Below are 144,179 nucleotides of genomic sequence, written 5' to 3'. Positions count from 1 at the left end.
TGGCACTAGCCCTTGTAGTGGGGTGTATAGTCTGTTTCTTTGATAGTTAAAAGAGTATGATTTAAACAGCAGAGACCTCAAGCTCTGTTGATGGCAAGTAATGGATTTGCTTCTGTTCTCCAGAAATCCTCAACTCTCGATACATTACTTAATCACTGAGATGTTCTATTTTCTCCTTTACAATGAAAATAATAGTTACCACACTTCAGGATAAAGCTAAGGAATAGAAATTACATATGAATTTCTGAAGCTGACTTTTTGCTTTCAGGAATACCAATGGAGTGATTATGAATGTGGAAGTAACCACACTATCCTTGATGACAGACATGAAAAGAACCATGACATCTAACTATAAGCACATCTCTCCAGGGAATTAAATCATGAAGCAGACAATTCTCCAATGCTTTGGTGCCATCATTGCTGTGATTGGACTGGCAGGAAATGCAGCTGTGATCTGGCTCCTGGGCTTCCAGATTCCAAGAAATGCCATCTCAGTTTACATTCTAAATCTGGCTGTGGCTGACTTTCTCTACCTATGCTTTCAATTTATATATTACCTGCATGAATTCACCAGTTATTACCTTCATAGCATGGGAGACTATTTCTTTCATGCCTTTCGCTTCCTGTTTTTCTATTTGTATATAGCAGGCCTGGGCTTCCTCAGTGTTATTAGCCTGGAGCGCTGCCTGTCTGTCCTGTGTCCCATCTGGTACCCGTGCCGCCGCCCAAGACACGCATCATCTTTCATGTGTGCTGCTCTGGGTCTTACCAGTGCCATTTTCTTCTTTGCTAACTCATTACTGTCCAAGTGTTTCTGTCGTTGATTATGGGACTCAGTGTGAGTTAAGTAGACTTTCTGCTGATGGATACTTGCTGCTTCTGTTTGTGATTGTCTCAGGGGCCAGTCTGGCTATGACTGTAAGGATGTTCTGTGGTTCTCGACGGATGTCACTGACCAAGTTGTATGTGACTGTCCTTCTCTCAGTGCTAGTCTACGTCTTCTGTGGACTGTGCTTTCCAATTTTTTTCCTTACTAAAAGTTATGTTTTCTATTGATATCCACCACTTCTACTGTTATCTTAATGAGCCTTTAGATTTACTAGCCTCTGTTAACAGGATTGCCAACCCTGTCATTTACTTCTTTGTGGACTCCTGCAGGCAGGTTCACTGGTTAAGTGTCTTTCAGTCTTCTCTACTGGGGATGCCTTGAACTCCCAGCTTTAAAACAGGCCACTCTTGAAGCTTGCATTCCTGGGATGGGCTATAACACCTGGCATGACTTTATCTATATCAACTTTGGTATGTTGATGATAGTTTTTCCTTTTCAGTGTACATATTTTCAATGTACTTGCTCAAATATATTTTCTACAAAGAAGTCTCTTAATGTTACTTGAGGTTAAATCTTCTTACATAATTGCACAAAGCATAATGATGTATATACACACTTGAACTCACTGTTGGAATGGAGTCCAACATACCACTACAATTACTCTGGAATTTGTGGTAATTGACAGAACCCCTTTCTAGAACATCTGATGGGCCATGTGCTAGAGCTTTTGTAGCCACCCTATGACCCCATGGAGGCATTGCTTGGACTCCTTGCTACTCTCTGTGCATTAGCATTTCCCTGTATATCCGCTGAGTTCTCTTGTACAGCTCCAGGTCACTCTGTGTTTTCCCCACTCAGGCAGGACACACATGTGTCTGGAGCATCAGATTGCAGGGTTAAAAAATCCACAGTATTTGGGAATTCATGAATTGTACAATACAACATAATGTAAACATTAACATTTTATTTACTAATGAGAATAAATAGAATAAACATTTTACAAAAACCAGGGCAAAAAGATTCTTAACTATATTCAAATAAATGCACCTATCTTGGTTTTTTCATCTTTGCACAAGATTTGACATTAGCATGAAAGCACAATGTCTGTATCACTCTTTATGAACAAAGCATTATTATGTTTTCTAATATTTGCTTAATAATAATTGCTGAGCACATTTTCATTTTAGTTTTGCATCAGGAGAGAGAATTCTCCTATAAACCACAAAACCCTGTTCATCATCCTCTCATACACAGTAGTTTATCATATTTTTTATTTTATCTTTATACTCAAGTGTGAATCACAATGTGTACCTTGTTTAAAGCATTGTTTCATGTACTTAAGTTATTCCTGAGAAAATGAGTGCATATTTCAGTAGATCATCAAGCTTTTTGGAATATGATGTCCTTGAAGGCATATTCCCCCTGACAATAACATTTCCTATTTGTTTATATAAAGATGCTGGAGATATTTGTCATTGACATGTTTACACGTTGCTCTTTGATTCAGGTAATAAAATGCATGTCCTTTAGTTTTGTTAACTACTGCTAATAATTGTTCTCACTTGCAACAATCTTAAGTCTGGAATCATGTGGGACAAGTCTTAGTTGGATACTCATTGCAATCCCAGTATTGATTTCAAGGTAAAAGGCTGTTGTAAACCATATATGAATAGGACATGCAACTAGTTGATTTTAGAAGACATTGTAAGTTTCAGAATTTTGCACCAATTTTTGGCTATGTCTCTATCTTGGTTTACTTGTCAGCACTTTGGGAAACAGAATTAAAACAATTAATTGGATGGATTTACCTCATCCATTCAAGAGTATAAGTGAAATACATACAATAAACTAACTAAATAAGTAATAAATAAATCATAAATGAAGCAACTGAGCCTTCCCCACCCATGTCAACACTGGTAAAATTCAGTTTGTCCTTGGCAGTGCAGAATTCAGGGCTTCTTTAAATCGTCTCCCTCTCTGACATATTCAGGGAAGCTAGGAGCTCAAATTGAGGAGTGAGAAGGCTTATGAAAAGAGGAATGGAAAGAATTTAATAGAGATAAAATTCTTGAAAACAATCAAATTGAAATTCTGCACATGGAAAGTTCAATACCACAAATAAAACCCTAGCTGAAAAGCTTTGCCAACAGATTGGACATAGTTAAAAACAGAGAATCTGGACAAAAAAAAACAAGATATAAATATTAGAATATTCAGTTATGCAGAGACAACAAAACCAGAAAAGAAATATGTAAGTTCACTTAGTATAAGGTTTATAAGGTTAACACAATGAACCATGGACTTAAATGAAGGAGATAGACTGGAAGCTGAAGATATTTTAAAAAAAACACACACATTTAGTAAAATAAGAACAGAATATTCTCCAAATCTTCACAAAGAGATGATTATCCAGTTATAGCCACCTTAGGCATCCAAGAAAACAAGAGCAATAAAGGAGCACTCCACAACATATCATAGTTTATAAACTAGAGGCAACAGCTTATTTAAAACTATCAGACAAGCAACAATTCCAGAACAATTGCATATAGTCTACAAGAACACTAAAACCGAAAATGGTATGGGATAATAAGCTGCAAGACAGGAAAGAATGGAAATGATAGACTGAAAAGAGAAGAATGCATATTCTGACAAAAACCACATTTCTGTGTCTAGGACACAACATTAAAAATCAAATAAGTGTGAGTAAGTTGATACATAAAAATAGTGTACCAGTTCAATATAGAACACATAGTAACCAGAGAATATAAAAAATATTGAACCTTGGATCTATACAAAAAATGAAGAAATAAAAAGCTACATTGTAACTGTGCCAAGTGTGGAAGAGGGGAAAATATCTGCCTTTCCCTGTGTCTGCTAGATAACAAAGATCACCAAACACCCAAGTGGATACAACTGAACAACAGAGCTGCCCAGGAGGGACTCCTGGAAGAGCAAGATGACTAAAGGCCAGGCAACATACCTGGAGCTGGCCCACAGCTAATGAAACCTACTCCAGGCGGTCACTCTGATGGAGTGAGGGAAAAAGGAAGCTGAGCACACATCCCTCTGACTGCACAACACAATGACCACTACCCAGCCCAGGAGATACAGATAAACACCATCACTGCCCATGTGGGATTCAGGCAGAGGAAACTGACCAAATACCACATGCCTATAAAATATTTAAATTACATTTACACACACTCTCCTTTTGACCTTTCAACAGCCTCCATTTGTATTCATGTCACTTATATTTGTTGGTCTATATTCCTCATAGGACACAGGACATGTGACATTTTTTTATTTGGGGGGAGGGTATATTTTACTTAATATGAAGAGCTTCAATTCTATTCACTTTCCTGCACAAAAGATATTTTTGTTCTCTTTAATGACTGTAGGATTGTGTGTGTGTGTCACAATTTCTTTGTCTATTTCTTGCTTGATGGGTCTGTGAGCTGATTCCATACTTTTGCCATCATGAATAGTGTTACGATTAACATGGATGTATAGGTGTTTTGATTGCATATTCACATATTCCTTCAGATATACACCTAGGTCATATACATATATATATATACAGATATGTATGTATGCGTGTGTGTCTGTATCTGTGTGTATATGTGTATACCTACATATCAGGATCATATGGTGTTATATTTTGGGGGTTGTTTAGTAATGTCCAAAGTGATTTTCATAGTGGCTACACTAACTTAAACTCCTACCAACAGTTTGTTGAAGTTCCTCTTTCATCTTTTCTTCTCAGCATTTTAATTGCATTCAGATGGAATCTCAATTCCATTTTGATCTTCATTTTCTGATTCTTTGCTAGATCCACAAGGCAATAGAAAGAAGAGAAAGGGGCATAAACAAGAGCGTAGGCGCTCAAATGGACTCTATTTGTAGATGATGTGAGATCATACAATTTCCAAAATCTTGAAGTCTCCACACCAAAAATCAATCTTACATCTGATAAGCAATCTCAGTTATATAGCAGGATACAAAACCAACATACAAAACTTACTCATTTCCTGCATACCAATAATGAGAAGGACAAGAAAGAAATGAGGAAAATATTTCAATCATTGAATTTATGAAGCAGGCACTCCTACCACTGAGACACGGCTCAAAATCTATTTTGTTGGTTTTTTTTGCTATGGTTCCTTTTTGACATAGAGACTTACTTCCTGCACATAAAAGCATGTGGGCAAGATCCACCTTTGATGATATACTTACACCATAGCTAAGATAAGAAGTGCCATCAGCTTTTTCAGATATTTTCCCTCTTCCTCTCTCTCTCTCTCTCTCTCTCTCTCTCTGTGTGTGTGTGTGTGTCTCTGCTCTCTCTCTCTCTCACACACACACACACACACACATCACTTTATCTCATCTCTCTCCCTCCTTTTCAGTTACCATCATATATATCAACATAAAATTCTTCTGATTTTCTTTTTGGTCTACTCCCCTTACATACTAGCATATCTACAGTGTGCAACCCAGAGATGCCATGAGAAGGACTTCACATTTAGATGGGATCAGATCCTGCATATCCACCTCCTCTGTTCCAGATGTGTTTGGCTTCAGTCTGTAATACTAGGGGAATTGTGAAGTCCTTGTTTCCTACCTTTAAATGAGATTGAACCATCTCTAACAATATGTGCTCATGAGCATGTACCACCAAAAAAGTCCTATTTTGAGTGAGCATATGTTTATCTTTTACCTTTTGAGGGGTGTAGGGCTCTAGCCTCCTAGGTTACAGTCCCTGAGGGGAAGATTTTTGTCTCTATTAATCAACTGCCCCCTATGAGTGCTACATATCTATCTAATCTACTCTTGGTCATTTCTATACAGTGGCTGCCACTGATGAATAAATTACTGTCTCATTTTGAAGTACATTGGTCAGGTAATTCCAACTATTTCAACTACTACAGTTGATATCAAACTCATCTCAGGCCATTGATTTCCAAGAGTAGAGACTGGAAGCATTCTCAGAATATACCTGTAGATGGAGGTGTTGCTTTCAAATGAAATGGGTGTCTGTACATTCAATTTACATAGCAAAGCTCATCCTCGGGGAACAATAGAATAGTCAAACATCCATAAAAGGCTAGATTAGATTCTACTCACCTGGTTTGCATTCCAGAAGCTGGAACATGGGCTCTCATTAGACCTGTCCCATTTCCCCCTCTGTGGCAATGATGTAGCTATTCAGTCATAATAGTTCTAACCTTACACTTGAAGAAGTGGCTGTAGTACACAATAAGAAAACTAATAGTTGTTTCCCCACTCTCATATTTAACTGGGCCCTCTGTAGTGCTATTTGGATTCCAGACCCCAGAATGGCTCTTTTCTATATGTAAATAAACATTTTCCCCAAGACCATGTTTTTCTGATTTTTACTTTTTCTTATCTTTAGAAGTGATTCAAGACTATTTATTGACAGGCTATCTTTTCTCCAGGATATATTTTCCATGCCTTGATCATCATATGTGACATAAGCCAATCTCAAAAGGTAAGTGGTGAGGCAAGCTTATTTATGGAATCTAGAACTAAAATGATGTTACCTTGCTGCTAATTATTAGAAATGAAAAAAGAATGTAAAGGGGTCTGTCTGGAGACATCCCTGGAAGGAAGGAAGGGTAAAAGGAATGGAAAATGAGGGGCAAGAAGGATTAAAGAATGGTATTTGTATATGAAGGTAGCTATATGACACCACAGAATGGTTTCAAAGAATGGGAAGAAGAAGAGGCCACGAGAATACGAGAAGGTAATAGAGGGGCGAATTTGTTCAAAATACACTGTCATCTGTGGAATTATCACAATACAATCCCTCATCTGGTATTTCAAATGTAAAATAAAAAGGGGGAAAGAAGGCACTTAAAGACCACACACACACACACACACACACACACACACACACACACACAACTTTACTGCATATGTAAAAACAAAAGACCCCAAAATAACCAAAAGCACAATGCTTATTGGTATTAGATATCCACATGTAGAAGACTGAAGCCAGGACCCCTGTCTCTCACCTCAACTTAATTCAAACTTGATGAAATATACAAATGTAAAGCGTGAAACTTGAAACTACTTGTGGAAATCATACAGAAGAAACTTGAGGATATCAGAATGGGTAATGCCTGTCTGAACATGAGTCCATTTGCTCAACAAATATGAACAAGAACTGATCAATAAGACTGTATCAAGTCAAAAAGCTTCTCAAAAGCACAGGAAACAACTATCAAAATCAAGAAACCACTTACAGAATGGGAGAAAATCTTTGCCAGGTATTCATTACATAGGAGATAAACATCCAAAGAATTCCTAATGTTAAACAGGAAAATAAACAATCAATATTTAAATGAACAGATACTTCTCAAAAGTATAAATATCAAACATATGAAGAAATATTCAACATTCTTAGCCATAAATGAAATCCAAACCTAAGCTACATTTAACTAGTATCTCATCCCAGTCATCAAGAAAGCAATCAACCACAAATGCTGGCAATGTTGGGGAGAAAGCTGTCTTTATACACTGTGGGTAGGAATGTAAGTCAATGCAGCCACGATGGAAATTAATATGGAGGTCTGAAAAAAACTAAAATGTAACTACCAAATGTGCTTCCTGTTCTACTCCTGATCATATATTCTAATAATGGAAGTCTCCATACAACAAAGACTCTTGGACAATTGCATAGAAGTATATGTTGAAGTATTCAAATTGTGAGACAGAGAGAACAAGAGAGAGGCTTACAGCGAGAATATTGCCCTGTTTCTCCATAAAGTCTCAGAGCTTTTGAACAATACTAAAACTATTTAGACTTAAGGGAAGGAATTAGCGTATTTTCATCAGTACACAGGATAGTTAGACCTAGCTAGGCATAATTATGACCTTGTTGATGTATTTTACTTGTATACTAATTATGATTTAATTAGATATGTTTAGTGACAAGGTTTGGGCTTTAGGTGGGTAATCTTGATTGTACTTTATTTATAGACTAATAAGGATATAATGAGATGTGTTTGGTGACAAGTTTTGGGTTTTGGTTGAATAATCTTGACTGTTGACTTGACTGAATTGAGAGAAGCCTGGGAAATTAGTATTGCTCCCTTCCAGGTGTATCTGTGATTAACAGATGACTAGATGAAGGAAATCAGACCCATGCTGAATAAAGACAGCTGCATCTACAAGACACGGGAAATGAAAGAGGAAGAAGAAGGAAGGAGCATGGCCACTCCCCCATCCTTCTTGTTCTGCACTGAGTTACAGACAAAATAATGAATGGGCACTTCAGAAGTCTGAGTGGGAAAGAAAGACTGCATTTGGAAGAGCCAACGTGAGGCAGAGGATTGAGAGGGGCAAAAGAGGAGTAGGAAGGAGAAAAGTATGTTGAAACAGAAAGGCAACAGAACAAAATTAAGAAATAGTTAGCAGCTCCAGCCACATCTTCCCTGGAGGGGAGAGGAAGCTCAATCCTCCACCACAAGATCAGCCAGGAATCCTCGCGCAGACCAGGAGACCTGCCTATAGGGCAAATCCATACCTCTGAGAGCCTCAAACCCATGTGGGAGAATTTGCTGGGTCAGTGACTCTCTCAGCATGAAAGGCCAGCATCAGACAAGACATAAAAGAGGAGAGATTTTGACTTGGGGTAAACTGACCTCACAGTGAGAATTCAGGAATAAACCGCCTAGCTTCCACTGGTGGAGAAGGCACACTACAGTTGCTGCCAGGATAGCTAGGTGGATTTCTATGTCTGCAAAACTTCTAGCCAGGCACACAGTAGGACTGGCCTGCACCGGGGGACTTAATAGAATCATAATCCAGGGAATTCTGAATCACCACCCACAACATTCAGGTTGGAGACTCACCAGAAATGGACATAAAGTGACAGAAGTTATAACTTGGACAACCAGAGAACATAGGATGGAAGGGCTCAGTGGTTGGTGTTCCTACTTTGCTCAACACAGCAAGCAAAGGTTAAAGCAGCAGTAGGCGCTCAGGCCATGAAGATCCTGAAGACAGTGGTCTCACCCTCCCTGACCTGAGCAAGCCCTAGGGCTAAAGATAGCTGATGGTTGTTTAGCATCCAGGAGCTACTTGGTGGCACTTTGGAATTGCTTGCTCTACTGGAGTCAAGATCTCCAAAAGTCCATAACACCTGGAGCATACACAATGACCCCCAACATCACCATTTCCACACAATGACAAAAACTTCTTTGTGGACTATGAAAGAACTAAGTCCCTCAGTTCTCTGCCAGCAGTACAAAACTCACTGCACCATTTGGGTCCATTTTGAGGTGTCTCTCCACAATGAGGCTCATAATATTAAAGGGAACTCGTCATTAGGAAGAGTCACGCTTGTGTGCCAAATATTGGGGTAGCAATTTTCATTGAGTAAACCCTACTGGACATAAAAGCACAGATAAACCCCTCAACACAAAGGTAGTGGAGATTTTAATACCCTACCAACAAACACACCATTTTTTTCATTTTTTTATCATAAACCCAAAAGAGGGTTTACAAGAGCTAAAGAAAAAATATTAGTCAAAGCCTACTTTTTTTTAAGTTTTTATTATCAAACGGAATTACAGAGAGGTTACAGTTTCATACATTAGGCATTGGATACATTTCGTGTACTGTTTGTTACCTCGTCCCTCATTTCCCCTCCCCCCTCCCCCTTTCCATTCCCCCCACCATGAGTTGTTCAGTTCACTTACACCAAACAGTTTTGCAAGTATCAAAGCCTACTTAATAATAGCAAAGATAAGCCAGGAAACTGCAGGCCCCCTATACTACTTTTCATTTATATCTAGAGTTTTCCCGAATTTTCCTCAAGTGAAAAAATTTCCTCTTTTGTTTTTGAACACTAAGCAGAATATGTCTAAAAGAAAAAGTATTTTTATTTTGCCAGTCCTGCAAGCTGAGGACTCAGGGCCTGAGCACTGTCCCTGGCTTCTTTTTGCTCAAGGCTAACACTCTACCTCTTAATCCACAGCACCACTTCCTGGTTCTTCTGTTTATGTGGCACTGAGGAATCAAACCCAGGGCTTCGTACATCCTAGGCAAGCAATCTACCCCTAAGCTACATTCCTAGCCCCCAGAAAAAGTCATTTTTAAAGATGGAACTTATGCTTTTAAGCTTCAGTTCAGAAATCCATGCATAGTCTCTGAAATGTTCAATTCTGGGACATTTTTCCTTGTATCAGAACATGTTTGTCTTGCCTGTCACTGACCAATGTTATATTTACATAGTACAAATGAACTTCTTACTGTCCTCATAAATCCAGAAAGAAGTTTCTCAAGTTCCAGGACATGTAGATATCTGTTTGGGGGTAGAATTGTCTGTTGTTAGTAGTGAGAACTGTACAGAATTTATATAATTCTAGTACTGCTGTCACCAACATGGTCACTCCCCTAGCCAGGTCTTAATATACTGTTGTTAACTATAAGAAATCCCTGGGCATGGATTTGTTCCAGTGATACAACATGTTGATGTACTGCCTCTGCGCTCTAGGTTTCTCTGATACTAAGGGCTTTGCCATTGAGATCACACTTTTGAATCTCTCTTCTCTCTGTGTCTCTGTCTGTCTATCTCTGTCTCTCTATTTTTCTGTGTCTTAACAAGATTTCTCTATGTAGCCCAGGCTAATCTTGACTTTTCTATGTTCCACTGTATTGTGTCTAGCTACTTCAAAACACTGGACAATAGGCTTCTAGAACTAGGAGAGTTATTACTAGCAGTTCATACCAGAAAGATTTTTTAAATAATCTCTATATGAGCTTATATGGGGCACTCCTCAGTGCTGGAGTTGGCTCCTGTCTGGTAAGAAATACCTTCACAAGTTATCTTTCAAACAACCAAGGATAGGTCTGGGAATGTGACTTAGTGGTAGAGTGCTTGCCTAGCATGCATGAAGCCTTGGGTTCAATTCCTGAGTACCACATACACAGAAAAAGCCGGAAGTAACACTGTGGCTCAAGTGGTAGAGCACTAGCTGTGAGCAAAAGAAGCTCAGGGACAGTGTCCAGGCCTGAGTTCAAGCCCCAGAACAGGAAAAAAAAGGGTAAATGCTCATTTAAGCTATATTATTTATACATGATAGTTGAATTCGTTTTTTCTGACAGGGACAAAGGAGTTAGATTATTACATTTTTAAATATAACAAGGGCCAACTTCCTTCCAGTTACACATTCAAACCCTGCAGAGCCACATTAGAGTATTGTATATTTGTTTATCTGAATTAGGGAGGGAAGGGCAACATCAAAATGGTAAGACAAAGGATAAAGGGCAAACCAGTGCAACAGCAATACTCATAAGACAATATGTTGGAAATTAACTGTACAACTCATGGTGGGGGAAGGACTGTGAGGAAGGAAGGTGGTAGAAAAATGAAGGATGGGTAACAAGTATGACAAAGAAATGTACTCATTCTCTTACCTATGTAATATCACCCCTCCATACACACCTTGACCATAAAATTAATTTTGAAAAAACTCTTTATCCCCATAAAAGACAAAATGTTTTATATGTGTATATATATGGAAATGTGTTTATGTGTGTATATGTGTGTAAATATATATATATGCCTCTGTCTGCATATTATCTGTGTATATCTAGGCAGAGGTATATATACATGTCTATTTGTGTGTATATCTACATGTGTCTACATATTGGTAGTGTTTTGTATATATGTATATGCATGTCTATATGTCAATATGCATATATGTGTATATACACACATTTGCATATGCATGTATATTGTGTATATATGTATGCTTACATATGTCTATATATAGACATATATACACAAACATATATGGAAGATCTCCATTTATTTCTGTTTTTATTAGCATAAGTTAATTTACAAAGATTTTATTGTGATTTTTTCAATGCAGGTATATACTTTGATCTACTTCACCTTCTACTGACTCCCAAAAGTCCCAGTTTTACAATCATGTCATATTTTCCATTTCATGTTTCTGCCTAAGAGCAGAAGAAGCATGTGATAAGATTTTTCTGACTTCTCTTCCCTCATTGAACATGATACTCTCCAGTTCTATCCACTTGCCTGCAAAGGACAGAATTTGATTCTTCTTTATTGCTGAATAATAAGCCATTGTGTACATATACCACATTTTGTTTACCTATTCATTATTTGTTCAACACCTAGGCTGAACCCATTGCTGGGCTATTATGAACATTGCTGCAGTAGGCAGGGGTGAGCAGGTAGCTCCATTGTATGCTAACTTACACTCCTCAAGATATATGCTCTAAAAGGATATAGCAAGATCATATACTACTATATAATATAGCACTACCTCTGTTCTTAGCTTTTGAGGAAGCTCCACAATGATTTCCATAGCAGATGTATTAACTTAGCTATAATGTGACTATCAAAACTGATAATTTATGAATATATGCAACTTCATCTCTATGTTCTACCCATTCTCTCCTTCTTCCCTGCAAGTTATACTCAAGGATCAGTGGCACCTTGAAGAACAAAGGTCTTGTATGCAACTCCCTTGGAGTCCATTGTCAGGATGCAGAGCAATTACCAGTGTTAGGGCTCTAGTCTGTTATGGTGATATTCAAGTGTCTTAATTGTTTCAGTATGACACACAAAAACCACTAAAGTCCTGAGCTTCTTGCCTAAATCATAGTAAAGTCCCTTGTCATATTAAGCCTCTCTGCCTGCATATAAACACTCAGTGGGTGTATGAAAATCTTTCTGAAGACTTGTGTGTGTATGTGTGTGTGTGCGCAACTCAGGCATGTTCACACTGGTCCTGGGGCTTGAACACAGGGTCTGAGTGATGTAATAGACCTTTTATCCTAAAAGCTAGTGCTCTGCCACTTGAGCCACAGCTCTACTTCCATCATTGAGACAATTGTCTCAGACATAGTGCCATGTTTGACTTTGGTTCTCATAATGAAAGCCATGCCCTGTTGCATGATGTTTATTTAGCTCTTATACAGACCTCAGAAAAATAGAGATATACTGGGCCAGTCTCAATTGAACATTGCGATCTCACTGTTGATTTCAAAGTGGAAAGTACCTTGGAAACCATTTACTAATAATTTACAGATTTACTAAGTTTTGGAAGATAATGTAACTATAAAGATACTACACTACTTGTTCTAGCTGTGGCTTTTGCTCAGTCTGTAGGGCCTGTATTCATGGAGAGGTGAAAATAAAAATAACCAAGTCTTTCCATAGTCACCTCAAGTATATTGGTAACAAATTTGGACCAGTATATGATCCAAGATATTTAGGAACAGTGGTTATTTAATCCAAAAATAACCCAAGCAGAAAAAAGAGGCCACAATGAACCAATACATGATCCAAGATATCTGGGAATGATGGTTATTTAATCCAAAAATAACCCAAGCAGAAAAAAAAGAGGCCACAATGAGATACTAAGAAAACAGCCCATCTCTCCATTGATCACAGCCATTGATGTTGCTCATTGGATTTGCTCTTGGAGGAGGAGCTGACCATTTAACTATGAATATTCAAAAGATAGTAAAAAGAAAAAAAACTTACAAAATGGCATTATCTAGAATGTTCCATTTCTACTACCAAATATATTGATGGCTCTTAAAACACATTTCATTGGTTCACTGACTCTGGATCTAAAGCTCTGCCCTGTCTGGTGCTCTGCTGATTCTTTGTCCTCTTTGGTTTCCAAATGTCATGGAGGAGTTTGGCTATAGGTGAGGGCTTCCTACAGATGAGACAAACAGAATGTCAGGGTTTTCATCCTGTGTCCGGACTTTGTGTGATGTTGCCAGCTCAGCCTGAATATTATTGTGAAAGCCAGCAGCCTAGTGACTTCAATCACGCAGATTTTCTAATGAGTTTTACAACCTGGGGAGACCTGTTGAGAAACTCCATGATGACAAGAGGAAATGATTCATCTTGAAATTAAACCAATAAGTTGGACTTCACGTAAATATTAAACTATGAATCTTTTTTATACTTTGATTTGAAGAATGTCTTAACAGTTACATAACTATTTATTAGTAAATATTTTACTAAATTCACAAACTAATGTGGAAATTCTTTTGAAATGTGTTTTATATAGTGTCTTCATTTTTAGATAAAACTTATGTGTCTAATATCTTGTTGTACATGAGGCAGAATGGTATACAAAATTTCATAACCTGATGAGCTAAAGAGATAAACAATGTAATATTCATCCATTAGAGGTATAGTCTTATTTTTTTTTCTGAAAGAGAAATTGCTGGAAAAAATTGTAAAAACACTTATTGCCATGGGTGTGTATATGACAGTTTATTATATTACTTTGTGGCCCAATTACCTTGTTTACACACATCTCAATATCCATCTTGATGGCCAGTCTGACATCCTAACATCTCTATCAGCTAAATCTCCTCTTTTAACCTTGTCATTCTCTCCTTTTTTACTTCCCAATCCTGCATCACATAACTACTCATATTAATATGACCTCTAATGTTTCAGTTACCAGATCACCCTGCGTGACACTCCTCCTGACTTGCACTACTGAGCTTCAGCTCCAGTGACCTTCCACACCATCAAGGCCAGTCTCTTAGCCAGCCTGTCTCACTGACCAGCATTTCCCCACTTCCGTGCTTGCCACATTTAAATTCTATGACCAGTTGTTACAATCACTACACTGTCTGCACCCTGGCCACACTCCTTATTGCCAATATTTCAGACATGAACTCGTCTGTCAGAATCTGTCTCACTCCATGCCTGTTCTTACACTTGCTGTGTCTCCTATGTCAGCTTCTTTTTCTTTACATCTCATATGAAGAGTCAACTTATATGCATTTTTGAACACAGATAAATTGAAATAGAAATAAGAATGTACTGTGCAATATTAGTAAAAAATTTAAGAAAAATGTTCCGTCAATTTGTTGTTTATCAGGGTTTTGGAAATAGTCACCTGATTTTTTTTGTTTCATTTTGAATTTGTTTTTATTTTTATACTCTTCTGTGCTGTTTGGAGAGAATTTTTAAACATTTTTAAACAATTTTTACATTCTTGCTTTGACAACAAAAAGTAAGGCTGGGTCATGGGTGGTCTTGAGTAATAACTAAAGGGAGTATGCTTTGTCCTTATCAGGAAACTTCTGTGACCGCTTACATTGCTTGGTATTACTGGTCCTGTAGTAGAAACTCCAAAATAATAATCACTTACAGGAAAAGTGACATGGGGTGGACATGGGCAGAAGTTGAGAGATAGGAGGAGTCAGAATGTTGAGAAACTTCTCCTTTGTCCAAAGGTCTTACACAGGAAACCACAAGACTGACCACTATGCTGATAAGACTTACGTAGACAACAAACTTCCTTCTGTGTATAAAGCACTTCTGCAGGGCAGAGCAGTATCCTACAGCATCTATCAATCCCAAGAAGCTCTTCCCTTCCTTACCTGCCAGCTCTCTGTATTCAACAAGAACAATGGAGGGAAGGTAGGCATTTATCTAAAATTTATTTCCAAAGATAGTATCATTTCTTTCCTCATAGTTCATAATTGTTTTGTGGCATATTCAGAGAGCTGGAGAGAGAAAGCATAGAAGAAAAAGTTAGGAACCATGAAACTCCCTCCTGGTAAGCTTGGTGGTGGCAGGCTTGACAGTGAGAAATTTGAAACTGCTAATAAGATTATTAATTAGGATCTGTCCTCATTCACTTAACCATTAAAGATTAATGGTATCTACAACCCTGTCCAACTGATAAATACTAGGACCTACTGGTGAGAGATTACATTCTGAGTAGCTGTACCTGAAGCAATGGCAATGCTCTCCTCGAATGCAGATCTCAGCCAGTGATCTGACCAAATGACAAAGCCCAGATGGCTGCCCTACCCAATTTCAAGGCAAAGGCAATAACCCAGCCATCTGAAGAAACCGAACATGTACTCTGCCTGTTCAAGATCACTGACAGCTAAACCATTCAGAATCATAAGCTGGAGTACATAATGAAGGCATTTTCCTGCCAAAGAACATCATGAAATGCCACATTAAGAGAAAAGAGGTCACTGTCTTCACAAATGCTTAAATATCAAAAGATTTGCCTGGCACCAGTGACTCACAACTATAATCCTAGCTACTGAGGAGGCTGAGATTTAAGGAAAGTGGTTCAAAGCCAGCCCCAGCAGGAAAGTTTGTGAGACTCTTATCTCCAAGAAACTACTTAGAAAAAGCTGGAAGTGACAGTGTAGCTCAAGTGGTAGAGCACTAGTCTTGAGTACAAAGGGACTCAGGGACAGTGACCAGGCCCTGAGTTCAAGCCCCCAAACCACCACAAACAAAAAAGAAATCAAAAGACTCAAGAAATGATTAAGTCCTAAAAAGAAGCTAGCAAAACTCAACAATAAACCTTAAACCTAGAAATCTGTTAAATAACATAAAACAACATAGTAATGTTTAAACTTTTAAAATGTAAGGATAAAAAAAAATCAAATGGGGCTAGGAATGTGGCTTTGTAGCAGAGCAATGCCTAGCATGCATGAAGCCCTGGGGTCAATTACTCGGTACCACATAAACAGAAAAAGCCGAAAGTGGCTCTGTGACTTAAGTGGTAGAGTGCTAGCCTTGAGCAAAAGAAGCCAGGGACAGTGCCCAGGCTCCAAGTTCAAGTCCCAGGATTGGCAAAAAGAAAAAAAAAGAAATTAAAAAATGTATGGAGCAAGATGGTATCTGAGTAAGCAAGCATCTCATGCATAGTTAATTTGAACAGTTATTCATTATTCACCAAAGCTAAGAAACCACAGCATCTGATTCAAAATAATGAGAAAGGTCATACATTAAACAGGCAAAAATGGAAGTGTCATTTTCCCCTTTGTCCTTTGCTCCAGCTACTCCTACTGGAATATGGAGCAAGATGTATTGCCAATGAAGTCCAAGCTCAAAACTTGATACCAAGCCTTTCAAGGCACCTACAGAGCCCCACAATCCTTTCTCCTTACTCCACAGCCCAATATTAAGTCTTTAGAGCTGCATTTGCCCAATTGAGCAAGAAACTGCCTCCATCACCTCTTCCCCCACATCAAGTAGCACATTCTACTGGGATGTAAGACAGGAAATAGAGCATAGGACATTGTATCACAGCTTAGTGCCAGCCCACCAGCCCAACACTGTGAGACACAGCATTAGACAGAACCAAAATACTCCATCTCTAGGCTAGTGACAGTCTTTACACACACACTGCTACCAAGCACAGATCTGTGCCCCTAATGGAGCCCTGTGTTTTAGCCCTGCACCAACATCTGCTTCATATGTGGGCCTTACTGAACCCCGAGTCTATGTAGATCCCTTCAACTATGAGACTCAGCTATGACCAAACCTTACCTCTATTCCTAAGAGGTGGGGGGAGGGGGTGGGATGTTGTTGTTGGCTTTTTGAGGAGCCATGTTCCCTTGAATTTTCACAGTTCTTGTGTTTCTGTTGGGATTTGTACATCTGAAGTTAAGCCATTTGTTGAAAATTTTAGTAACCCATAGTCTCAGTTGAAGTGTCTTCAGTGTTCAGTGGTGCCTGTGTAGTAGCAGGGTGGAGGTGTCGTCTCACAGACTGGACTGAGGAAGTAGCTCAGCAACCAACCTTTGCCCAGACAACCTCACGCCTCTTGCCAGCACCTCTTTGAGGAAGACTAGATGGATTCTTTCATGGGGTCTAGTGTATGAACTGCTGCTGTATGTGCAATTACAGCTGGAGCTGTACAATGTTTCCTAATTCATCTGTCTTTCTGTTTCACCATGCTTTTTATCTGTCTGCCCTTCTTTCATGCTTTCCAGTGCTCTTCCTCTGTTCTGAATACTATATTTCTTTCGCTACCTGTAACTTCTTATTCGTGAATCAAATAGAAAAAGTTTTAGTTACTCTACCACCTTGCCCCATCTCTAAAATTTTACCTAATTTTTTGGTAAATATACTCCCCTGAAAATATATACTCAACTGATCTTCAACAAGGTTGCCAATCATACACAACAGAGAAAAGATACTTTAGTCAAAAATTGATGGTGGAAAAGCTGTGCTAATTTCATGATATCCTTCATTCCTTTTAGCCTTATCGTTATCATCTAAATCTCTAAGTTAATAAATCTCTAGGGTGTCTTTAATGCTGACATTCTGTGTTTCTAAACATGAATAGCTGTTGTCAAAATGATTCCTCAGAAACATCTATGTGGATGAATTTATACAGCAATGAGATCAGAAAAGGACTCAGAAAAAGGAACTAAGAACAAAGCATTGCTCTCCCACAGTTCTTTGCCAATTTCAAACTTAAGATACACTCTTCTCATACACAAGAGGCTTTGTCACGTTGAAAAAATAAATTAGACATGGGGAACTAGTACAAACCAAATAAAAAGTTTCACCAAGAAAAACTATTGTTAAAGCCAAATATTGCTTGATATGGTAGCCCATGCTTGGAGACCTAGCACTCAGAAGGTTTATGCAGGGAGATGGTGAGTTTGAGGTCAGCCTGGGATACATAGAGTGTGTTGAGGCCAGTTCAGGCTGCATAGTGAGACCTGCTTCAAAAAATACTAAACCATATAGGAATCCTAGAGAGGACAATACAGTGAATGCAACAACAAAATATGATATAATATCATATGACATATATAAGAAGTTTCAACAGTTGACTTAAATTGAAAACTGAGTGACATTATAGGTAGAACATTTGCTACTACCCATCATAGAAGTGATTGGGAAAGTACTGGATAAAAAACAACACACACACACAAAAGAAACTATAGAAATAATGTGATGTCGTCAAAAGATCTAATCAATATACAATCAATAAAATGTTTTTTAAAGCATAGCTAGAAAACATGTTAAAGAAAGAATAGGTGAAATTTCCTTAATCTGAACAAAGAAAACATCAAGATGCCAGGTTCCAATAAAATTCAACCCAAAGAGGAGTTCACCAAGATATAGTGATCAAACAATCATCAAGGATATATATATATATAAGAGAAAATACAGAGAGCAACAAGAGAAAATAATTCATCACATACAAAGGAATCCTAGTTTGAACTCCAGTAGACTTCTCAGCAGATATGCTGTAGGTCAGGAAAGTGAGATGTTAAATGAAAAGTTCCAAAGTAGGAAAAGTAAAACTGCTAACCAAGAACACTGTACTCAGTATATCTGACTTAGAAAACTGATGTAGAAATAACTTTCCATACAAACAAAGCTACTGTAGTTCATAACACGTGACCTGTTTTATGGGGAATCCTAAAGAGAAATTTCTTAAACTATTAAGTTATTACTAATAAAAAAAGAAAATCCAAAAACACAAAACCCAGTGATAATACAGATCAATTCAGGGAGTAGTCCAGGAATGAAATTAGTATGTTAAGTAATAGCATGTCTCCTACAAGGGCTAAAGGACAAAATTAATACTAGCTATAGCTAAATTAAGTTGTCAAGGGATACAGATTACAAAATAATAGAAATTAAACAATCAAAAATATACAGTGCTAGGGAGAATATATAGAGTTAAATATGGAAAATTTAGGTTGTGAACAACTTGAAATTTGGCTATTACCAGCATAAAGTGTATTCATATAAGCCTCAGGGTAAGTAAAATGGACTAAACAACAAAATTAAAGATCAAAATCAACCACAAAAGAAAAAATCAAACCTCCAGGGAAGATAGGAAGAGATGAAGAAACAAATGATCTATCTTCAAAAGCAGAAAATAAACAATGACAGTAGGAAATGAAGTAATACAATAAAGCATAAAAGTATTGCAAGTTCTAGTTGCTGAATGCTATAATAAAGCAAAACCCATAATCTTTGTTCCCTAGTACATATGAGTTATGTTTACAGAACTATAAGCTACTAAGTATAACATAATAATATCTTTTTTAAGTGCATACCTAAAAAGACTTCATTGCTAGAAAATACACATGGTAATCAGAGACTTTAGTGAGTGACAGTCTTTCTGCTGGTGAAGCATCCCACCTTTCCTTGATGATGACTGAAGACTGATCAGGGTAGTAGTTCCTGAAGGTTGTACAGAATGTAAAGTTTCTTAAAATGAGACATTCATTTTTTTCACAAAAGATTTCTCTGTACTATGTGATGCTTGGGGGAGAGGATGTCGGTCATGGTACTTGAACTCAGGACCTGGGCACTGTCCCTGAGCTCTTTTGCTCAAGGCTAGCACTCTATCACTTTTAGCCACAGCACCATTTCCAGTTTTTTGAGTGATTAATTGGACATAAGAGTCTCATGGAGGGCTGGGAATATGGCCTCGTGGCAAGAATGCTTGCCTCGTATACATGAAGCCCTGGGTTCGATTCCTCAGCACCACATATATGCTCAAGTGGCAGAGTGCTAGCCTTGAACAAAAAGAAGCAAGAGACAGTGCTCAGGCCCTGAGTCCAAGCCCAAGATTGGCCAAACCAAAAAAAAAAAAAAAAAAAAAAAGAGTCTCACGGAGATCTTTCTGCCTAGGCTGGATTTGAACCGAGATCCTCAGGTCTCTGCCTCCTGAGTCGCTAGGATTTTAAGTGAGCCACCTTCACCCAACATGTGATGCTTTTGATAGTGCTTTAGTCACAGCACAACTTCTTTCTGAATTGGCATTGATTCTCTAAAACTATGCTGTGACTTCATCACCTAAGTTTATATGATATTCTTACTGTTGTATCAACAATATTTATCATATCTTTACCAAGTGTAGGACTCCATTTCTAGAAAGTACTTTCTTTCCTCATTCATAAAAAATCAATTTCTCATCCTATTAAATTTTCATCATGAGATTTCAGCAATTCAGTCACCTCTACAGATTCTACCTTTAATTTGTCTTGCCATTCATATCATATCAGTAATTGGATTATACCTGTAATCCAAGCTACTTGGGAGACTGAGGCACTCTTGCCAGCTTAGTGAGAACCTGTTCTAAAACAAATACTTTTTAAAAGGCTGACAATATAGCTCAATGATAGAGTGTTTGACTAGTATGCACAAAGCCTTGTGTCCAATTCCAGTATTGCCTATCAGGTTATATATAAAGTAATATTTACCAACATGAACTCCAAGAAATAGAAACAAGAAGTTTTTTCACTTGTTTCTGTTTTTGTTTTCCTTTCCTTTTGTCTTCTTTGTTTGTTTTTCTGTCTTGTGGAGGTTAATGGGCAGCATAGAAATAGTGGGACAAAGGGTGAACAAATATACCTGTGATACTCACTAGACACTATGTTGAAAATTAATAATTCAACTTGTGGGTGGGGATGGCAGGGAAAAACTGGGAAAGAGTGAAAGAGTGACATTGTTCAAAAAGAAGTGTACTGGGCTGGGAATATGGCCTAGTGGTGAAGGCTTGCCTCCTATACATGAAGCCCTGGGTTTGAGTCCTCAGCACCACATATATAGAAAATGGCCAGAAGTGGCGCTGTGGCTCAAGTGGCAGAGTGCTAGCCTTGAGCAAAAAGCAGCCAGGGACAGTGCTCAGGCCCTGAGTCCAAGCCCCAGGACTGGCCAAAAAAATTTAAAAAAAGAAATGTACTCTTTATCTGACTTACATAACTGTAACCCCTCTGCACATCACCTTTGTAATAACAATTTTTAATGCATGAAGAAAAAAACAAATTCCAGTATTGCAAACCAAAAGGATTATCTATGGATCACAGGAAAGCAAAATGCAATAAAAGGAAGTATGTTTGCATTCAATAATTACCAGGAATACAAATGGCTTGAACTCTCCAATAAAGAAAAGAATATCTTGATTATATTTTCTCTTTTTTTAATTTTTTATTAGGTTTTCAAGGAAGAAACCAAACAATATGCTGTCTGTAAGATACTTGCTTTGCTCTTAATGACCCAGGTAGACTTAAACTAAAGAGATGAGAATCATATCCCATGCTAATGGAAATCAACCAATAGCTGGGGTAATTACAATTGTCAGACAAAACAGGTTATAATGGGCTTTCAAAAGCATATATCAGGTACTGGTGGCTGTGATTCTACCTATTAAGGAATCTGAGACCTGGAGGACTGTGGTTTGAAGAAAGCCTAGGCAGAAAAGTCTCTCAGATTCTATCTCCAATTAACCAGCAAAAGGTTGGACTAGAAGTGTGGCTCAAATATGAGAACACCAGTGATAAGAAAGGATAGCAAGCTAGACATGAAGCCCTGAGTGCAAGCCCTGGGAGGAAGACAGAAGGAGGGGGAAAGAAAGGAGGAGGGAGGGAGAGGAAGACAGAAGAAGAAAAGGAAGGAGGAGAGAGAAGGGAAGGAGGGAAGGAAGGGAAGGAGGGAAGGAAGGGAGGGAGGGAAGGAAGGAGGGGGAAAGGAAGGGAAGAGAGGGAAGGGAAGGAATAAGGAAAGGGAGAGAGGAAGGGAAGGGAGGGGAGGAAAGGGAAAGGGAAAGGGAAAGGGAAGGGGAAGGAGGGCAGCCTTTCCTGTATCTTCATAAGCTTCTCTTGCTTGCCAGATTTCACTCCAGTCCCATTAGGTATCTGCCCTACACAATGGATGGAAAAGGTCCTGTAGCACCAGTCAGTGCATTTCTAGGCACAAAATGTTCATAAGGAGAAAAAATATACAGAGTGCTTTTATTCCTAAAGTCTGCGTTTTTGCTGTAAGTTAACACCTCCTGCGTTTCGCCTTGGGGTGCTCCACGTAGCGACTCATGGAATTCTCTTGCGGGTGGGGGTGTGGGGGAAGGTTGGAAACCAAGCGCCTTTCTGGAAGGGCTGCTGGCATCCCTGCCCGTTTGGTGTCCAGTGAGGGCGCTGGGATCCTCGCTCATTCCCCTGTCAGCAGAGGGTCTGGGCTGCCATGGAGCGTGTTCAAGACAAGCCCGGATGGGTTTGCAGCCAAGTTCCCAGATCCCTCGGCTTCTGGTAAGTTCTTCAACCTCTGGAAGCCTCTGTGTCTTCCCCGTGGCCGTGTGACAGCAAGGCGGGCCCCGGGAATGAAGTGACCCCACCGTACCCAGCAAGTCCTCAACTCTTCCCTGTGCCCCCAGGTCCGGCAACGCAATGCTTTTGATCATGAACCCCAGCGGCTCCTCCTCGGGCACGGAGCCCACCCCCGTGAACGGCACCGCGGGGAACGTCCCCGGAAGCTTCAACAGCAAGATCCTCATCCCCAACGTGGCCATCCTCCTGTCGGCGCTGGTGGGGCTGGCGGGAAACGGCGTGGTGCTGTGGCTCCTGGGCTTCCGCATGCGCAGGAACTCCTTCTCCGTCTACATCCTCAACCTAGCCGCGGCCGACTTCCTCTTCCTCTGCTGCCACGCGATCGATTCCACGCTGGTCCTCGTCAAGTTCTCCCACCCCGCCGTCGTCTTCCTCCCCTGCTTCACCACCGTCATGATGGTCCCCTACATCGCCGGGCTGAGCATGCTCAGCGCCATCAGCACCCAGCGCTGTCTGTCCGTCCTGTGCCCCGTCTGGTACCGCTGCCGTCGCCCCAAACACACCTCCACCGTCATGTGCGCCCTGCTCTGGGTCCAGGCCCTGCTCTTCGGCATCCTGAACCGATACTACTGTGGCTTCTTGGATAAGAAGTATGAGAGCCCACAGTGCCTGGCTTCTAACTTCTGCGTGGCGGCCTGCCTGATGTTCTTATTCGTGATGCTCTCGGCGTCCAGCGGGGCCTTGCTGGGCAGAGTCCTGTGTGGCGCCGGAAAGATGAAGTTGACCCGGCTATACGTGACCATCCTGCTCACCGTGCTGGTCTTCCTCCTCTGCGGCATGCCCTTCGGCATCCACTGGTTCCTACTGATATGGATCCAGATTGACTTCAGCGCCATCTCCTACGGCCTGTACCTGACCTCCGTGGTCCTCTCCTCCGTCAACAGCTGCGCCAACCCCATCATCTACTTCTTCGTGGGCTCCTTCAGGCAGCAGCTGAAGAAGCAGACCCTCAAGCTGCTCCTCCAAAGGGCGCTGCAGGACACGCCCGAGGGCGAAGGAGGTGGAAGCAGCCTTCCCCAGGGCACCTTAGAGGTGTCGGTAAGCAAAGGGGAGCCATGAGGGAAGGCCTCCCCGCCGGCGGAGGCTCGGCTGCGGTGGCTTCTTCTGGGACCGCAGTGCTGTCACACTGGGAGGGTGGTTGGCTCTTCTCTCGGCCTCAAAAAAATAAACATAAGAAGGTTGGTTTGAACCTGGCCTTTCTAGTATTAGTCCTGAAGTAGAGCATCTCCAGCCTTCTCAGCATGACCAAGAAACTTCCTCCCCATCTTCCTTATTAAATGCTAGTTCTTTGCCATTTTCTTGCAATGGAAAGAATCTGTCAAAAACAACAACAACAACAAAAAAAAAAACCCACAACGCTTGTTTGTGATTGCTTCCTACTGGGTCGTACAGAAAAAGAAGACACCACATAGAGGCCATGAAATGCCCATGAAAGACATATTCAGGGGCCTAGAGGCATAGCACCAGCCAATGAGCAAAAGCATCAGGCACAGAATTTGAGTCCTGGTCTCAGACCTAAAAAAGAGATGGGAGAGAGAGAGACAGACAGACAGACAGACAGGAAGGAGAGAGGAGAGAAGGAAGGAAGGGTGGAAGGGAAAAGAAGGAGACTACATACTCAGGGGCTTAGAGGCATAGCCCCAGCCAATGAGCAAAAGCCTCAAGTATAGAATTTGAGTCCTGGTCTCAGATCTAAAAAAGAGAGAGGAGAGAGAGACAGACAGAGAAGAAAGGAGGGAGGAAAGAAGGAAGGGAAGGAAGGAGGGAAGCAGGGAGGGAGTGAGGGAGGGAGGGAAAGAGGAAGGGAGGAAGGGAGGGAGACTACATACTCAGCTAATAATGTTTTGTATTAATAAAATCAGAAGCTATTATATTCAATCATGTAACATCTCTGAGTCTATATTTTGACATGAAATCAATGTGCCATTCCCTCCCCCAAGGAAAATATTTTTCAAGGAGAATTTCTGCAGGTACATAGACCACAAGCATTGTACCACTACCTGCTCCCACTACCCTGTGACACAGCAGAGGAATCTCTTACTTCCAGCCCACTCACCTCAGCAACCAAAAATCTTCAGATACCTTGAGATGGTGAACTTGTGAGTGCTAGATTAGGAAGAGCACTTGACCTAGAGTAAGGTAACTTGACATTTGCCCCACATGGTCATATGTCCATCCAAGGTAACTCAAGTAAGCAATGAGGTTATGGAATTTCAACCATCTGATCTATGCCAGAAGAAATCTGCAGACAATGATCAGAATCATACTGCAGGGTTTCACTATACTATAGATTTGCCTGAACATAAGTACTGTACTGATTAAGGAACACTCATAAGTTTAACCAAAATAAGCATGTATTTTTGTCCCTATTTGGTAGCTATTTGGAGCCTGGGGAGACTGTTTTGATGATTTTTCTGTGTGTTTCTGTGTTAGGTATTTGCACAAATATTGTAAATGTGCCAGTGCTGGCCATAAAAAATGATATTTGGTTTCTTGACTCGATTTACAGTAGAATATAGAAGAAGGAACCTCCTTACTCCATCTATCATACTGGTACACTTGATTCTGAGTCTTTCCAGGATATAATACTGAGATGTTGAAAAAAGAAGGAAGGAGAAGATTAAAAACTATGTATATGCTGGTAAATAAAATTTAAACTGATGACTACAGTTTTACCAACCACACCAAAGTGTTAGAGTAAGCATGCAAAGACAATTAGAACTGCACAAAACAAAATGTGGTGTTGTTAATAAACAGCTTAATGTTCCTTAGGGGTCACTGTTGGAATATGAAAAGGCTTCATTCCTCGTGCCTCCACCATGCATTTGGCCATGACTGAAAGATAGCTCTTTTTAAAAGGTCATGCTGGGTACTAGAGGCTCATGCCTATAATCGTAGCTACTAAGGAAGCTGAGATCTGAAGATCATGGTTCAAAGCCAGCCTTGCCAGGAAAGTCTATGTGAGATTCTTAACTCCAATAAACTACTTGTGAAATAAAAGGCTCAAGTGGTAAAGCACTAGCCCTGGGAAGAAGAAGTTCAGGGACAGTGCCTAGGCCTTGAGTTCAAGCCCCAGGACCTGTGGCTCATGCTTGTAATCCTCATTACAAGAAGCTGAGACCTGGAGGTTTGTAACTCAAAGCTAGTCCAGGCAGAAAAATCTGTGAGACTCCATTTACAATTAACTACCCAGAAATTGGGATGGAGGCTTCTCTCAAGTGGTAGTGTACAAGACAATAAAGTTGAATGAGTACAAGACCCTGAGTTAAAGCCCCAGTACTGGCAAAGAAGGGAGGGAGGGAGGGAAGGAGGGAGGGAGGGAGGGAAGGAGGGAGGGAGGGAGGGAGGGAGGGAGGGAGGGAAGGAAAAAAAAGATGGTAAGACTAGAATGCTGCAAGCAATCAACATTGACCAATGAGATCAGTCATCTACCTTGGCCTTGAGGTGACAGGAATTGGTATAACTTTTGAAAATTAATTGGAGTCAAATCCAAAATAGTACCAAACCAGAGAAAGCTAGCCAGTTCAGCCTAGGACAAGCCAAAAGGCTTGTTCTCTTCCCAGAAATTTGTCCAAACCTGGATCAGGAACTGTGGCTGCAATCAACAGAGAAATAAAGGAGATACGGGGAGAAAGAAAAGCAATAGCAACACACGCTTCTCTAGTGCAATCTTTTTGTCTTCAAAAAGCCCAAGTTTAGCCAAGGGTCAATCACTCACACCTGCTATCAGGAAGATCACAATTCAAGGCCAGTCCAGGCAAAAAAGTTCACAAGACATCTCAACAGAAAAACCTGGTCATGGTGGTATGTGGTATGTGCCTGTCATCCTAGCTACGACTGGGAAGTGTGAACAGGAAGATCACATTCTAGGCTGGCTTAGGCAAAAAATGTAAGACCTTATAGCTTAAGCATACAGTGCTTGCCTAGCAAATGTGATGCCCTGAGTTCAATTCCAGTATTGGAGGGGGGGTAGCAAAACTCTAGTTGGGAGCATGGAGATAATTCATCTTCAAATTAAATAACATTTTATTACTTACCCACATAAAAATTCAACTTGGCTGATGGCTTATAAGTAATGGGATGTTAAACAAGAGTTTAATCTGAATGTCATGGCAGAAGGCTAGAGAAGTAGCTCACTAACAGAGTGCTTGCCCTGCACCACAAAACTAAAACAAACAAAAAAGCTAGTAGAGATACTACATCAACCATCCATGAAAGTGTAGATAACGAGAGATTTCAGGTAATAAAGTTTCTGGCAACTGGTTATCAGCTCAAAAGCCATACATCTTTAATCAGGAATCTAAACTAATCAAAGCATTGTGAGAAAGTTTGGCATTCCCACAGTATGCTACACGTGTGACTCAGAAATTCTACCATTAATCATATACTTAAGAGAAACAAAAATATAAGCCAGGCATGGAAGCATATGCCTGTAATTCCAGCTGCTCTAGAGGAGCAAGAAGGATCACAAGTTTGAGGATAGCCCGGGCAAAAGTTGGGGAGACGCCGTCTCAGAAACAAAAGCATTGGGAGTATGGCTCAATTGATAGAATGCATACCAGGCAGGCAGAAGGTCCTGCATTCAATCCAAAGCAACACAAAAAGGAAAAGCATATATTTGTGTATATACATATTTATTTATATGTGTGTTTGTATCACTATATGTGTGTGTTCACATAACATACTTACAACCACATTGCAATAGCCATAAAGTAGAAACAGCATAAATATACACCAGTTAACAAATGGTAAACAAAATGTGCATATCCATATAGTGTATTATCAACTGGCAATAAAAATACTGAAGTACTAATACAGGCTGCAACATTGAAGGCATTTTACTGAGTGACAGAATTCAGATATAATTTTTATAAGTGCATTAGTTGCTTCCATTTATGGCAAAATGCTCAGAATAGACAAATCAAGTCCCTGGGATGAGGTAAAAGAGGAAGTGATAAATAGGAGTGGGGGATGGTTGCCAAAGGTACAGCAGGGGGGGGTTTGGTGTGAGGATAATTTTCTAAAATTAGATTGTGTCCATGTTTGCACCACTGAGTAACACTAAAAACCACTGCAATGTATATTAATAGCCGCAAGAGGGCATCCACTGCAAAAAAGTGTGAAACAACCAAACTAAATAGGATCCAGTGTGTGTGTGTGTGCTTGCCCACGTGTGTGTGTGCACGCGCGTGTGTGTCAGACTGTGCCCTTGGCAGCCTTATTGCTGGTACAGTGGAATCATAGATCAAACACCCATGATTGCATGTGAGGGCGATCTGGCTGCGACATCTGTCATCCCATTGATCACCAGGGTTGATTCGGCTGATCTGGCTGGCTAGGTGGGTGTCCCCTTCCTCCCTCACCACTCCATGTGCGTCCCTCCTGAAGCTGCGTGCTCGGTCGAAGAGACGACCGATAGAGGAGGACCGGTCTTCGGTCAAGGGTATATGAGCAGCTGCACTCCCCTGCTAAAACCTCCAAACAAGCTCTCAAACACCCATGATTGCAAAAAAAAAAAAAAAAAAAAAATGAAAGCTATGCATGTCATACACACCTCTGTGCTCTCTCTCTCTCTCTCTCTCTCTCTCTCTCTCTCTCTCTCTCTCTTTCTCTCTCTCTCTCTCAATTGGAAGCCATTGATTTGTATTGGATGCTTTAGATGCATGATGAATTCCCATATGAAATTGTGGGACATGAAAAATGAAATTTCCTGGTGTCTCCCAATAATCAAAGTCTATGATTTAGTTAACTATTCATTGCAGATCAATATATCTTTTTTGGGGAAAAAAAGAGAGAACCTAATTTTAAATTCATCACAAGATGATGATTCATTACAAAGAGACTTTAATGTGACTGTTTCCAAAGTTTTGTGATAACATTTCTAAGTGTGGTATATGTTTGGTTGACTATATTTTATGAACTAGTCGTGATTCTTTTTAGTTATGTAAGTCATACATACCTTTTGGTTCATTTGGATAGATTAAGTTACTACTCTGACAATGAGCATTGAAATCTGTGGTTTACCAATGAAAATCCCTCCGTCCTCCAAGTTGGGCTGCCACAGCACAGGCCGCTTCTTTCCTTAGGCCTCTCCATCTCAGTACTGGCCTCACGTTCGCTACCGCTAGAGTCTCACACTGGAACTTAAGTGTTGTGGCTGTGAGGTAACTCTAGTCATTTCCATTTACCACATGGGCCATGACCCACAACACGATCAATCATATTATTCCACAAGAACAAAGAGCCACTGAAGGCTAATCCTGTTGTGTATCCAGAATGAGAAGCCAACTGCGTCTTGGAGAGACAGGAAATGTCCATGAGTTAGTACATAAAATGTGAAAGACATGAAATTGGGAAACATTGTATATGTGTACATAGTAATGTGTACATACAAGTATATGTGTATGTACATGAGCATATAAATAGAACTGCTGCTATTGGATTTCTTTTTTTTCCCCTGTTTGAACCACTGAAAATACAAGCTATTTGGAATGACCCTTTGTTTTTTATTTTACAAGTTTGCATTCTTGCTGTAGAACTCATATCAAAGATAATTTAAAATGTTGGCAATATAACCTCTGAAAAATAACCCACATAATCTTAATAAAAGTTGGAAATGTACTATTCATATTTATTTATAGTGTGCTTGTCCTCTCTGCAAGAATATATATTTAATTCCAATAGCTATTTATTGTGATTTAAAGGAGGGTATTTGTCTCCTATCTCAGTTCTGGCTCTATAATAAGACTCTTAGAAGAGATTACCACTAATATGCCTTCCAGCACTGGTCATTTGTGAATATACAACTCTGAAACCTGTGCATGTTTCTCTCTCTCCTTCCTCTCTCTCTCTCTTTCTCTCTCTCTCTCTCCCCCATTCACTCTCACTCTTTCTCTCCTTCCCTTCCTCCCTGCCTCTCCTTTCCTTTCTCCCATGCTACACCCAGAACCATTGGTATCTTGGAGTATAGGGTTTAAACCAACCTCCTTCCGTCTATTTTCAGGACCCAGAACAGCTCCCAATCTTAACTCTGATGTTTGTCAGGGTGATGATTTCCAGAGGCTTTAAATGCTTTCTCTGTTATGTGCATATATCACTAGAATTTACCAAAATCCTGAGAACCTACCAAAACCACAACAACTTTTATGCCAAATCAGAGGAATTGTTAACCAGAATAGTTATTAGAAACCAACATAGGAGGTTGCTTCCCACCAGTAACCAAAAACTCCATTGTAGGACTTTGTTTTTCTCAACACCACAAAGCCTGTTACTTAGGGTGGTTTCTGGAACATCGTAGGCACTCTGAACTTTTTCATTTGAATAACTGAGTCTAACCTTACACACTTTCTTTGATCACCTTTAAGAAGGACTCATACACCATCTGCTTCTATATGCCTACAAAACAGAGTGGATTATACTGAAATGCTTCCGTTCATTACGTCACTAAAAGACAGGTATGCCTGGAGGAGGTGCTGAATTCAATGCCTCCCCTCCCCCCAGCTGCTGTCAGCAACTAAGAGGCAGAAACGTGGAAAAGCCAAGAGCAAATGTAGACTCTGAGACAGGAAATACAAGCTTCCGAGGCCCTTGCCTTCCCGTATATAAATGTATTTTAATTTAAAGAACACTTGGATCCATTTTTTTTAAATCCTACCTTGCAGGTTAGACAAACACGGGATTTACTAAACTCAGTAATACATTATTGGCTAACAGCAGAGCATTTCTGCAATTTTATAGAGGCCACCAGGTGGCACACATAGCTTGATTTGTCCCTTCTCATCCCTGCTGCTGGAGACCTACAGAACTTGAGGCTGTTAACCAGACTTGAATAAATAATCTGACATGTTGAATTGTTGTTTTTTGCAGGGTAGGGGGCTTTTTACAAAATGGATATTATGAAGTAAGGGTAAATGACATCTAGTTAGATCTAGTTACATTCCTCCTTTACCACCTACATAGGAGACAGCTGGAGGAGACTTAGAAAATGTAGAAGAAAGCCAAATATAGCTAAATAATACTGCTTCGGGGAGGGGGGGTGTCAAACTTTGTTGACATGGGATAAGAGTCCAAAAGGTTACCTGTTGGTGTGGCCTTTCACTCTACACGTGTACAAAGTCTTCTTGTTAAAATTCTAGGGCTAAAAGGAAGTACAAGAGCACCTGAGTGTTTCTCCATCCCAGAAAAAAATAAATAAGTCATTGTTGATCATAGAGTTACAGATGCTGGATGAAAAAGCCAAGAACTTGTTTCACGGTATATTTAATGTTGATGAGAGGTGGTTTTTAAAAAAACAACCCATTCGAGGTCAGCCTCTGCAAAAATGTTTTTAGACTCCATCTCAAACAATGGGTGGGCTTACGCTGGTCATCCTCAGTGACATGAGGAAGCACAGATAGGAGGATTACAGATCAGGCCAGCACAGGCATAGGGGGAGACCCTTCCTTGAAAACAACCAAGATAACAAAGGGCTGGAAGTATAGTTCAAGCACTTGCCTAGCACACATGGGGCACTGAGTTCAATCACCAATACAGGGGAACACACTAGTTCACACACTTTTGGTGACAAAGCTAGTCTCTATTGGCATTATTGATTGTGATATCTGATATCTTTGATCAGATAGATGGATAGATAGATTCATAGAGATAGATATACATATAGATGTAGATTATAGATATATGGGGAGAAGAAGAAGGAGAGAAAGAACAGGGGTAGAAGAAAGGGAAAGAAATGGAGGATGATGGAAGGACAGGAGGGAAAGAGAATAAAGAAGTGAATCTTCTAATGGCCTGGTCTCCAGGCAGCCTCTGCTGCTCCTCTGTCTTCCTAGCAACTGAAGCTATGCTGCATTGTTTGAAGTATGCATTTTTTTTCAAAATCAAAGATAAAGAATAAACTCCAAAAACAAAAGGCCTTTTCCTCCCAGGGTTTAGATAAATCATTATTCAAGGACAAAAGATTTAAGGGTGAGCAATCCTTCAAAACCCATCTTCAGAACAATTAAGCATCATCAAGAGCACAACTCATTTCTGAAGGGCAGACTTAGAGAAGCTGAGAGCCAGGACAAAACAGGCCCTTGGAGCCATCTTATTCGAGTATTTCTCTTCTCAAATGAAAAAATGTGTAGTCCCTAAAGGAAGGAATGGAATCACAACTCTAATGCCTTCCAACACCAGGGAAGCCAAGCAAGCTGAGGGCAGGTAAGTCACAGGCTAGCTATGTTACAGGAAACGATTATCTTCCCCTTTAAGGAAAAAGATAGAGCAAACATGCTGATAAATGAAAAGTGTCACATGGCTTCAATACTGAGGATTAGAGGAAGAACTGTTACAAACTGGACAAGACCTTCCTCAAGAGACCAACTGCTACTCAACTCCATTTGGTCACTGTTATGTTGAGATATAAAAGCTCAGGGATTGCCAGATCTTATGGATTTTTACTTGAAATACATCTTTTTAATGATGGCAATTAATTGAGTTAAGAATAGAACCCCTCTGGAATCCATTTCAGCCTCTGGTTTCTGCTGTGGCCTGTGGTACTATGGATTGGGCTTTCTGGATGTTACTGTGGAGATGTTCCTAACCCCACAAACTTTGGAAGCTTCCTAATGCCCACCTGCTCAAGCTGGGTTCAAGCATCCACGAGCTTCCACAGTAAGGTCTCCCTCTGCATAGACAAGCCACTGGTTATTTCTGTACCTCAATGCATAGAATGTACTGAGTGTCAAGCATTGTCCTAGACAGCTAGAGCATATCAACTATACAAACAGATGCTTGTCATGTGGACTTTGTATTCTAGCATTTCGGAAAAGACACTTGAATAGAGAATATATTAACAAGGGTGAATTATTAAAATTATAGTTCATAAACTGATATACTAATATAGGATATTTAAATCTTATATGAAGTAGTGTGGGTGGGGAGGCTTGTCAGCCAGTAACTTCTTGTGAGACCTACAAAGCATTTCTCTTCTTTGTGCCTCAATTTCCTCCTCCAAAACCAAAGGACCTAGACTAGGATGAGGATTCCCCAACCCTTTCCCCTTGCATCTGGGGACATTTTCACTACTGAGATTCATCTTAGTCCCACTGAATTGGATTTGCTAGGAGTGGAAGCCTCAGCCATTTGGGGAGGGGGTGCTGGTCTTGGAGCTTGAAAGCATGACCTGGGCACTGTCCCTAAGCTGCTTCTGTTCAAGGCCAGTGCTCTACCCCTTGAGCCATAGCACCACTTCCAGCCTTTTCTGAGTAGTTTATTGGAGATAAAGTCTCATGTACTTTCCTGCTGGGGCTGGCTTTGAACTGTGATCCTCAGATCTCAGCCTCCTGAGGAGCCAGGATTACAAGCCTGAGCCACAGGCACCTGGCTATTTCTTTTACAGCTTCCCCCATATGATTCTGAGATATGGCCAGTTGGGAAGCACTGGATTAGGTGGCCTCTGACAACCCTTCCAAAGCAGGAGGGCTGGGGTCCTCCATGCTTCTGCTCTTTAGATATGCAGAGTGCATGTGCAGTTCTCATCAGCTACTCCACATCGAAATCACCCTCCAGCAGCTTGCCAGCATATTGGAATCAAATCTAAATTCTTCCCCTGGCCTCTGCCATGGAGCTCCTCCCCTTCCTCTTCTCTCACTCAAAATCCAGAAGATAAAGGTTGGCCAGGGAATTGCTTTCTTCTTCAGAGCTTCTGCTTCCTGCTGGTGGCTGAGATCATCTCCTTTGAGAGAGATCTCAGTCCTGAAGTGAACACTGTAGCTCTTCATCTCGATTCTCCATCAACCTGCCTTCTTTTCTTTCTCTTCATTGTACTTACCATTGTCTAAAATTATCCTGCTATTTGTCATCATAACCTGGCTCAATGTCAGTGTGTCCCCCTGGAACGGAAGTTCCATGATAATAGGGGATCTGATTGTTCTGCAACATATGTCAGGGATCTGTAGCAGTTGGGAGCTCAGAATATCTGTTCAATAAGTGTGTTTGGAATGGAGTTTCAAACAATGGAGTCCCTAGAATAGGAGGAATACAAAGATCCGATTCTAACTCCTCCAGAAAAAATCATTTACTTAAGAGGATCTGCAGCCAGGCATATTGGAATTTTTTTTTAATCTAAATTTGGCCTTCACCTTGAAATGACAGGCCGGTGTCTTTGACTCCCAGAGGCTTGGTCTGATATGTAATCAGTCCCTACGGGGAGATGACACCGCACACCCTCCAACTGTGTATACCCCAGCAATTGGCCTCAGCAAAGTTCTCCTCTGAGAAACCTTGCTAATGACTTTGGTTGTCTTTTTACCCTTCAGGCTTACAGCCAGGAAATCTGACGCCGGAGGTGAGCTCTTAGAAACACCAAAGTGCTTGTCTCTTGAATCAATTGCTCCACATATAAGCTCTACTTGTTATTTTCCCGTTTCCCTCACCATAACATCAGCCTCAAGTCCCAAATCTTCGTGATACAATACTTGAGCACTGTCACTCTACCCCTGCCAGGATTGTCTTCCCTCCTTTAGGGGTGGGGATAATACCTAGTTTTCACTGAGAGATACCTGCCCTCAAATGAGGTTCCCCAATCTCACTTACCCATTTGTTCTCACAATGGCACTAAAATTGTTGGCAACATGAATCTTAAGGGTCTACCATCAGAAAAACTATCCAGAGGCTGGGAATATGGCCTAGTGGCAAGAGTGCTTGCTTCGTATACATGAAGCCCTGGGTTCGATTCCTCAGCACCACATATATAGAAAAGGCCAGAAGTGGTTCTGTGGCTCAAGTTGGCAGAGTGCTAGCCTTGAACAAAAAGAAAAAAGAAGCCAGAGACAGTGCTCAGGGCCTGAGTCCAAGCCCCAGGACTGGCCAAATAACAAAGAAAAGAAAAATTATCCAGAAGATTTTCTCTCAGATTGAAGTGCTACAGCTTCCTCAAAATTCTTTATAGTGGTAAGGAGGAAAAGAGAAGAAGATAAAGTTGGGAGAAGGGAAGGTATGAACTAGCAAAAATAAGTGACCTACTTTGGTGCTTCAGATATATTGGTCTAGTTTTCCCCCTCTGAAATAGTCATTCTAAAATTCAGCCAAAGTTTATTGAGCATCAACTATACACCAGACATTGTCCTAGATACTTAAAATATATCAATGACACAGATAAAGATGCACATCTAGGTGGACCTTGTATTATAGTGGGCATAATCAGACTTTTTTTCTTTTTTGGTGATATGGAGCTTGAAATCAGGGTTTGTACTTGCTAGGCAGGTGCTCTATGGTTGAACCACGTCTCCATTCCAAGAGTCAGACATGTAAACAATGAATATGCTGAACACTGAAGACTCACACCTGTAATTCTAGCTACTCAGGAGAAAAGATAATAGTAGATTGAAATAGATGAAGAGAGCAAGAAGGGACATGCTCCAGTTTTTTATTGATGTTTTGGAGGTTGTTCTTGTTTGCTTGCTTGCTTGCTTTTTGGAAGTACTGGGGTTTGAACTCACACTTGCTAGGCAGGTGCTTTACTGCTTGAGCCACATCTCTAGCCCCAGGCTCCAGTACTAAATACAGTGGCTAGGAAAGGTAGGGCTGCTGAGAAAAAAAAAAAAAAAAAGGTAAAGCTGTAAGTTCTACATGACTGTCTCCCTTTCTTTTTGTCATCCAAAGTAATTAGAATCAAATTTAAGATTCATCCCAGTACCCCAAAGGCCCCTGTGGTCAATCTATGGTCCTTTGCTCTTTCGAGAGGAGGGAAGTATAGCGGCTAAAGGAATGAGTTTCAGTATCAAACTGGACTGAAACACTGGCGCTACCACCACTAGCTACATGACTTGAAGCATCATGGTTCAGTTCTCTTAGTATCAGCCCCTATGCTTCAAAATGAAAACAATGATTGTATCAAGCTCACAGAGCTCTTTTCAGGATTAAGTGAAATAATGCACAAAAATATCTTCACACACAGAGAGAACTCTATAAAAAATCAATTGTAATTATTGGGCCTTGTTCTTGTTTCTCAACATGTATTTACCTTTTCCTTGGTCCTTGGTTCTTATTTCTTATTGATATTTTAACATTTTTTATGGCTTCTGCTTCAATGGTAAGCTACCTCAAATCCTTTGTGGACTGGGGCAAGTTATAAATAAGTCAGTGCATAAATAAAACCTTAGACAGGAGAACATTTTCATGGAAGCCAAACATTTCATTACCAATAGAGTATATTGTAAGAAAAGCAAAAAGTAAGAAATATTGACTCTAATCCCTAACAGTCCATCAAAGAAACACTAGCAGGACATTCTCTCTTTCTCAAACCATTTTTTCTCTCCTTCCTCTTCTTTCCCAAACCCGTCTTCCTCTCTCTAACAAGGGAGGGTAAATGAGTCACACAAAATGAGTCAGAAAATGTCTTAAATCCTCCCAACTTCACAAGTGCTTCATTGTCATGGACCTCATAGAACTCTCTCCTTCTTCCCCATCAGAGAAGAGAAAGGAAAGAAATGAGGTCACTTTTCCTGTTGATGGGTGAAGGGAGATATGCTGCTTCAGGAGACAGTTGGACATAGGGTAGATTCTCAACTGCTACTGAGTGAGGTCTGTGACCACAGGAAAGCCCCTGCACCCCTCTGTGTCTCAGCTTCCTAAACAGTAATCCCAATTTCTGCCTTTGAAGACACTTCTGCAAGAAAAAAAAATGAGAGAATGCACAGAATCCACGTGGATAGCTTATCTTCAACACCCTGCACAAACATTAGACTTTCCTTCTTTAATTGCCCTACAAGGAACTATGAGAATCTGAGACTCTTTAGTAAGAGGGTTGTCAGGGCAGAAACAGGGTGAGAAGACCAACTGAGGTACATCTCTACTTGATAGAGACTCCTGAACGAAAAGCAAAGGAGCAAGATTATTTTTGAGCCCACATTACTTTCCATTTGAAAAGTGTTCCTTTTCCTTAGCACTTTGAGATGGTCATCACCATTCACAGTGATCTTTAAGACTGGGCATTGAACCCAGAACACACACAACCAGGAAAGTCCAGGAGGCAGCCCTGCATTTCCAGGTTGTCTTTAGGAAGGGACAGCACTGGACGGGTCACTGCAACACTATCAGAAACCTGCAAGGTCTCAGCCCATGAATGTCCTCAAATCTATGACTCTTGAGCTAGCTAGCTAGAGCAAGATTATGGGTTAGGCTGACAGTGTTAAGGACTGCCTAAACCCTCTTTCTCCTCTCACTTCCATTAGCTGCTCGGGCCTAGGTTGTTAAGGTATTCTAGCTCTGTATGCTTGGCTCTGGGAGTGACTACATCTCAATTTGAAAAACTTACCGCTTAAGTGACATTCAGTCATCAATTCTTCCCATTATAGAAATACCAAAATGTCTACCTCCCAAAAGTGACAGAATGATAAAATAAAGCAGTGCACTAGAAACCTAGGAAACAGCTTCTGGCACCTACTAGGAAGTTCATGTGTGGTCCTTCTATCACCACGCTGATGACATCTGGGAGACATTGACTTTGCACTCCACAGCTGTGTTGACTGCTTGGAGAGCAGGTCTCTAAGCACTGTGCACTCCCCTCACACATTCTTATGCAGCCAAGCCATATATGGTCTGGATATATGACACTTGACCCCTTCTTCCCCACCACCAGTACCCCAAAGGAATTCCTGAATGGGGGCTATCAAGAAAACCTAGCTTGGCTCTGTGTTACTCCCAGGATGAAAGGTAATTAAAAGATTGATTAAGCCCTGGGTCTAGGATCTCCAAATTAATACCCTTGACTCTGTAGTGATGGCTCTTCTAAGCAACCAGAAGAAAGAAGGCACCTTGACCCCGCAAAGGTGCTCACAATGCATCTAGAGAAAAATAACAAAGGAGCTCCACTACAGCAGAAAGAAAGCAACTGAGGGCTGAGAGTCCACAGAGGAGGAGGTAACTGAACTAGACCTTGAAAATTAGGCAGGACATGGAAAGGTGACATTCCAGAGTAAAAAGCACAACATGAAGAAAGGCCTAGAGAGGGATGGGAATATGGCCTAGTGGCAAGAGTGCTTGCCTCCTACACATGAGTCTCTTGGTTCCATTCCCCAGCACCACATATATGGAAAACGGCCAGAAGGGGCACTGTGGCTCAGGTGGCAGAGTGCTAGCCTTGAGCGGGACAGTGCTCAGGCCCTGAGTCCAAGGCCCAGGAATGGCAAAAAAAAAAAAACCAAAAAACAAAAACAAAAGAAAGTTCTAGAGAGAGGAAAGCACTAGTTCACTGAGACTAGGGGACTATAGAGGAGAGAAATGATGTGGCAGCTGACAGTGAAAGGCCAGTGAGCCTCTAGGGCAGGGAACACAAGATACAGATGTAACTACCCTGCATTAACTAGCAGGAGCAGGCTTGCAATTTTAAATAGGTTAAGGCCTCTTTGAGGTGACACATTGAGAAGTAAGCCATACACTTAACTGAGGGAAGAGTCTTCAGGTAGAGGGAATCATTGTGCAAAAGTCCCGAGGCCATAGAGTAGCTGCCATCTTGGTGACACATTTAAAAACAAAAATCAGTATGAATAGCACTTGGAAGGACTAGGAGGAGAACAGCAGAAAATAAGGTTAAAGGAAACCCAGCTCGTGAGGATCGTCGTGGGCACTTTTGGCTTTTCCCCCTGATGGAACGGAGAGCGATGGTAAGAGTGAAGGAAGGAGCACTGTCATATGATTTGGCATTGTAAAGGATCATTCTAACTGCTGTGTGGAGAACCAAAAGCAGAGGGTCAAGGGAGGGAGCCGGGAGACTAGTACAGCGACCAGAGAGGAAATCCTGCTGGGAGAGGGGTGGTGGCTGGAACCAGGGCGGCAGCCCTGTGGTGATTCTCTTCCTCCGTGTTCCCGTTTTAAAATGGTGCACAGGATCCTCGCTCTGTGTGCAGCTCAAAGCCTCAAAATTCCCCGAATGGTGATGGATAGTCAGATCTCTCCCGCCCAGCGAGGTTCCAGCCTGGCGACTAAGGGGCGCTTGGGCAGCTCCTAGCACGCCCGAACCCATGGCGCCCACAAGAAAACCGAACAGGTGTGCGCCCCGGTCGGGAGTGCTAGACCCAGTGGAGAGAAGGGTGTCGCTTGCCCTTGGCTCCTCAAAGATCGGGAAGACTCACGCCTCCACCCAGTCCTGGACCAGGTTCTAAGCACCCAGGACTTTGTGAGGATGCCGGGGATGCGGCTGCTCAGTGGATGGAGATGTCCGCAACGTGCGGGAAACGCCTCCGCACCCCCTCCGTGCACCGCCTCCCCCCACCCATCCGCCACCCTCTACTCCCCCCTCAGACCCCTTTGTCTGGCTGGCCTTTGCCCTCGTCTGTCTGCCCGTGCCAGGTTGGGTGTGCAAGGCCCCGCTGGGATCCCTCTGGCGGTCGCCGTAGCCGCGCAGCCCCGACCCCGGGGCTCCGGCGAGACGAAAATCATGAATGAAATGGATGTGGTGTTCCCCCGCCCCGGCCCTCCGGGTCCCGGCAACCTCGGCGTGGGGGCGGGGCCTACCGCGACTCCGCGCAGAGTTGTTGGGGTTCGGGGGACTCCTGAGAGGGGATCAGAGGTTATAGCGGGAAGGGATCTGTGGTCCTCCCCTACCCCCCCCCCAACTCCCAGGGCCCTGGGCCCTGACGGAGCTGCCCGCCCCCCAGCCTCCCCCCCACCCCCCAGCCTCCCCCCCCACCCCCCACCAACCCGGCGAGCCCTACGCAATTCCCCGGGAGCGGCGCAAGCCCGGCCCGGAGGCGGGGCGGAGCGGGGCTGGTGGAGCTAACTGGACCCGGCGGCTGCGCCGGCGACTCCGCAGCCCAAGCGCTTTCGGTGGGGCGGTCGGGCGAGGGAGCGCAAGACAGAGATCCGGACGGAAGGACCGACGGACGGACGCCCCCGCACACGCAGACGCACGGAGCTGGACTCGGCCCCCGTCTCACACACACGCGCGCACACTCACACACACGCACACGGGGACACACGCACACTCGCGCGCGCTCAGCCTCCCGCCAGCCTGCCAGCCCGCTCCCCGGCACCCGAAGCCCGCTCTGGCCGGTAAGTGCGGCGTCTCCGTGGGCGCCTTTGTGTGCGTAGCCCGCAGGCGGAGGGTGCGGGGGTTCCCCCGGGGGCTTGCTGCGAAACTGAGACCTCCTCCAGCCCTCAGGAACCAAGAACCAGAGCCCGCCCCCGCCACGCCCCCCCATGAGGCTCCCGACGCCCCCGGACTGGGGGAGGGGGGGTCCCCCATGCAGGGGAGTGGGCTTGGCGCTGGGTAGCGGGGAAGGAGCAGCCGGCACTCCCTACGAAGCTCTGCGCGATTTCGGGGAGGAATCGGATCGGGGTCCCTGTCCAGCCTCTGCGGCCGGCACCGGCGGGTGTGCGGCTCTGTGCTGCATCACCTCTCCAGAATCTGAGCCCCCCACTGGGAAGATGGAAATCCTAGCTAATCAGCGGGCCTTGCAACCGCAACTCCCAGCCTTCCCAACGCTTGCTTGTCTCCCCCGACCCTCAGGCCACTCCGAGCCCCACCCACTCCCAAAATAAAAGCCCAGTCGCTTCCCCTCCCCCCAGCATATTGCTTTTTTTTTTTTTCTTGGACGAGGCCCCAGCCACGCAAAACCAGGGATTGCCCAAATCAGATCCTTTATCAAGCATCACATAGCTTAAATGGGCAGAACTGAGAAACCTTGGAGACCCACTTAACCCCTTCATTTTACAGATGGGGAAACTGAGGCCCAGTGAGGCAGGTGGCTTGACCAAGGTCACCAGAGAGCTAGTGACAAAAACTTGCGTTAGAATTTCTGGTCCCTAGCTTTTGGACTCATTTTCCTCCCTCCCCAACTAGAACCCCAGGAAGACCCAGAACCCAAATATTCACCTGAGTAAGTGATGCTGAATCGTTGTCATTCATTTCAGCCCTGCCACTTGGAGCTGCAGGTGCCATTCAAGTCGTGTGTGTGTGTGTGTGTGTGTGTGTGTGTGTTACAGATAGACAAACAGAAATTGGCCTTTAATTTGCCTCGTTCCACCTCAAAGGAGAGGTCTATTTCACAAGCACTTAGGTTTGGGTTTCATTTTGGGAGGATGGAGCCACTCTTGACCAGAGATCACATTCCAGAGTGTTCGTCCTGGGCTTTCCAGGACTCACTGGACCTCTTTGGGACCAGGTGATGTAACGATCAGGGATTCATCCTTTCCCCAGACATGGCCCTGACTGCATACCTCCCAGTCCATCTGCCTCTCACAGGCCCCCTTCATCATTCCTTTATGGAGATCTCCAGTCCCCTTGGCTACTTAGTTCTCCTTGGTGTTTGTTAAATTCAGTCTCTTAGTTTGGCTGACAAAGCTGTGGAGGGAAGATTGAGTTACAGCTCCACTAGGCTCAGATGGTATTTTAACACAAGCTCCCTCAAGGGCAGCTGGGTGTCCTCAGAGCAGTGCTGGGTGCTGGGTGCAGAGATGGTACCCCGAGTGATGGGTTGAGGGAATATAATCAGAGTACAAGTCTGTCACATTAACAGAGACTGTGGTGGGGAGTTGGCAAGGACACCCTTCAGCCTTCTAGGGGCCTGATGCTCTGTTTCAAGAGCTTTCTTCTGGATGGTGTGACCAGAGTGGCAAGGTGGCATAGCTCCAGGGATCACCACTAGCAGGATAGTCCAGGTGCCACATAGAGGGCTCTGCCCTCTTGGAGGCGCCATCACAACACACTTCATAATGAATGGTGACCCCCAGGCTTCTGGCCTGAAAGGGGCTTCCATCCTGGCCCAGGCTCCCCTCACGGCTGTGTAATTCAGTAAATGCTCATTACCTCTGTGCATCTCAGTTCTTCCATCAGAAAACTAAAACTATAAAATAGAAAATTTTCAGGATATATTGCAGGTCATCCCATTTATTAAAGAGAGGGAAAAGAGAAGAACACTAATTTATATAAGTTCTATGAATCTGGATTCCTCTCTTTTTACCCTGTGAGGAAATAATACCTAACTTAAAGGATAATATAGGAAGGGTCACTAAATATGGTGACTGGAACATAGGAAAGCTCAGGAATAGGTAGCTATTAAAACCATTTAGACCCCTAGCTATATGGAAATACCCTCCCTCCACTTCTCCCTTCTTCAGATGCATAATTTTAGAGATTCACTATCCTCTTCCCTTACAACAATCCCTCCCTCTGTGACCTATTCCTGGATTTAGTGTTCAGACAGTAGAAGGGCAGTACTTTTGTTTATCTCTTATTGTTGTACCTTAACAGTAAATTATCAATTAATCATTATACAGGGTCAAAACTTTTCTTACATGCCGTCACTTACCCTTTCCCTCCATAATACACTCATGATATCAATAGGATTAGCAACCCTATTTTACAGGTAGGGAAGTCGACACTGAGAGCTTTTACTTATGTAGGGAGACAGACCTTAAAAGTGTCAAAGCTGGAGATCTAGGCCTCTGGCTGAAATGATGTGACTCCAGCATCTGAAGGGATTGTCTTTCTGCCTCTCTTACATATGTCTCTAAAAGAGAGGTCATACAGACATGGAAAGAGTTGAGGTGAAGGGGATATTTTCCTTTGGAAGATCGGGGTGCATTTTTTGAGAAGGTAGGTGACCCCTGAGCTAGGTCTGGATAATTTGTACCTTAGAAGAAGGTAAAGTGTTTCCAAGAAGTGGAAGTGGTGTGAGCAGAGTGCAGTCCAGTGTGGGGACTTCGAGGATGTGTATAGAAACTAAGAAGAGGTTCATTACAATGGGGCAAACAGAATAAAAATGGAGTCCTGGGAAGGCTGGGTAGAAAGGTGGAGGAGATTATTAAGGGCACTGATGCCACGCTAAGGAGTTGGTCTTTGCTTCCTGAATAGGGAAGACAAACATGAGGAAAATAATTCTAGCTGGATTAGCGGGGAAGAGCCTGAGCTGGAGGGTGGGGCGGGGTGGGGACTGGGTAAGAAACCTAACAGTGATCTGGGTAACAAACAATAAAGGTCTGGGGCCTGGGAGTGGTTGTAAGAATGGGTTAAATAAAAAGGGGGGGGGGAATTCTCAGTGTTACCAAATCCCTCAGCTGATTGGGTGTGGATGCTACTGGGAGGGAGGAAGTGATGGCAAAGCTATGAGATTGAATGGCTGAAGCTGCCATTCACAAAAAGAGCCCAGGAGGGGGAGAGAGAAGGCTTAGGAAGAGACCCCGGATCTGACAGCTCTAACAGGAACCCTGATTCCTGCTGTAAATCTGACTAGCACTCCATGTTGTCAAGAGTCAGTTCACTCATCCATTCATTCCCTAATTACATATGAATGTCATAAGTTCCAGGTCGTTGTAGGCTCTGGAAAAAGATGGACTTCCTGCCTAAGCTCTGCCAGGAGAGACAGGAAAGAAAATCTAAGCAAAGATAAAATATTTCAGGTGATTGTCAATGCTCTGGAGAAGAATAAGGATGGAAGGAAAAGATTTGCCTTAAAGAAAATTACCTTTTAGAATATGCTATCTAAACAAAGGACCTGAATGAAATGAAAAAACCTGAAAGTATTACTAAAAAGATACCACAATTGTAAAGGCCCTGGAGTAAGAATAGGTGGATATTTTCAAGGAACCTCTAATGTGGCTATAAGAGATAGTCAAAAGGAGAAAAAATACTGAAGGAAAGAGTAATGAGAGAGGAGAAGGGCAATCAATCCTTAGGGTGTGAGAAATTGCATCATGCAGTAAGTTTTGAGCTTGAGTTGATTCTCTTTGTTTTCTTAGTGCCTAGCAAGATAACCCTGACCCTACACCATTTCTCATGAAATTCTTGTTGAAAATGAATATTGGAAATAACTGTTTGTATACATGACTTCAAATACTATACTCATAAGAACCAGTGAAGATAATGTAGTATAGAAGGCTGTAGTATGATCACGATGGTAAAGCTTAAAGAACTTGAATGCCAAGCCAGGCACCAGTGGCTTATGACTATAATCCTAGCTATTTAAGAAGCTGAAATCTGAGGATTGGGTTCAAAGCCAGCTTGGGTAGAAAAGTATGTGAGATTCTTATCTCTAATCAACTACAAAAAACAAGAAGTGGGGGCTGGGAAAATGGCTTAGTGGTAGAGTGCTTGTCTTGCATGCATGAAGCCCTGGGTTCAGTTCCTCAGCACCGCATAAACAGAAAAAGCCAGAAGTGGTGCTGTGGCTCAAGTGGTAGAGGAGTGCTAGCCCTGAGCAAAAAGAAGCCAGGGACAGTGCTCAGGACCTGAGTCCAAACCCCAGGACTGGCAAAACAAAAACAAACAAACAAAAAAAAAACTTAGAAATAGGAATTTAACTCAGAGCACCAGCCTTGAGTTTGAGCAAAAAAACCTAAGTGAGATAGTGAAATAGTGAAGCCCTAAGTTCAAGCCCCAGTAGACACACACACACACACACACATACACACACACACTTAAAAGCCTGTATTGTCATTCAAGGATGAAAATTTGAGTCAAATCTGCATGTTTCATTCAGTATGACTTGATATTCTAAACATTGCTACTAACTAAGACTAAATAGTAAAACATATCTGAAGTGAGAGGGTAAAATAATTAAAATGGTCATCCACTGAGTCTTCTTTCATATGCTTCAGGCACAAAGGTAAATCCTTCTGGCTTTCATATTTTTCCTCGTTTAACTCTTGTGCTCTCAATCATTTTTCTCACAGACATTTTAAAGAAATTCATTTCTTGCACAAAGGCCCAAATTTTTAGGATCAAGCATCATCACCTCCAATAAACTGACAGATTCCCAAGACTGCAGAGAGGGCAGTGGGGAGAACAAAATTATTTAGAGGCACTTACTTAATGGTTTAATGGAATCTACAAGTCAAAATGGCAAAGTTCCAGAAGGTAGCTAGTCACATAGAGCAATTCGCTGCATTAATTAAATTGCACAAGGGATGTGTGGACATTGAGAATTACATAGTACCCTATACCATAGATGGAACCAGCTCACCAGAAAATATCCATGGAACAACGATCTTGCCCATGTGACTGACACAGTTGTGTGTTAGTTCCTGGGTTCGAGTCTCTCTCTGCAGGTGTGGTGATGATTTGGTGTAAGTGAGGCAGGCAAGTGTCCCTGCTGTGGAGACTGAATTTTCCCTACAGCAGAGGGGCCACGTGGACTTCATAATGGGCAAGTGGACGTGTGGTTTCAGAATCATAGATTCTCAGGGCCTCCTGGTCCAAATTCCATAAGCATCTCCAGGTCTGTCACCTCTAGAAGCTGCAAACTGTGGTCATCTTAAAGGAGAAAAAATAAAGAAAACAAAGCTTTTTGTTTTTGCACAATAGTATTGCTTTAGCTCTTCCTTACCACAAACTAGAAAATTATGGAAAATAAGATTTTTTTCCCGTTCTTCAACACAGTCTTCATCTTGCCTGTCTCATAAGATGTGAACGTAGCACGTTAGCCACCAACCTCAGCAAAACTCAAGAGGACTGAGGGAGGCTTTCCTTCCCGAGCTTGCAACAGCTGCAACAAAAGCTACCCTTGGTCCTGGGAACCCCTTGAAGCAAGCATGACTCAGGTTTGCATCACTGGCTTGAGCAGGGATCTTCTTGAACTGCTTGTAGCATGTGCAACTGTGTAATAGCGTGAGCATCCTCATCTTCATTCCTAGGCCAGCATGGGAGATCAAATGCTCACAGCCTTATCTCATAGGTAAAATACTCTTGGTGGTGAAGTAATTGGCTCATTATTTGAGAGACATTTCAAGTCTCAATGCATCTTATATGTTGCTGTTTTTGTTTTGTTTTTTTTAATATTTGAGATAATTTTTGAGACCAGCCAAGCTGGTCTGGAATTTGTAGTCTTTCTGTCTCCATTTCCCTGTGCTGGGATTATAGGCATATGCCACCACACCCAGCAACATGATTTTTTTGTTTTTGTTTCCTTTTTTTTTAAACTTTGGACTCTAACTAAGAACCTTGCACATACGAAGCAAGCCACAAATATGGAAGTATATCCCCAGCCCTCAGTATATCTTTTTGAAGAGTTGACGTCAATTGCATTCTTGCCCTATCTTATCTCTCTACCCCACTATACTCCACTCAACAGAGATTTATGGACATCAGTGATGGCAGTATTGTTACAAAGCGGATAGTGTATATTTAATTACCTGCCTGAGTAGTGCTCAGCCTAAAAATAAATGGTAATTGTGAAAATAAGACAATCATACTCTGCACTAGAGAACAAATGCGAAATTAACAGGACATACTGCATTATTGTTTTTCCAAGTAGCAGTGCTTTGCATAGTTGAAATCAGCCCACATATAGTTTGTTTGTTTTGTTTTTTGTTTTTTTTGGCCAGTCCTGGGCCTTGGACTCAGGGCCTGAGCACTGTCCCTGGCTTCTTCCCGCTCAAGGCTAGCACTCCGCCACTTGAGCCACAGCGCCGCTTCTGGCCATTTTCTGTATATGTGGTGCTGGGGAATCGAACCTAGGGCCTCGTGTATCCGAGGCAGGCACTCTTGCCACTAGGCTATATCCCCAGCCCCTCACATATAGTTTTATAGCCTGCATTTTCCACGTTTACCATAATATTTTGCATTCCTATGCGGCCATCTTCTTATCCTCAATGTTTTCCTCAGACCTCAGTCCTTTATTTATTGTTAAACATGGTCAGTGGTGACCATCTCTGCATGCACAGTGTTTCCTTCTCAGAGTTTCAAGGCATCTGATTTGGGTATTGTCAAATGGGTACAGCAGAACCAGGGATGAATAAAGAAAGAGAAAGGGAAAGACTCATGAGCAGAGGAAGTGGATTTCATGGGTGCAAACAATGTGGCTTCAAAGGAAAAGAACACACAAAGCTGGAGCCTGGAGAAAGTGGAAGGGGCGGCCTACGCCATGAGCAAGGGCACAAAGCACACTGCGAGTATGTGCTTAGTCCCCTGCTTTCAATCCTAGCAGTGGGATTGCTGGATCCTATGGGATTTCTATGTGTAACTTTTTGAGGAGCTGTGGGGTGCTTATTTTTACAAAAAGAATCTCTTTTTTTTTTATTTTTTTTTGCCCAGCACATAAAGGACCTCTAAGTGTAGTCTTAGAAGGGAAGGGTCCAGGAAGAAGCCATTAATTAAAAAATAATCATAATAAATTTTGTATGAGCTCTGCATGGCCTTGGAAGTCATAGAAAAGAAGGCATAGAATACAAATGAAACCAACCTCCATTTCTGAAGAATTATTGTGATCTAGAGGCACTGTGGGTGGAGAAGAAAGCTCTCAGGAGAGTTCCTCGTGGGTGGAATTCATTCATGCATGCAGGTATTTACTGCACGGGGCTTCATGGTGGACACAGAAGACTCAGCAATCAACTGGAAAGACCCTGGCCCTTGAGGAGCTTTGGTCTTGTGGGGAGGAGAAAGGAGAGAGCGCTGAGAAGCAACCTAACCTAGAAACAGTGCTCCCTCTCAATGCATGCTCTGGTAATAATAAATTCTACCTTGTACTTAAATCTTCATCACATTTCAGGGCAGAGGATTTCTATAATCCTCTGTTTACTGGAATCAAATCAGAGGCCTTTCATAAACTTGCAAGAATACACAGAGAATTTAGTCGACCGAGACAGCAAGCAGATATGGTGTTTGGGGTAGGGACAAAAGGACATGACAGAGCCGTTTGCCCATGGCAAGGGTCAGAGAAAGCTTCCTAAAGGAATAGTTCGGATGAGCATTTGAGTGTAAGTTTGCTGTGTTCTACTTTGCTCAGGAATTCAGAAAATGATTTCATGTAGCAATGGCAGGTAGGCTCTCCGGAAGACCACCCGACTATACTCCATCTCCAAGGGAGATGTCAGTGTTATCTTGGGTGCTGATTCAGGAGACAGGGAGGCCAGAGTGAGATGATTCCTTTTTCCTCCGACATCTGCCTCGGCCCCTCCCTTAGGGATGTACTTCTAGCTTTGTGGTATCTGTGGTACCTTAGAGGATCTTCCTGGGACTCACAACTAATGGGCTGAAGTTACACTTGGGATTGGCAGTGAAGGTCTTATGTGCAGCTTCTGTGGACATAATGCCTGGATCTTATGGGTTCCCATGACTACAGAAAAATTCTACATATAGGCAAAGCCACTTTCTCTCTGCTCTTTCAGTTTCTATAAGGCTCTCTGTGATCTGCAGCAGCGTGTTCCCATAGAGGCTCTACTGATCTTTAGAATCCTCTGCTAGGAAAGCACCCTGATCCAACCTACATGTATGTCAGCTCTTTCCATCGTTTTGACAACCAAAACTCCACATCATTTTAAGGTATACTTTTTGAGCAGTCATGTGTATAGATATTAAGTGGTCCATTCAGTGAGACTTGACAATCATACCAACTTGTATAACTATCACAAAGACAACAATGGGGAACATTCTTATCACGCCCCAAAGTACCCATTTCTATCACTGTGGAAGAGTTTTGCCCATTCTTGAACTCCATATAAATGGAATCATACCCCCATGTGGCCTTTAGTATCAGAAAGTAGCTTTTGATGTCCATCCATGCAGTTGCACTCACATAAGCTCAGAACAGAGGGGGGGAGGGTTTCTAAAGGTCAACAAAAATGACAACACCTGTTTCATTTCCCTTGTGGGGGGTGACCTCTCAGTTAAAATGAGTGTCTTATCCTAAGGCACAGAGCCCTCCGCCTCCAACCACACCAAGGTGCTCCCTTCTCCATGTCCACCATGCCCTTTCTCTTCTCCAGCACTTTGCTCATGCAGTATGCCTGGAATGCCCTGCCCCCATCCTGCTTGTCTGTCATGTCTCATTCTTGCAGCCTCCTAGATGCTCTTATGATGCCCCTACACACACACACACACACACACACACACACACACACACACACACTCTCCAATAAGACAGTGTCAGTTTGCACTTCTCACATATCTGCCTCTAGTTGCTGGACTGCGGACTAGTAGAAGCAGAAACTGAATCCCAGCTATGTACCTCCACAGGCTCCACACAGCCCTAATAGAGAAATGGATACACTGGGCATCAGTGATTCATAACTGTAATCCTAACTACTCAGGAGGCTGAGATCTGAGGATCAAGGTTTGACGCCAACAAGGGCAGAAAAGTTTCTGAGTCTTATCTCCAATTAAATACCAAAAAGCCAGAAGTGGAACTGTGTCTCAAGTGGTAGAGAGCCACCCTTGAGTAAAAAAGCTAAGCAACAGTTTCCCATGCCCTGGGTTAAAGTCCCAGTACCATCATAAAAAGAAAGGAAGGAAAGGAGAGGAGGGGAGGGAGGGAGGGAGAGATAAGATAAGATTATAGCAGGCATGGCTCAAATAGTAGAGTGCCAGCTGTAAGCAAGATTATAGCAGATTTCTGCCTCAGGATGATCTCAAAGATCAGTTGACTTTAAACAACCATGCACAATGATAGGAAACTAAAAAGATATGTAAAAACTATGCAATATGTATCCCAAGACTACTCCCTGGAGTTGATAAAAGAGGCAATCAAAAAATGTCCAATCGGGGCTGGGAATATGGCCTAGTGGCAAGAGTGCTTGCCTCGTATACATGAAGCCCTGAGTTCGATTCCTCAGCACCACATATACAGAAAATGGCCAGAAGTGGCGCTGTGGCTCAAGTGGCAGAGTGCTAGCCTTGAGCAAAAAAGAAGCCAGGGACAGTGCTCAGGCCCTGAGTTCACGGCCCAGGACTGGTAAAAAAAAAAAAAAAAAAAAAAAAAAATCCAATCTTGGCCTGCCAGTGAAACCTGTTGCCTGGAAGTTCCTGACAGTGACAGAGAGGCCTCCAGCCCTTCCCCTCCACTTGGAATCCCTCAGTACAAAGCAGTTGCAGCTCAGGGAGCCCAGAAAAGAAGAGGAGGTCAAAGTCAAGCAGGGAAGGCTGACTACAGGAGAGAAAGTTCATGGATTTTAGAAAAGGAGTCTGTGTTGGGCTGGGGAGTTACATAATAGGGAATAATCCATAGCAAGCCTTGAAGCATGATACCCTGTTGTGACCTTTGTATTGAGTACCTCTTCTGTCACCATTTTCCACTCATTTCTTCCTTCTCTCTTTCCTATCTCCCTCCAAATCTGAGTGTATAGGAAAGAGCTGGGTGCCCACTGCCCTGTCTTCCATGTTTCCTTCTCAGTACTAATATGGAGAATACCGGAGGCCCATCTCATGCCACATCTCAGCCTGAACAGCTCACACAAACCAACATTATAGACAGGAAAGTCACAGAGCAGCTTAGACTGGGCTGTGACCCATCACAAAAGCACATGGGGGAAATAGCAGAGGAGAGGTCAGCATATAGCATTCACTATGGAGATTTCCTGGGCTTTAGGAGAAGGAGCAGGAGTCCATGGCTCAGAGGAGCCTCCTTCTATCCAAGCCCAAGGACCAGGGAAGACAGTGGCTGAGAAGCAGAAGTGCGCAGAGCTAGGAATAGGCCAGGTTCTTTGTGGAAGAAGATTTGGGGAATCCAGTTCTTTTCCTCACCTTTCTCAAGGGTTCTGAGTTCTGACTCGGGGAATCTGGAAACAGCCCAGAGCTCTCCAGAGGGGAGCAGTGTATCTCTGCTAGGAGTCCCTTCTCCTCTAGCTCTTCTTCCCTGTTCTCATTAGCACCAGCAACCCCTGGGAGACCCTGAGGACATAGGAAGCAGACCTGTATCGCACTGCCTGCTACGAAGAGCAAAAGCATCTCCCTTTCTAGGAGGACTGGGAGGGAGAACAGCAATGAGGCTTTGAACTGGGTCAGCAGGAATAGTGAAGAGAATGTCTGCCTCGGGACTACCCAAAATTTCCTATTCACATCATTCACTTCCCCATCTTCACCACAACCCTGGAGAGCTCTCTTACAGGGAAGACAATGTAAGACTCAAAAGGGTTTAAATCATGGCCCAAGGCGACCCTGGGGGAGAAGATGGCAAAATGTAGTATTTCAAGTCTCTGTTTCTGAGTCTATCCCCCTACCTCCTTTTCTTTTGCAGAGCACAATGGTTAACTTAAGGTGCGCAACCTCAGAATTAGTCTACCGTATTTTGAGAGATTCAACCCATGCCTGTGCATCTCTGTTGAGCCCATGAACCCAGGACTCTAGCTGTTCCAAGCACAAAGAAGTAAGAGAAGCCAGCATCCTAGGCGTAGGCCCAGGCCCAGGCTTCATTCTGTCTCCTCCCTTAGCCACCAGAGCAGGACAAGAGTGACCACTATTTAACTCTCCTTTTAGATCCTAAACCCTCTTAGTGGCTTTTAGCTCCTACAAAATGGAATAATGTCTTTTTTTTTTTTTTTTTGCCAGTCCTGGGCTTGGACTCAGGGCCTGAGCACTGTCCCTGGCTTCTTTTTGCTCAAAGCTAGCACTCTGTCACTTGAGCCACAGTGCCACTTCTGGCCATTTTCTGTATATGTGGTGCTAGGGAATTGAACCCAGGGCTTCATGTATACAAGACAAGCACTCTTGTCACTAGGCCATATTCCCAGCTGGAATGATGTCTTCTTCATGGTCTTGTCATAGGATGGAAGGAAATAAGGTATTGAGAAACATGTGATACATACAGGCTTGCATTTGTTGAATTTGAATTCAGGTGGACCTTGACTCCTGGTATCATCTGATTGATTGATTGATTGATTGATTGATTGATTGATTTTGCCTAGCTTACACTCTTTTATGGTAAAAGTCCCAGATCCAACTGAGGTTTCCAGATCCAGACTCTTCCTAGCCTATCCCAGGCCTGCTTCTGAATCAGTGTGGCCTGCTTCTGAAGCAGTGTGTCTGAGTTCATCAAATCTCAGCGTGTCTTCTTGCCTGTGCTACCACAGCTGAGTCACGACTGATCACTGAATGGCTAATCAGAGGGCTGAGATGCTAGAGCCACAGTAGGTATGGCAGGAGCTATCAAGTCCCCAGCTGCAGGTAAGAACAGATGTAGCTCTGGGCCTGAGCATTCCATTTTATCCATGCACCTGATCCCTATGAGAAGGATCTGCATGAGCAAGGAAGTGGGCAGCAGACCCAGAATGGACTGTCACCGAAGCAAAGCTCAAGGCATCATGGGCAGTCCAGGCCAAGGAGAAGCTTCAGAGAAGTCATGGAGTATAACCAGAGGCAGGTCAATACCAAAAGGCAGACAGATACAAAATAATGTTCAGTCAGGATGTAAACAACACAGGTGAAGTCCAAATTCAAGTTCCAGGAGGATGGAAGAGCTACAAGAGCCAATAAAACCTCAATCCTAGAAGGCAGGGACTATATGCCAGGGCATAAGAGAGAAGGCCCGATGCTGTGTTTATACAAGCAATGCTGAGACTGAGTTAAAACTCTTATCGGCAGTACTGTTGGCTAACCATTTCCATAGTATGTTGTGTGGTCTGTTTTCTTCTGAGACGTTCAGGTTTACTTATCACAGAAATAATAGGAGTTAGGTATTGCAGCTGGTCCATTCTTCAGATGAGGAAACAGAAGTACAGAGAGACTGAGAAAAATTCCTGATATCAGAGACTGGTGGTATAACCTTATACATAGTTTGAAATCAACCATGGTGGAAGCATTTAGACCATGAAAATTTGTAGCAAATGCTACAAATTAGGGCTTTATGTGTGCACTCACTTTCAACACTATACATTTCATGCCAGAATTGCCTTAGATACCTTATCTGTAGGGAGAGAGGGGAATGAAGTGACACATAATATCAACATGCTTTTTTTCATTTTAAGGAGTTTTTATTAGCATACACTAGGGAATTGTACAAGGAGAGGTTTCATTGTGATATTTCATACATGTACCCCATCAACCTCATCCCCTATATCAGTCTTTTTATTCCTCCTTTCCCCCTTTTTTTCTTATTGAATGTGTTCTATTTTAACAACCAAAAAACTCTAACAGCCTAACAATGCACATAAGTTAAAAATTAATTATCATTTAGTGATAACAAAGATAGTTAATGGAAAAAATGAACATTTACAATATGTTAATCCTTATTCACATTGTTGACACTGCAATTAAACTTTTTTTTAACTTCACAAAACAATGATGAGAAATTGTGCTTTGTCAAGAGGCTTTACAAGAGAAAGTTTTTTCTTCCAAATAAAACAATCTTCAACTGGTCTCACTTCAGACTTTAAAATTTTTCCATTTAAAAAAATTAATGTGTTTTAATTGTACAGAACAATGGGTTTCATTATGACATTCTCACACTTGCTTATAATATACTTTGCATGAGGCTTTTCTCTTTTTTTGGTCAGTCCTGGGACTTGGACTCAGGGCCTGAGCACTGTCCCTGGCTTTTTTTTTTTTTTTTTTTTTTTTTGCTCAAGGCTAGCACTCTGCCACTTGACCCACAGTGCCACTTCTGGATGGTTTCTGTATATGTGGTGCTGGGGAATTGAACCCAGGGCTTCATGCATATGAGGCAAGCACTCTTGCCACTAGGCCATATCCCCAGCCCTTATAATATACTTTGATCAAACTCATTTCTACTGTATTTTGTCTACTTGCCATTCTTCATCTTCGCACATATGCTCCTTTCTACTTTAATGTCTTTTTTACTTACTAGATTTCACATCTAAAAAAATGAAATATTTGTCCTTCTGAGGCTTATTTCATTTAACCTCATAATCTCCAGTTCCATCCATCTTCCTACAGATAACATGGTATTTTTCTTCTTTGTGGCTAAATAATGTTTCCATTACTGTATGTATGCATACATACAAACATTCTTGATCCATTCATTTATCCAATTTCCTAACTTGGCTTTTGTGAATACTACCACAGTAAACAAGGGTCTGCAGGAATCTCTGCTGCAAGCTATCAAGTGTTTATTCAGGGATCTACCCAGAAGTGATGTAACAGAATCATATGGTAGTTGCATTTTCAGTTTTTTGAGGAACTTCCATAGTGATTTCATAGTGATGGCACTCATTTACACCCCCTCCAATGGCGTATAAGGATTCCCTTTTTACCTACATCCTCACCTGCATTTGTTCTTGTTTTTGCTCTCTTTTTTCTGAATAATTATTTATTTATTGTCAAAGTGATGTACAGAGGGGTACAGTTTCATACGGAAGGCAGTGGGTACATTTCTTGTTCAACTTGTTACCTCCTCCTTCATTCCCCCCTCCCCTCCCTCTTGTTTTTGTTTTCTTAATAGTAATCATTCACACTAGACTGAGATGGAATCTCATTGTAGTCTTGATTTTCATCTCTCTGATGACTCAAGATGTTGAACATCATTCCATGTATTTATTTGCTATGATCTGTCTTCAACAAGTAGCATTTTTAGGAGCTTACCAGGCCCCATTCTAAGCATTGTATATCTCATGTAAAAACTTTGTGTGAAATTCAAAATTCAGTTAATCTTCATAGCAAACCTTGGGGGTATATACACCATTACCCTCTTTCCCAGGGAAAGACTGAGGCCCATGCAAATCAGGAATTTGGGGCAGGATCAAGAAAACAGTGGGAGCTGTCCTGATTTATAGTCATACAGCCAAATGCAGTCAAAAATCCTACACATTTACTACTTTTATGATGCTTTTAATGAGCCATTTATAAAAGTCCAAACTCTAGCCCATTTTCATTTAATTTAAAAAATAGGGTGGTTGTTGTTTTTTTTTTTAACATATTCCTAGTGCCAGAACGAAATTAGGCAAGAGTCAGGTGCTGATGGCTCATGCCTATAATCCTAGCTAATCAGGAGGCTGAGATCTGAAGATCACAGTTCAAAGCCAGCCTTTGAAAAGGAGCAGGAAACTCTCTGAGACTTCTATCTCCAACTAAACACCAGAAAGTCAGAAGTGGAGCTGTGTCTCAAGCAGTAGAATATCAGCCTTGAACAAACGCACTCAGAGACAGCTCCCAGGATCTGAATTTAAGCCCCAAGATCAGCATTAAAAGAAAGAAAGAAAGAAATTAGGCATGAGAAATGGGAAGGCCCACTGTAAACTTAGTGGTTTATAAAAAGGAGCAAGCTTAGGGTTAAGACAAAGTGTGTCTGACCTTGAACAAATGACTCAGTCTCACCCAATCCTATCTGCACATGTGCAGTAAGAAGAAGGTGGCTGTTTACTGCATAGGCTTATAGTGAGAAGGGAAAGACATGCTGTGCTTGGCCGAGAATCCAGCACATACTAACCATAGTTACTCCACACCACAGTCTTGTATGCAAGGTAGAGCTGCACACATCAATAAATGGTCACCATTGAGGAGCGGTGGAAGCAGAAAAGGAAGCACCCAACTCTTACTGGACTGGAACTGGAAAGGGTTCTATTGAGGAGACAACATTTGAACAGGCCTTAAAGGGGATATGGAAGCTTTTTAGGCAGAGATAGAAATGGGGGGTGTCTCCAGTGGAAGGAAAAGTACATTCCAAGGTATTATAGACAGGAGGGAGAGTCTAGCTAAAAGGAAATACCAGAACCCCCACAGAAGGTGTGATCACACCTCCACATTTGTGATTGCCTGTTTTCGCTTTGCAAATTAAACTGTACACCTGGGGAAGGGCGGGTGCGGGGGGGGGGGGGAACGTGTGGGTAAAGAGAGAGAACAGAACAGAATGTTTGCAAAATCTTAAAGAACATCCATGTTCTTTAAGAACATCCTTTGAACCCTAAGGTTCTTCAGTTGTCATCTGGACTTCTTCTATATGCCACACAGTTTATAAGCACATATTCACAGTATCAAATACTTGCAACTAAACACAACCTCCATCAATAATTGGGTCTGGCTTAATCTGCCCACCACACTTGGTGTGTTCCACAGCCTGGAGCCTGGACTATAACCTGGCCTCCGTGATGCTGTGAGCACCCTCTGCTGGACCACTTTGATGGACCCCTACCACTCCACCATCCGGTCTCCTTTAACCTTGACAGTCCCAGAATTGAAGCTTGTCCTATAAAAAAAAAAAAAGAGGGGAGGGGGGAGGGAGTCCTTAGAGGTGGCTATTCATTTAACCCCTTTTATTTTCATGTAGGACAACTGAGATTCAGATTGGGATAGATGACTGACCCTAACTTACATGGTAATCTGTGACCATGGTAGCCCAGGGCTAGTGAATGCATTTGTTCTACTATTGATAGAACACAGATGCCACCATTACACATTCCCCTCCTGACCTTCCCAAGGCTGGTTCCTGGGATAAGGCTTCATGGAGAAACCTAAGGCCACATCCAGACAGGACTTCCATCGTTCTGCTCCTGGAGGGTACCCTGATGGAAATGAGCCTGAAAATCTCCATCTTCACTGTGGCCCCAGAGAATCACTTCACCCCCAAGCCTCACATTGAGAAGGTACCCTGTGCTTCTGTCTTTAGAGGAAGGCTTTTAGCAGTCGACAAATTGGAAGAGGAGAAGAAAGGCTAAGAATATGGGCAACAAGGAGCAGGTCTGTAGTAGTATCTCTGTGGCCCTGGGAAGATCTTTTGCTTCTCTGAATATCTACTTTTCACTGGGAAAATGCAGTCCCTTCCTGGGATGTTGTAAGGACTAAGCATGTTACGCATGTAAAACCTCCCGAATAGCACCTGGCACATGTGACAAGGCTTCGATAGAGCTTGATGTTCTTTCTGGTGTTAATACTGTTTGTCACTGCCATCCTGTTCCTCAGACAGGGCTGTGGAAACTGTTCCCAAACCAGTGGCCAGAGACCATTTATCTTCTTTCCTGACTTCTCCTTCCTTCCAACTACCTACTCCTATTCCTTTCCATCCTTACCAACCTTCCATCCGAAGAGAATGGATTTTTCAAACAAAGGAAGAGTAGCCCCCAAGAAAAGGCTGGTAGAGTCTGCAAAACCTGAGCTGTTGCACAGTAAGGTCCCTGACCTTCCAACCTAAAGAAATGTCTTACTGTGCCCCTTAAATAAAACAAGGCTGCACTCAGCACTCTCCATCTCTCCTGAGGTAGGGAATTCAATCTCAAACATTTCCTGGGTACTCTTCTCACCTGCTGCTATAACCATACCAAGGACACTTAAAGGAAGCTACACTGGAGAGCTGAGATATTCCACTTGCAGCCTGTCCAGAGTCTGCTGCCTCTGAGCCTTGGGTGGATGCACACACACACACACACACACACACACACACACACACACACACACACACGTCACAGAACTGACCAGTTCTTCCCCTTCCTTGACCCCACATGGCCACCATCCCAGCTAAGGCCTTTAGCTTCTACAGGACACAGAACCACTTGGGGAATACATCCTTGGGTCCTGACACCATGCCTCCCTGGAGGTAGCTAGGGTCTGTCTGCTCTACCTCTCTGGAAACAAGGGGAGGGAGAAGGAAAATGAGAAGGGACACGTTACAAAGGAGCATCTCAGCCAGGTGTCCCATCCTGTGGTATATTACCTTTCCACATTTGCCTTGTAAGCCTGAGGTTCTTTCCATTCCTGCATGTGCCCTGCTTTCTCGCAAATCCAGGTCTGTCACCTGCCCTCCCTCTACCTGAACAGCCGCCCCCATCCCACACTCCTCCTTGTAATCCCATGACTCCTCTGCCTGGTGCTGAGCCTCCTCAGTGCTCCCAGGATGCCCTGCACATGTCCCATTAGACACACCCAATGTTGCCTTGCCTTTTCTTTGCCTGCATCTTCCGTGAGGTGCTTTTGTTTCCTTGTGTTCCTAGAGCACACAGTAGGTGGTTTTGTAAACACAAGTTGAACAAATGAATGGGCTACTTCCTGAATCAGATTCTCCTGAAAGATGGAAAGCTGTGTTGTATGAGTCCTTTAGAGCACTGGGCCTGTCTAGTACCCTTCTGTCTTCCCTTCCTTGAGTCTCTGCTATGTTCATTTCCCCTAACTCCGCCCCCCCCCCCAACAGAGAAGAGGTAGAATCAAAGTCATTCGCCTAGGCACATCCCAACCAGAGAACACTCAGACCCTGTGTTTGGGATCTGGAACACTCCAAGTTTGTAGTCTTCTCAGACATGGGCACAGATGGCTGGACAGTGGACAGCTGGGCCAGGAGGGTAGGCAGCTTGGCAGGATGGAAATAGCAGTGAACTAGGCATTGGGAGTCCTGGGCGCAGAGCCTGCCTGTTCCCCGATTTTTCTGCACATATCAGTCTGGGTGCTTTGGCTGCCAGCAACAGAAACTGACTGGGTAACCTTGGCAGCAAAAATGTTTATTAGAGGCCTTGGAGGTATGACAAAAAAAGATGAGTGTTCAAGTTCTATTTTGTTGGGGTTTTTGTGGGGCGGGGGGTGGGGGGTCCTGTGTTAAGGAGCAGTCAGGCACTAGGTATAAAGTAAGAAGTAACTCCCAATAAGAAATCAGGATTCTGTGAACTACCTATAAACAATTGCTCGCACACTGTGACTCAAGGGAAGTTATATTTTTTCTATGCCTCAGTTTCTCCATCTGGATATTCTGAAAATGTCCTCTCTCCTACATTCACATTTACAGTTTGCTTTTTGCTGAGAAAATTTCCTGACCTGGCCCCAGATGGCACCTCTCCTGACCTGGACACCTTGGGAATGAAGTTTGAGGGAGCTAGGTGAGTGAGCATGCGTGGGTCTCTGCAGCCCACCCATGGTGGCAGGGCATGCCTTCTCCACCTGCAACATGTGACTCATTTGCATGAGGCAGTCAGCCTGATCATTTCTTCGCCAAGAAACTGGCATATGTTCTGCCCCTGAATGGTGAATATATGGGGGAGAAAATCTGGACAGCACTATGAGCCTCTTTCTGGCCAAGGTCTATCCATCTTCAGTAGGTTGGAAAGCTTCTAGTGGGAATCTTCCCTCCCAGAGACTGCACAACCAATGACTCTGAGGCCCAAGCCACTGACCTACATTTGACCCTCAATGTAACTTCTGACAGGCTCAGGCCCTGTGCTGAGCGCCAGGGATGCAGTAGTGATGAAGGGTAGATGCTCCCAAGTCACTGAAAGTTCAGTGGAGGGGCAGGAGGAGGAAGGAATGCTTTACAGGTGTATAAACAGCTATTACAGCAGCAGAGCAAAGTAAGTGTGTGGGGGAGCTGAGATAAGAATGTTTGGTCCATCTCTGGTGATTAAGAAGTGCTCTAGCGGGGCTGGGGATATAGCCTAGCGGCAAGAGTGCCTGCCTCAGATACACGAGGCCCTAGGTTCGATTCCCCAGCACCACATATACAGAAAACGGCCAGAAGCGGTGCTGTGGCTCAAGTGGCAGAGTGCTAGCCTTGAGCGGGAAGAAGCCAGGGACAGTGCTCAGGCCCTGAGTCCAAGGCCCAGGACTGGCAAAAAAAAAAAAAAAAAAAAAAAAAAAAGAAGTGCTCTAGGGAAGAGGTAATATCTAAGAAGAACTGTGGAAAAGGAATAAGATTTGGCAAAATTTGGAAAGACTATATTTTGCAAGCTGAGGAACTGCATGAACCAGAGGAATGGAAGTGAAAGTGATTCAGCAACAGAGCCTTCTATTGCGATTAGAGCTTTAGATGAGTTAGAAGCACTCTGTGGTGACAAGAAAGGGTGCTTTTAGAGAACTTTAAGGACTCAGAGAGGACAAGATAAAGGTCATACCTTCCTAAGTTAGCCTAGCTTTACACCCAGGAACCTTAGCTTCAGTGTTCCACCTCCTCTCCATTCTTCACCCACTGTGGACACAGACTGATATTTCTCTACTCATACCCTCTGCACCCAACCTGTCACTTTTCTCTGCATAAGTCCTGGTAAAAGCTAGTGTTCCCTCTAAGATGCCTCCTAACAACACCGAAACCTATCCTACCCCCTAGGGAGAGGAGAAGTAGGCCCAGTCCTTCCCAAATAGGCCTTTGCCTGACACATCACAGCAGCTACTGAGTCTCCCCCACCAGCCCTGAGTTCCTGGAAGCTGGGAGGGGTGGTCCAGGCTGGATCTCCAGCTCCCAGCACTGGTGAGTAACTATCATACCAGATGCAAATGAACAACTGAAGGTAAAGACATAAGCTGCAAGGAACTTAGAGTCTGACCAGCATGTTTGTAAAAAAAGATTCCGGCCCAAGGCAAAGAAAGGATTGCCTAGAATCACAAGTTTGTAGAAGCCTGATGTGAAAGTGGAGTTTCAGTCACAGCAACAGCATTTCCAGTAGCCAAAAGGCAGAACCAACCCAAAGGGCTACCCACTAATAAATGGACAAATACAATGTAACCCATCCCTACAGTGGCACACTACTCAGCCATAAAAACCAATGAAGTACTGGCACATGCTACCAACTTGGATGAGCCCAGAAAATCTTAGCCTAAGTGAAAGAAACCAAACATAAAGGGTACATATTAGGTACATGTATGGTTCTTAGATGTCATATCCATAATTGAAAAGCCCATTGAAAACGGAATCAAATTATTGTTTGTCAGGCTGTGGAGAGATGATAGGGAGGAATGACTTCTTTTTTTTTTTTTTTTTTTTTTTTTTTTGGCCAGTCCTGGGCCTTGGACTCAGGGCCTAAGCACTGTCCCTGGCTTCTTCCCGCTCAAGGCTAGCACTCTGCCACTTGAGCCACAGCGCCGCTTCTGGCCGTTTTCTGTATATGTGGTGCTGGGGAATCGAACGTAGGGCCTCGTGTATCCGAGGCAGGCACTCTTGCCACTAGGCTATATCCCCAGCCCCGAGGAATGACTTCTTAATGGATAAATGGAGTTTCTTTGGAGGGTGATAAAAATATTCTGGGACTAGATAATGGTGGGGGTTGTACATCATAGATATATTAAATGCTGTTGAATTATATACATTAAAAGGGTGGGTTTGTGCTGTAAAGATTGTATCACAATTAAAATAGAAATTGTTGGGACCAAATCAGTAGTTGGGCCACCTGCTGAGTCTAATGTTTATTCCTCTAATATGTGCCACCAGTCCTTCCTGTTGTAAACCTCCCCAGCCCAGGCTAGTTGGAACCTGTGCCACATCTTGGCATAGCCATGGCACATGGTCAAGTAGAAGACCATCCCACAAAAGAGGGAAGATTATACATTATATTTGTGGGACAGCTCTGGTTTTTGCTCTGAAAATGTTGGTTGAATCAATCCCATCATCTCTGGGGCTTTCTGATTCTAAGAGTAGCAGCAGGGAGCCAGCAAGTCTCTGCCTGTTGACAAAGGCCAGTGTTCAGCCTCTGTTGCTTGGATTGTAGAGATGGGGAGGAGACAGAATGAGCCTACAGAAATCCATTCCAAGCAGCTATTTCTGCTCCTGGCAGGCAGGGAGGAGGGCAAGGCCCAGAGCCTGACCTTCTTCATCCAACTTCAATTTACCATCACCTTGGGAATCTAGTTGAGTCGTCTCCTGAACAGCTTACACATAAGGGTTTGGTCTGGGGTGCCTGTAGTTGTTCAACCACAGGGCAGTGCAGTGGCTCTTGCTCCATTTTCTTCTGTAGTTGGGGAGTGCTACTCTTCCTGCTATTCTGATTATGAAATTAGTCATTTTCTAGGAAGCTTATTTATAGAGTCCGCTGCACGAATGCAGTGCTGAGCTATTCTGAACTTGACTGGAGGCCTGGGAGGCTTAAGGTGTGAAAGCAGGTGTGAGTCACACATAGGTTCCCTTCCAGAGGGATCTGAATTCTTTGGTTACCTTTCTACTCCCTAGCATGGCCACCTTCATAGAATGCCCACCACCTGGGATGATCCTTAGGGTCCAGAAAGCAAGTTCAGGACTGAGAAGCTGGATGGAAGAGTTCTAGAACTTAAGTCCTGTGGCTACCACCTTAGAATATAAACTAGCACAAGTCAGTTTCCCATTCTCTACTTCCATCTCCTCCTTGGTGACATGAGAGGACTTCCAAACCCATGATTCTCTGACTGTTCTGGACAGCAGCTACGGAGGTGGGTTCCAAACTTAACAAAGAACTACCAGCAAGTAGCTCAGATGACAGTTATGTTTGAGGTTCCTGATGTGTTTTTCCTCCCTCAAGAATATCAGGGCAGGGCCGGAAATGTGGCTTGGTGGTAGAGTGCTTGCCTAGCATTCATGAAGCCCTGGGTTCGATTCCTCAGTACCACATAAACAGAACAATCCAGAAGTGGTGCTGTGACCCAAGTGGCAGAGTGCTAGCCTTGAGCAGGAGCTCAGGGACAGTGCCCAGGCCTTGAGTTCAAGCCCCAGGACTGGCAAAAAAAAAAAAAAAGAAGAAGAGAGCAGCATCCATTTCTTCCCCAAATGTTTATTTGTTGAACCTTACTCTGAGCCAGGACCTGTGCTAGGCTCTGAAGATACAGTGATAAATAAAACCAGAATGGTGGTCCCTGTCCTTGTTCCTTGGTAGCCTGCTGCCTAATGGCTTGATGTCAATCAAGTAATATGAAAGTATAAAATAAAATGGAATTTCCAACTGTGTCAAGTGTTCTGAGGAGAAACTACTGGGAAATAGAGTTGGAGGACCTATCTAGACAACATAGATGAAGCATGTGTGAAGGCAGAAACCTGTCTGGCATGGCTGAGTGGGGTGAAAGGGGTGAGGGATGTAAGAAAAGAAAAGAACAGAAAGATGGACTCAGCAGACCAACAGGTTTTATTTGGGAAGAAAACCTGGGAAGGGCAGCCAAGTCTCCTTCAGCTGGACTGAGGAAAAATTGGAGCTCCTCCCTTTCCTGTAGGTTTCCTTTTTATCAGGCAAAATGGTGAAAGCAGGCAGGGCAGAGGTCAAGGAGAGTTTGTTTCACATGGAGTGGGGAGCAGGATGGGAACAGAGGAAGGGGCTGTTTGTGCAAAGATGGAGTTGAGGTGGGAGAGCAATCTTATCTTGAGTCACAGGATAGGGGTTTTTAATAGCATCTGTGTTCAGCAGGTATGGTCACCCAGTATGGAGCTGGGTCATAGGTTATCTCTTTTAAAGCTTCAGGGTGTGTTAGAAGAAAGGAGAAGAGGAGGAGAGATGATTCAGCAAGGTGGGCAGCAAGGGCAGTTCTCCAATTTTTCAAGATGTGACTGTCAAGGGGGAGATGGGATAAAGTTGGAGATAAAGATAACATAAAGTTGGAGAAATAATGAGGCTAGATCATACAAAATCATATAGCCTAGATCGCACAAAGTCATCTAGTCCTCTAGTGAACTATAGGAAAGGATGTTCATCTTTAAGTGCAACAGGATGTCATGAAAATATTTCTTCAAGGAACATTATCTGATAAATTTGAATTCTAAGGAATTGGTTCTAGTTTAAATGTGCTTCATCCAATGTTCAGATTGTAAACTATACAGCCTACATCAGCCATCTGCACTGGAGACTGTTTTAAGGGCCAATATGACCCGACCTGTTCTCCTTTAGTTATTTAAATCTGTCATTAGGCAGATTTAAACAGGCCCCAAGAGTAGTGAGAGGGGCTAGATTGTAGGACAAGGGGGCAGAGAGCCATCTTACCTCCTGGTCTTGTGGCAAGTATTGTGCTAGTACATTTGTGATTAAGGATTTCGAGGTTCCAATTTCAGAAAGCATACCCCACTGGCTTTGCTAAAATGGCAGGGGGAGGGGGGATAAGCAGAGAATTCTGGGGCATCTCATGGTTTTGATGGACATGCTGCCTACTTGCAGCTCCACAGGGGATGGAGTAGGCTTCTCTGTGGCCCTGGCAGCAGGGGTTTGCAGCCTGTCTCTTGACCATGATTCAGCATTTAACAGCCCCATCCCAGGCCTCCAGGGTGTATTGTAAACATGCAAAGCCGGAATCCAGCCTGGACCCAACCAGCGGGGCTTTTGTGTTCAGTCAGGACTGCCAAGGGCAGATGCAAGGGGCAGCCAAGGGCATTAGAGCACATATCTGCCCTCAGGTTATTGCCAGAGCTGGCGACCTGACCCTGCAAGCTGCATGGTTGCCCTCAAGGTATGTCAACTTGTAAAGATACTTCCTGAAGTCTAGCTGATTTCCAGCAGCCTTTTTTCAGTTTACTAGGGGTCTAGATTCTGGAACCATTCTGTAAGGGTACCCTGATGGACTAGATTGAGTTTCCTATCTTGGGCACCGGTGACCTATAGTCCTAGCTATTCAGGAGGCTGAGATCTGAAGATCCCAGTTTGAAGCCAGCTCCTGACAGGCTCTTTTACTTCCAATTAACCAGCAAAAAGCTGGATGTGCAAGTGTGGCTCAAGTGGTAGAGTGCTATTCTTGAGCCAAAAGGCCAAGGGAGAGCATGAGGCCTTGAGTTAAAGCCCTGGTACTGGCACTGGCTGACTGGATCTGACTAGGGAACATTTAGAAGATGCAAAATACATTTATTACTCCTACTTCTAGCTGTTTCTGAAAGTGAGTTCTTCATGTCACTTTCCACTGCCAGAAGCCCAGGGCTCTTGGACATCTTAGGGAGGTAGACACAAGACTGTGTGTTATCCAGACTCCTCTTCTTGGCTACCCATGCTTCAAAACTATAGAAGGTAGAACAGCACAGTGGTAAGAGAAGGAGCCTGGAGTCAGCTCCAGCCTAATGAGTCGTGTGACCTTGGGCAAGTTATTTAACTTCTCTGTGCCTGTTTAATAATTCCTGTTTCCTGGGGGTCATGGTAAGGACATAGTTTGGTAAAGTTTGTAAAGAGTTTTGCACACAGTAATCCCTCCTTCCATGGTAGGAAGGATGGTGATGGTGATAATTCTACATGGAAGACACTTGCTTCTACCACTGCAGCCTGCCCTGGGAAGGTTGGTCTTTTCCTTAGCCACCCCGCCCCCCGCCCCCATGACATGGGGTTATTCTAAGGAACAGACAATACAAAATTGGGCTTTTGTTTTTCCTCAGAGTCTGATCCCAGCTCAACAGCATCATCTCGTGTTTTTCCTCCTGCTACAGGAGTGAGAGAGAGAACCACGCAACTGATGACTCCAAGGAAGGGGCCCTGGAAATGGGCTGCAGCAAGAGGCTGCCGGGTGAGTCTCCCTGGCTCCCAGAGACCCCAGAGCTCTGACTGGAGAGGGCGTGCCAGCTGACACAGTACTGGAGTGAAGCCTGGTTAGCTTTCACTCTCCCAAGGTCTTCATGTCTATGAGGATTTTCCTTTCTAACCCCTGGTGTCTTCTATCCTATTGTCATTTGGAGCTGCTCTAGCAGCATGTCCTGGGAGGAAGAGGGAGCATCCCATGGTGTTCTGGGAAGTGGAGTGGAGAGGGGAAGGGCCAGGTTGTTCAGAGCTGAGAGGAACATACTGCTGACTAGTGATTTGTTGGGCAGACTTCAAAAGGGTGGAAGGGAACTATAAACCAGCAGCCTGTAGTCTAAATGAAGAATGGGAAGGTATGGGATGGTATGTGAAAATGACTGCCAGCCATGAACTTGCTGATGTTATCCAAGGGATCACACCTGGAGCGGCTTGGCTGGCTGGACCCCTGACCATGGCCAGGACATGCCCACCCACGGGGTGGCACTGTGGCCCTCCATTTAGAGCCCACATATACAAGTTGTGATAAACAGCCTTAGAAGGAATGAAGGAAAGGGGGCAGGGAGATGTTTAGTGAATGGACTTTATTCTCTCTTTATCAATGTTTTAATCATTGTGTCTTTCACTGGCAAGTGTCCACTGTACAATGTTAGAACATAAAGTGAAAAGGAAAGAGAAGGAAAAATCACCATAATCCTGTAACACAGCATACATTTTCATGTCACCTCCCAAATGTTTAAAAATATATAATCTTTTGAAGTCCCAAATCTGTAGCTTGTCAGAAACTTCATGATAGACTCTCTGTGTGAATAAAAATGTCCATCTTAAGTAGATAAACATTGAAAACAACTCTATAAGGCTCTGAAGCCATGTCTCTTCAAAATAAGCAGTCATTTTCTTCACCCAGCACTGATACCTCTTCTCTCTATGAAGCTACTCGGGCATCCTGAGTGAGTCCATTGGTGCTGTTCGGGTGCCATTGATTGCTGCGGATAGCCCATTGATCAGGTTGAGGATGGCTAGATCTCCCAGGAGGAGCCATTGTGGAGACCAACACAGCTAGCTCAAAGAAAAGAATTCTCTGAATGAATGTGAGAGCTGCCTAAATATCCGCAAGGCTGTCATGGGGGGGGGGGGGCGGGGGGGGGGGCAGCAGATCCATTGTGTATCTTAGAAGGATGATGTCAACCCAGAACACAGAAATGAAAGAGCAGCCTGTGGGCCCACGGGAAACAGAACTTACTTTCTGACTCTGCAAGTAGGCTAGTCATAGAACTAATGATTCCACGGGATGAAAATGAGTGTTCCATCACTGGAGGCATTCAAGTATTAGGAAAAGAGGCATCGGAAAGGAAATTTCCACAGTGGGCGGGAGGTCTAGATGACATCAAAGTCCCTTTCAACTATTAAACAGTTCTGTGATTCAGAGATGAGTCATAGAATTTGGAGATGATTCTACCATCAGAGATGGCCCCACTAGCTAGAAAAAAGATGCACAGAAAGTAGGACACAATGTATAGGAGAGTCCAGAGAGGAGCGTGGAGTGGAGGAAAGAGCATGGTAGAGGGGAGGGGAGTAGTATTTGAGTGTGGCTGTTCTGTTTACAGGCTATGTGCTCAACCTTGAAAGATCTTCAGTCCTTCTGCACTTGCAAATAACAACAACATGAATATTCATCCTCGCAAAAGTCCTTGCCGAATAAATAAGTCACTCATTCAGTCAACAAATACTTTCATGTGTATGTGCCAGTACTAGGGCTTGAACTCAAGGTCTCTCACTCTTCCTTGGCTCTTTTGCTCAGAGCTGTGGCTCTACCACTTGCAGTACACCTGCATTTCCTACTAATTACTTGGAAATAAAGAGTCTCACAGATTTTTCTGCCCAGAATGGTTTTCAACCACAATCCTCAGCTCTCAGCTAGGATCACAAATGGGAGCTACCAGCATCCAGTTTCATTCAACAAATAACTTTTTTGAACACCTATGTCTCAGGAAGGCTGCTGAGTGCTAGAAATGTAGAGGTAGATAAAACAAACAAGTTCTGCTTTGAACCACTTCTTGAAAATGGGAAGAAGCCACAACAGATGTTTAATCCTCTGTCTCCCATCCCTCCCCTAAAGCCAACACACAATGTAGAATGGAAAAGGAATATTAGTCATCTCCATTGAAGCTGACACATTGCCTGCCTTATGCAACGCCCAGGAAGTTGGTATCATTTACTACCCCCATCTTACAGATGAGAGGATTGAGGCCTAGGCAGGTCACACTGTCCAAGGTTACTTAGCTGATATTTGATAAAAGAAGGATTCAGTCCATCCAGTCCCCAGAACTATGTCATGACTAATACCCTGCTCTCTTTCATTGTCCCACTGGAACTAATATCATCTTCTGGCACCCTGTAAACTGAGGCAGGGTGAAGGTGTTTTGTCCCCAGGAAATGGGGAGACATAGACAGTATCACTGAGCCTGACCCCTTCTAAGTAAGTCTTTCCTTTACAAAGCTCTACCTGCCAAGGGTCAGGCAAATTGTGTGTCCTTCTGATGCATCCTAATATGGTATTGTAATAGTTACCTGTCACCTCCGTGGCACTGTGAGCTCTTTGCAGGCATGTGTCTCTCAGCTTCATCTCTCTGTCTCCCCCACACAGAGCATTTATTCATTGATTTCTTTGCTTGTCCACTATTAACTGACCACCCATGTGTTCGACACTATTGTAAGCCCTGGAGCTTCAACAGTAAACCAAATTGCCTACCCTCACAACACAGGATTATATGATGGGTATGATCTGGGACTCTGGTCCCAGGCATGGCTCTACCATTGTGAGTAGAATAATCCTAAACAAACTACTCTACCCCTCTGTCTCCCATCTATCAAACAGCACCAATGGTAACCATTACTGCATAGAAATGTTGGAGGATTCAGTGTCTTAATAGAGAGGGTGGGACAAGGCTTAACATGGAGCAAGTGATGTATAGACATTTTCAGTGAAAGGAAGGATAAATAGTTAATAAAACAAGGAAAAATAATATGGCAAATAGTGGTAAAATGCGGTAGAGGAAGTGAAAGCCAAGAAGAAGACGATGGGAATGACTAGTAGGACAGTTGGTAGACCTCAATCTGAAGAGGAGTACAATGCCATCAACATTTGTGGCACAAATATAGGTCAGCCACTGGTGTAAACTGCAATCTAAACATGAAAGAAAGGAAAGTATGCAAACAAAGAGGGTTGGGGTGCTGACCCTTTAGAAAAAGCCCATTGCCAGGTGCTAGTGACTCATACCTATAATCCTAGCTACTTAGGAAGCTGAGATCTGAAGTTTGTGGTTCAAAGCCAGCCTGGACAGGAAAGACCATGAGGCTTTTATCTCCCACTAACCACCAAAAAGTTGGAAGTGGAGCTGTGGCTGAAGTGATGGATGGAGTACCAGAATTGAGCAAAAAAGCTAAGGATGGCACCCAAGCCCTGAGTTTAAGCCACAGTACCAACATAAAAAAGTCAAAAGGAAAGGAGGGAGAAAGAGAGAGAGGGGGAAGGGGAAGAGGGGCAGGGAGGGGAGAGGAGATAGACCTCATGGACACTGCTGGTAATTGCAGAATAATGACTATGGTATTTAAAAAAAAAATACAGCTCTTAGTGTTCTCTTATCTCTCTGCCAGGCAAGACACAGGCAGAGTAAGGACCAGCCGTCCTGTGTGACTCATTCATTCCTAAACACACACACACACACACACACACACACAGAGACACAGACACACACACACACACACACACACACACACACACACACACACACCCCTCTGGGAAGAGCAACATGTCCAATACTGGCAGCCGTGGTCATCTGGACCTTAGCTAGCGTAGCATCAGGCAGGTCATGTAGTTTTTTCAGATTGAGCTTCCTGCAATGAAAACATCCTCAGGCATCACCATTGCTCCCTGGCAGCCCACAGCTACCCCCAGGGCAGGTACAGTAGTTCACACCTTCCCCTCACCCCAGGGCACTCCCACATGTATGCACTGGCGTGTTTACTCTCCCTTGATACAGCCGCATGCTCGGGTGCACACATGGATATCCGCACAGTCACCCAGGCACGTGGCCTGCCTCTGATTCACAGGGCCCTGTGGGGGCAGGCACACGCCTCCAAAGGACACACCTGCATAGCTTCTTCCTCTTGCATGCTTGGCTCTCTCAGCTCTGCCCACTTCATCCCCCTGCTTCCACCATTCCTGCTTCCTGGAGATGGACAGATTCACCCACTCTCTCTTTCTCTTTAGATCTCTTTCCCATGACCACACTTTATCTACACACATGCACAAAGATCAGAAGGCACCCTCTCTCTACCTCTACATTCTCTGTCCTTTTCCCAGGCTCTGAGTCACACAGTTTCAGGTATGCTTAGAGCATACCCAGCTGCCTTCTGTACCTCATACATGTGCATACACATGCATTTGCTTCTTCATCCACCCTCTTTTTCATGAGATTATCCTCCTTTTCTTTCCATCTCCCTTTCTTGTTCATAGTCACCTATGAACCATAGTCACATTGGTATACTCAAAGTCACACTTCCTTCCCTTCTGTGTGTAGGGGTTCACACTGACAAGAGAGCAAGCAATACTGCTGATGCTAGACATCTGCTTCTTCTCCATCCACCATGAGCACAGGCCTCGCCTGAGACCTAGCAACTTCTCTGGAGATCAGGGGAGAAGGAAGTAGGTAGCGACACTGCTAGTGATGAACAGGACCTGAAATGGAGTGACATCACCAAATCTCACTTTCAATGTCTCCAGTAGACAGACTGCTGGCTTCATACCCCAGGTCTGCATTGACCAGCAACATGACCTCAGTCTAATGACCTAACCTGCTTTGGGCTCCAAATCTTCACACTAAACTAAGGTTGATAGTCTGATCAGAGCTTCGCAGAGATTTTTTTAAATTTTTTTTTATTATCAAACTGAATTACAGAGAGGTTACAGTTTCATACAATAGGCATTGGATACATTTCTTGTACTGTTTGTTACCTCGTCCCTCATTCCCCCCTTCCCCCCCCCATGAGTTATTCAGTTGTTCAGTTCATTTTCACCAAACAGTTTGTAAGTATTGCTTTTGTAGTTGTTTGTCTTTTTTTACCCTGTGTCTCTCAATTTTGGTATTCCCTTCCAATTTCCTAGTTCTAATACCAGTATACCCGGTTTCCAATGTGCTAAGATAAGATACAGAGATAGTGTAGGTACAACCACAGGAAGGTGATACAGGAATATCATCAATAATAGAGGTTACAGTTACATATGGCACATTGAAAGTAGTTACAACTGTGCTATAACAATCGTTTCCATAACATGGAGTTCATTTCACTTAGCATTATCTTATGTGTTCATAAGGGTATAGCTATTGGGCTCCTGTGATCCTCTGCTGTGACTTGCCTAAACCTGTGCTAATTATTCCCTATAAGGGAGACCATAGAGTCCATGTTTCTTTGGGTCTGGCTCACTTCACTTAGTATAACTTTTTCCAAGTCCTTCCATTTCCTTACAAATGAGACAATGTCATTCTTTCTGGTAGAGGCATAAAATTCCATTGTGTATATGTACCACATTTTCCTACTTCACTCATCTACTGAGGGGCATCTGGGTTGGTTTCAGATTCTAGTTATGACAAATTGTGCTGCGATGAACATTGTTGGGCTGGTGGCTTTAGTGTGATTATGTTTGTGGTCTTTTGGATAGATACCCAAAAATGGGGCTGCTGGGTCATAGGGGAGTTATATGTTTAGCCTTCTGAGGAATCTCCATACTGCTTGCCAGAGTGGCTGAACCAGTTTACATTCCCACCAACAAGGATGAAGTAGGGTTCCCTTTTGGCCACATCCCCTCCAACAGTTGTTATTGTTAGTTTTCTTGATATATGACATTCTTACTGGGGTGAGATGGAATCTCAATGTTGTTTTGATTTGCATTTCTTTTATGGCCAGTGATGTAGAGCACTTTTTCATGTGTCTCTTGGCCATTCTCATTTCCTCATCAGAGAAGTCTCTTTGTAAATCTTTAGCCCACTTGATGAGGGGGCTATTGGTTCTTTGCGGTTTTGTTTTGGATGAAGGTAATTTTTTTAGTTCTGCATATATTTTAGATATGAGGCCTTTGTCTGTTGAATGGTCGATAAAGATCTCCCAATCTGTGGGCTTTCTGTTTATCTTGCGAGCTATGTCCTTTGCCCTGCAGAAGCTCTGCAGTTTGATGTAGTCCCATTTGTCCAACCTTTCTCTGATTTGTAGCCTTTCTGGATCTTTGTTAAGGAAGTTCCATCCTGTGCCAAGGAGGCCAAGTGTTTCTCCTACTCCTTCAAAGCCGAGGTCCAGACGGATTCACCGCAGAATTCTACAAGGCCTTCAAAACAGAACTCACACCAATATTTCTCAAACTCTTCAATGAAATTGAAAGAGAACATTCACTACCAGACACATTCTATGAAGCCACTATAACCCTCATCCCAAAACCAGGCAGGGACTCATCACGGAAAGAGGACTATAGACCGATTTCCCTGATGAATATAGACTCAAAAATTCTCAACAAAATTTTGGCCAATCGACTTTAACAGGTCATCAAAAAAAATCATACATCACGATCAAAGTGGATTCATCCCAGGGATGCAAAGTTGGTTCAATATACGCAAGTCAATTAATGTAATCCACCACATCAACCAGAGCAAGGTAAAGAACCACATTGTTATATCACTCGATGCGGAGAAAGCATTTGATAAAATCCAGCACCCATTTATGCTAAAAGCCCTGGAAAAACTGGGATCCCAGGGAACATTCCTGAATATAATCAAGGCAGTTTATGACAAACCAACAGCAAGCATAACTCTAAATGGTGAAAAACTAAAGCCATCCCCTTTAAAGTCAGGAACAAGACAGGGATGTCCACTCTCTCCCCTTCTCTTCAACATAGTACTAGAATTCCTAGCCAGAGCAATTAGGCAAGAAGAAAATATAAAGGGGATCCAAATAGGAAAAGATGAAGTTAAACTTTCTCTCTTCGCAGATGACATGATCCTATACCTAAAGAACCCCATAGACTCTAGCTACTAGAGCTGATCCAAAACTTTGGCAAAGTAGCAGGATATAAAATAAACCCTCAAAAATCAATGGCCTTTCTCTATGCTAACGACCGAGGCTGAAATCAGGAAAGCAACTCCTTTTTCAATAGCGTCAAAAAACATAAAGTACCTAGGAATAACCTTAACCAAAGAAGTGAAAGACCTTTATGATGAGAACTTTAAAAACATGAAAAATGAAATTAAGGCAGAACTAAGGAAATGGAAAAACCTCACATGCTCCTGGATTGGGAGGATTAATATAATCAAAATGGCAATATTGCCAAAGGTGATCTACAAATTCAATGCAATACCCATTAATATCCCAACACCATTCTTTGATGAAATAGAAGAAGCAATCCTGAAATTCATATGGAACAATAAAAGACCTAGAATAGCAAAAACAATCCTAAGCAGAAAGAACGGTGCCGGAGGAATTACAATACCCAACCTAAAGCTGTATTATAAAGCTATAGTAATAAAACCAGCGTGGTATTGGCACCAGAACAGGTCTGAAGACCAATGGAACAGAATTGAAGACCCAGAAATGAACCCACAGAACTATGCCTACTTTGATAAAGGAGCTAAAACAATAGTCTGGAAGAAAGATAGCCTCTTTAACAAATGGTTCTGGCAAAACTGGTTCAACACATGCAACAAACTAAAACTAGATCCTTATATATCACCCTGCACCAAAATCAATTCCAAATGGATCAAAGACTTCACAGACATTTTTTTTTTAGAATTTAATGAATCTCTGGAGCTTAAGTGCTTATTACACAATGCTTGATACATGGTAGCTTCATCTATGATGAAACAATATTTATGTTCCTCCTCTTGAATACAGGCTCTGGGTTCAATCTGTAACACACACACACACACACACACACACACACAGAGATAGAGAGATAGATGAAGAGAGGTGTCTCTTGCCTGTCTTGGAATGTTATGTACTAGAAATCAGTCACCATATAAGACGTTTAACCGGGGCTGGGGATATGGCCTAGTGGCAAGAGTGCTTGCCTCATATACATGAAGCCCTGGGTTCGATTCCCCAGTACCACATATACAGGAAATGGCCAGAAGTGGCACTGTGGCTCAAGTGTATACATGTATACATGGTGGTGACAGTTGTTCCAGGATACAACATGTGAACTGAAAAACTTTGCATCTTTGTGTTCTTGTTCTCAGGACTCAGGCTTCAAGTCTGAGCCAGCCCTTCATCAGTGAGGATGTGGCTCTTCCACATCTCCGCATCACAGGCCTGGGACCCTATAGACCTAGTACAGCCTCAGGCACTAGTGTTGTCTTCTTGCAAAGTCAGGCAGGAAAGGGGGAAACTCCAGCAAGGAGAATCATTTGTGTATTTGCCTTTACCAGGACAGAAGCAGTTCTGAAATTTGAGGGAGTTAGATACGAGAACATTGAAAGGAGGTCATTACAACTAGAAGAAAGACCTATCTGGTCCAGTCCCCTCTCTACACAAAGGTGATGCCAAGGCCCCTGAAGACAGGTGAGCATCCGCTGCATTCCTGAGACACACGGAGATGGATGCTCTTTGGACTGGCTCAGTGACAAATCAGTACTCAGGAAGTACTTTCTATCCCTTAAAAAAATATATAAATCCATCTCATTTGCTCTTTCCAGATCAACATCTGTGTTGCTTAGCTATTACTGCCTAAAAACTGTGAAAGCCATGGCTTTACATGGCAACCATTCTATTTGCTCTGGAGAGTCAGCAAGTTGCTCTGCTCTATGGCTATCATAAAGTTGTCCATTTGGCTGAATTCACCTGGTTTGGGAGCTGGGAAAAAGTTCCTAAGAAAGTTTATCTTATATTCTGGCACCTCAGTGAACTGCCGTTTGACTTCATTCCATGTAACTGCCTTGGGCTTCCTTTCAACCTGGTGGTCTCAAAGTGGTTAAACGTCTTATTCTTTTTTATTGTTATTGTAAAGGTGATATACAGAGGGGTTACAGTTACAGAAGTCAAGTAATTAGTACATTTCTTTCTTTCTTTTTTTTTTTGGCCAATCCTGGGCCTTGGACTCAGGGCCTGAGCACTGTCCCTGGCTTCTCTTTGCTCAAGGCTAGCACTCTGCCACTTGAGCCACAGTGCCACTTCTGGCCATTTCCTGTGTATGTGGTACTGGGGAATCGAACCCAGGGCTTCATGTATACGAGGCAAGCACTCTTGCCACTAGGCCATATCCCCAGCCCCGGTTAAACGTCTTATATGGTGACTGATTTCCAGTACATAACATTCCAAGACAGGCAAGAGACACCTCTCTTCATCTATCTCTCTATCTGTGTGTGTGTGTGTGTGTGTGTGTGTGTGTTACAGATTGAACCCAGAGCCTGTATTCAAGAGGAGGAACATAAATATTGTTTCATCATAGATGAAGTCTAGGTAATCTGCAACCATCCTTAATTCCCTAGCTCGTCCTCTTTGTAACTTTTCATGCTTCTCCTATACTTATTTCTTCCTCCCTGGATTTTCTTTTCTTTAACTTCCACACTGTATCCCATTATTTTCCTCATCATTCCTTTATTTAAGCTGCTTGCCCTACATAGCTTAAATCATTGGCTCTTTTGTCTTTGGCTCTTCTCCTTGCCACTGCAAAGAGCACAACGATGCACAGGTCCATTCCCAATAGTTGCAGGTTCTGTACACATCTAAAGAGCTTAGATGGAAATCAAGATAATCAATTGAACCTAAATATGTTCTGGTCTCCTACCTTGACAGTTACTCATGTGTAAGGCATTTGAAAGCCTGTTCAAATTTGAATCACAGCTACTCAGAGTTCTGCACTAAAATACAAGGTCTAGAGAAAGTTGGTCTCCTTTCAGCTTCTACCCCCTCACCCTAGCTCAGTCAAGCACAAGGACTCATATATAAATTTATGCAGATGGGAGCCCCATACCTCTGTAAGCAGTCATCTTAGCAAACCAGGAATGCATACAGCAGCATGGCATAGTCTCAAAAAGCAGTCAGAAATGGGGACCACCGGGCCCAGGAATTAGGCTCAGAACACTGTGAGCAGGAAAATCTGAAGGTTTGGATACCTAGAACCTGGGAATTGTTGTCTTAGCTCCATGGACTCCTCACCATGATTTAAACAGGGCCCTCAAGTGTGTTTGGCCAGCCAACTACTTGTGGCTCACACCAGAAATTCTAGCTACTTAGTAAGGTGAGAACTGAGGATAGTGGTTTGAAGCTACATGGGCAGGAAAGTCCCTGAGACTCTTATCTCCAGTTAATCATCAAAAAGCTGGACCTGGGGGCTGGGGATATAGCCTAGTGGCAAGAGTGCCTGCCTCGGATACACGAGGCCCTAGGTTCGATTCCCCAGCACCACATATACAGAAAACGGCCAGAAGCGGCGCTGTGGCTCAAGTGGCAGAGTGCTAGCCTTGAGCGGGAAGAAGCCAGGGACAGTGCTCAGGCCCTGAGTCCAAGGCCCAGGACTGGCCAAAAAAAAAAAAAAAAAAGCTGGACCTGGAGCTCTAGTTTAAGTGGTAAAGTGCTGGCCTCAAACAGAAAAAGCTCAGGGCCAGTGCCTAGGTCTTGAGTTCAAGCCCTAGTACTTGCACACATAAAAAAGTGTAAGGCTAGGACAAAAGTCATTTTTCCTAGTATAATGACAGTGCTGAGTACTGAGTATCAATCTTCAAGAATCCTGCCTTGGGTTTCAGTGTCACAGATGAGCTCGAAGAAACGCAATCTCAGCATGGCAGCTGTGAGAGTTCAGTGAGATAATGCATGTAATGGAGGGCTTGCTATTGCTGACTCCTCCTAATTCTTGGATTCAACAGACCTGAATGTGAATGGATTTAGGCTGTGTCCTTTTTGAGCTTGAGATCTTGCATAAATCGCTTTACATCTTTTATTAGCCCCACTTGAGCAATGGCTACCTGTGACTTAAGAAAGACTATCCTTTTACCCACATCCCTGTTAAACATCACACAACTTAAGCCATCTCTCTATTACAAACAAGACTATTTTGAATTGTGTTTCTGTCCTCCACCCAACACAGTTACATTCTGTCACCCTTAGTAGCCCACTCAGTCCTGATCCTGAGCAAAGCCAGCATGGTCCACACCCAACCTCTTAGGCCTGTCTCTGTCCGATGGGAGTCCAATCTATTCCAAAAATCCACATTGTCTAAGAGATGAAGCTGCATATATTAGTTACATTTTGCTGTGAAACAAATTATCCTGAAACTTTGCAGTTTAACTTTGTTATCTCACACAATTCAGTGGATTCCAGAAATCCAAGAAAGGCTTAGCCATGTGGTTCTGGCTCAGCCTCTCGCAATATCTCAAGACATTGGCCATTGCGACAGTAATCTCCAAACTTGACTGGAGCTGAAAATCCCTTTCCAAGCTCACTCATAGGTAGCTGGCACACTTCCATTCCCTGACACTTATTGGCCAGGGGTCTCCGTTACTCTCCATAGGCTGCCTGAGCAGCCACCCAACAAGGCAGCTGGCTCCTCCAGTGAGTGAATCCAGAGAGCATGGAAGAGCACAAGAGAGAGCCCAGATAGAAATCACAGTTTCTTCAAACTTAATCTTAGAACCAGCCTGCCTTCACTTCTGCTGGGTGTTCTTAACCACACAGGCTTGTGGGAGACACTGCACAAGGACGTGAACACTAGGATATGGGGTCATTTAGGGCCTTAGAGACTGTCTACCATATTGCTTAAAAACAATCCTAGCCAGGCACCAGTGGCTCACACTTGTAATCCTAGCTACTTACGAGGCTGAGCTCTGAGCATCTTAGTTCCAAGTCAGCCCATGCAGGAAAGTCCTTGAGACTCTCATCTCTATTTAACCACCAAGTAGTAGAGTTTTAACCTTGAGCAAAACATTCAGGGACAGCACCCAGACCCTGAATTCAGGCTCCGGGACCATCACAAACAGCCAAACAAAAAAATTGATTTTTTTTTTTTTATAATTCAAAGAGATATGTTCGTAAGATAATGCCTTTAAATAGAATGACCTGTAGGGGAAAAAGCACGCCCACAGAGAATACCAGAAAAACTACAACTCAGAGAAACCAGTTCCTTTCTCAGTATGGTAGTTATAGATAACTTATTTTATTTTTTTCTTTATACTTTCATGGGGAGAGGGGAGATCTTTCCAATATTCTCCAAAAATATTTTTTTTTAAATATTGACCACTTTAAAATACTAATACATTCTTGGTAAGCATAGGTAGTACCTAGAGGGGATGAGGGAAGGGCCTTCTAGATAATTTACCTCCTTTTCTATGCTGACAGTCCCAAAACCTGGAATTGATCCAACCTCAGGGATCCTTATGAGGGCTGGCTAATCATAACTGGGGCCTCTGTGGAAACAGTCACCAAAGCAGGGGGCCCCTCTTCCTGTAGAAAGCTAACAAAATGACAAGAGCCATTGGTGAACCAGCTAAGGGAAGATTCGAATCAGGGCCTCCTTGATAATCCATGTCAGCCAAATCTATGAATCTTACCCATTTGGGAGATGTTGATTTTCAAGCAGCAGGGGCTCTCCCTGGCTCTCCCATTCTAGGAAGCAGACAGAACAAAGGGCCTTCTGCTAAGGCTCATTCCTTCCCTTTGGACATTGGTGTGGCTTCCTATGGAGTAGTTTGAGGGTTTCCTTTGGAGAGGAAAAGGGTTGTGACTTTTCAGACCATGGGTAGTCATATATTCTCGTGTACATACTCTGGTGTGGTGGTCCACAAAAGACTCCTCTCTGGTTTTCCTTCACTTATTCCCTTGTATCTCCTACTGCTGCCGACCCCCCTCTAGTTCATGTGCTAATGTGTATTTTTTGTTTCTGCCCTTGCAGAATGAGTGGCACTATTTTGAGTCCTACAAGTTTAATTGTGTATATTGTACAGATGGTTCTTGACTTACGATGGTTGGACTTACAGTTTGTTTTTGTTTTTTAACTTTAAGATGATGTGAAAACAATATGCCTTCCGTTGAAACCTCACTTCTTTGAATGTTGATCTTTTTCTATGCTGGTAGCATGCAATATAGAACTATTAACATGATGCCAGGCAGCACAACTCTCAGTCAGCCAGGAAGTCGGGAGAATCTATAGTACTGCTTACTCTACACTGGGATTTTAGTTGTTGTTGTTTTGGTTTAATCTGGTTTTTAGGGGTTTTTTGGGGGGGGAGTGTTTGCTTTGGTACTGGGGCTTGAATTTAAAGGTTGTGGCTAAATTCAAGGCCTCACACCTACTTGGCTTGCTTGCTTACAGATGGTGCTCTACCACTTTAGCCACACCTCCAGCCTGAGTACCATGTTGCTAAGCTTGATGTTTAGTAGGTTAGGTATATTAAAAACAGTCGTAGTTAGGATATTACAATTTAAAATGGATTTATTGAGGAGTAACTGTATCATAAATCAAGGAACATCTGTATTGTGTTGAATCTTTTCTTTTGGCATTGTCTGATTTGAACACATCTTGGAAATCAAAGTGTGTATTTATTAACATTATTATTAACAAATGATTGTTACATGGAGAAAGTGTGTTTACTGTGATATTTCCATACAAGCATACAAGGCACTCTGATCAAATTCCCTCTGTTGCTTTCCTTCATTTGTTCTTAAAAAAAAAAAAAAATAGCCAGGCACTAGTGGCTCACACCTGTAATCGTAACTACTCAGGAAGCAGAGATCTGAGGATGGCTGTTGGAAGCCATCCCAGGCAGGAAAGGCTATGAGACTCTATCTCCAATTAGCCACCTAAAAACACAAGTGGAGTTGTGGCTCTAAGTGGTAGAGGGCTAGCCTTGAGCAAAAAAGCTCAGGAACAGCACCCAGCCCAACCACCAGCAGGGATCCGTGTACTAATTGGGAGAGGAAGGGTGAAAGGAATGAGTGAAGTAGAGTGAATTTGGTCAAAGTATTTGATGTACACATAGTAAAATGGAACAATGAGTCTCGTTTTGTCACTCAATACTATGCTTCTTCCATGCTTCCATATATACTTTGTTCTTTTACTGCTAGAAGCTTTAAGTACTCTACTATATGTGACTGGACATTTGGCCTACCAGCTCTTCAAGCAATGGGGATGTACTGCCATCCTCCCATATCCCTGCCATCAATAACACAGGAGGGAACAGTGCCTTATTACTCCCTTAGGGACTGTGTGAAAAGGTATCTGACATTTCCACTCTGGAATAGAACCCATGGTTTCAGACTACTTCCAGCAGAGAGAACCTGGAGAAAAGTGTTGCAGATAGAGCCTAGGGAGATAAGCAGAGGTCGGAGCATGCTGCTCCTTTCTTTTGGCTATGGCACAGATTTTGGTCTTTGTCCTAAGATAAAAGGAAAGTTATTGAATCAAATTGAGCAGGAGATCCAGTTTTTAAAAACTCAGTGGGTCTTCAGAGCTGTAAAGGCCTTTAAAGACCTTTGCTTTGAATCCACAGAGGGTCTGGAAGGCCTGTAGAGGTACTGAAATGCTGAGGGTCACATAGGCTGATAGAGCACTTTAACATCTGGTTCATGTGTTGTGAGTCTGCTGAATTGTCAAGGGCTACTTAATGCTGGCAGCTCCTGGAGACTTGAATTTATCAATACTGTCCCAAGAGGAACCTTAGGCTACCCTTCCTTCTGTCACCTGGACTTTTCTAGACCTCTGGAAGTATTTAACAGGACCCACTAAAAATCCCCAAGCTAAGACCTGGCTTCTCACTGCCATGGGGCTCAGGTCTGGACTTTCTGAGTAACCCCCAGACAGCTGCTGTTTAACTTCTTACGGCGCTAACTTAATCATAATTGAGAGCAGAATCACAGGGTTAAAGACAAACCAATCTTGGTTCTTCCTCTTACTCTCTGGACCTCAGTTTGCTCATCTATGAAATGGGAAGGTAGATCAAGATGCTCTCTCCGGTTTGTCTCCTCCTCCCTTCCTCACTTGTGCTCAAGTCTCAGGCACTGGGGACCCCTGGCACCCCATCTCCTTAGGGCCTCTGCTGCCAGTTCTTGCAGTTCTTAGCGTAGGCAGCTGAGAAATAGAGGTGTACCCAAAGAGTTTCACTGACCCTTTTCACACATGTACTTCTGGGCCTCCACTCCGAGAGGCACAAAGAACTGAGCCTTTGTTTGTAGCAAGAAAGCTGTTTGCAATTTCAGAGAGAACCATTTTATTGTATTCCCTCCAAAGAGTGCTTGAGTTGTGTTTTGTTTTGAAACGTTGTCAGCATTCTGGATTGAATAAATTGGCAGAGACAAAGCAACTTTGCTTCTCCTATCCCCAGCCCATGCCCACTCTGTCCACAGACCCCAGATCCCAGCCAGAAGCCTCAAAGCCCCCGCCCACAGTCACGTGGGGCACCCATCATCCTCCTAGGGGCTCACCTGGACGAAGAAAAGGAAATCCTTACCGCTGCCTGTCTCATGATCCCTTTCCTCTCCACCCACCTCATCTCCTCTCTAGCAACCATTGGAACATTCACCATATGTCAGACACCAGGCTACGCATTTTGTATGCTTCACTTCATCTGCAAAGTCTTGTGAGCTATGTTTTAGTATATTTGTTTTCCAGAGAACCACCTGAAGTTCAGAGAGATTGCCACTTACCCAAGGTCACACAAGTAGTTGACCACATTGTGTAAAAATCTAAATCTTTGGGCTGTAAGCCACTCCAAGAAGCTCCCTGCTTGGAAACAAAGCTATTTGTAGGGACAAGAAGAGCCCCGAGATACTTTTAGGGCTAAAACCAGCCTGCCGCAAACTTCCAGACACAGTTCCGTTCCTGCTTTTCAGTATGCCCTCTTCTACAGTGCAGCCTCCATGATGACTATAAGCATTAGTCAGTCCCACCACAGACTGCTGGGGTCCAGTGCAGCTTTTCTATGCTTCCCCTTTCAGAAAACCCACCTCAGCTTGTGGTGGTCTATTCCAGAGGGAGACACCTATCCTCCCCCCCATTCACTCTGAGATAGCCCTTGCCCTCTCTATCCTGGAGAAGCAGTGGAGGCCCAATTTGGGGTGGACAGCTCAGAATGTGGCTAAAAAGGAAAGAGTATCTTGAGCCATATCTTCCTAGGTTTGTATCCTGGCTCTCCTGGCCATGAACTTTGATGAGCTTGGGCAAATCACTTTGGGCACACCTGTTTTCCTGCCGTTAAGAGAGTAGTCCTGTTGCTGAAGTCAGACAGTAGTCACAAAGGTTGAATGAGGGAATGTTTGCAGTCACTGAAGTCTTCTCCCTCCACCATGCAGCTGAAGGGCAACTAGGTTTCCCAAAAATAAAAAAAAAGAGAGTACTGCCTGAACTTTTATCCTAGCTTCTCAGTCCTGTAACATCATTTTCTCTCCTTCACTTTCTCTGCCCGTCTATGTCCCCCTCCTAGTGTGTGTCCCCCTAATAACTGGGACATAGACTCTGTGTATACATTTTAAGCTTGCCACAGGAATGAATTTACAGAGAGGCTAGACAACTTGCCCGCTCTGTATGACTGAGAAGCAGTGAGCAGCCATGGACTATGGAATCCTCTCATGCTCTAAAATATTTTCCTTTTCCACCTCCTCTTGCCTGCTTGGGCAATGCAGAGATATCTAAAACTGCCAACTTACCATCCAAAATAGAAGCATGCCTTCACCACTCTTTCTTCTCAGGTTCCTGTTGTTTCATCTCCCTTTCTGTGGTTCTCTTGGTCCTGTTGCTCATTAGTTAGCAGGACTAGTGGAGTAGAGGGCTTGTGGGAAAATTGTACTGTCTGTTTGCCTTTATGGGGTAGAACCCAATGGATGATTGATGGGGGGAGGGAAAGAGAGAGAGAGAGAGAGCTCAGAGAGAGAGATTTCAGCAAGGGCCACTCTTACAGAGTCTTGCTAGTTCAGGCTGGAGTGGAGACACAGAGCATCTTGAGGCAAAAGATGAGCCTAGCAAAGGGCCAGGCAAAGGGCAGGTGTTCAAACATTTGCCTACTAAAAATACAGATTAGAGGTGCTGGGAATGTGGCTTAGTGGTAGAGTGCTTACCTAGGATGCATGATGCCCTGGGTTCAAGGCCTCAGTACCACATAAACAGAAAAGGCTGGAAGGGCAGTGTGGGTCAAGTGGGAGAGTACTAGCCTTGAGCAAAAGAAGCTCAATGACAGCCCTGAATTCAAGCCCCAGGACTGGAAAAAAAAATACAGATGAGGACTCCTCCCTCTCCCCATCGCATGCCATCAGACTCCTAGTTTGCCTGCTGCACACACACCCAAATTGGGCATCACTACTCCAGCCTCTCCCAGTAAGGGCAGAGACCACAGTCATGCCCTACAAGGTCAGGCTCTCTTTCTTGGGGCCAAAGCAGTGCTGTTAGCTGATGGTACTGTCTGTGGTAGCGACTTCCAAAGCTAATTGGGACTCAACCCTCCCACCTACTGGCCCTTCTCAGTTCTTCTAACCTTTAGGGACTACCCAAGAAAAACTTCAACACAAGCTTGGTAGGCACATCCTTCTCATGGGCTTCCAGGCCTTACCGTGGAACAAAAGAAAGATCATTAAATATGGAGACCCATTGACCTGGACTCAAATTCCACACCTTTCATTTCTGTGATCCTGAGCACATCACTTAACCAGTGTGTCTCCATGACACCCTGTGTATAAGGTAGATAGAAATATTCAGTACAGCATGGCTGTGGGCATTGAACAGTGTGAGGCTCTCGATGTGCCTGGATCAAAGTAGACAAAGTAGGAGCATGACAGAGGGCTATCCATCTTGTTAACCATCTGAATTGCCGGAAGTTATCCTTATCCCTCCCACTCTACCTTCCTTTCTCACAAGAAAAGAGAGCAAGTAATCCTACAAGGAGACAAGGCCTAAGGGTGGCACTGTGGACACAATCTTGGGAGACAGAGTGAGCCTATCAACTGGATAGATGAGGGGTGGAGACCTCTCAAAGTGAGCTAGTATTGGATGTGGGAGGCCTGGACCTGACTCAGAGAGGTAGTCTCATCTAATGTTTTGGCTGACAGCACAGGCTTTCAGAGGGAAGACTGCCTAGAATCTAATGCTACTTTCTATTCATGGACCTCAGCCAAGTGACTTTATTTCCCTGTGCCACCATGTCCTCATCTGTAAAATGAGGGTGAGAGCACACTTGCATCTCCTGGACTGTTGTGAGGATTGCGCGTGTTAATGCATGTAAGGCACATGTAGCATGTGGAAAATGTTCAAATGTCTTAGCCGAGAGTGCTTGCTGTGGTAGCCAAATTCTGCCACTGGCTGATTTTTGATCTTGGGAAAGCCATGAACCCTCTCTGGCCCTCAGTTTCTCATCTGAGAAATTAACAAGCTGGCCCAGATATCCCTCAGGGTTTATCAGTCATTCTCTGACAGCTGGTGATTCTGGAAGCCCAGGAACGACTGAGTATGATGCTCTGTTGAGCAGGATCCCCTGTGACTGTGTAGGCTTGGCTGGGAGGTCACTCCTGGCCAGCTTGGGAAGGAAGAAAAGCTGAATGGGACAGAGCCTCCTTCCCATGTAAATAAGAACAGGCTGAGCCAGCCTTCCTCTAGGGTTCCGGTGGGCTGCTGCTGCCAGGAGCTTGGGAATGAGTCACTAACTGACAGGCAGCCACGGTTCTCAAGCTCAGGCGGCACCAGCCCTGGGGCACAGTAGCTTCTGAGTGTAGAGGTAAGATTTGGGAACTGAGTAACAGAAAGGGATCATAGTTTACCTACATGCTCTAGCTGATGCCTGAAAACCTTTTCCTTGCTTCCTTTATCCACAACCCCTAGAGCTGTGACCTAGGACACTGAGTTCATGTCTAAGAGACATGACTTCTTTCCTTCTTTCCTTCCTTCCTTCCTTTCTTCCTTCCTTCCTTCCTTCCTTCCTTCCTTCCTTCCTTCCTTCCTGCCTGCCTGCCTGCCTGCCTGCCTTCCTGCCTTCCTGCCTTCCTGCCTTCTTTTTTTTTTTTTTTTTTTTTTTTTTGGCCAGTCCTGGGCCTTGGACTCAGGGCCTGAGCACTGTCCCTGGCTTCTTCCCGCTCAAGGCTAGCACTCTGCCACTTGAGCCACAGCGCCGCTTCTGGCCGTTTTCTGTATATGTGGTGCTGGGGAATCGAACCTAGGGCCTCGGGTATACCGAGGCAGGCACTCTTGCCACTAGGCTATATCCCCAGCCCCCCTTCCTGCCTTCTTTCTCTCCATACTACTGAACCTCTGAGGATCCACCAAGTAAACATCAGGCACAAAAACTGTATCATAACCCCACAGCAACTAGTTTGGATTCAAGATTCCTGCTGATCTAAGGCCTCCTCCCTCCTAAGTTCTTACCATCCTCCCTACCTTTGCTCTGGTGTCCTTTTCCTGAGAAGTTGTATGACAAAATGGAGCCACTACTTGGTATCAGAAAGCCCTGGATTCAGATCTCAAGTCCTCACTTAATTGGTAAAGTCTCTTCACCTCTCTAAGCCTTGATTTCCAGGCCTAGAAAAATCTCCCTGCACGAGATACAAGCCCATGAGGAACCCAATATTAAATCACTTGTCAGCAAGCAGCCTCTGAGTCAGGGCTTCATGCTTGGCAAAGCAACTACCTCACTGTGAACTATTGAAAAACCAGCCCTTGACACAAGCATCCGCCTCTCACTGACAAAATGGGGTTGATGATGATAATGTCTACTTCATAGAGCTGTCGAGAGAAGCACATGCAACTGTGTGCAATAAAAGTACTTTGGAAATGGCATAGACATCCCAGTGAGGTGAGATTATCATTTACACAGCAAGATAAGTGAATAGAAAGGAGGGCAGGGGAAGTAGAGGTGACATCATCTCTAGAAGGACAAAGACCAAGAAGACAAATGGACCCAGGACCCCAGTAATCCATGCAGATAGACAATTAAATCCACTGCTGAATTCCCAAAGCCTGACTTGGTGCTTGGCAAATCAGGCACACAGAAAAATACTTCCTGAATGGCATAAGAGTGGATCCTTGTGTTCCTATGCTTTGCATATTGGAATTCAGTAAATGTGTGTTGGATTTATGGATAGATGAGCAGACACTGAAGTCAGAGAGACAGGTTCCTAGCCCAGTTGTCTACCTTTGCAACTTCCACCATTTTCTATGAGAGACTCCCATGGCTCATCCTGAGAACAGGAGTTTGGGGTTTTTTTTAACTGAGATCCATGGAATCTCCTAAAAGTATATGCAGATTATAATATGTATTGGAAACATGCGGTCCTGAATAAAAATATATCCTGTTTCTACCAAAATAAAAGTAAGTAAACCCTACTGTGATGATATACATCCAGGGCTGGGAATGTGGCTTAGTGATAGAGTGCTTGCCTAGCATGCATGAAGCCCTGGGTTCAAGTCCTCATTACCACATACACAGAAAAAGCCAGAAGTGGTGCTGTGGCTCAAGTGGTAGAGTGTTAGCCTTGAATTAAAGAAGCTCAGGGACAGTGCCCAGGCCCTGAGTTCAAGCCCCAGGACTGGCAAACAAGTGTGTGTGTGTGTGTGTGTGTGTGTGTTTGTGTGTGTGTGTGTACATCCATCCACCTATTCCCCAGTAAAACACCTATCCATCCATTGCGTTCATCAGGCCCCCAGGGTTTCCAAGTGACAAGTCATTTTTTAAGAAAAAGTTCTATTCTTCCCTTTGTCTCTGACATCTGCATACTGGGCCCATTAGCCTACAGTTTTTCTCTCACCTCATAATGTACAAGGCAATTTACCTTTCACTCTCATACACGGAAGTTATGATCCCACATTCTCAGAGCAACTTGCCTTCTGTGCAGCTGCTCTGCCAGACGGGTCTCACAGAGCTCTTTGGAACCTGACAACCTATGCTACACCCCATGCATTTGGCTGGGACAGGTAGAGTCAAAGCCTGCCACCTAAGTGTACTAACTAGGCTTCCTGATGCCTGCACCCAGAACACTGATCTTCAACAAAAAATCTTACCACAAATATGTACATATCTACATATTTGTTGGAGGAAATTTAGAATGTGTAAATAAAATCACCTCTCTTCTCACTCTCTCTCTCAAAAAAAAAGTGTTACTACCTGGCTTATGGTCTTTCCATTTATCATGTAGAAATGTATGCCAAGCTCTACAGAAGAGGAAGAAATGTCCAGCCTGCAGACTATATGAGGCTCGTGAACCCATCTGCGCAGCCAACTGCATGTGGGACTTGAAATCCAATAAGTCTAAGCACTTGCTGCATAGCAACACGAATATCAACACCAGCTAATATCACACCAACTGGGTCCTGGCAGAAAAAAAGGTCCCGTCCCCATACCCCACCCACCCGCAGTTCTACAGGTGCATATTAACCTCTTGTCTTTTTTTTTTTTTTTTTTTTTTTTTTGGCCAGTCCTGGGGCTTGGACTCAGGGCCTGAGCACTGTCCCTGGCTTCTTTTTTGCTCAAGGCTAGCACTCTGCCACTTGAACCACAGCGCCACTTCTGGCCATTTTCTGTATATGTGGTGCTGGGGAATCGAACCCAGGGCCTCATGTATATGAGGCAGGCACTCTTGCCACTAGGCCATATCCCCAGCCCTTAACCTCTTGTCTTACATGAGGTACTTTTCATCTTTTATAAACAGAGCTATACTCTCTTGATTTTTTTTTTGTCCAAGACCAGGATTCGAACCATTGATCTGGCACTTTTGCTCATTGGCTGATGCTCTAACACCTGAGCGACACCCCCAACCACTATACTTCCTTAATTTTTAAGGCCAGTGAGAGAATACTGTATTATTACCTTGCCTATCTTACTCCATATTCCAAAATTTCTTTCCACAGTATTAAATATTCATCAACAGAGTGACTTGTAATGGCTGCATGATAAATTGCGGGCAACTTCCATGCTTCTCAGACTGGGGTGCATATATCCCTGAGGGCAAAGCCACAAGATAAATGTCATACATCCTTTTGGCGCATAAACCTGATACAGAGCTTTGGGAGTGAGGGGAGAAACATTTTAAAATCAAAACAGATGTCGATATACCATCATAGAGTATACAAAATGCCCATGAATTTTAAAACAAAGCATTGAAGTCCAAAGTTGTATGAGCTTGCTGTTCCTTCCTCCCCAAAGGTGACACAAACATCTACAATGAGTTAAGTTCTTGTGCAAGATCCTCTTCTTATAGATAAGTAAATGAGCCAGAAAAAGAAAAGGATAGCCCAAGGTCCAGAGCAAGCTTAGGCATAGAAGCCAGGTTACCCCAGGCCTGTATCCTTCCACACTTAGCATCACCTGGCACATGCCCTCAAGAAATTCAGTTACTATTCATCAGTGGTAGAAACTCTTGGCCTCCCACATGATTCACCTTCTAAGGCAGCTTTTCCTTTCTCGCCTTGTGCCAGGATCTGAGCTGACTGCCTACAGGGTGAGTAAATGGAGGGTCCAGCCCTCATAGATTCCACTGGCGCTCAGAGGAATCACCTAATGCATTGTCCTGTAAACATGTATCTATTGGTCTGTTTTTCTCATAAGACTAGGAGTCATTTGAAGTCAGGGTTTATAATTTGCCATTATTATTGTAATCTGCCATTTGATGCATACTAAATGTCAGGCACCATGTTGAGTGTTTGAGGGGTTTTTTGCCAGTCCTGGGCCTTGGACTCAGGGCCTGGGCACTGTCTTTGGGCTTCTTTAACTCAAGGCTAGCACTCTACCACTTGAGCCACAGGCGCCACTTTTGTCTTTTTCTGTTTATGTGGTACTGAGGAATAGAACCCAGGACTTCATGCATGCTAGGCAAGCACTCTATCACTAAGCCACATTCTCAGCCAATGCTAAGTGCTTTAGCTGCAGTATCTACAGTCTTAAGGCCGAAGATGTAGCTCAGTAGTGGTAATGTTTGCCTGCCTGGGTTAGATCCCTAGCATGGAAAAAAAATTAAAGTCTTCATAACAATGTTTTATAGGATGTATTTTTACTCCCCTTTACTAATTAAGAACAGGGGTACAAGAACATTATTTGTCTAGCATGTACTCATTTAGCAAATATTTATTGCAGACTTAATTGCTATGATTTGTACTAAATACTGTAGATAACCACAATGAGCAAAACCAAGACTACTCCTTCCTTGACTTCCAAGCAAGTAGAGGAGATTATGTTTCACAAGTCATTTTACAAACCACAGTGAACATAATGTCACCCAAGGCCCATCTGACTATCTCATTCCAAACCTACCTCTGCTAGCTATCAAAGTGTTGGCCTTGGGAAGATCTCTTCATCACTCTGTACCTCATTTTCCTCATCCCCATTAAAGGAGGTTGGTAATAGAATAAATTTCATAGGGGTACTATGAAGAATAAGTAATTTAATACATGTAAAACACTCAGAATAGAGCCCACACATGCCAAGGCGTATTGTTGCTGCCCTCTAATGATGTGAAGGAGTAGCATCTCCTTTAGGTGACATTTGATTGAGACCTACAAGGTGAATAGGAGCAACCCTGGTAAAGTATGGGGGAGGCAGGGGAGGAGAACGGGTGGTTAGGTGGATGTTCCAGATAGAGAGACTTACATGTGAAAAGCACATGGGACAGGCTCACCTGATGAGCTATAAGGGGGGTGTGGTTGGAATCCAGCATGTAGGAGCCATCTAGGATCAGCAACTGAGAAACAAAGGGCCTGAATACTAATACAGATGTCTCTAGCACTAGGCTTTTAGCACCACACTATTGATCTAGGCCATGTAATAAGATCAGTAAATATGATACTGTCTACAGTATGGGTTCATTTTCTCTGCCAATTAATGAATTAAAGGTCAGTAAAGTGTTTAAAGCAGACAGAGCAAGCTGATTTGAAAGCAAAAGCATCTGTGAAACTAACTCTTTGTGCAGGGAAGAGTTCTAGAGCCACATGTCCACTGCTTTTCTCTCTCTCTCTCTCTCTCTCTCTCTCTCTCTCTCTCTCTCTCTTTCTCTCTCTCTCTCTCAGGTCCAGCTATATATAGGGTCTGTTGCCTCTGCCCCCTAGGATATGTTCCTGGTCTGATTGGTCAAGGAGTAGACATGGGCTTCAGGGAGTCTCATGATTGGCTGCTCTGCCTGGGAGCACAAGCCTGCAAGTTTCTCTATGATTGAGTCCTTCATCTCCACTCAGGAATAGGGATGTGGCTCCTGATTAGATGGGAGGCTGGAAGATCATGTATTTGGTCTTGGCCTCCAAGGGTGTATGTGTTCTGTTGCATCATTTCCTCTCCTTATGTTGGAGCCAATCCTGGCCACCATCTTTTATCCCTAGCTGAGGAGGCCTACCTAGCTTTTCCTCAGATGATTGTCCAGTGAATAAGCAAGTATATGCACACATAGATATGCCAACCTCATATGGTTCTGTCACTACCTAACTAGAAAAGAGGTCTGTTTTCTTACAAGCACAGTGATGGGTGAGCAGACATATTCCCACTGTCGACCTGTATATATTGATTTGTATGTGTGCACACACCAATCCTTGGGCTTGAACTCAGGGCCTGGGCATTGTTCCTGGGCTTATTTGCTTGAGGTTAGTGCTCTATCACTTGAGCCACAGCTCCTCTTCCAGCCTTTTGGTAGTTCATTGGACATAAAGAATCTCGTGGACTTTCTTACCCCAGGCTGGCTTTGAACAGTGATCCTCAGATCTCAGAGAAAAACGCTGTAAGGTACAATAAGAAAACTAGTGGTGTACCAAACTCCCATTTTCCAGGTGGGGAATCTGAAGTCCAAACAGAAAGAGAGAATAACTCTCCTAAAATCATTCCAACTAAAGATAGACCTATACTGGATCCCAGAATCTGGTACCAATTCTTCTATACCAGACTATTCCTCCACATCACCCTGGCTGCTCCGCCCCCCCCCCCCACACACACACACACGCACGCACTCTCAGTGTGTGGAGGGGTCTGGAAGTGGGGGAGGCACATGGCCCCAATCCTCTCAAAAGTCAACTGGAGCATAGATCGGGAAAGATAAAAAAAAATTACCAGGGTAGGCGTAGGTGGGGTTTTCAGGGTCACTGCCTGGATATACCCTTTTTCTTTTTCTTTTCTTTATGTCTTTTCCTCTTGCTTTTTTTAAATTGAGTTTGAGGTGGTTGTTTTTGTTTCCTTTAAGAAATGGAAAAGAATGAAGCTGCGTAAATACAACGATATTAACTCGGAAAAAAAAAAAACCTCCTGCCATTTTAACTCTGTTACTGGAGAAATAAAAGAGAAATAATTTGTCCACCCACACTTAGCTCAGTCTGACGAAGGTAGGTGAATATTGCTTTGCTAGTCGAGGGTGACTGCTGGAAGTGGAGCCACGCTGGCTGATCCCTGATTGAGAGGAAGCCACAGCAACCCCACAAGAAACCTTCCGTCCACTGTTGGTCGGCAGAGCCTGTGCACGAGCAGGGCTCGGAATCATGGCCCGCGTGTCCCACCTTCCACAGGTCTCCCCCAGCAGCCGGTAGCAATGGAGGGGTTGGACAAGGCCGAAGAACTCCCCGACAAGCCGAGAGAGATGCCACCACCCCCACTGCCCTCACCACCCTCAGAGCCTGCTCAGAAGCCACCACCTCCAGGCGGGAGCCACTCCCTCACCATAAGGAGCAGCCTGTGCCTGTTCGCTGCCTCTCAGTTCCTGGTAAGAAAGTCACAGGCCCCAGGAGGGCCTGGGGAGAGGGTGGGTTGAGCAACACAGCCTTCGACTTCCTCCCAAAGATGGCCACCTGGGAGGACAGAAGGATGGGGTGGGGGGAACTTCTTGTAGTCCTCAGTGAGTCTTAAGTCTTCAAGACGGGTGTAAGGGGTAGACCTCCGCTCAGTAGCCCAGCCCCTCACACCCTGCCCTCCCTAACCTGAGGTCTCACCAGGAGCACAGAGTCCCTAGCCTTTTCTGAGATATGTCCTTATACTTTGTGTACAAGTGGGGGTCCCCCTTGGGGAAAGTCTTTGTCCTGGCTGCCTTCAGTCAGCTTTTCTCCAGAAAAAAAATCCTGAGGCCTCTTCTGGATACATTGCTCCTGGGCACTTCCCCCGGCTGCCCATTGTGATCTGAGAGGTTCCAGAGCCTCCTTAGGGCTGAGGTTGGGAACTGAAGGTGAGCTCTGCAGAGCAATATGGGAGCAAAGAGCCTGAGGGGCTCTGAACTCAGCCTGCTCCCCTGACTGCCCCAGCTTGCCTGTGGGGTGCTCTGGCTCAGCGGCCATGGCCACACCTGGCTGCAGAATGCCACAGACCTTATCTCCTCTTCGCTCACACTACTGAACCAGCTGGAACCTGAGGTGAGTACGTTTGGGGAGTCGCAGGGCAAGGGGATCAGCTGGGGGGGAGCTCCAGTCCTACCCTCCCCAACCTCTCCATGGGGCTTCTCTTGAGTTCTCTTCTCTTCCACATCCCTCAAGTCTATCTGCATGCCCCCCCTCCCCCTCAACAAGGCTGCAGCTTCAGAGTCTCCGTTTTGTTGCTATTGAAATACAGGAGTTCTCTGCCTGACTCCTGTGTCTGATGTTCTCCAGGGCTGGCTGGACGCTGGAACTTGGGGGATTCCCAGTCTGCTGCTGGTCTCTCTGTCTGTGGGCCTGGTCCTCAGTACTACCCTGGTAAGACACCTTCTAACCCCACTCTTAGTTCCTCCTCCTTCTTTCTTGAGCTCTACTCCCCACCAGCTGGTCTACAAGCTGAATAACCTGGAACCTGAGGAGGGCAAAGATAGGTCCAGCCTAGAGTGACCATCTCCTTCCTAAAAATTGGTTTGCAGTGATCTGAAGTAGGGAAAGAGGGCAAGACTGGGGCAGGGAGGGAACATCAGGTCCCACTCATAAGACCAGAGTCCACAAGAAACTGAGGGTCTGTGGAAGAAGGGACTGTGAGAAAGGATGGGATTGTGTAACCTGCTAGGCAAGCACCTTGCAGACAGTTCCTAGGAGAGCTAGGTTGCTATAGACACTTGCAAGGAGAGAAAGCTCAAGCCCATGCCCCCTGCCCCAGGAATCCAAGGGACAGCTCTCGGTCCCAAGTCCACAATGCCTTATGATCCTAACCAGGTGTGGCATCTCCTGAAGACCTCCTCAGAACCACCCACCCCACTGCCAGCAGAGGACAGACGCCAGTCAGTGAGCCGCCAGCCCTCCTTCACCTACTCAGAGTGGATGGAGGAGAAGGTCGAGGATGACTTCCTGGACCTGGACCCTGTGCCTGAGACACCTGTGTTTGACTGTGTGATGGACATCAAACCTGAGGCCGACCCTGCCTCATTGACCGTCAAATCCATGGGTCTGCAGGAGAGGTGGGAGGGGTGGAGGAGGGGTGGGCATGATAGGGCTCTCAGCTCTCCACTCCCATCCAGAAGAGTTAGCTGCCAGACTATGTGTTCTGATAGCCAGAATCAAACTAGCTTCCTAGCCTAGCCAACGTAGATATTTGTGCTTTTCAGGTGATTCATGTAGATCAAAGTACCCTAAGGTGAAGGGCTGGGAATGTGGCTTAGCAGTAGAGTGCTTGTCTAGCATGCATGAAGCCCTGGGTTTGATTCCTCATTACCACATACACAGAAAAAACCAGAAGTGGCGCTGTGGCTCAAGTGGGAGAGTGCTAGCCTTGAGCAAAAAGAAGCCAGGGACAGTGCTCAGGCCCTGAGTCCAAGGCCCAGGACTGGCAAAAAAAAAAGTACCCTAAGATGAATGCTAATATATACTATTACTTCACAGGCATGTTGTAAGTGTGTGCATTTACACACTTATGGGCCCTCCTTTTCTCAGTGAAGCTTGGGTCCATTCCTTGCTGCAGGGCTTTTTTCATGTCTGTGTTCATTTTAGATGAACAAGGAAATGGTATATAGCATTTCTCAGAATCTCTTGGCCACTGAACACTGCTTTCTTAGTGTTTCATGGCATTCCTCAGAACATATTTGGGAGGTATAAATACCTTCTTAGAGCTTTTGTGGATCTCATCAGGTTTGAAGGTACCTACATGTTGTCATAGACAGAGCACTAGATGAGGAGTCAGAAACCTAGCTGTTTTCAGAAAACCTTTGCACCCACTAAATGGGTGAGAGCCCTGGCAGTGCCTGTCCCCTTATGGCGAGACAGTTCCCGTCTATGAAGGAGGACTGGTTCTGTTCTCTGGTTTTAGACAGCATAGTAGAGCTTTTCAGTATAGGCGTTCTTGATGCCCCTGGGAATCCTCCTTCCCTGGAAGCTGAGGTTCTCTTCACCCTTGGATGAGATGTCCTTGACCCAGTCAAGCTTTCTCTCAGGGTTGCTGAGCCAGAAGTGGGTTGCAGAGGTCTGGGGCAATCCTCTCTGTCTTGAGCCCTGCCTCTGCCCTCAATGGATGTGTCCTCCATGGGCTCCCAGCAGTCATAGGAGATTTGGGGGGAGGGCCATCTTGGGGATGCTTTAGATGGACTTCTGGTACTGAGGCCCCAAAGCCCCACTGTAGAAAGCCAGAGACAAGGATGTAAGCCCTCACCTCAAAAGCTGAGTCTCATGTTCCTCATGATCGCGTCCTCTTGTCAGACTCCTACTCCTCTTCCTGGAGCCCACTCTGATCTCCCCTGATCCTCCTCCCTCCTCTCTCCATACCTGAGGTCCCCCGATTAAGCCTCTTTCGGCCAGAGACTCAATTGGTCTTCCCTGGTCCTTCTAGGAGGGGTTCTAATGTCTCCCTGACCCTGGACATGTGCACTCCAGGCTGCAACGAGGAGGGCTTCGGCCACCTCGTGTCCCCACGTGAGGAATCGGCCCACGAGTACCTGCTCAGCGCCTCCCGTGTCCTCCAAGCTGAGGAGCTGCACGAGAAGGCCCTGGACCCCTTCCTGCTGCAAGCTGAATTCTTTGTGAGTCCCCTAGTCTATAAGCGGGTAATGCTCACAGCTCACAAGTCCGTGAGTCTGTCAGACTCCTGTCTGGTATAGCTGTCATTCCTTATCAGCTTTCCCACCATCTTGGGTAAACTCTTCCCCCTTTGAATCTTAGTTTCCTCATTGGAGAATGGGATGAAAATGGAAGGATTTTTACAAGAACTAAACACTGATCATGTGTGTAAGGCATCTAGCAGTGATTGGTACACAGTGGAATTTCCAGGACTGTGGTCTGAGAGGCATAGAAAGTCAGGTCTTCTCACTGTCCTGTCTCCCCATCCTTTACTGCTGGACATTACCAAATACATCATCCTTTTGACACCTCCCCACTCTTCCCCCCTCCTCCCACCACTGAGTCTTGCTTAGGTCTCAACTCTCATGGAGCCCCTGCAACTGTATCTGGCTGCCTCCTGTGGAACTTTGAGATGCCCAATAAATAATCTCCCTATTCCCCTGCCCAAGTGTTCAGTTAAGAATTAAGCCATAGATCTCTATCACCTTATTGTCCTAACAAGGTAGGTTTGAAGTGAGGCTCAGCAACATGTAGCAACAGTGAACCTCCTGATACTGAGCCCTCTCCCATCATGGGCAGTACTGGCCTTGCTCCACAGGGATGTATGTCCCCATAGTTCTTTCTTGGCATAAGGGGCTGAGAGGAGGACTTTTAGGCCTCAGCTTAAGCATTTTCCTTAATCAACTTCACCAGTCAGGTAACTCACCCCCTATTCCCCTCAAACCAGACTCTAAGCTCTCCAGAACTTGGCATTGCTTATGGGAGAAATCAACCCACTCAACCTGAGTTGGCCTAGCCCCAGCCTTCTCCCAACCTTCTGCTCAATTCTCAACCCCTGAAAGGACTGCCAGTCACAGTGTGCCTCTGTCTTCTTGTACCTTTCTCATATCATTCCCCACCCAATGCCTCTGGTGAGCCTTCCTCCACCACCCCAGCCACAGCTCCTGCTCCAAGCTCCCACCACCATCTCCCCTTGAAGAAACAGCTGGCGTCTTCCACGTCCTTTTCCATTCAGAAGGTAGCCCAGATGTTGCCAGAGAGGAAGGAGCACAGCCTGCCCACTACTCCACGGGCAGTTCTGTGTGTGTGCTTTTTTTGTTTCCTTCTTTTGGTTTTTACAACAGCCTTAGAAGGTATTATGGTCTGCATTTTACAAAGTCCTTAGAGTGCATCCCAAAATTGATATTAAACTGTGTGCAACTGACTGCTGAACTGTGCAGACTGAAAGGGAGTACAGAGGCAGGTGGTACTTTCTGGGGGGGGGGGGGTCACCCGACAGGCATCTGGAGGAAAATGGGGCTGGGGGTTGGCCTTAAGCAATGGGGACAATTTAGAGAGGTGGAGATGGACCAGTGGAATGCCATGAGCTCAAACCTGGAGGCAAGACTGAGAACGGCGAGTCAACCACAGGGAAAAGACAGACATAACTGGGAGAAAAAAAAGATGCCAAGTCCACAAAGACCTGGAGGCAGGAGCATGGGTCAGACCCGGCATTCTTACCACAGAGTCGCTGGAGGTGAGGAGAGGGGCCTGGGAGATCATGAAAGAGTTGTCAGAGGCAGTGGCCTTTCGTTAAGACAGGATATTGCCAACAAGGGTGAGGTGGGTGTTATTGCAGAGACCGCAGCGTGAAGTCAGTTCATAAGGCACGCATGCCCAGGGAAGGAACAGATCAGCAAAGTCACCTGGAATGGCAGATGCATACAGAGGAGGGGAAAGGCAGTGATTAACAAGGTCACTTTTGTATCTTATTCTTTCCTCTTCATTCATTGTCTTCTGTCGCAGTTATCATGACTTAGACATGTGTCAGGCACTCTTGTAAATCCTCTGGTATGCTAGCTCATTTAACAGAAAACATTGGTTGAATGAATGAATGCATGCGGGGCACCCAGCCCCTAGATTTGGACATGTCTGAGAGTAGTAGGTAAGCTGCTTACACCCGTATTTCCTCCTCTGGCAGGAAATCCCCATGAACTTTGTGGATCCGAAAGAATATGACATCCCTGGGCTAGTGCGAAAGAACCGGTACAAAACCATCCTGCCCAGTGAGTACTGCTCCCCAAGGCCCACAGGGATGGGGGTGGGGGGACCATCCCTCACCTGGTAAGACCTTAAGTGAAGCCCAGAACTGTGCCTCTGGGAGCAACAGGACACTTATCATGGGAGAAGAAGGGAAGTAGGGGGAAAGCAGGAAAAGGAAGGGCACTCAGAGGGTAATCACTTCCTCACACAGCATTGACTAGACGCTTACCCTCTCCTAGCCCAATGTGCTGGGTTCTGCAGAAACCCAAGAGATAAAGAGGCCCAGTGCACAGTGCACAGTGACTGACAAGTTTTTACATCCTTTCTCCCCCTACCCCACCCCCTTTTTTTTCTTTGCCAGTCCTGGGGCTCAAACTCTGGGCTTGGGCACTGTCTCTAAGCTCCTTTTTGCTCAAGGCTAGTGCTCTACCATGTAAGCCACAGCCTACTTCTGGCTTTTTCTGTGATTCATTGGAGATAAGAGTCTCAAAGACATTCCTTCCCTGGGCTGGTTTCGTACCAGGATCCTCAGATCTCAGCCTCCTGAGTAGCCTAGTTTTACAGACTTGAGCCACTAGCGCCTGGCTAGCATGGACAGATTGTAAAGTGAGGGAATTAAAGCTCAGAGAAGTTTAAGGGACTCATCCACAGTTAAACAAACAGGAAGTATACATCTGATTTCCCAACCTGTACCTCTGCATCCTAGAATTGTGTGTGTGTGTGTGTGTGTGTGTGTCCTTGTTTATTTACTTGTTTGTTTATTTGCCAGTCCTGGGGCTTGGACTCAGGGCCTGATCACTGTCCTTAAGCTTCTTTCGCTCAAGACTAGCACTCTACCACTTGAGTCACAGCGCCACTTCCAGCTTTTTTTGTTTATGTGGTACTGAGGAATCAAACCGAGGAGTTTTGTGCATGCTAGGCAAGCACTCTACCGCAAAGCCATGTTCCCAGCCCCATGAGTCCTTGCTTAGTGTGGTGTAATTCTTGGTCTTCCAACAGGCTGAGCCACCCAAGCCTCCTGAATAGCCTAGGATGACAGACATGAGCCACCCTACAGGGAAGGACTCCCCTGTACAGTAGCAAGCTCCTGCCACCCAGTGTATCTGAGCAAGGCTGTATGAACAGCCCCCTGAGAGTCCTGAGGGGGGGTTTTCCTTATTGAGGGGCAGTCAGTGCAGGCATTCCATGCCTGCGGTGTCCTTTTCAGTCCTGGGCTGTCTGCCCCAGGCCCCAGAGCCAGCTTGGGGGTGACTTGCTAGAAGTGACTTGCTCAAACCCACTCCACACAGTTTGTGGAGTAGCGAGGATTTTTTTTCAAAAAGCAGTTTTACCATCAGCATCTCCAACAACATGTAAGATGTCATGACTTATTTTTAACTTTTAAAATATCGACTTGTGGTTGCTATGGCTACACGGTCTCTAGGTAGTTCTGGTTAAACAAAGCACCATTTAAGGCCAGGATGCAACTATTCAGGGCTGCTCACCTCTTCCCTCCTCTCGCCCTCCCCTTCCCAGCTCTACCTGCATGAAGGGGCTTGGGTACCCCACAACCTAGGGGTTTGCTGGCTGTTCTGAATGTTCACTGGCGTCACCAGGTGGTTGACAGACTCCAACCACTTCTAATCACTCCTTGAGCCTCAGCCCCTAATCCCAGAATGCAATGTAGTCCATATAGAGCCAGAACGTGACCCTGCATCCTCAGACACTGGACCTAGGGGACATAGGGAAGGTTAGCCTTAGCCAAGACCACCTCTCAGATCTGACACCAGGGCACACTCAGTACATGGTTCCTGTGTCTCTGCTCCAGGGTCCCAGAAATCAGACATGAATGAGACAGACTCTGGACACATAGAGCTCCCAGTGAGAGAGACACGTGTGTAGACATCAATAGTCTTCCAGTTGGTAGCCCTGAGAACAGCAGGCAGAGGGACAATTTCTGTTTCCTTTACCATGGTGTCACAGCACTAAGGCAAGTGCCTGGCATGTGGGAGACATTCTGCACCTGTTTGAATGAATGAATGAGAATGAGTGAGTGCCAACTTGAGCTCCCTTTCTCCATCTTTACTACAAGATTATTGGAGAAAGGGATTAAACTTTCACACGGCACAATTGAGGGAGTGCTGTCTACATAGGGTGCCCTAGGAATATTGCCAGGCAGTGCCTTCCTGTGACCTTGGCACTTCTTACTTGGGTCATTGCAGCAATCACCTAACTTGTTCTCCTGAGTTCTACATTCTCTTCTCCTGCCTGTCTTCCACTGTTGCTACAAAAGTGGTGCAAAACAGAAATCTAATTGTGAATTCCTCCTCCTCAACACTGTCATCAGCATCCTTTCTAAGCTCCAGCTTCATCTCACCAATCCCAACTCTGCCCCTGAGTTCCTGAATCAGAGCAGTATTCACTGTTCCCCCTCCAACCCCAGCTGGGTACCACCTCTTCCAGGAAGCCCTTCTACCCTAGCCAAGCCAAAGGCCTTCCCTACTTACCCAGCCCCAGTGCTCATATGCCACGCAGGACTTGTCTGCTTGTCCAACACTGTTCCTTGTCCAGGAAAGAGATTATGTTCTTGATGATCTGGGAGTCAGTCTTGTCTCACCTTCACAGTACCAGACCCAGGGCTGTGCAATAGATCATTACCATCACCACAGTGATTCTCCCTAATAGCAAAGACCCTAGCATCTAGCCAGAAAAGACAGTGCCCACTTCTGTCCTTCTACCACCTAACTTGAGCAGGTGCAGCCAAGGAGAAGCAAGATGGCCCAGGCAGAGCTAGCTGCCTGGTGCAGTCAGAAGTCCCTCCCCTGACTCCACTTACCCATACTCCTCTCCTCCCCTGCCACCCTGCTGCACTTTCCCCACAGAAATTGTCCATTCCCCAGTCAGATGCCAAGACCCAGGCACTAGGTTGGGACAGGCAAAGAGCTGGAAAGGGAAGGCTGATGCCCATTGTCTCTATTGCTCCTACCCGATTGAAATCCTTCTTTGTACCTATTCACATCTGATAAAACGTGTACTAGCCCACAAGAGTAACTATCTGCTATAAGATGTGTGTACGTGGGTCTGCACTGCTTACTGGTCTGTAGGCCCTGCCTCTTTTTTTTTTTTTAATTTTTATTGTCAAACTGATGTACAGAGAGGTTACACTTTCATACATTAGGCACTGGATACATTTCTTGTACTATTTGTTACCTCCTCCCTCATCCCCCCTCCCCCCTCCCCCTTTCCCTTTCCCCCCATGAGTTGTTCAGTTGATTTACACCAAACAGTTTTGCAAGTATTGCTTTTGTAGTCGTTCGTCTTTTTACCCTGTGTCTCTCGATTTTGGTATTCCCTGCTTCTTTAGCTTAATTGCTTTAGTCTTCCTTAAACAAATGAGGTCACTGTGGAAGGAATGTGTAGATAAAGCCCAGGGAGGTTAAGTAAATGGCACACGTAAGTCACTGTATCAGAATCTGAAGCCAGAGCCTTTAGGCCTTTACTCCTCCCTGTTGCAGTGGAGAAACTGAGACCCACCAAGGAATAAGACATGAAGCTGATGACAAAGTGATCAGAGCTCTGATCTCACTTCTCCTCCCTGTCTTCCCCCCACCCCCCGTGAGCTTCCCTGCCCACCTCACACAATGTCCCAATCAGTCCCAGCCTCTCAGGCTGATGGATTCGTCAATACAGAGAGACTGTCACAGGAACAAAGCAAATTTTACTCAGGGAAGAACAAGATGTTATGGGAATCTGTTACTATGGGATCTGACATGTGAAAAGATGGCAGGGGAAAAAAAACACAAACCTTTGTGCACACGTCTTTATGCATCAGAGATACAGATGTGAAAGGCTTGTCTTTTGTCCCAGGATTATTCTGTAGCTTTCTACCTTCAAACCTTAACCGACCTCTATGTTTATAAAGCACTTTACAGTTGATATAGCACTTTCACATGTTTCCTTGATTATTTTCCCAAAAGGAAGCAACTTTTTACTTAGAATGCAAGGCCTTGAGCTTGCTAGGCTAGCACTCTCCCCCTTGAGCCATACCTCCAGCCCAGCTTTTGGCTGGCTATTTTGGAAATGCAGTCTACCAAACTTTTCTGCTTAAGAAGGCTTCAAACTATGATCCTCAAGATCTTAGACTTCTGAATAGCTAGTTTTACAAGGATGAGCCACCAGGGTCTGGCTCACAGAAGCCACCTTCATCCTTACTTTACAGATAGGAAAACTGAGGCTTTTTAAGACCATGTGCTTTATAATTTGACACAGAAGTCAATGACAGTGTGTATTCAAACCCTGGCTGCTACCTGCTGTTGGGGCTTTGTACCCTAGGTCATTTCTCTCTTGACTGGCTTTCCACATTCCAGAACATGAGATGAATAGAAGGGCAGTTTGAGGGTACAGGTAAATGGTAGGGATTAAATCCTACAGACCCAGGGTCTCTTTCCCTACCCTTTTGCCCTTCTTGGCTTCTCACCTACCTATGTGGACCAAGGATGTATGAGTGTTGAGCTACTAGGTAGGGAAAGGAAGAGCTACTTTGATCCCAGAAGAAATCAGGTGCTGTGCAGTGGGCTTAGAGAGGTTGGGTCCTGCACTAGAGGACCCAGCTCCTGGCCTGACCTGTCTCCTCCCACCCCAGATCCTCACAGCAGAGTATGCCTGACCTCACCAGATTCTGATGACCCTCTGAGTAGCTACATCAATGCCAACTACATCCGGGTATGTGGCCCCACCCCAACAGCCTCCCACTAAAGAAGAAACCTAAGCCATCCTCTAGACTTGTCCCTAGCCCAGACTGGCTCTTGGCAACCCCTTGGAGGAGCCAAGTATGGGGACTGGGAGCCCTTCCTCTGGCCATAACAGGCTGACCTTTTTGGATACAGGGCTATGGTGGGGCAGAGAAGGTATACATTGCCACGCAGGGACCCATTGTCAGCACAGTGGCCGACTTCTGGCGCATGGTATGGCAGGAGCACACACCCATCATTGTCATGATCACCAACATCGAGGAGATGAATGAGGTAAGGACCCCTGTGCCATTACATACAGAGTACCAGCTGCTTTGAGCCTCACACTGAGCATCTTGTTTTCCAGTTCATCCTTAGGACAATCCTATGTGACTAGTGGTATTCAGCCCACTGTCAAGAGGAGGAAATATGAGGCTCAGTAATGTTAAGTCAGGTTTTCACGACCACACAGCCCAGAGCTGGTCTCTCCCCTCCAGTGCCTATAATCTTAAGCACAACCCAGTGCTGCTTCCCAGCAATGCCTATGTCTGTCATAGCCCTGTGTCACTGAATTACCATTTTCCATATGGGGAAACTGAGGCTCAAGAAAGAGAAGTCATTTAACAAGTGATGAGGTTAAGATCTGACCCAACTTTCTCTAACTGCTCACATGTTGCCCTCCAATGGCCCAGATGGCATGGAGAGCATGTGGGAGGGAACTGGGGTGGATCATAAACTTGATTCTGAATCCTTGCAGAAATGCACCGAGTATTGGCCAGAGGAGCAGGTGGTGTATGATGGCCTGGAGATCACTGTGTGCAAAGTTATTCACACGGAGGATTATCGGCTGCGACTCATCTCCCTCAGGGTGAGGCCTGGGGCTGGTGGAGGGCTGGGCTGGGCTGGGCTGGGGAAATAGAGCCTTAACTAAGTACTCTGCAGAGAATCTCTGACCTCTAGCCCACTCCACAGCACTGAAAAATCCATTATGATGGAAACAAAGGTCTACGTCACTCCCAGAAGTTTACTAGTAATCAGGGTTAAGGAATCATAAATGGACTTGGGAGCTAGAGGCAGGACCAAGCCCCAACTGCATTTCCCAAACTTCAGTTGTGTATAATGCTATTGGACTCGCTGATTCTCTCCTCTCCCTCCCTCTCCCCCCTCTCTCTCTCTCTCTCTCTCTCTCTCTCTCTCTCTCTCTCTCTCTCTCTCTGAGCAGCAATTTATAATATGTTCTATTTATGCTTCAAATGCTTCCAAGGCCTAGGTAGACTGGACCTCAGAAACGTCTAGCCTTGACCTTTTATTATGACTTTGAGATCCAGCTTTGTAACATCCCTTCAAGATGGGCGCTCTGACTTGTAGTGCCCAATATGTCCACCAGAGAGCAGGCACTCCTTGCTGCTATGGATTTGCACAAGAAGGCTGCAGTTACAGAAAATGATAATTAAAAAAGAAGAAAAGAAAGGCATACAAAATATGAGCAATACAGAACAGCCCAGAAGAGTAGGGGGAGGGATCCTCCCACCCTAAAGTTGTGCTTCTTCCAGGATGAGCATAATAGGAGGGACTGTTCCTTTGGAAACGGGATCCGGAGGTTCTATTTTTGAAAAACACTAAGATCCATGTTTACGGAAGATAGTGGCCTCTATAATAACCTAGAAGGGCAGACAAGGTGAGCTAGGCAACCAGGAAGCTGATGCCTATCCAGAAACAGCCTGGGAAGTCTCACTGATGCTGACAGCCAGAGTCTAGCCATAGAAATGAATTCAAAGCCTGAAACTTACTGTCTCTCTCCCACTGGATGGTGGAAGCTTCCGCCCTCAAGGTCAGTGCTCACCTGAGCCACTTGCAAGACATAGGCCTCACTGGAGGCCTTGAAGAGCCAGAAAGTGAGCACTAGAATGTGAGATGGCTGTCAGAAGCCAAGTAACTCCAAAACTTGAGAAACAAGCTTTCCAAGTAGAAATTCCCCAGACACAGAGCTTTGTCAGCGTTTGTCAGCATAGAAGCTTAATTTTCCTAGCTCTGTGTGTCTGGGGGAAGAGCCAGGATATTTGAGGTTTGAGGATATTTACCTTCATCCATAAGCTATTATGATCAGCTGCCCTAAGCTTGTTTCTGGGTTGGGTACTTAGAACCCAGCTGCCCCAAGCCCTGACTCTCCTCAAGGAGCAAGTAAGTATCATGGTAAGTATCATGCTAGAGCTAGTTGGGAATAGAAGACACCGGCTGGCATCCTCAAGGAGGGGCTCCTGGAAGTGGGGGTGCCAACTAAGATCTTGCAAGATGAGCAGGAATTGACTAGGGACAAACATGTACAGAAAGCATTCCTGGCAGAAAACAGTAAGGACATAGGAGAGAGAGCAGCTAGCTCTGTGTGTCTGTGTGCACGCATGCGTGCATGCATGCTGTACTACAGAGATTTTTTCTATAAATCTTTTGCAGTGCTAGAACATCCATTATAAGCATGCAGTGTCGGGAGATGCAAGGACAGGGGATGCACTGACGGTCTTACTTGCCAGGCTAAGGACTTAGGGGATTGGGTTGTATTCAGAGAGCAGTGAGAGCCATTGATGGGTGCCTTGGTCAGTTTGGGCTGCTATCGCCAACACCATAGTCTAAGTGGCTGATAAACAGCAGGTTTGTTTCCCATAGTTTGGAAAGCTGAGACGTCCAAGGTAAGGCACTGGCACAGTCAGGTCTAGTGAGGTCCACTTTCCACCCTCATGTGATGGAAGGGGTGAGTGAGGTAGTACTCTGGGGCCTCTTATTTAAGGTCATGGTGTATAGTGAAAGTCCCTACCTTCTAAGACTCTCATGTTGGAAAGGAGATTTGGGCATATTAATTCGAGGATGGGAGGGTACAAACGTTTGACCTAGCCCACAGGGTTTCAAGCACAGCACAGCATGTCCAGATCTGTGCTGTGGAGAGACCATCTTGACCGCTGTGATCCTGGGGTGGGCAGTGATGAGAAGGGGAGCTCAGCTCGGTGGAGAGACGATAATGGTCAGAGTGGGGGCAGTGGGAGTGAAGAGGAGGATGTGGGCAAGAGGGGTGCCAGCAGCGCCTCATGAGGACGGAGAGATGGGCAGGCAAAGCATAGGGGAGGGAAAGGAACGGTGGTATCTCTTCACCCTGTTCTGTTTCACGTGACTAAGGGAAAATTGGGACATTTGTCATGATAAAGAAATCTAGAGACAGAAATGGATTGGAAAATGGCTCATAGCATCTCTTGGATGATGAGGAGGTGGAGGAGGGAAGAAGTGAAGGCTGATGCCAAGGCTACTGAGCAAGCTGACTTTTGGGCCTCTGTCTGGAGGGCCGAGAGATCCCATTCTCTCTGTGCTCCTCACATTCCATCTTTCTCTCTGAGCAATTTGGGGGCTAAACATATCTCTGGGGTGGGGCCTCTGTCTCCTGGGCAGAATGGAACTGAAGAACGAGGCCTGAAGCATTACTGGTTCACATCTTGGCCTGACCAGAAGACCCCAGACCGGGCCCCTCCGCTCCTGCACCTGGTACGGGAAGTGGAGGAGGCAGCCCAGCAGGAGGGGCCCCACTGTGCCCCCATCATTGTCCACTGCAGGTGGGTCCTACCAGCCACCAACTGCAACAGGACCACCTTCCCACGCCCTTGGGCTGTCCCTCCCCTCACCCTACCCATCCCCTCGGCCCTCAGTGCAGGGATTGGAAGGACCGGCTGCTTCATTGCCACCAGCATCTGCTGCCAGCAGCTGCAGCATGAGGGCGTAGTGGACATCCTGAAGACCACGTGCCAGCTCCGTCAGGACAGGTCAGCCCACGGGTGATGGTGGGGGCATACAGAGAAGCTGAAGCCTGGGGGTGCCAGGGAGACACTGACTGCTCGGGGGCCAGAGGCAGATACCACCCCAGGCACGGGCTGATGGGCACAGAGAGGGCAGCTGAAAGAAGACAGGATCTAGATGGTTCTTCTTATGGAAGAAAAGGAAAGAGACATAGCTAGTGGACAGGACAGGGACAGGGCAGCGGGCATGTCACTTGTGCTCCTGACAAATAGAGCAATGGGCCCTTCTTGGCAAAGATTGCTCTCACCAAGCTGCATATGCACAAGGCCATCAGCATGCCTCATAAGGGTCTGGTACTCCGTGGGTTTGGGGGCTCCCTCCTTCAGCCCATCCCTGTGATCCCACTGTGCATCTCTGCTGGGCAGGGGTGGCATGATCCAGACATGTGAGCAGTACCAGTTTGTGCACCACGCCATGAGCCTCTATGAGAAGCAGCTGTCCCGCAAGTCCCCAGAGTGACCACGCTCCTCCTCTTGAGGTCCTCTGGGCACTGCCCCACCTGAGTCTGGGTCCTCAATCTAGCCACCTCCAGGGCCGGGCTTTGGACTCTGGGCCTGTTCCAATCCCTGCTCCATCCTCCTCCTCCTCTTCAGTCTGCTCCCTCCTTCCTCTGTTAGCCTGGCCTAGCCCCCTCCCCCCAACCCAGATCTTCCTACTGTATATATTGGGGAGTTGAGGGAGGCAAGGGAGGGATGTGCCAGGCCAGGCCTGAGGCCCCAGGGCCTGACCCACACCTCGCAGACCTGGGGCCTCATTTTTAACCATGGTTCCATTGCTGTTTGATCCAAAATGTTTCTATGCCGCATCCAAGTGTCCTGCCACAATGTGTCTGCCCGTCCATCTCTGCTGTCTATACCGGACACTGTGTCTCCTTGGCCAGGAAAGGGGTAATAAGCTCCAGCTCCTAAGTAGCCAGGCAGTGGTACCCACCTTGAGGTACCCTCATGTTCCCCCACTTCTCCCAATAGGCAAACTGCATTTCCCGACACACACACACCCCTGGCCAATTTTTGGGACCAGGATGTAAAGGACAGGACTGAAGACTTAGAGGCCAGGCAAAGGAGCTCCCGATGGGTTGGTAGAGAGAAGGCAGCTGGGGAAGGTCTCTAGGTTGGGGTGAACAACATGGCAGAGTGGCTTCTGGGTGTCAGATGCCTCTCAGGAGGCAATGACCAGCCTGTGAGGCCATTGAAGAAGAGGGGAACTGGTGGGGATGGAGAAGCCAAAGGATCCGGGCCCTGGTTGCAGGAACAGGGGAACTCCAAGGCTGAGCTAGGGTAAGGACTTGGCCTCCGATCTGTGTGGGACATGTTTCTGTCACTGTGGGAAAGCCTCCCCAAAAGTCTCGCTGCGTGTCGCCGTGCGTGTGTTCCTATGTCCATGCGTGTGTTGAGAGCCCGTCAGCAGGGCGTGCATGACTCTTTGGCCACATGTGTTATCTTGGAGCCACGTGTTTTTATTGCTGACTTTAAGTATTTATTCCACGGCAGACAGAGACATTTGATGTCTATTTATAATTCGCTCGTGGTCATTGAATAGAGCAATAAACAGCATTTTGAGCAAACTCAGTCTCCTGAGTCAGTAATTTACCTCCTCCCTTCACTCCTTGCCTTTGTGACTCAAGGCTTTGTGCTGTTCTTCCCTTCCCAGCGCACACACACACACACACACACACACACACACACACACACACTGCCCCTCACATTCTCACATTCATGCCCCTGTACAGATTTGGAATCCAGGAAGAATCCAGATTTGTAGGCTTGTAAATCCATTCTGAAAGGATTCTCAAACATCCTTAGCCCCAGGCCACTGAGGTGCCCTGAGCCATAGGGAAGCACAAAAAAAGTAGCATGGAAAACTTCCAGGAAAGGCAAACGGATGGGGGTGGGAGAATCACCAGCTCCAACAAGGGAGGCCAGAGAGGCCAAGGCTGATGGAAGGGAACATTCAAGTCACACTCGGGTCCCTTCCTGTTGACCAACCCACATTTCCCATGTTAGCCCCACAGCTCAACAGTGGCTCCCCCTGGTAAGGCGCTAGCTCAAAAGTAGCCCTTCCCAGGCCAAGGAGTCAGAACTCCTAAGCCATCCTCAGACATGCAGCTCTATTCTTAGCCTCTGCCCTCTGGGATGGAACAGAAGTAGCTGTGACACTACTGCACATGGATGGAGGGCAGGAAGGGGATCAATGGTCAGGCTTCTGACCCACCAGCTGGTCCTTACAAGACACCAGAATCTTGCAGCCCAGATCAAGGGTGCAGGCATACAGAGTATGCCACAGATGATGAGGGAAGAACAGGTATGGCTGAAGCAGCCCAGAGGTCTCAGAGAAAGAAGCCTGTTCTCCAGCCACCATCCCACAGAGATCTCTCTAGCAGGATGGCCCTTGTACCCAGATTCCAAAGGTGGCACTGTGGAGTGAGAAGAGAGAGGGAAGTTAACACTCTCCCCTCCTCTACCAGGGTGATCTCATAAGGCCACTCCAGCTGGGTATGTCCCACATATACAGTGCAATATGTATGGTGTCCCCTGTGCAAAGTGTCAGATCTTCCAGACCTTTCCTGATGCACCCCCCTCAATAACGACCCCAGTCCTAATCCTTGTTGGATTCGAATGCACACGAAGATGTATGTGTGCCCACATTAACCTGAGCCCCGCAGCTTAGAGAGTGCCCACCCATCAGCACTGCGAGGCAGAAACCTTGACCACAGGGCACAGGAATGATGGACCCCTGGACCAGCCACCACCTGCCTTCCTCCCATCCTGTCCTCGCCATTTTTTCTAACCTTGGATCCAGCTAGCTTCCCCACCCCCGAAGCAGTGTGCCATCTGGCTGAAGTCAGAGCCTGAGTCAGGGATCTCCCCCAAGGGCACAGGCATTTAAGGAACAGGTGGCTCTCAGTGCCCCCCACAGTTGGTGCAAGAAGAGACTGGCCACACAAAAAACCCAGGTGCCAGCTGAGCCTCCAAGCAGTGGATATGACATTCAAGTGGTGGAAATTGCTGGTCAGTGCAGAAGATAAGACTTCCTTCTGCCTCTTTCCTTTGGAAAGGGGGATAGTCTGGTACCTGCTAATCCAGAGGAGAACAAGGGTTGAGAGCAGGAGCTGGGATAGAAAAGTGGGCTCAGAAGCCTGAGGTAGAAGCAGCCCAGGACAATGTATAGAGTAGGAAGAAGGCAGGGTTTGTTTTTTTTGTTTTGTTTTTCAACCACCTAATTCAAAAGTGGGCATGATTTCCCTGGAAGGAACTAGACTGAGGGTCAAGAAACTAGGGATCTGTCCTGAGTAAACTTGGACAGGTCAGTTCAATTGGATATCAGTTTTCTCATCTATAAACAGATTTCTCATCTTTAAAGCATGTGCTTAAGCCAGGCACCAGTGACTGATGCCTATAATACTAATTACTAAGGAGGCTGAGATCTGAGGATTGCAGTTCAAAGCCAGCCAGGGCAGGAAAGTCTGTAAGACTCTTCAATTCACTGCCAGAAGAAAAAAAAAGCTGGAAATGGAGCTGTGGCTCAAGTGGTAGAGTGCTAATCTTGAGCATATAAGCCCAGGGACAGTGCCCAGGCCCCAGTGAGTTTAAGCCCCAGGACCAGCACACACACACAAAAAAAATTTCTGTGCTTGTTAATAAAGGTGGCAGCAGCTACATCCATTCACTGAAATACTATGGGGCTGTTAACAAGAATAAGGAAACCTCTATCCCATGGCCCATGTTAGCCACAGAAAGGGACAGAACAGTGTAATAGCAGGTAGCCTGATATATAAAATGAGGATGTGTACAAAAGCTTATGTCCATGTCTGAGTGAAGGGATTCCAGAAAGAGCTAGAGATTACACATGGCCACCAGTCAGGGAAGCTTGGGAAATGGGGGACTTAGGAATGGAAAGATGTTTATATTATTTTAATTCACCAGCTGATTTGGAAAAGTATAAGAAATAAAAACTAAACACCTGTCTTTACGGAGTCACAGCAAAGGTGAAATGAGCATTGCAGAAATGCATTGTCATCTGTCTTAGCATTCCAGGAGCGCCAGGGCTCGGAAAGATCCACAGCTTCCTTATAAGGGCCACTCCAGCATAGCTTAGGCAGGAAGTTCCTCTTTAGGTCGGACTTCATTCCCTTCTGGTGAACCATGCAGCCCTTCTTTTCAGGCCCCTCAGGTGTCCTCAGCCCCTGTAGGGCTTTTTCCTGGTTGGTAGGTAAGTTGAAGCCCTACATTCTTCCCTTCACAGAACTTGGAATTGTTTTGGGTTACTCAGTGAGGGAACAGGCCCACTGGTCCTTGTAACTCATATGCTAAAGGGAGATTGGGACTAAACAAATGATGGCCCAGAGAGTGTAGGCCTGCTGCTGCATAACTGCTCTTCTGCCTTTTGCTCTGTACTCCTAGCTCTCATGTGTGTACGTACACACACACACACACACACACACACACACACACCTCTGAATATCCCTCCTAATTCCTTCCTCATTCATATCCTCATCCTTTCCCTGGTCTAAACAGGTGAGTATACAAACCTTCTGTCACCATAACAACATTTCACCACCAGCAGATGGTACAGGAGCTTGTGTCAACGGAGTTCTCTAGCTTCACCACCCATGTGCAGACCTTCTCCCAGACAACCAAGATTGTGGGGGCAAGTGGAGTGGATGTGACCAGGAAGGAGGGTTGGGGAAAAGGCAGCCTTTCTTCCTCTACACCCACCCTCGAGTAGCCTGTCTTTGCCGCAAACGAATCCCAGAATACCAACAGCAAAACCTTCCCAACCAGTACTTCCAATCTGGACCTTAGTGGCACTTCACCCAGCTGGATGTTTACCCACAGATCAAATCTCTAGGAAAACAGATTGGGAAAAACCAATCACATGATGTTTGTGAAGGACTGATAAACTCTCAATAGCTCTAGGCAAATGGGCTGCAAGGATTTCAGGCAAGCTAAAAGTAGGAAGGTGTTACCTCATCTCCATTGAGTAATGCTGACCCTGCTTCCTTTAAGAAATGGGTGACTTGGCCAGCAGTGAAGACAGAATGCACAGGTCAACAACTGACCTCAGCTTCCAGGCTCTTAATCCTTGGAGGCTAGAGTTGAAGGAGGGCAAATCCAAGAGAAAACTGAGAAAGGGCCTCAGAACAGGTTGACTGTAGTCATGTCTCTAGCAGAAAGTGATTAAACAATGGTCAGGGGCTGGGGTGTTGAATATCCATTTTCACAGTTATTGCCTCTCCTTCAACATCCCAGAAGAACAGAGTCCCTCAGAGTCCTCTGTGTTCAAGGCCCCCAGATGGAGGTTACATTAGCAACTTCTGGCCAGTGAGTCAGAGCAAATGGAACAGCTGAGATTCAAGGTCAACAGTCCAGACCAGAAGTTGCGAATTCAAGTGATTTATACCCGAGATTCTTAGCCCTCATTGCGGCACATTGGAGTCAGCTTAGTGTAGGGGAAGGGGTGGGGTGGAAAATGACAATATCTTAGTCTAACCCAGACCACCATTAAATCAGAATTTTATTTTTTGCTGATCCTAGGGCTTGAACTCAAGGCCCGGGCACTGTCTCTGAGCCTCTTTGTGCTGAAGGCTAGTGCCCTACCACTTGAGCAACAGTGCCACTTCCAGATCTTCTGAGTGGTTTATTGGAGATAAGAACCTCACAGGGACTTTTCTGCCTGGGCTGGCTTCAAACTCTGCTCCTCAGATCTCAGCCTCCTGAATAGCTAGGATTACAGGTGTGAGCCACCAGAGCCCTGCCAGAAATTTATTTTTGTATTATCTTTTAAGTACAGAGGAATTGCCGCTTAGCAAAGCAGTTGTATTAATACAATGCACTTTGATCAGTGTCACCCCTTTCTTCATTCTCACCCATCTCCCCTCCCACCCCATCCCTAGTTTTTATAGGCTATACATTGAATTCTTTACTGCATCCTCTCCTCTTCTTCTATTTAAATCTGGAATGTTTAAGCTCTCCAGGGATTCCAAGGTACAGCCAGACTTGAAAAACACTGAACAAAGAGCTCAGGCAGAAAATGTGAATTCAGGGAAAGAGTGGAGACCCCATTTAAAGGAGCAGCCACCGCTCATTTCCACTGACTTGCCATTCAACACTGAAAAACAAGTCTAGTATTGAAAATACAAACTAAACTTTTATATATAATCTTTCCCTGTCAGATACAAGTTGTGTATACATTGTGGAAGTCAAAGAAAAGAAATCTGCAGAAAAGGAAGGAAGGGGTGACATAGTCCAGAAAGAAAGAGAGAGAGAGAGAGAGAGAGAAATGTACTCTGGTAACCCTTCTGTACAACACCTTAATAATAACAATAAGATTGTATTTAAAATACATAAATAAATAAAATGTTAAACAAAACAGAAAAAAGACATCTGCAGATAAAAATACAATCACCTGCTTCACTGGAATCAGCTGTGATGATTAGATAAAAATAATCTCTGCTACGTGCCTAGCCAGGTTTGTGACACAAGGCAAGTGTTCCATGAATCACAGCAATTGTTATTCATTAATAACTCAGCAGCCATGAAGATTCTCTTTAGCTTATACTGCAAAGAAAAAAAGTGGTATGGTTTTCTTCAAATATAAAATTATATTACCACATTGCATATGCCCTTGGAGGCTAGGGTACAGCTTACTGGTAGCGTACACACTTAGCATGTAAGGCCTTCGGTTTGATCCCCAGCACACATACACCCCCACAAAAATGCAAGGAAATTTCCATAAATAGCTCCACTGGAGTGGGAATGTGTCCTTTCTGTCACCTAAGAATCACTTCCAAGGCCAGGAATGCTGAGCCCACAGAATGGCAGAAAGAAAGTCTAGAACAAAGCTCAGCTAAGCAAGCAGTCCTTCCAAGCAGAAGCAGGCCTGGCCCATCTTCATGCTAGAAGGTACTAAGACTTCCAGGAGAAAAACCCAAGAGACAAAGAAAATCCCAAAAGAGAAGTCACCTTTGGACTTTGTAATAATCATAATGAAAATAGGACTGGGCTGTGTCCCTCCAGGAAGGGCTGAGAAGGAGTTGGTGATCCTGGTGGCTGAAATTTGACATTACACAATGACCATCAACTCTTAAGGTCCTTTCTGGACTCAAAGCAGATCTGGCCTTCAAGGCCTCATTGTCTCCCAGGCTCTAGTATCACCTAAGTAAAGATGCATCCGTCCTCCATTTCCGGGCTGTGCTCCCATCTGGGGCCCATTCTGACCTCTCCCTTGACTCACAGAGGAAGTAGTAGCAAGGAAGTCCTCAAGCAATGAGCAAGGTGGAGTTCTTCAGCATGGTGACTGGAAGTCCCAATATCCCTGCAGGCAAGAGCGCTCCTGAGTTTGTGGAGAAATCTCACCAGATCACCTCACCAGAGGATGTGTCCCTCCCCATCTCTCCCTGCCCCCCCCCCGTGTTTCTATTTCTTCCATTCCCACTGTAATGTCCCCCAGTACATAGGCATTGGCAAAGCCAAGGTGAAGATCCAACCCCTGCCTGGGTCCAGGCACAAGTCCCTGGGATGACACAGGGAGTGGGCAGGGCAACCAGCCTGCAGGCTAAGGGGTGAACATGTATCTCTTGGCCACCACAGGGGATAAAGCTGTTTTGAGCCCAGATACACAAGGAGACCTCAAGCTCAATGTCTCCTGGAAGATGGAGAGTGGCCTCCCCATCAAGGAGTAGGCCAAGATAGCCTATGACCGCATTAACAAGGAACACGTGCTGAAGGTATGGCGCGATCCCCAGGTACAGTCACCTACCCAGGTGGGGGGCACAGGGGGGTGACCTGCCCAGCACTCGCTTGGATAAGAGAGCCTCCAGGGCTACCCAAGACAAAGGCAGAGGGTAAGGAGACTGTCAGGGTCTTAGCATTGTAGTGGGATAGGAGGGGCTAGCTCAGGAGAACCTATGTTGCCAGAACCAACTGAAATCCAAAATTATCTGATGCCCAAGCCCGGAGAAGGCAGTAGGAGGCCAAATGGGAGCCAAGGGTGGGAAGGAGTGGCATCCAGAAGTTGAGGACTAAAGAAGAAAATGCTCGAAAGGGGTGGGGCCTTAGTGAGGAGTGACTTAGCCTGGAGTTGGCATTCAGACATGGGCAGGGACTAGACTGATCATGGAGTAGCCTGGAGAAGAGTTTTGCCAAGTGATAGTATCTGGGGCACTCAGCTCTCCAGAAGAATCCTGCCAAGGGCTGATCATCCTTACATGTAACCACCTTTTGAGCTACTTCCTGAGGGCTGCTACCTAACTGTAACTTGGTTTCAGGTTCTTTGAGGAGGATGGGTCACTGAGAGGCTCAGTCCAAGCATTACTCTTGTCTGTCTGATTCCTTGGATCCTGCCCCCACTTCTCATTGAGAAAGACAATGGTTGCCCTTCTCCCACAAGGACAGAAGTTGGTCCCAAAGTCCCATCCCTGATCCTCTTGGCTATGCACAAGCTATCCTAGAGTCCCCCTATAGGAGACCTCTAACACAAGTCCAGGCATTTTGAGAGCAATGGCTTCCTGGAGCCCACCCAGCTCTGAGCTGCACACAGAGAGGCATGAAGTCGATCTCATTCACCCATTTCCTCTGGCACTCATCCCGGTGCCTGGTACAAAGGAGTAAATTGTTTAAATCACAAAATGCCAAGGACTGCAGATAAGTGTTACAACTCAGAAAATGCTCATCCTCTATTAGCTCACAGCCAAGAGGGAGGATCTCCTAACAAAGCAGACCATGTTGTTGCCATGGGATCTGTAAGCCAATATGGATACTTACACTGGCTGCCACCTGGGACCTCCCCTCATAAACTACCCAGCTTTCCACACATACACACAACACTTAGTTCTGCCCCTCCCCACACAAAAGCCCCTTTTTCCCACTTCATAGAACATCTGTGCAGTTCCCACCCCTCCCCCACTAATGGTCTGATCCTGCTCCAGCTGGAACCACTGACCTCAGATGACTCCCACAAACACAAGTGTATTGCAAGTAATGACTACGCAGGTGCCATCTATACGGTGTCCTCGCTGATGACAGAGGATAAGCAAGCCCCCTCCTTTTGGCCTTTTCTCTTAGTAACCAGATTTCCTATATTTGACTATGGTCCTCTGTCTTCAGGTCAAGAAAAACTAGATTGCAAGAAAAATGTTGAAGGAGGTGAGGTTTGGAGGTCCTACACCCCAGGGTTCTGTCTCCTACCCAAAGCTGGAGCCTCTCAAAGGTATCCCAACAAGGGCCTGAGCTCCAAGAATCCATAGAGTAGGGAAGGGTGTCTGTCTCAAGGCCAGAGAGAGACTGAGTACAGCTTGGTCTTCTCTTCCCCTCTCCCCCAGGGCTCCTCCTATTCCTAAGAAGAAGCAGAAAATAACAGATAAGAAAGAGATGCTAGAGATTTTTTTTGTCCAAGGTAACCAAGGCCTTTGAAAAGGTTTGCACAGAACATGGTTTCACTGACTTCCAGGCACTGCTTAAGAAGCTCAAAGGAATGAAGAGGCCGGGGCTGGGAATATGGCCTAGTGGCAAGAGTGCTTGCCTCGCATACATGAAGCCCAGGGTTTGATTCCCCAGCAACACATATATAGAAAACGGCCAGAAGTGGTGCTGTGGCTCAAGTGGCAGAGTGCTAGCCTTAAGCAAAAAGAAGCCAGGGGGCTGGGGATATAGCCTAGTGGCAAGAGTGCCTGCCTCGGATACACGAGGCCCTAGGTTCGATTCCCCAGCACCACATATACAGAAAACGGCCAGAAGCGGCGCTGTGGCTCAAGAGGCAGAGTGCTAGCCTTGAGCGGGAAGAAGCCAGGGACAGTGCTCAGGCCCTGAGTCCAAGGCCCAGGACTGGCCAAAAAAAAAAAAAAAAGAAGCCAGGGACAGTGCTCAGGCCCTGAGTCCCAGGACTGGCAAAAAAAAAAAAAAAAAGAAGAAGTAGAGGCCTGCAGGCAGGGGGCTTGGATTCACCTATGTGTGTGTCCCCAACCTTGCACACATATACTCAGAGGCAGTCTGCTGCAAGAGCAGGAAGAGAGCTTGTCGCCTTCTGTCTCCTCTTTTCATGATTCCCTAAATTCTTACATGGACTGTGGAATCAGACTGACCTGAGGTAAAATCCCAGTTTCACTGTCTTCTTTTAATTGTACAAACTTAGGTATCTTTAAGTTTCAGTTTCCTCATCTGAAAATTGAAACTTATACTTCCTTGTTTGTTTTCCTTTTATTATTCATTCAACTCAAATGAATCCTAATTGATAATACAGTTACATCATTTATGTGATGGGCTCAGATATGCAGTCACTGTTTTATGAACAGCAGTTCCTTTATCATCCTCTTGTTCTAAATCTTCCAGGTAATCCATGAGTTAAAAGAGAGGGTGTTTTCTAATAAGCTTAATAATTTCTTCCAATCACCTAGGGATGTTATCCAGGATTGCAGATTGTAGACAGAGCCTGAATAGGCTCCAGATACTTGTACATGTACAACATGTACAATTTTATGTTGAACCATTAACACTTGCAAAAACAACCTCTCAGGCCAGATACTGAAACCGCTAGAGACATAGAAACAAAGATTGATACCACAGTAGTTTTTGACTGCATCATGGAAATGAAGGACCCCAATGTCAAGATAATATGGATCAAGGTACAAAACACCTAGTCTAGACTCACCTGGCAATGTCATGTCTTCTCTGACTCTCTCATTATCCAGAAGTCAGGGCTTCTCCCTCCCATCAGGAAGATGGTTGAAAGAGGATGAAAACTAGTCTTCGTTGGGTTTTGTTGGTTTTTGGTTCGCTTTGTTTTTCGGTGTTTGTTTGTTTGGTTGTGGGGTTTTTTGGCAGTAATAGGCTTGAATTCTGGGCATTTGCAGGTACTCTACCACCTGAGGTATACATCCAGCCCCTTTTTGCTTTCAGTTATCTTTCAGGCAGGGTCTTATGTTTTTTGTTTTTTGTTTTTCCGGGGGGTTGGACTCAAGACTACAATTCTCCTACCTATGGACCCCATCACAGCTGGAACTTCTGGTACATGCCACAGGCCTGGCTTATTGATTGAGATGGTGTCTTGCTACCTTTGGCCCAGGCTTGCCTCAAATCATGAATCTCCTGATCTCCACCTTTCAAGTAGCTGGAATTATAAGTATGAGATACCAGTATGAGATAAGTATGAGATACTCAGCCTGAGTTTTATTTTTAGTTGTGTCCTTACTTTAATTTTTATTGGAACTGGTCCTTTCCTCTTTCTGTGCCTCAAACCTTTAAACTGAAAAGCTAGATTAAATAGTTCCAGTGCTTTATGAAATGGTATCTTTTGAATTCACGCATATTAAAAGTTTAGGTCTTGTGGGGAGACAGGGGTCTTGGATCCCCACCAAGCTGGATATGAAGCTAGTGACATTGTAGGGGCACCAGGTAATGTTTTGAGGGATGGATAAGCATCCTTCAGCTCAGCATGGCTTTGAGAAAGAGGAAGTCTAGATGTCTCCTCCTCCTACTTTCCTCATCCACTTTCCTATTTTTTCCATGACATGGGATACCAAGCCACTGAGGATCCAGTACTCCATTGGCAAGTGCCATATAAAGCAGCTGGGTACCAAGTACATGTTGGTGATTACTAATGTCAACTTGAGTGGTGCTGGTACTTGCAGCCTGGCTGTCGGTGATAAAAGGATGAATGCACAGCACACAGTATTGGGTATGAAAGGGGACATAGCAGGGGTGGGGGGAGACATGAGGATATAGGAATAGCCAGGCAGGATCTCATGGAAATAAATATTGGAGAGAGAAGACTGTGGGGCTAGGCACAAAAGGACTACCAGGCTAATGATACAGAAGGGAGAAAACTGGGAGATAATAAGTGTCATGGGATAGTGTAGCATAGTGGTCTAAAAGGGGGAAGACTCTAGCTAAACTACTGAGGTTCAAACCCCAGCTTCTGTCAATTATGAGCTATTGAATTTAGGGTAAGTTATTTAACTTCTTTGTTTCAGTTTCCCCTGCCTCTAAAACTGGCAATCTCCCTAGACAAGAATTGGATGAATTAATAACTTCAAATTGGTAAGAATATTGGCGATCATATATCTAAACTAAATAGGTGGATTATTTTTAATTGCTGTTAATATTACTGAAGGGGAGACCATGAACGGGATCTCCAGAGAAAAAGGGTTCACAAGTAGAATGAAAGAAAAGGTGCTTTCCCCAAACTGTTGGCTATAGAAAGCCATGGACCCCAAGATTTCTATGCCCCTTCACCATCCACCTCCCCCACTCTTTGCTGCAGATGAAGCCAGTGAAGGTGACAGAGTGCCAGACAGCTGTGTTTGAAGCCCACCTGTCCAAGAGCCCAACTTTATGTGGAAGTTCAATGGGCAGGAGCTGAAGAGGGATGACAGGTATGAAATCTCAGTGTCTGAAGATGGTCTAACTCACATGATTAAGATTAAAGATGCCAGACTTGGTGACATTGTTGAGTTCTTAGCTCAAGCAGGGAACTTAGAGCAAAAAAGGCTCAGCTCACTATTGACCGTGAATAATTAAGCAAGTGCCTGAGAGGCGGGCTTCATGCCACAACAACCTTCATGTGGTCATCCATTCATCCTTCAGCTCCTCTTTGCAAGACTCTATGATGGATACAAAAGGATTCTCCTCTGAAACTCCTAGTATCGTAGTAGAGGAAGGCATAAAAATGAAATTATAATAGAGTTCTTCCAGGCACTGATAGCTCACACCTGTAATCCTAGATACTCAGGAGGATTGCTGTTCAAAGGCAGCCCAGGCAGGAAAGTCTGGGAGACTATCTCCAATTATCCACCAGAAAACTGGAAGCTGAACTGTGGCTTAAAGTGGTAGAGCAATAGCCTTGAGCAATAAAAGCTCAAGGACAGAGGCCAGGCTCTGAGTTCAAGCCCCAACCAATAAAACAGAGGGTGGGGGGAGAGAATTCTTAAACCATGAGTAAAAACACACTGGGGTCTTATCAACTGGGAGGGCATGGCACAAGAAATTATTAGACTTTATGGCTCTAGTATCATATATTACAATAAATCTATGTTATTCTTCACTACTTTCTTTCCAATATTTTAAGTAGTTTGGAGATTTGTATGGATAGTAGGTATACCAATGAACAATGTCACACACATACACGCACACGCGCACACACACACACACACACAAATCACAACTGGCATCTGTCACATGTAGTCATTATTGCCGTGATGGAGGAGGGAGACATAGAAGCCATGGGATCCCAAGGATGGGGTACCACCAGGAGATGTGAACTATGATATGATGATGTGAGGCCTAAGCATTACCAAGAACTAAACCACTTCAGCTTTCAGAGAAGGGGGAAGAGGAGAGAACATCTCCAACAGAGGTAACAACATACACAAAGGTCTGGATACCAGACCAACACGGCAAGTATGATTTTCGAAATATTAACTACAGTGCTTTAAACATTGTCCTGTTTAATGTGTGAGGAAACTGAGGCTCGGGTGCATGAGTTGTATAAAACCAACTAGCAAGTGAAAGAGCTAGTATTGTCCTTACTGTGTACTTCCATGGGTCATAAACTGAATACAAATTAACTGAGTATCTCAAGTTCTAGTGACTTATTTGGTCAAAAAGAGATCCACAGAATTAGAAGAGGATGTAAAGGTTTGGGAGCAGATTGAAGTGCCTGTCTGGCTGGCTACCAGCATTTCCATCAAATTTTTGAGCAACCTTAAAAATGCACATGTCAAAGAGAAGTGCCGCACATGCCTTGAGTGTGAGCTGACTTCCAAGGATGCAACATTGCTCTGGAAGAAAGATGGGAAGCTGCTGGCACGTGGCTCCAAGTACAGCATGAACCATGAGGGCAAGTGAGTGGGACTGGTCTTTGAGGATGCACAGCTCAGTAATGGTGGTGAATACACTGTGGTGGCCATGTAGGATGAAGGCCTTACTGAATACTTTAGCAATGCCACTTTCACTGTGGAAGGTGTGAACCCACACTTTTAATCCAAATGAGCCCTAGCATTCCCTACATTAGACAGTGATATGCACCTCTCCTGGCTCCAGCCCTTCACCAAAGCATAACCAACTTGCAGCTTCCCACTGTCACCACTGATATCTTCCCAAATCCTAACCATCTCTAATCTCCCATATCCTGAACATTTAACCCTCTTAGAATTTGACCATCCTCCCTATCCAATATTCTATTCCAGTTTCCCTACTTCTTTTACTTCCAGATTATGAGCATCCCTCACAACCCCAATCATCCCAAACCTCTTGGTTTTGACAACGCCCTACTTTTTAATCATAGTTATTCTCCCTGATCGCTCTGGGTATCCTGCAGACCAGCATAACTACAACTAAACATCTCAGTTCTATAAAGGACCAACCTGCTTGCCTAGCATCTAGTTCCCTTTATCATCAGAGCATCCTAAATTCCAGCTGACCATCCTCCCTAATCAACTCCACATTAACCATCTGCCAGTTATTCTTGACAGCATAACCCAAGCCATAGGCCTTTCTCCAACACTTAAACTCCTCCTACTTGCTCCAGTCTTCACAATGACCATCTGAAAATCACCTACTGACCATTGCCAAACCACTTGGGTACTCCCACAACCCTACCACCCACCCTTCTATTCCAACACCTTGACCCAATCCCAGCCTCTCTTTCTCCCTAGAGTGTCTCACCACATGAAGAGTGGGATGTCCAATGTGCACACAGCCACTGGAGGCCCCACTGAGTGATGCATAGTGCGTAATGATCAGTAAATGGAGGGTGTGTGGCTGAAGGATGGTAAGGAGGACTGAGGCAGGGGCCAGGGAAGGGGAAGAAGGAGTTCAGACTGGCCCACACTTGCATTCACACCTGCTCTTTGCTTGCAGATCACAGACTTGTCTGGCATTCAGATGGTAGAGCAGGGTGCAGTGCACAAGCTCATCTTCGCCAGTGTAGGTCCAGAACACAAGGGCAGGTACACCTTCCCGGCCAAGGGTGCAGAGAGTAAAGCCTCAGTATTATTGCAGGTACTGTCCACTCAAGGTAGAAAATGCTCAGTGAAACCTTCCCATGACTTTCTCCTTTCCTCATGGGCTCCTCTTCCCCTGGTAGGCAAGGCTTTCTTGATTCCCTCCCCTCCAGATCCACCTACCACCAACCCACCAATCCTGAAGGCACTAGCTACACATCCTGTGACTGTGAAGGTGGGCCACACAGACTACATCAAGGTGCCCTTCCATCCATGGCCATGCCCCAAGTGACATGGTACAAGAATGGCATGGAGGTGACAGAGGAGGAGCACGTGACCATGGAGCCTGGGGAAGACCAGGCATAGTTCACCATCTGAAACCGTGTACGTGAAGATAGTGGCCTGGTCCTGCTCAAGCTCAAGAATAACCATGGCACAGCCACCACTATGCTGCATCTCAATGTGCTGGCTGAGAGCAAGGCTGAGCAGGGCTGAGGACACCCAGCACCCAGCAGTCAGGATGGGTAGCAGGTGGGTAGGAGTGCCAAGACAGAGCTGGAGTTTCTGAGAACAGGATTGAAGTTCTGGCTTTGCAACCCGAAATCCACTAATTTCCTAAGTGACCTGGGTCAAGTGAACCTCCGTAGACCTCAGTTTCCCACCAGGAACAAGGTGCTTTTCCTCCCTATTTATTTCTAATGATCTTCAAGTGCTTACCAGGTAGACCTTCCGATACGTCACTTAAGTATTGTTATTAGCTGAATGATAAGAACATTGTTGAAGGTAAGGAAATGAGGTAAAAAAAAGAAAAAGAGTTGAGATTTAGGAATAGAGGTGAAGTTATGTGCTGAAGTGTAGGAAGTAATATGGAATAAAGTAGGAGGTGAGAGGGTTGAGGATTTAAAACAATATGAAATCTGGATTAGGGAGTGAGAATGGTATCTGGAATTGGTCAGAATATGAAGATGAGTGAACTTAATATATTCATCATCCAACACACACACACACACACACACACACACACGTCACCACAATCTTTGCCACCTGCACTTCCACCAATCTGTGGGTGTTAAGGATTTTCGATTGAGTTTAGCAGCATGAATGAGCATCTGTCTCTTCCATGTTCTCAATGTTGGGGATATAGAGATGAAGTACCTAGCAGTCTCTCAGCCCAAAAAGAATAAATCTGGCAGACTATGATACCAGAAAGAAATGGTGTTCCAGAAGCTCAGAAGATGGAGATAATTGGTTTAGAAGAGGGCAATAATCCAGCTAAAGCAGGGGTCCCGACCTGTTCCCAAGCAGGCAGGAGCCTCAGAGGGACAAGGATCAAAGTCTCTGGGTAAGTCTTTGAAGGAGGGGTAATGGGCACAGGAAAGAGAAAAGGATCCCATAGCTCAGAATCAAGTTATGCCCAAACTAGCCAGACATCTGGTGAGTGGGCTGAAGGCCTTCTAATCCTGTGTCCCATTGTAAAGTTATTCTCTGTCTCTAGATCGTCCCAAGCACCCCCCCCCCCAGGGCCCAGTAGAATTCCTGGGGCTCACAGCTAATTGTGAGCACATGAAATGGAAAGCCCCGAAGGACAACAGAGGATGCCCTGTGACCCAGTTCATAGTGGAATAAAAAACAGTTGGCAAGAGCTTGGTTAAGATTGGAGAGGTGGATGGTAAAGTCACCAATTTCTCCACCAACAAAGTGGAAGAGGAGAAAGCCTACCAATCTGTGTCCTGGCAGTCAATTCAGAAGGTGTGAATGACCCACTGGAGACTATAGGTCAGTGAGATCACCTACTGCTCAAAAGGGATCTAGAGGGGTCAGAACAGAGGTCTTTAGCCAGTGATAAACACTGCAGGGAATTCATTAGCCTCTTCTCAATCTGTCTCATGAGATAGATGGTGTAGAGGAAGAATAGAACATCATGTACATGCAGGAATTTCCAACTTTTCCCAAACAGATCACATATAAAGCACACCCTCATAGGCACACCCAGATATGCACAATTCCAGGAAACTAACTCCCCTTCTTTCTCCATTCCAGTAATCATCCTAGAATTTAAAGAGTATGGTGTTACTTTTAGTAACCTTAAAACCATTCTCCTGTGTTCCTAAGAAAACCCCTGACAATATCAGCATTTTAATTATGATTGCTAATTATTACTTGCTACAACCATCCCAACTGATTTCCTCACCTCAGTGTGTCAAGATAGTAAATTGAGAACTATGGTATGGGGGAGGAGTGTCACACAGGTTTGAAGATTTAAGTCACTGATCTTCCTTACTCCTACCTACACATTAGAATAATTTGGGGTCTTCAATAAATTTTGATGACTGCCCACTACACCAAGCCAGTTGAATTGGAATATTTAGGAATAGAACCCAGATACTAATTTTTTTTGCCCAGTCCTGGGGCTTGGATTCAGGGCCTGGGCACTGTCCCTGGCTTCCTTTTGCTCAAGGCTAACACTCTAGCACTTGAGCCACAGCTCCACTTCAGCTTTTTTCTGTTTATGTAGTGCTGAGGACTCACTGCTAAGCCACATTCCCAGCCAACCAGATACTAATTTTTAATGATGAGTTTCTTTTTACTCTGCACTTGATGTTTATGTGCAAAAACTGCTTTAAAAATCATTGGGTGTTAACATGAGGTGGGCAGTGGCCTCCAGAGGTTTCCTACCAACTTTCTCCAAAATGTAGCTCCCCACAGCTTAGTAACCTCAGTACAACTTCCCAGTCTTAGGTTAAAGAGACCTCCTTATCACTTCAAAGCCAGGCTTTGTCAGCCTTTGGAAAGAGAAAAGAGGGAAATGTATAGGTTTTTGTTTTGTTTTGTTTTCTCTTTCTCAAAGGCTGGAAGCCCCAAAAGCTTTGAACTAGAGCTCAGTGCCTGTAACAGTTTCTTAACTGGTTCAGTTCTTATCTGGTAAGTTCAGGGAAAAGAATGCAAAAGTCTTTCCCATTAAGATGGGGGAGGGACAAGAGGGCAAAGGAAGATGAATCCATTAAAAATAAGTGACAGAGAGGACTAGAAACTGTTTTTTTTTTAATGTTCTAAATCCCTAAGAATGAGCTTTTAGTGACTAGTAAATTCATGCTGGACATCCGACACATTAATGAAATGAAATGAGTGGTCCCTGTTGGTCCTCATTTTTCAAATGAGGAATATGAGTCTCACATGCATCTTGCCCAAGGGTCACAGGTACTGCATGGCCAAGTGACATTTCAGAAACATCTTTCTGGGGCTGGGAATATGGCCTAGTGGTAAAGTGCTCGCTTCGTATACATGAAGCTCTAGGTTCGATTCCTCAGCACCTCAGCATATATAGAAAAAGCTGGAAGTGGTGCTGTGGCTCAAGAGGTAGAGTGCTAGCCTTGACCAAAAAGAAGCCAGGGACAGTGCTCAGGCCCTGAGTCCAAGCACCAGGACTGGCAAAAAAAAAAAAATCAGAAACAGATCTTTCTGGGGCTGGGAATATGGCCTAGTGGCAAGAGTGCTTGCCTCGTATACCTGAAGCCCTGGGTTCGATTCCTCAGCATCACATATATATAGAAAAAGGCCAGAAGTGGTGCTGTGGCTCAAATAGCAGAGTGTTAGCCTTGAGCAAAAAGAAGCCAGGGCAGTGCTCAAGCCCTGAGTCCAAGCCCCAGGACTGGCAGAAAAAAAAGAAAAAAAAAGAAACAGATTTTTTTAATCCAGGACTTCTGCTGTCCAACAAAAAAGGACACTACGTCCCATCTTTAACCAGTGTAATCAGGTAGCTGTGGGTAGGGGTACAATACATCTACCCCAAGGGTTGCTGAAAGATCTTCTAAATGATCTAGAGTTCCCCAGGCCTCCTAAAGACTTGAAGCTGTATGAGGAAGTCCCTAATACAGTGTCTCTGACCTGGAACCACAGCTCTGATGGAGGAGGATGGTGATGCCCACTATGTCATCCTGAAGCGGAGCAAAGCGTGTCTTTAGCAACAAGTACATGGTGACAGGGCTAATCCCTGGAAGAAAGTACTACTTCAGAGTGGTGGTTCAAAATGAAATTGGTGACAGTGACCCGCTGGACTCCAAAAGCACCTGGCTCATCAATAAGGACCAAAGTAGGAAACTTAAGGTTTGGGTTATGTCTGGGAGCCCTGATAGTGGAGATGATGAGAGTCACTGAAGGGTACAAAAGAGTTGGGATAAACTCAGGGAACCATCCAGACAGAAGTTTTAACATCTGGAACACTTGGAATGTACATGTTGGTGAAGCTTAGCAAAAACAGTATCTTAAGCCAGGCTCATACCTATAAACCAAGCTACACAGGAGGCTGAGATCTATGAGATTTATCTCCAGTTAATCACCAAAAAGCTGTAAGTGGGGCAGTGGCTTAAGTGGTAGAGCACCAGTCTTGAGCAACAAAGCTAAAGGACAGTGCCCAGGCCAAGTTCAAGCTTACTAGGGCCAGCTTTGAGCAGAAAAAGCTAATGAAGCGTGCTAAGCCCTGAGTCCAAGCCCCAGTATTGGTATACACAAAAAAATCTTAGGGGTGATACATGGAGGTAGGGAGGAAACCTTGGGGGCTAAGATGACATAGGGACCAGAAGGAATTACAGAGTAGATATGCATCTTCTCTGAAGAGGGGTGATAATGGAGGTGAGAGCTGGGACTCCGCCCAGCAAGCCAGCCAGGATGAAGTCTGAGAACACTGGAGAGGATGGGGTCAGAGTAGAGGTAGCATAGGAAAATGAAATGAAGGGCTAAATGTATACTCTGGAAGGTGAACTACCACAGAAAGTCAGAAAGAAGTTAAAGGCCATGGCAAATAGCAGTAAAGGTCTGAGAAGTTAGTACTGGACAGACACATAAGCCCATAGGCTCTGGAAAGTGTAAACACCAGTGACACCAGCATAGCTCACAGTGGACCAGGAGTTGGGAGGAATTGAGGAAGAATATGTTAGGACCTCCAGCATTACTAGCTCTTGAGAATCTGGTCCAATTCTTTGGCATTTAAAAACTGGGTCTTCTAGGTACCTTGAGAGCTCTAAAACATGAGAGCCTTTGGTGACACTCACATCCTGCCTTGGCAATTGAGGACCTGAGCACCACACTGAAGTCCTACCAGCATAAAGACTGGTACCACACACCCCGCTTCTTTTTTTTTTTTTTTTTTTTTTTTTGTTGGGCCAGTCCTGGGCCTTGGACTCAGGGCCTGAGCACTGTCCCTGGCTTCTTCCCGCTCAAGGCTAGCACTCTGCCACTTGAGCCACAGCGCCGCTTCTGGCCGTTTTCTGTATATGTGGTGCTGGGGAATCGAACCTAGGGCCTCGTGTATCCGAGGCAGGCACTCTTGCCACTAGGCTATATCCCCAGCCCCACACCCCACTTCTTGACACCACTCAAGCCACACACTGTACTCTGTGGCCAGAACCGCACCGTGACCTGTGCCTTCCTTGGGAACCCACGGCCCAGTGTGACCCTGTACAGGGTGATGCCAACATCACAGCTAACTCCAAGTTCTGGTACAACTCTACCAGCAGTGTGTGCACCCTTGTCATTCCTACCTGCACCCTAAAGGACAGTGGCGAGGACCGCATACTGGTGGGGAATGAGCTGGGCAAGGATCGCAGCAGCTGTACACTATGGTGAGGGAGCCACCAGGGCTGGCCTAGGGACCAGGTGTGAGGGGAAAGGCAACGTATCTATCCTGGGCAATAAAGGAGCACAAAATAGTCTGTGGGCCATCAATCAACTCTCTCCATTTGACTGGTACCATTCTTAACACTCTCCCATCCTCTATCATGTTATGTTCCTGGCCCCTAAGATGTGGGAGTTTCTGATCCCTTTGATAATCTGTGGCTTGCAATCTTGGTGGGGCTGGACCCATCTTTTAAAAAGATACTGTGTGCCTAAATAAAAATAACTACCAACCAAGAATACTGTACCCAGCTAAAAAGATACTGTGTGTTACTCAGTAGGCTGAGATCTGAGGATTGAGGTTCAAAGCCACCCCACACAGGAAAGTCTGACACATTTATGTATATTTAACCACCAAAAAGTTGGAAGTGGAGCTGTGGCTAAATTGGTAGAGTGCTAGTCTTGAGTAAAAAAAGAGTTCAGGAACAGCACTGAGCCCGAGTTCAAGCCCCAGGGCTGACACCAAAAACAAAACAAAAAAAAAAAACAACAACCCATAGTATGAATAATACTGCTTAAACCAGACTCATCACAAATGAAAAATACTGGTCTAGCATAAGAGCAGGCGGGAGGCATAAATGTAGAAGGCTAAAGGGGACCCTTCCTTTTGCATATTTGTTCACATATGAGAATGTAGCAGGAGATATTTTATTCTTTCCCACACAGTCTACTGTCTTCATAGCACAGTAAGCCATAAACCTTTAAATGCAAAGCTGATCTGCCTTGCTCCTTTTTTTTTAAATTCCCTCCTAGATTTCCTCTGATCCTCATAAAATCCTAACTAACAAGCCTCCCTCGTTCTCTACTCCTTTCAACACACTCTGGTGGTATTGCTCCCACTGCATCAGTCTCTATGGCTACAGACCATTTTAGAACCAATTAGAGGTGCCTTCTCTTGGAGTAAGGACCATATCCTATTGCTCTCTCTCAAGTGTTCCACTAAGAGTCTGGCACTGAGATGATGACACCACCAGAGTAGCTGCTGGTCTATGTAACAGAACCAGGCCACGAAAGCACTGGAGGAGCTTTCCAGCTTTCATTACACAGCCAGGCAGATCTTTGCCACTTACTTCTGGTTGGTCCCTAAAGTACATTGACCCAGGGCCCTTTGAGATCATGGCAAACTACCTCTATGTCTGCCATGTTGTACCAGGATTGTGAGGTTTAAGTGAAATCCTATATGGATGTTCCTGGCACAATGCCTGATTAATAAGTACTGAATAAATGGCAGTTCTTAACCCCACACACAGCCAATCCAGGATTGAGGGTCCCAAGGCCATTTCAGTTCCTGTGTAATAACTAAGAGAGCTTGGAGTTTTCCTGGGCCCCAGCATCACTAACACTAATGAATATTTACTTTGGTCTTTCAGACAAAGATGATAGATAAGTTAATTCTGGCACCGATCACAGAAAATACGCGGAAGAAATCAAAACACCTTATATGAGCCCAGGCATCAGATGTTGTGATGTATGGCTTCTTTGTCCTCAGCATGGCCACCTGTAGTCCAGGGTGCCTTCTGGTGTGTGTTAATGTAAGCATTCTCTGAATAGTACAATAAATTCATCAAGCTCACCTGTTTAAAATGGGCATCATATGGACAAACGTGTAGGACCAGCTTCCAAACCCACCCACAAGGGAAAGACTTTGTGAGTTGCATTCTCCTCTTCCAAAAGCACATTGTATCTTTCTTCCCTTCCTTGCAGAGCATGGGAGTTATGACTTCTCTCCCACCCTGCTCCCTCCTATTCTTCACACAGTAGGCCTATGCTCAGCATTCTTGGGTTTGAAAGGATGAGGGATTTGTCCTTTTAAGGTCCAAGGGTTCTATCAGAAATAGAAGGGATTTGACATCTAGCTTATGGTTTCAAATATACTTTGCAGTGGGATTCCTTAAAGGGAAAAAAAAATGCTGGACTTGAAATAGTAGGTCTTGGGCCAGACACTGCTAGCTCATGCCTGTAAACCCTACTCAGAAGACTGGGATCTAAGGATTATAGCTCAAAGCCAGCCTGAGGAAAGAATGTCTGACAGACTCTTATCTCCATTTAACCACCATAAAGCAGAAGCAGAGGTGTGATTTAAGTGGTAGACTACGAGCCTTGATCTGAGAAAGCTGAAGGCGAGCCTCCAGGCCCTAAGTTCAAACATCAGGACTAGTAGACACACAAAAAGGTCTTTAAGATTTTCAGTCCTCTTCTTCTTTTACTACATCCTATGAGGGATCTCCATAAGACTATAGTTTGGGACTAGGGATATAGCTCTGTGGTAGAGCACATGCTTAGCATGATCCCTAGCATAAGAAAAAAAGAAGTTTGAAAAATCATTGAACAACATGAAACTTGAATCCACTATAGAACAATCCCAAAAATGTATAGCAACTCTACCAATGGTATATTCCCCACCACTCAAGGCTTCCCTTTCTTCTTAAGTGGTATTACCTGTAAACCACCAATGCCTCCCTAGTGTGAGCAGGTTTCATGTCTAGTATATGAACTAATCACAATTACTCCTGGCTGCTCAACTAAACAAAGGTCTAAGGAAGAGACACTTGGAAGGACGTCTGCAATATTTTGAAGCAGGCAGTGGATTTGAGGTAAAGATGGGAGCAGCAGAAGATACTGGGTAGCTAAAGGTCCCAAAATTGTTGGTCATTTATGCGTAAGGACAAATTTGGACAATTGCAAAGTATACCCATCCCCCATCCTACTGAAGTACCTTATACTCACATGTGACCAGGAAAGTGAGACCCACTTAAACCAGCATAGTGTCAGCACAGCCAGGGAACCAGGCGGGTGCCAAGCTGCTCTGGCCAAGACTGTGACCCAAGCTGTGAGGACAACCAGGATCCCTGGCACCATGCCCCCATTCCCTGTCCAGTACAGGCATGTGCCACACAGTCAAAGTAGGGAAGCCAATAGCCCTTGGTTTTTGTTTTTTGTTTTTTATTTCTTTTTCACATGGGCAGTAGAGGATGGAGTTGTCCCATCCTTGCTCCCCTTGCATTGCTTGTGCCTTGGGCTTAAGACTCCAGGGTCACTGGAACCCCCTCTTGCTCCCCTTGCATATGGAACAGGGAGGAAAACATTGTTGGTGCATTGTGGAGAGGGGTCCTAGCTTTCTAAGCCAGGCTCAGCACCCCTCAGCAACTCCCTGAGACCCTCTCTCTCTGATTCTTATACAGACAGCAGGACAAAGACATATGACAGAGAAAGACATAGGCAGGTTAGGAGACAAGAAAGACCACATATCACTCACCTCCACATGTGCTCATGCACGTTCACGCACATGTGCGCATGCACACGCATGCGCGCACACACACACACACACACATACGCACAAAACCACCCTGGCCCCTTCCTTTGGCGTGGTTCACCTAACCCTGAGGACAGGATCTGAAGGTGGTTGTATGGGGCCTGAACTCTGGGCCGACCAGGTAGGGAGACAGGACCAACTTTAATCCTTGGTATCCCCAAGCTGCCAAACTAAGGAAGTTCCTCCTATTGCCTAGCCTAGACAGACACCTCTCCACCTTCCCACTTACCACTTAAGAATTGAGATTGTTCAAGTAACAAGGAAAGGGAGACTCCACCCTCTTCCAGTCTTCCCAACTCCTAGTTGGAAAAGAGCTTCAAGCCCTAGATCTGGATCATCTCAGCAGATTTGTTCCCTCTTTCCCTCAACTCTGTGCAGAACAGAATGGGCTGGCCCAACATGGCCAGTGGTCCTCAGCATAGAGATGGAGTGACTCTTCAACCTAGCAGAGAAATGGAGAGGTCAAGAACTGAGCACCATCACCCTGCAGGGGGGCTTGGACAGTCCTGATGGAGTACAGGTGGGACAAGGTCAATTCTGGCTCCAGCGAGGAGCATGACATGAGGCTGCCTCTCTGAGCTCTCAGTATTGTCCTGAACCATTAGCTTTGCCAGGGTGATCCTTCTGCTTTCCCCCTCAAACTTGTCACTTCCCCCAGAGGTACCTGCTATCCCAGGCTGGCACTGATTACCGAGCCACCCTAATCTAGCTCCTTCAGGTTCCCAGGGTCTGGACCCCAGCTCCAGGAAAGAGGTGAGCAGAGCCTTGGTCCTCAATTGGCCTTGCTCAGTCTGTAGTCTTCCACTGGCTCTCGGCTCTCAACAGCTGAAAGGGCAATGAGCATCTGCGCAGCATAGTAGGTGGACATGATGAGTGCCCGAGAGTAGGGCACCGGAAAGCAGAACTTGTTGAGTGCGATGGTCATGTCTGAGATGATAAACAGCAACGCACCACAGCCAGCTGCCAGCTCGGTCCAGCGCCAAGCTGCCCCAACCAGCCGCAGCCCTGCCATAGCTCGCCAACCCATGAAGCTGATGAGGGCCACATACACCCCCACCAGGTAAGTGAAGGCACCTGAAAGCCCTGGGTAAAGGAGGGCATAGCACAGGCCTGAGAGCACTCCCATCACCAGACCTGTCCGGAGAGCCAGTGGTCTCATGCCAAAGGCTGAGGCATAGAGCATGTGGGTCACAGCAAACATCAGCAGACCTGAAAATGAGGGAAGAAAAGGGATGCTGATGACACCTTTGGCGATTAATGTGTTCTAGAGATCAAGGGGAAAGGATTAGGGATAACCCAGCAGGTTTGCTTTGGGAGTCACAGGGATGAGAAGATCATTAACAGGTAAAGATCTGTCTCACGCACACACTTCCATGAACTCTGGAACTGATCAACAGATCAAGGTCATTATCCCACAAAACCTCACGGACCCTGGCCTCAGGAACCCTCAAATTCCCCATTCAAAATATTTTCTCCATCCCAGGACCCTATTTTAACCAGCCCCAAGCCCCTCCCAAGCAACTCCTATGACCACTGACCGTGCACAAAGTAGCCTTGGTCCTGCCAGATGAGGAAGGCATCCCCTACAGCAGAGAAAACAAGTCCCACAAAGATTCTTGTGGCACTGGGATGAGCCAGCAGGAATCCAAAGCCATGAGCCAGAAGGAAGAGCCAGAGGCAGAAGATGGGCAGGCACTTTATGAGGGCGCTGACCCAGGACGGGCTAGATGAGGGCAGCCACAGCACAAAATACACGCAGGTGGCCTTGAAGAAGGGTACCAGTTTGGGTCCCTCACTTTTTACCTGGAAAACACAAGACAAAGGCAACATTCAGAGCTCAGAAGCCCATAGGGAAATTCTGAGCCAGGACCCTTCCCTAGGCCTACACCCCCACCCCTCCTCACACCACTCTCCATACTATCCTAAGCAGGGAGGACTGACACAGAAACCCAACCTATTCTGTCCCAACCAGCCAACAGTATGAACAAACTCATCACTCTGGGGCTCAAATTTTAGGAGGAAGGGCTCCATTGTTCGTACTCTAGTCTACTCTGGCTAGGCCAGGATAGTTGCTCACTGGGTAGCTAATATTCCTTTGGACAATATCCTCTTCCGGAGCCCAATGCTTTTTCCTTCTAAACCCTTTCCCCAGGAGCTACTTCTCCATCCTAGAGCTGCTTTAGCCTCATTCTCCCCAGCAAACTGGAGTGAATCATTGGGAAACCACAGAGACACCTGACTGATCCTTGGGCAATGAGGCCAGGACATAGGCTTAGGGCCTTGGAAACACCGGGTGGATGCCAGGAATGTAGGGGAGTTGGCAACAACACCACCTCCAACCCAACAGGCTCTCCTTCTTGACCAGCCTGCTCCTCAGGCTCCAAGCTACTTATCTTAGGCATCAAGAACAAAGATAGGTGCTAAGGATGCTGAATAGCAAAACAGACCCAGGAATGGGACCAAGAAAACTGTCTTGAAACAACAGAGATTTCAGCCCTAGGATGAGTGTGTGTCAGTCAGATTTGTTTCCCAGAGAACAAGAGCAACTTGAAGCACACCAGAAAGAGGCAGGAAGGGGGGTGGGGAGGGCTTCTGGTCCCAGCTTCTGATCTGGAGCCAGCAGACAGGCTGGGAGGAGATGGGGAACTGAGAGGGGGAAGTTGGAGCAGCTGACTTGGTCTCAGCCAGATTAGGGAGGGAGAGCAGCTAAAGAAAGGTTGTACTCAAGGCCACTGCATGCATGGTCCAAGCTGGGGGAGGGGACTGCTGCAGATGTTCTGAGTCTGTGATCCCCTGAAGCTCTTCCTTGGGCTGTTACTTCTCAATTTCTAAGGATAATTTGGAGCAGATGAGGTTCACTGTAAACCCACACTGAGCCCAAAATGCTCATGTCTCTTGCTGGGTAAGCTGTCCAGAACAGGGGTCTCTGGAGACACACAGAACTCCTAGCCTACCAGATACCTAGAAAGACTGATCATATTGTGATAAGCGGGGTAGGGATGAGGCAGAATTCCAGGGTCCAAACCTAGTCTTGTTCTGCCAGAAGGGACAGCATGGAGCAGAAATGATTTCCCCTTTTCTTGGGCAGTCCTCTATCAAGGCTGGTCAGGGTGGGGGCATGTCCTGGGAAAAAGACCGAAAAGGATGAAGAGGATGCTAAGCCTCACAACCTCTGTTAGGCTTCAGAAGCATAGACAAGTCCTCTCCCTCCTCTTCCCAGTCCCCCGTTTTCTAGGAGAAGCAGAGAGACTAGGTGGGGAGATCACCATGAGAGTCATAATGAGAAGCCAGCATTAGAAAAAAAAGACAGGAAAACGACAAAGGCTGGAGTTGAGAAGGTATGAGACGGAGTACAATCCATCCTCCTCTTGCACCTTATCAGAACTGCTGTGACTCGGGGGCGACCCCCGCCTACACTCCTGTGACCCGGTTATAAGTTGAGAAAGAGGAAGAAACCAACTAGGGACAGGATTCCCAAGAGGTCCCCGTCAGCCTGCCATCCCCCACCTCCCCCGCCCGCTCCCACGCTTCCCCGTGGTCCGCGTACGCAGAACCCCGCGCCCCGCGCCAGCCTCACTCCCCCCGAGCCACGACCCCGCCGACCCGCGCCAGTGCTCTGATCAACAAAGTCACGCTTCCGAGTCACGTGCCCAATGTTTTCCTCCCTGCGGCTGGCGGACGGGGGGCGCGCGGAGGAGGGCGCTGCGGGTCCGGAAAGCTGGAGCGGGGGGCGGGGATCGTGACAACCCCCGCCTCCCGCCAGGGGACACTGGCCTCCGGGGGTCTCGTGCTCCTCCTTGGCCCCACCAGGTAGGCCAGCTGCTGCCAGGCACTCAGAGCGGTGGGCTCCGGCCGCTGGTTCGCTCGCCCGCTCACTCACCACCGTGACCGGGGACACCATGGCGGCGGCGGCGGCGGCGGCGACGACGAGGGCTGGCACCGGGCTCCGGGCTCCCGGCTGCAGCAGCCAAGACCGCACCCACAGCCAGGTAAGCAAACGACGAAGGAACAAAGCCGAGGATGGAGGACAATATACCTCCCGCGCGCCGAGAACTGGGGGTTCTGTCTGTAAATCCTGTGACGTCACCGCAGCCCCCACCAATGAGCGAGCCTGAACCCTTGGTGGGCGGGACCCGCCTGGCGGCGCCGGCTGGACTCAGGATTTCTGCCCTGAAAAATGAGGTTTCCCCGCGGGCCGGAGGCGGAATCCAGAGACCACGCCCATCCTGGAGGCGGGGCCAGTGCATCCCGGAACGTGACCGTGACCCCTGGTGCCTCAGTGAAGAGCAAACTTTTGCTCAAAGACAAACACATCTCTGCCCAGGACACGAATTTAGAAACATTTCCTCATAACTCTGGAATAAAAAGCAAAGACAAATTCCCTTTAGGCTTTGAACATGTAGTCTACGCAGGCACGATAAACACAACTATATCTATACATGTATGTGTGAGATATGGATAGAAGCCAGAGACTCACAATCCCGACATTATACAAAAACACATACAGCATCACAATTACATTTAACAAATATAGGCACTTGTTAAACATAACAAGTATACACAAAACGAGCAACCATGGATTGACTTCCATCCTTCACTGTGAAACAGAGACACATAAAAAGGCAAGCAGTAACCTACGTATGGACCCCATAACTCTAATATAGAACCAAACACAAATTCTCAGTTGTCCTTGGGCACATACATCTCTCAACTCAGACAATTGATCTCTCTCCTCTCTCCTCTCCTCTCTCTCTCTCTCTCTCTCTCTCTCTCTCTCTCTCTCTCTCTCTCTCTCTCTCTCTCATACACACACCAGAATAACAGACCCAAAGGAATGTGAAGCAACTTTGCCAAAAATACATTGCAAACTGCTATAATGTTGATATAGACTAGAGATACTCAAGCACATTTGGAACTGTATTTGTTAAGAATCAGGGGAATTACATGAAGGGAATGGTAGGTAGTCAAATGGACCCAATCTAGTCCCAGTTGTTGTTTTTTGGGGTTTGGGGTTTTTTTTTGCATTTCCATTCCCTGTAATTAGGTCAATCACTTCCCCACTCAAGCCTTGATTTCCTTATTTATAAGATGAGTGAATGATCCATTAAATTTTGCCCAACCCAAATTATGTTGTGTAAGATGGGAAAGAGGAAATGAAAGTCTAGCTGGTTTGCAGAAATAAAGATTTCAGACACATCTCAAATGATACACAAGTTGTTTGTGATCTTCAGTAGGTCAGTAGCTGTGATGTTAGGCTTAGAAACTGGAGGGTGAAAGGTAACCAGCCCTGGTTAACAGCCATCAAGGAGGCTCATCCTAGATAATAACACTTGTGCTGCCAGAAAGAGACTCAAACCGAGCCCCCTCCCACAATGGGTCTCTTCCTCTCTTACTGTTTCTTCTGGGATCTAACCACCTTTCCCTAAACCTGCGTTATTGACCTTATACCTTGTAGAGGACAGCCCTTTTTCCCTTTTCTTTTTCTTTTTCTTTCTTTTTTTTTTTTTTTTTTTTTTTTTTTTTGCCAGTCCTGGGGCTTGAACTCAGGGTCTGGGCACTGTCCCTGGCTTCCTTTTGCTCAAGGCTAGCACTCTGCCATTTGAGCCCACAGCACCACTTCAGGCTTTTTCTGTTTAAGTGGCACTAAGGAATTGAACACAGGGCTTCATGCATGCTAGGCAAGCACTCTACTGCTAAGCCACATTCCCAGCCCAAGACAGCCCTCTTCCAAAGATAGAACTGACAACCAGAAATTTAGAACCTGATGTAACAAGGGAAAGCAATAAGGAAAGTAGGGTTCACCCTCTTCTCCTCCAAACCCCTCCTGCATGGAGCCCCAGTGGTCAATGAATTCTGCTTTGTTTCCTTTCTAGCCAAGGGCTATGGGAAACCCCCTTACCAAAATAAGGGAATGAAAATTGCTGCCCCCAAGGCATTTTTCCTCTCCCCCCCCCACATCTCTCTGATACGCATGTGTGCACATGCACACTTACACACACACAATCAGAAACCTACATCTGTACAAAATGTGCTGCCTGAAAAGCCTTGGCTTTCTCAGCAACAAAATGGAGGAATCGGCTATTAAATAGATGAGTATATGTTACTTTTCTAGCCAAAACTCTCTAATATCACCTAAAAACTTTTTTCTCATAGAGTATCCAGGTCAGGACATTTTTTAAAAATTTCTCTGGACCTAGTTTACATAGAAATGAGAAGGTAGACTGTATTAGTTATTTTCAACAGTAAGTGTGACCTATCAAATTTTCTTGTGAAGCTTTTTTTTTTTTTTTTTTTTTTTTTTTTTTTTTTGCCAGTCCTGGGCCTTGGACTCAGGGCCTGAGCACTGTCCCTGGCTTCTTCCCGCTCAAGGCTAGCACTCTGCCACTTGAGCCACAGCGCCGCTTCTGGCCGTTTTCTGTATATGTGGTGCTGGGGAATCGAACCTAGGGCCTCGTGTATCCGAGGCAGGCACTCTTGCCACTAGGCTATATCCCCAGCCCCTCTTGTGAAGCTTTTTAAAGATGTAAATGACATTATCCCACCCAAGACCTGTCCACAGATTTTTAATAAGCTTGCATGAATAAATACCTACATATACAAACATGGGATCTAGAATTGTCATCCACAGAATTTGAATTAGTACTTGATTACCCAACAGGCAATCACATACATAGGTCACCCATAAAACTGAGATATCTCTCCTCCATGCTGGTTATTCTCCTCTTACCTGCCCATCAATCAGACCCATTCTTGGTCTTTTTCTACCCTGCCCCAGAAGCCTAAGGTATATGGGCTGTAGTACTAAGGTAATCAGGACTCTGGCTTAGATTTGACTTGGGCTAATGTGTCACAGGTTAATCTGAGGATGACAGAAGAGCATGGACAAGGCCCAAGTATGACGCAATTCTAGAAGCTGTGCTCCTTCATGATTACCTTCATGCTCTCTCCCTGAAGCTTCAAGCCTGAAATGGCAGTATTTCTTCACTCATGACAGTTTTGTAAACTCTACCTTACCTTGTACTGCCTACTTGACCTAGCTGAAATTCTACCTGCTGTAATCTTGTTCATCTTAATGACACAATGTCCTCTTCAGATGGGCTAACCAAAACTGGTTGGATATAAGATGGCTTCTAGCATGACCTCCAAACAACCTCTAACTTCATTTTTTATACTTTATGGCTGCATTCTAGATGAATAACACCAGGACAGCACCATCACAGTGGACGATTTCTGTGATTACTGGAAAGGCTTATAAAAGGAGCAAAATCATGTAGCAGCTGAATTCCCAGAAAATCTCTATCCAGTCCCGAAAAGTCCATGAATATCCCTCCCATTTTAGCCTGTCCCCTTCCCTTCTTGAACCCTAAATTTGTAACTTTCTGACCCTCAGTAAATCAAGAATTGACTTCTGAGTCTGTCTCCTACTTCTATTCTTGGCCAAAAGTAAAAGTTTAAATTATATTATGGGTTCCAAATTCCAAAGACTCAGTTTGGGATCTGAAATTGGTAAGTTTCTACCCACATCTCTGTTAGTAATCATTAGATTCTCTTCAGTTACATTCCTAATGGGTTTTTTCCCCTTTTAATTTAACTAATTAATTTATTTTTGTGTACGTGGTTCCGAGGAATCAAACCCAGGGCCTCATCCATGCTAGGCAACCACTTTGCCACTAAGACACATTGCTGGCCCTTCAGTTATATTCTTGAAGTGTCAGCCCTCCTGAGTGATATAGATAAGAACGAAGCAGAGGTCCTCACTTCTTTCTTCCCCCAAAAGAGTCTACCCTAATTTTTTTCATATGGGTAAGTTTTTTTCTCAATTTTTAATGTACTATTCGTGTTTTATCAGGTGTCAAAAAGTGGGATAGGACTGCCCGGGGCTGGGGATATAGCCTAGTGGCAAGAGTGCCTGCCTCGGATACACGAGGCCTTAAGTTCGATTCCCCAGCACCACATATACAGAAAACGGCCAGAAGCGGCGCTGTGGCTCAAGTGGCAGAGTGCTAGCCTTGAGCGGGAAGAAGCCAGGGACAGTGCTCAGGCCCTGAGTCCAAGGCCCAGGACTGGCAAAAAAAAAAAAAAAAAAAGTGGGATAGGACTGCCTGAAAATTAGGATTCCTTCCTTTCTATACATAAAAGGACTTGTTACCTGCTCCTTTCTACACAGCTTTGTAATTTTTTTTGCCCTTGTTTGTCTCCTCTATTTTTTTTTTTGGCCAGTCCTGGGCCTTGGACTCAGGGGCTGAGCACTGTCCCTGGCTTCTTTTTGCTCAAGGCTAGCACTCTGCCACTTGAGCCACAGCGCCACTTCTGGCCATTTTCTGTATATGTGGTGCTGGGGTATCGAACCCAGGGCTTCATGTATACGAGGCGAGCACTCTTGCCACTAGGCCATATCCCCAGCCCTGTCTCCTCTATTTTTAAAAAAAAACTATAAACCCATTCATCTGCTTATTCATTTATCCAACAAATGGTTTCTGTGCACCTAATATGTGCTAGCTCCATTGGATATTGAATAATATACAAGTCACTTCTGACAGGCAAGACAGAAAATGCTCTGGTAATGGACAGAGATGTGAAGCTAAGCTTGGCGTCACACACCTAGCTACTTGGGAGGTTGAAGTAGGAGGATCAGTGGAGCCCAGGCTGAGTTCAGCCAGTCAGCCCTGACAGAGGTCAGCTCGAACAACAGACTGATACCTTGTCTCAGAAACAAACAACAACGAAAAGAGTGAGTTACCCTATGACAGTATATACCATCAGAATCACTAATTGCACCTGTCATAATTGAGGAAGCTGTGAATAAATCTAGAAGGACAAGTTAGTCTTCATTGCCAATGTATATGACTTTCTAGACAAAAGGGATCATATGTATACCTAAAAGCAGAAGAGAAATGCTGAATTCAGGAAGATGCTTGTAGAACTTGGATTAGCTGGAGAGTGGAAATGAAGTTAGAGAAGTAAGCAGGAGCCAGGTCAAGAAGGATCACAAATGTTCTACTGTGGAGTTTGGACTTGACCTTGTAAATGTCTATTGTTTACTGTTTCTTAAATTCTCTAATTAATGGTAGCTTTTGCAGGTGGACAAGGCTAAAAGTAGTGAATAGTCATCATTCTGTGAAAGTATCATTGCTTCCTCCTGTGAAGCCTCTTCTCACTCCATGGCCATCCCTGTCTCTGACTTCTGTAATTTTGCCACAAGACACCTTCTCCTTCCTTAATTTGACTCCCTTGGAATTGCAGTTCATCTCTAAGATGTTTAAACAATTCCTGAGTTGCTACAAAATCTTAACTAACTTCGTTTTTTGTTGTTTGTTTTTCTTTTTTTTTTTTTTTTTTTTTTTTTTGGCCAGTCCTGGGCCTTGGACTCAGGGCCCGAGCACTGTTCCTGGCTTCTTCTTCTTCTTCTTCTTCTTCTTCTTCTTCTTCTTCTTCTTCTTCTTCTTCTTCTTCTTCTTCTTCTTCTTCTTCTTCTTCCTCTTCTTCTTCTTCTTCTTCTTCTTCTTCTTCTTCTTCTTCTTCTTCTTCTTCTTCTTCTTCTTCTTCTTCTTCCTTCTTCTTCTTCTTTCTTCTTCTTTCTTCTTCTTCTTGCTCAAGGCTAGCATAGCACTCTGCCAACTTGAGCCACAGCACCACTTCTGGCTTTTTCTATATATGTGGTGTGAAAAAGCGAACCCAGGGCTTCATGTATACGAGGCAAGCACTCTTGCCACTAGGCCATATTCCCAGCCCCTTAACTAACTTCTTTCTGTATGTCTGTTTCAAATTCTCAGAATACTTCTAAACAACTTATAGAATCTTCACACCTATCCTATTCCATTCCCAACCAATCTGTAGACCTGGAAAAGTATAAAAAATGTCGAGGATGCAAAAGGCCAGCCAAAGTTTTGATAGCAATGTCAGATAGCAAGTTGATAAGTTTTTTTTTTTAAGTGAGCTTAACTGTATGTCAGCCACGTGCAGGTGTTTGAAAGAAATTAGATACAGATCTAGGGCTAGAGTCCAAAAGAGCAGATTGGGGTACAGATTTGGAAGTCATAGCTGAAAACTATTTGGTCATGATTAACCAAAGAAGAGTGTTGAGTGAGGAGAGGAAAAGGACTAGACCAAGTCCTGGGTGGTAATGCTATTTAAGGAATTACCAAAAAAGAGAGAGAGAAAGAGAAAGAACCAGATGAGAAACAAACACACAACCTAAGCAGATATTCTGCAGATATATCTGATATTCCCAGATATACCCAGATCCCAGTGCACTCACAGAGAAAGAGACAAGCACGCCTACACACCTAGAGAAATACATACACAGATAGGTGGTTTGTGTGGTATAGCTTTTTCTTTCTAAAACAGGTGACATCCATAGGATGGCAGAAACTTCAGACAGAGGACTTAATGAACCATTGACCCATCACCATTCCTAACTGTGCACTTCACAGCCTGTGATCTGAGAGAGGCTTTCCCCCCTTTGCCCCCCCAGCCCAAGGCATTCCTACCTCTTCTGCTTCCAGAAATCAACCTAATAATACCAAATCCTAGTGCCAGCCACCCTCTGAGGGCATCCATCCAGAATGCGCCTGTCAGCATATAGCCTCCTGAGGTGAGAGAGGGGAGCCCTGGAGTAGTCAATGAGACTCATAAGGCAGGGTCTGTCCCTTAAGACAACTAAGAAAAGGACAAAAATTTGGAACAGAACTTGTCTTTCTAGGCCCTGAGTGGGGGCTAAATTTTGTCCTCAATGTCCATAAGGTATTCTGGTCTCTTTTGGCCCCTGGGCCTGGGACCAAATATACCCAAGATTAAGTGCAGGCACTTTATCTAAAGTATGCCTTTGACAAATGGTTTAGTTTCTAACTGACTTTCACTCTGTTTCGTTTTCTATGAAACACCAAACTTGGCAAGGGTAGTGTGAAAGGAAGTGTTAATGCATTCACCCAGCAGTCTCTCACCCATAAGGTGTTCCTTTCTTTTGTCCATTGATAAAGTGTAAATATTCAGGCCTTACTATACTCTAAGTAACTATAGCACCGTAGCTTTCAAGCCCTTGCCTTCAGCTTTCAGTGCTTTGCCCTGAGTAACTCCATTTTATGAAATAGAGACTCTCTTTGCACCTATACCAACTCTCAGTTCTTGCCTTCAGTAAGGTCTCTTTGAATCTTATCTAACCTTTTCTTAATCATTCTGATGCATATATATGTGTGTATGTACATATACATATGTGACATTTATACTGTAGGTACAATTATACATACATAATCATGAAAAAAAATTACATGTGTGGGGCAAGGAATTGGCTTAGTGATAGAGTGCTTGCTTAGTATGCATAAAGCCCTGGGTTCAATTCCTCAGTATCACATACACAGAAAAAGCCGGAAGTGGTGCTATGGTTCAAGTGGTCAACTGCTAGCCTTGAGCAAAAGAAGCTCAGGAACAGTGTCCAGGCCCTGAGTTCAAGCCCCAGGACCGGCAAAAAAAAAAAAAAAGGTGTAATTGTATGAAGTGTGTGATATGTAATCTTAGAGTAAATATTAGTAATTAAAATTGAGATGAAGGAATCTGTGATGTAGCTATCAAATGAAATCAGTAGTACTTGGCAAATTAATGGCAATGAAATTGGCATAGCTTGTGAATTTATTGTTATTCAATAAATTCTGACACTAGCCAGGTGTTGGTAGCTCACACCTATAATCCTAGCTACTCAAAAGGCTGAAATCTGAGGATCATGGTTCAAAGACAGCCCAGGAAGGAAAGTCCGTGAGATTCTTATATCCAATTAACTACCAGAAAACTGGAAGTGGTGCTGTGGTTCAAGTGGTAGAGCACTAGCCTTGAGCCGAAGAGCTCAGGGACAGTGCCCAGGCCCAGAGTTCAAGCCCCACAACCAATAAAAAATAAATGATAGAGAGAGAGAGAGAGAGAGAGAGAGAGAGAGAGAGAGAGAGAGAGAGAGAGAGAGATAGATAGATAGATAGATAGACTGATTGACTCTGATGCTGGGGACACAAATGTATCCATCTGTATTTCTGTCATAGTTCACTTATGACAAATAAGGTACTGTCAGGGCTTAAGACACAAATGGGTTGTTCTAACTATAAATCAACCAAACTAAAAGTCTTTTTTTTTCTTGTCATGGGGCTTGAACTCTGGGCTTAAAGGCTTGTGCTCTACCACTTGAACCACAGCGCCACTTCCGATTTTCTGGGTTAATTGGAGCTGAGTCTCACAGGCCTTCCTTCCGGAGCTGGCTTTGAACCACTATCCTCAGATCTCCACCTCCTGAGTAGCTTGGATTATGGGCATGAGCCACGGGTGCCCAGCACTAAGAGTCTCTTGATGGAGTTCAATGCCAGGGATACCCCAAGAGGATTCTTTTTGTTGGAATATATGGGATATAATGACCTCCAGTACCCAAGCTTCCAGGGTCCATACTCTATGAAATCCAAGAGTTTTCTTAGTCCTTGTGTTATAGTTATCTAAGTTATTTAAGTAAACTTTGTCATCATCCTCAGTCCCCATCATTATACACATATACATTTGTTACACCTTTGGGTACACCTTTAGGCTGCTGCTTCTTCAGTAATGCAAATGCAATAGGAAGAAGTAGAAAGGAGAAGTGGGCAGGAGAATTGCCTTAGAAAATACTTAGAAGATCTCAGTTATCCAACCCCCTGAATTAGTAATTCTCTCTTCATTATCAGTGCCTGAGGACCAGTCTTGAATTAGCAGATAAGAGCAGACTGCCTAGCTCTTCCTCTCAGAGGTCTATCTTCCCAGACAGATAGTCTCTAATTAACCTCGGTCAGATTTATTCATTCATTCACTAATTCATTCATTTCCCTGAAACTTAACTACTTACAACAGACCAGACTGAATCTGGGATACAGTGAGGAACAAGACAGACATTCCCTGTCCTCATGGAGTTCATGGTCCTGCTGGAGAAACCATCACAATAACTTCATTCACCCTAGAACTCTCAGACCAGAAGTGGAGCAAATGGCAGTGTGGCTGAAGCACCCTATACAAAGGTCACGAAGTTATTTATATTACCTCCGCCTTCTCCAAACCCTTTCCTATTCTGGCTCAGTTTCCTTCCTCCCATCTGGAGAAAAGCAAGCTTAAACTTTGGAAGCTCACATATTTACAATAAGATTAAACCTTAAACCAAAAAGAACTGAAAATATTTCTTTCCTTGTTCCCCCCCCCCACCCAGCCCCCAACTCCGATGGCTCCCAGGATGATAAGGAGAGAAAAGGCAACCATCAAAGTGGAAGATACAGCAATATGCCATCATTCTTCTCTCTCCTAGAAGTGAAAAAATCCACCTGTTCTTTTGTTTGCTTGTTTGTTTTGTTGAAACAGCGTCTCCATATATAGCCCAGGTTAGCCTTGATCCTCCAGCCTCAGCCTCTTGCCTCAACTTCTTGCATACTGAGATTACAAGTATGCATCACCAGACCCAATTAGACCCATTCTTATTGTAAAAGAGGAAGAGCCTGAAGTGTTCTGAGTAGTCTCCCTTTGCCTCAGAACCCCCCAGCTTGGAACACAGGCGCTCATTATAGAAGCTCTGCTGTACAGACACCACATGTTAACATTTCCAGAACAAGCCAAATCACAAAAATAATTGGGCAATGACTTAGGATTGCCTATTTTGTATTTTACCAAATATAGATATGCATAAAGGAAACAATCAATTTCCATTACCACCACATCATAAAAGGAATAATCTCAGAATTGAGGTCAATCCTTTAAATAGATTTTACTAACAAGAGTTGCATTTCTTTTACTTTTCCCATTTTTCCTAAGCCAAATAAAATCATCATTGGGGACCAGAACCAGTGAGCTAGGGGCCCTCCTAGGACATTGAAAACCAAGGCCCACAGAAAAGAGGTATTTGGGACTGGGAATGTGGCTTAGTGGTAGAGTGCTTACCTAGCATGCATGAAGCCCTAGGTTCAATTCCTCAGTACCACATATATAGAAAAAGCTGGAAGTGGTGCTGTGGCTCAAGTGGTAGAGTACTAGCCTTGAGCAAAAGAAGCTTGGGACCAGTGCCTACACGCTGAGTTCAAGCCCCAAGACTGGCAAAAAAAAAAAAGGTATTTGTTGTGGAGGTGTGCGGATGAAGCCTAGGGTCATGGAAAGAGCTTCTAGGTCAAGTCATTCCTGGTTACATTTCTAGTGCCAACAGTTTCTCCTGGGTGAATAAGTGTTCTTTCTGGTCTTCGTTTCCTCTGAAATAGGGAGACAATTAGTTCTCCCAGAAATTAAAAAAGAAAAATGTAGAAAGTAGCAAAATAGAAGGAACCTGGAACCTTAAAAGAATTTTGTAACTAGTATTTTGTTGTTATTGTTGTTGTTTGTTTGGTGCCTTGTTTGGGACTTGAACTCAAGGTTTGGTCACTGTCCCTTAGCTTTTTCACTTAAGGCTGGCACTCTATCACTTGAATCACAGCTCCACTTCCAGCTTTTTGGTGGTTAATTGGATAGGAATCTCATGGACTTTCCTACTCTGGTTAGCTTTAAACTGTACTGAAAGTCAAGGACTTTGAGGTAGAGCTCTTTCATCTGTTTTAGTAAGGTGATACTTAGATCCCAGCCTCCTGAGTAGCTAGGATTATAGATGTGAGCCACTGGTGTCTGACTGATCATTTTTTGTTGTTGTTTTTCTTCTGAGGAAACTGAAATTCAGAGTGGGCTTTTATATTCCTGCAATGACTCAAACATGATCTTATCTGAAAACAAAGTAGGACTTCTCAACATTAAAAAACTGTGGGATGCATCATAATAACTCAGAAAGCTTATTAAATGTACCAAAGTTCATGTAGGAGCATCAGATTTATGCAAGGGTGTTAGGGTAGAACTCTTTCATCTATATTTTAATAAGGTCCCTAAGTGATTCATATGCACATGCAAGCTTGAGAAACTCTGTACTAGATAGCTCATTGAGCTGTTCATCCAATAAGCATGTGCCCAGTTCTGGGCGGAGGAAAAGAAAATATTTTTCTTTCTTTTTTGTTTTGTAATTCTGAAATCTCATTGTTTATGGTGTGCACTTACTAAGTGTCTGTCAAATAACAGCCCTCAAGGAGGTATGTTTTATGAGGGAGACATATATATAAATTAATAACAAGTCTATAAAGTAGTAGATAAATTGGGCACAAAGTGAAGGGAAGTAATCCTGCCTGTAGAATTTGTCAGAAAAAGGAAAGGGGCATTTGACAATTGGAAAGATAAGGTTTACCAGCCACAGTGGTAGTTGTGTGCAAAGACTTAAAGCTGTGTCAGAGAATAACTAGGTCTGTCTGGATCTTATTCTCTCACCAGGGAGAATGGTGGGAAATGACTCAGGAGAAGGAAGTGCATGGCTTTGAGAAACAGAACTGCAAGAATGACCTCCTGTCTTTCCCTGGGTACTCTAAGCTATGGAGAATTGGGCAAGGATAACCAAGGCTATTTTGGAGCCTTGAATATATGAAACCCTGAGTTCATGCCCCAATATTGCCAAACAGAATGTGAAAATTATCACCATTTATTTAATCTCATCTTTTAGGATAAATTGTTTCCTTGTTGTAAATAATGATATAAACAACATCCACTAAATAAATCTGTGTTCATATCTTTATTTTCTTTTTTTTCTTTAGTAAAAGTTGATCTCCTTTTTTTTCATTCTTTATTGTTAAAGTGATGTACAGAGGGGTTACAGTTTCATATGTAAGGCAGTGATTTCTTATCCAACTTGTTACCTCCTCCCTTATTTCTTTTTTTTTTTTTTTTTTTTTTTGGTCAGTCCTGGGGTTTGGACTCAGGGTCTGAGCACAGTCCCTGGCCTCTTTGCTCAAGGCTAGCACTCTACCACTTGAGCCACAGGGCCACTTCTGGCTGTTTTCTGTATATGTGATGCTGAGGAATTGAACCCAGGGCTTCATGTATACGAGGCAAACACTCTTGCCACTAGGCCATATTCTCAGCCCCCCTTGTTTCATTTCTTATCCAACTTGTTACCTCCTCCCTCATTTTTCCCAATTCTTTTCTTTTGTAATAGGGTCACACTACAGAGTCCAGGCTGACTTTGAACTCAACATCCTCCCATCTCAGCCTCCCAAGTGCCAAGATTTCAAGGTATATACCACCATGCCCACATTTCTTCGATTATTTTCTTAGAACAATTCTTAGAAATAAAGTAATTAAACCAAAGGAAATTATTGTGCTTATGTGTTACAAATTATTATCCAACTTAATTGTCAAATTACTTCCCAAAAAAGAGTTTA

At 44.7% G+C, this 144,179-nt stretch overlaps 4 protein-coding genes across 6 annotated transcripts; 3 read left to right on the top strand and 1 right to left on the bottom strand.

Moving 5' to 3' along the window:
- The first annotated feature begins 22,828 nt into the window (after positions 1–22,828).
- On the top strand, positions 22,829–23,827 carry LOC125362444 (mas-related G-protein coupled receptor member A-like). Its single transcript, XM_048361291.1, has one exon. The coding sequence runs from the start codon at positions 22,829–22,831 to the stop codon at positions 23,825–23,827; it is 999 nt and encodes a 332-aa protein (XP_048217248.1).
- A 15,706-nt stretch (positions 23,828–39,533) lies between these two features.
- Positions 39,534–104,867, top strand: Ptpn5 (protein tyrosine phosphatase non-receptor type 5). 2 transcript variants are annotated; one of them, XM_048361503.1, is made up of 15 exons: positions 39,534–39,799; positions 58,114–58,204; positions 64,444–64,520; positions 90,006–90,199; positions 90,732–90,839; positions 91,074–91,157; positions 91,602–91,843; positions 93,205–93,394; positions 95,392–95,476; positions 100,075–100,154; positions 100,319–100,456; positions 100,920–101,030; positions 103,595–103,755; positions 103,849–103,962; positions 104,362–104,867. In XM_048361503.1, the coding sequence occupies exons 2-15, from the start codon at positions 58,185–58,187 to the stop codon at positions 104,453–104,455; spliced, it is 1,698 nt and encodes a 565-aa protein (XP_048217460.1). In that variant the 5' UTR covers positions 39,534–39,799; positions 58,114–58,184; the 3' UTR covers positions 104,456–104,867. The 2 variants fall into 2 exon arrangements, with proteins under 2 accessions (XP_048217460.1, XP_048217459.1); XM_048361502.1 differs by lacking the exons at positions 39,534–39,799; positions 58,114–58,204 and adding an exon at positions 64,008–64,295.
- Positions 104,868–104,995: 128 nt separating this feature from the next.
- Positions 104,996–131,943, bottom strand: Tmem86a (transmembrane protein 86A). Of its 2 annotated transcripts, XR_007213070.1 has the most exons (4): positions 131,795–131,943; positions 129,453–129,717; positions 127,945–129,123; positions 104,996–105,688 (listed from the first exon to the last, which is right to left on the bottom strand). XR_007213070.1 is itself a non-coding variant. In XM_048361513.1 (3 exons), exons 1-3 carry the CDS (start codon positions 131,813–131,815, stop codon positions 128,687–128,689), a joined length of 723 nt encoding a protein of 240 aa, XP_048217470.1. In that variant the 5' UTR covers positions 131,816–131,943; the 3' UTR covers positions 127,506–128,686. The 2 variants fall into 2 exon arrangements, 1 of the variants encoding a protein (XP_048217470.1); XM_048361513.1 differs by lacking the exon at positions 104,996–105,688 and having other exon boundaries at positions 127,506–129,123.
- Positions 106,187–126,174, top strand: Igsf22 (immunoglobulin superfamily member 22). The gene is given in 32 exon segments (XM_048361290.1): positions 106,187–106,297; positions 106,508–106,625; positions 108,516–108,674; positions 111,260–111,368; positions 111,584–111,722; positions 112,923–113,044; positions 113,124–113,144; positions 113,316–113,379; positions 113,381–113,465; positions 113,885–113,914; positions 114,506–114,529; positions 114,532–114,614; positions 115,375–115,383; positions 115,513–115,668; positions 116,231–116,306; positions 116,309–116,472; positions 116,475–116,512; positions 117,666–117,949; positions 118,646–118,765; positions 118,847–119,209; positions 119,212–119,406; positions 120,427–120,654; positions 120,657–120,707; positions 122,056–122,169; positions 122,621–122,834; positions 122,836–122,874; positions 122,876–123,021; positions 123,634–123,638; positions 124,000–124,055; positions 124,290–124,387; positions 124,390–124,566; positions 125,985–126,174. Coding segments are annotated over 32 exon segments (3,660 nt in total). The 3' UTR covers positions 126,047–126,174.
- Positions 131,944–144,179: the final 12,236 nt, after the last annotated feature.

Source organism: Perognathus longimembris, chromosome 13, assembly GCF_023159225.1.
Source record: "Perognathus longimembris pacificus isolate PPM17 chromosome 13, ASM2315922v1, whole genome shotgun sequence".
NCBI lineage: Eukaryota > Metazoa > Chordata > Mammalia > Rodentia > Heteromyidae > Perognathus > Perognathus longimembris.
This window is presented reverse-complemented; position numbering and strand designations above follow the sequence as displayed.

Bases quoted from the DNA above. Each gene is read 5' to 3' on its own strand.
- LOC125362444 (XM_048361291.1), top strand. From the start codon at position 22,829: ATGCTTTTGATCATGAACCCCAGCGGCTCCTCCTCGGGCACGGAGCCC.
- Ptpn5 (XM_048361502.1), top strand. From the start codon at position 64,219: ATGGTAGGAAGGATGGTGATGGTGATAATTCTACATGGAAGACACTTG. The intron at 64,521-90,005 runs GTGAGTCTCCCT...CACCTTCCACAG, and splicing joins CTGCAGCAAGAGGCTGCCGG to GTCTCCCCCAGCAGCCGGTA. The intron at 101,031-103,594 runs GTGAGGCCTGGG...TCTCCTGGGCAG, and splicing joins TGCGACTCATCTCCCTCAGG to AATGGAACTGAAGAACGAGG.
- Tmem86a (XM_048361513.1), bottom strand. From the start codon at position 131,815: ATGGTGTCCCCGGTCACGGTG. The intron at 129,718-131,794 runs GTGAGTGAGCGG...TGTGTTTTCCAG, and splicing joins TGGTGTCCCCGGTCACGGTG to GTAAAAAGTGAGGGACCCAA. The intron at 129,124-129,452 runs GTCAGTGGTCAT...CCTCATTTTCAG, and splicing joins CCAAGGCTACTTTGTGCACG to GTCTGCTGATGTTTGCTGTG.